Source organism: Sycon ciliatum, chromosome 8 (assembly GCF_964019385.1).
Source record: "Sycon ciliatum chromosome 8, ocSycCili1.1, whole genome shotgun sequence".
Taxonomy (NCBI): domain Eukaryota; kingdom Metazoa; phylum Porifera; class Calcarea; order Leucosolenida; family Sycettidae; genus Sycon; species Sycon ciliatum.
Window position 1 is genome coordinate 10,264,902 of NC_088650.1, and position 135,687 is coordinate 10,400,588.

General features: G+C 45.6%; 5 protein-coding genes and 2 long non-coding RNA genes across 9 annotated transcripts; 1 reads left to right on the plus strand and 6 right to left on the minus strand.

Moving 5' to 3' along the window:
- Window positions 1-390: 390 nt before the first annotated feature.
- On the minus strand, window positions 391-9,300 carry LOC135823334 (uncharacterized). The gene is made up of 5 exons (XM_065336192.1): window positions 9,016-9,300; window positions 7,098-7,997; window positions 4,121-4,566; window positions 2,712-2,866; window positions 391-1,502 (listed from the first exon to the last, which is right to left on the minus strand). The coding sequence occupies exons 2-4, from the start codon at window positions 7,894-7,896 to the stop codon at window positions 2,747-2,749; spliced, it is 1,365 nt and encodes a 454-aa protein (XP_065192264.1). The 5' UTR covers window positions 7,897-7,997; window positions 9,016-9,300; the 3' UTR covers window positions 391-1,502; window positions 2,712-2,746.
- A 1,900-nt stretch (window positions 9,301-11,200) lies between these two features.
- LOC135823335 (uncharacterized) lies at window positions 11,201-22,096 on the minus strand. 2 transcript variants are annotated; one of them, XM_065336194.1, is made up of 4 exons: window positions 21,207-22,096; window positions 19,207-19,652; window positions 17,253-17,407; window positions 11,201-11,766 (listed from the first exon to the last, which is right to left on the minus strand). In XM_065336194.1, exons 1-3 carry the CDS (start codon window positions 21,997-21,999, stop codon window positions 17,288-17,290), a joined length of 1,359 nt encoding a protein of 452 aa, XP_065192266.1. In that variant the 5' UTR covers window positions 22,000-22,096; the 3' UTR covers window positions 11,201-11,766; window positions 17,253-17,287. The 2 variants fall into 2 exon arrangements, with proteins under 2 accessions (XP_065192266.1, XP_065192265.1); XM_065336193.1 differs by having other exon boundaries at window positions 11,201-11,905.
- Window positions 22,097-24,403: 2,307 nt separating this feature from the next.
- Window positions 24,404-31,391, minus strand: LOC135822859 (uncharacterized). 2 transcript variants are annotated; one of them, XM_065335694.1, is made up of 5 exons: window positions 31,141-31,391; window positions 28,894-29,788; window positions 27,463-27,908; window positions 27,037-27,191; window positions 24,404-24,938 (listed from the first exon to the last, which is right to left on the minus strand). In XM_065335694.1, the coding sequence occupies exons 2-4, from the start codon at window positions 29,684-29,686 to the stop codon at window positions 27,072-27,074; spliced, it is 1,359 nt and encodes a 452-aa protein (XP_065191766.1). In that variant the 5' UTR covers window positions 29,687-29,788; window positions 31,141-31,391; the 3' UTR covers window positions 24,404-24,938; window positions 27,037-27,071. The 2 variants fall into 2 exon arrangements, with proteins under 2 accessions (XP_065191766.1, XP_065191767.1); XM_065335695.1 differs by lacking the exon at window positions 31,141-31,391 and having other exon boundaries at window positions 28,894-29,802.
- Window positions 31,392-32,187: 796 nt separating this feature from the next.
- On the minus strand, window positions 32,188-38,214 carry LOC135823339 (uncharacterized). Its single transcript, XR_010554671.1, has 3 exons — window positions 37,131-38,214; window positions 36,709-36,863; window positions 32,188-32,700 (listed from the first exon to the last, which is right to left on the minus strand). It is a non-coding gene; the product is annotated as an uncharacterized LOC135823339 (long non-coding RNA).
- A 10,353-nt stretch (window positions 38,215-48,567) lies between these two features.
- LOC135823546 (uncharacterized) lies at window positions 48,568-50,740 on the minus strand. The gene is made up of 2 exons (XM_065336388.1): window positions 49,654-50,740; window positions 48,568-49,523 (listed from the first exon to the last, which is right to left on the minus strand). The coding sequence occupies exons 1-2, from the start codon at window positions 50,738-50,740 to the stop codon at window positions 48,568-48,570; spliced, it is 2,043 nt and encodes a 680-aa protein (XP_065192460.1).
- Window positions 50,741-57,383: 6,643 nt separating this feature from the next.
- LOC135823341 (uncharacterized) lies at window positions 57,384-58,745 on the plus strand. Its single transcript, XR_010554673.1, has 2 exons — window positions 57,384-57,832; window positions 58,044-58,745. It is a non-coding gene; the product is annotated as an uncharacterized LOC135823341 (long non-coding RNA).
- A 1,238-nt stretch (window positions 58,746-59,983) lies between these two features.
- Window positions 59,984-96,571, minus strand: LOC135823547 (uncharacterized). Its single transcript, XM_065336389.1, has 10 exons — window positions 96,430-96,571; window positions 95,848-95,944; window positions 87,944-88,001; window positions 76,071-76,121; window positions 75,070-75,186; window positions 72,660-72,917; window positions 71,144-71,434; window positions 69,198-69,242; window positions 61,547-61,838; window positions 59,984-60,621 (listed from the first exon to the last, which is right to left on the minus strand). The coding sequence occupies exons 2-9, from the start codon at window positions 95,863-95,865 to the stop codon at window positions 61,555-61,557; spliced, it is 1,122 nt and encodes a 373-aa protein (XP_065192461.1). The 5' UTR covers window positions 95,866-95,944; window positions 96,430-96,571; the 3' UTR covers window positions 59,984-60,621; window positions 61,547-61,554.
- Window positions 96,572-135,687: the final 39,116 nt, after the last annotated feature.

The window sequence follows — 135,687 nt, forward strand, 5'->3', positions numbered from 1 at the left end:
TTATTCAGACCGAGCAGCAGTGATATCCTGGACATCTGTACGCTACGTGATATGTACATCTACATGACTATTGTAGAATTTGTAGTGATTTGTTGATGATTAACAAAAGAGCCAGGTCAGGACCATCGCTAGGATCGGTCTACATCATACATGTATGTTAGTTCTATATCCTCATACGAACAAGCCACGTCATCAGGCTGCAACGCACGTGATCAGTCACAATCCGATCTCACATGGTTTGTGCCGCCTTACAGAAAACACCCACACCGTCACACATCAGCATACACATAAAAACTCGGATACTGAGCCAGTAATAGATGTTATCATGTGTTTCCAGTTCTCTTTTTCACATAAAATAACCCAGAGAGACAAGAGAGCTCAGCACAGAACTCTCGCCACATGTTTGTTTCGTTCACCGGCTACATGGTGTATTTCATCAACATCAAAATTCATCATAAATTTGCTGAGCTAGCTGTGCATGTGCTGGTACTTAGTGACGTTTCACGGGTGAATCGACCCACTCCTGGTGCAGTGCCAGCTCAGAGAGAGTCTTTTAGTCTTTGTCCTCCTGTCACCGACACATGACGTGCCGGCCTGACGGAACACACACACACACACACACACACACACACACACACACACATACAAATACACATACACACACAGATCACGGCAGACGCTACCACCTTTTTTAACGTGTTTTGCATAGCTCAGTCAAGAATCAGGATCCTGGCTACTCCAGGCGCTACATGTACTACATGTTGTATGGACAATGGAAGCTGAAAACACAAATGTGCAGGATTCACAATATCAACATAATATGCACGCACAAAGAAAAACGAACTTCATGGGATATAGATGCACAAGCACACACACTCACGCACAATGGAAGCTAAATACACATGTGGAGGATTCACAATATCAACGGTACATGTACATTGTATACGCACTCAGAACAGAAAAAAGAAAACTGGAAGTAAAGTAATCACACAAGCACACACACTCACACACATACATACACACACATACACACACACAGAAGCACACACACATAGACACACACACACACACACACACACACACACACACACACACACACACACACACACACACACACACACACACACACACACACACACACACACATACACACACACATACACCATGTACCACACACACACAAAATTCGACAATGCCTTGATTTCAAAAACACAATCAACATCCATACTGCACTAGCACTAGCAGCATTACCCTCTCACATCCAATGTACTCAGTTACTCAGTTACTCAGTTACTCGGTTACTGAGTTACTGAGTTATCGGTTACTCAGTTACTCCGTTACTCAGTTACTCCGTTACTCAGCTACTCAGCTCAGCAGAAAAAGAAAGTAATCGGAAAAATAATAACTTTAAAAAATCACAAGATGGACACCATATTCCAGTCTCACATGATATCACCCACTTTCTGCACAATTCGGCATAGCAATCTGCTGTTCAGAGATACCTGAGAGAACAGAGAAGACCCACGCCAACAGCAATTACAATTATTTAATTAAGATCAGGAAGTATTACACAGCGCACTCCACTCTCTATGGTGGTTATCAAGTTTCTTTCTTGACGAGGCTAGCCACATGTACCGCGATGTATCTCTCTGACTGACTGTAACGTCAGCAAGAGTACATGATGCAGTGGAGTGTGCAACTCTGAAGATGGGTTTGGGGCCAGCAGAATTCTTCGTTCACATTTTTTTGATTAGTCATGGAAGCCGTGACCCTCTTTTCTAATCTTGCCCTGTATCAATAAGACCTGCGAGAGCATTTTTTTAACGTACATGTACTTGCAAGTACATTTACTTGTGCATGAAACGTGATGTCAAAAATTCAATTCACGACAAAATTACACTTCAGCCCATTCACTTAGTTGCAAAGACAAGTAAGTAAATGTGGTCCTCGGTGAACAGTCCGGCCCCTGTGAACAGTTACAGGTCTTGCAACCAGTCATACAGTCTAATATGCCCTTTCATCCAGCCACAAAAACCAACAACCAGTCACGGTTTCGAGTGTGGTCCATCACCAAGTACAAGAAATCCATCCGAAGGGAGAATTTAACATGCTGTTCATTACAGACTCCATTACCATATACATGTCCTGTTACTCAATCTGCGGACAGCATGCTGTTTCGTTCTTTTTGAACTCATCATCGCAGCACAGAGAAAATGAGGCCGAACCTGAAAGCAATGGAAATAAAAATTTCCAATCAGGCCCGAACGTACCTTGCCAGAGTGCTCAAACTGACAAGTCAGTGAGCTCTGCATAACGCAAACAGCAAAGGCACTACCCCACGCAAGAGTGCTCAACTGCTACAAGAGCAGGAGCGAAATACTCAATCTGCGGACAGCATGCTGTTTCGTTCTTTTTGAACTCATCAGCGCAGCACAGAGAAAATGAGGCCGAACCTGAACACATGTCCTGTTATGTAGACAAACACCAGAGACGAAGGGCTGTGAAGCGGTACAAGTTTAACACATTTCAGCAAACATCAGACAGCGGCGTTCACGGCCACTTCGAGCACCCCGCCTGCCTTGTTTATGTCATGTACTTATGTTATACTTCTGCAATCAGTTTTATTTCTTTTTTCAAACTAGACATTGCAGCCAATGACGCTGCAAGACCAAAACTAGACAAATACATCATCTAACATTCTGTAAACTTACCATAGTGTTAAGTATGACATCAGTGTGTATATTCATCACTGCTTGGCTGGCAACAGGTCTTTGAACACGCCAATGTGATGGGGATAATTGATCAGCAAATCCGGGATAAAGTGTCTGCTTCTCTGCGAGTACCGAGCGCCATGTTTGAGTACCACCTATCAAGAGAGCAAGAAATAGTGGTGTAATTCAAAAGTGTAGCTCATCCAGGGGATAAATGTTGCTATAGTCAATCCGTCATTGAATATCATCTTCGGAAGGGTGAGACTAAGTCGTACTACGAGACTAGTGCAACAGGAGGCAGTACAAACACTCCAAACTCTCATTGTGTACATGTGATGACCAGGATTAGACTCGTCGTGAAAGCGACCATACATTAAGTTCAACAAACCAAAATCTGAACTCCGTAATATTCTAGAAATATTCTAGAGTTCTGTAAGAATCATGAATCGTCCTGCTAACGATTCGGCACTTTCGTTAGTTGAGCAATCATGCCTTACAGCTCGTGGCAGAGAGCCACCAAGTGTTGTTGTACGTCGACGACACCTTCAGTACAAGTTGTCAGGGTTGTACTCACTACACTGTTGTGCTTTAGGGGACCACGCTTCGTCCTGCAAGGGAGCTGATAACCTTGTTAGTTGGCCAAGAGTAGCGCTTCTTCTCGCATCGCACAATGTAAAGGGTCTGCAGTGCTTCGCGTACTGTGGACTCCGTACCCTTTTGGTGGGAAAGCGGCTCTGCCGTCTGCTGCTATGTTTGGGGGAAGAGCCCGCCTTGGGTGAAGCCACAAGAATGACACAGCTACGATTCCCGCCAGCTGCAATGCATCCCAACTACCGGATCGCGGACCAAGGTAATGCCAGCATATGGAGATGGTTAATATTCACATTTGGGTGAGCGGACTCCCCATATTGATCGTTGTACTACATTCCGGTTTGGCTGATTGCACCACTGTTTGAAGTATAGAAATAATCCTTACACATTCTTGCCGCTGTATAGTTTTGATCACATAATGTAGCATATATAAGGAGCGGTTTTGCTGACATTCATCCTCGACTCTTGGGGAGCTCACTACTCCCTCGATTCACTCTCGATCCTGGGAGAGTCACTCCGACTCTCCCCTGCTCTGTCTGGGTCTTTGACTCTTCACGCTGATCTTCCGATCTAGCATAGCAATAGTTCAATAAACACGGTTCAAGTGGAATTAGAAACCTGTCGTTCTGTGTGAGCTAGATAACTTGGGTGGCGACTACACTGGTCGTTTACCTGGGAGGCTGGATAGCCACTAGACTGATCTAAGCCAGGTCACTAACCCGCAACACGGCCATGACACACAAGCTCTTTTCTTTCCCCTGTCACTAAAGAATCAAGACACACATCATCAAAATCAAATCACTAGCACTGGAACTCACCGGAATAATATAGCATCCTTGAGATTTGAGTGCCGATGCCTCAAGAGTGGTATATCCGTTAGGTGTGCGCACAGGATGATGTAGTAACCGAGTGTCACTCACACCCAGACATGCCACAACACTGAAACCATGACGTCTAGCTGCTGTCATATCTACTGATACACCATTGTATACATCAGCTGGATACGTGTCAGTCTCCACTGGTTTATGGTCTTGGTTGAATATGCAGAATGCTTGAACATGCACACCATCAACCAGTGAAAGGCCAGTGGTGTACTTTGAGCCAATGAAGTATGACAGCATATCATGCATTCGACCTGAATACCGACTTGCCACAGCCTTTCGGAACTGCACCACACATGTTTCCAATATCTGTAGCCGCTGGTCGTTAGTACCAGGGAGGGTGTTGTGCAAAAATAGCAGTTGGACATTGCGAGGATCGTATTCTGCACAGAAGTCAGGACAGACAGAATTGAGAGGAACACACAGTCGGTAGAGCATGTGACTATTAACCTCAGGGTCGTGGGTTCGAGCCCCACGTTGGGCGCCAATTGTCTTCGGGTTTTTTATGCCTCGACGATAGCCCTTCCGAATACTCACGCAATCACCAGTACATCCCACGTACACTACACTCAGAGGGCAGATATTTGTTCTTACTCCGAAGAGAGTCTCAGGAAGAAGGCCACAAACAACAAGAATACGTACAATAATATGCAGGCATGCGCAACCTGCGCAGTCCGCACACCGACCACGCGTACCCAGCACACACGTGCCAAAAGGGGCACATACCCTCCAAAAGGGCAGGGAGAACACAGTGGTATGGACGCAGACCAGCAATATCTCAGAATGTGAAAATGAAAATGTCAAGCGGTAGTTGATATTTGGATGTGATCATTGGTCATATTCACACCAACTCTACTTGTGTTACTCCTCACACTTAAAAGTCAGAACACTACATGAGTCATCGTCGGTGTGTGACTTAATAATACTGTATACATACGTAAGTACATAATGTCTGTCCTGTTTACAAACATACATGGCTTTGCACGAGTACGTTACTCAAGTTGTCATGAGTATATTTTAATCGGTCGCATTCTTCAATCCAGTGCATACGTAGATATCGTATTCACGCGCATGCAGGGACATGCTCTTAGACGCAAAACAAATTTGCCCGGAAACAAATGTTCCGGATACATGGACATGTTCTTCAATGCGAGTACTCGAGACTTAAAATTATACACTCTTGGTTATATTTATAGAAAAGAAAAGGACCAAGGAACTACAAGTTCTGCTATAATGTCCACTAACACCACCAGTTACTTGACAATCAGCTCATGCAATAACATTGCACAAAACTGAACGACCGTACTGATGTTATACAGTAAAACCTGTAATGGCGACAACTCGGATATGGCGACCACTCGACCATGGCGACCACTTTTCCTTTTCACGGACGCATTCACATTCAAAACAGCTCGGATAAGGCGACCACTCGCTCAACGCGACCAACGACCACCCACCCGCGACCGCGTTGCACAGTGCTAGTACATGTAAATGTACGCATTGCATAGTGCACCATGCATGGTAGATCTACACATCAGTGCAGGCAGGAAGTGTAGACGTACATGGTGTATGCACGACACTTGACAGGTCTGAGGACCCCAGGCACATGAGTAGTGCTAGAGTAGCATAGGCGTGTGCACTGTGATACACTGATCAAAATGATGTATCACATGTGGATATGGTCACGTGACCCACTGAACCTGGATAAGAAGACCACCTGGCCCGGCACGGCGACCACTTTTTCTCTTCCCCTGAGGGGTCGCCTTAGACAGGTTTCACTGTATATGATTGAATACAAATTCTACCTATCTAACTTCACACCTACAGTTACATAAACCAGGATTACACCTGATGTCTGGCGCTGATCTTGCAAGTACATGCATAGAATCACCGCTTCACCTTATTTGCCCTTAAATTCTCTGATTCCACTAGCACCTTACCACACTATACAGTCGTCCCTCTCTAATCCGGCACTTTATAATCCAGCACCTTCGATAAACCAGCACAATTTTCAGTAGCCAAATGTCCTCTTCATGCACATTGCAGCAGTAAATCAGATTTGTTAATCCAGCACCCTCCCTAATCCAGCAGATTTTCGTGGCACAAATGGTGCCGGATTATAGAGGGACCACTGTATCAAGAATATTCATTGAGTTTTTGTAATCATTGCTGTCTGATGATCGCCACAGGGGTGAAACTCTGAGTCACAGCCAACCCAAGCTCCGTATCCCATTCTATTCTTTTTGTATGATTCAATATCAAACCTAAGCCTGCCATGACAACTTCATTGGAAATTCAAGTTTGAATCATTCAACATACACTCTAAAACATCCAACACCATTATGTATATGAAAGCATACATTCCTTAGCAGTACACACTGTGACAAAAACCACAGATTGCGCCCACAGACTGCACCCCCACATGGATTCTCTGTGCTGATCATGGTTTTCAGTGAAATTCACGGAAGCGCCCCACACGGATTCGCTGTGCTCTTCATGTTTTCAACAAAGTCCACAGATTGCGCCCCACATGAATTTGTTGTGCTCTTCAGGTTCTCAGCAAAACCCACAGATTTCATGAACCACACACGTGAATTTTGCACCACACGTTCATGTACTTGGGCGTATTCCCAGAAGTATCCCGGAAGGTCAGGGACGAGGATTTACCTGGTCTGGCGCCACAAATATTTCCGTGTCACCCCAGGATGCATGCGCAATCTGCAGATTACGCAGGCAATCTGGAATCTTCAGATTGCGTGAAAAAATACACAGTGATTTATTATCCACATAAAGACAACATACAGGATATTGGTGTGGATGTGCATTGAAAGTCCGTGCTGCAAGGAAATACTCGTACCACCACCAGCAGACCACAAGTCTCTATTCTATAGGTCTTATTCTGAAATAAACTTACCGGTACTCTGTATCAGATGATCAACACTGATCAGCTTCAGCAAGGCACTGCACTCTACACCACACAGTGTACAGTAGAGAAGTAGTCTGAGTACTTGAGTATGACGATACTTGGGATCACCTCTACTCTGGATGGTAAGGTAGCGATTCATCAAGTGTTGGGCCAGGTGACGATCAGGCATATTCAACATTAACAATGCATGTGCACAACTATCAACATCTCTACATTCCTCAATGCACATGACATCAAGCTGCTGTTGTAGCAACTTCGTGAATCCTGGAGTTGAACATCGACACCATGCAGCCCAGTGCAGTGACCATCTCAGTTTCTGTTGGTTCTTGCTTTCTTGCCAGACATCAGTAGGTAGACTGGCTAGTTGATTAAGTAAAGACGCTGTCAGCTTTATCACTTCAGTGTTCTCCTTATTGACAAGAGCACATGCCTGCAGGGTAACCCTAATCATGCCTGGATAGCGTAGTTCAGTAACATGTCGTTGAATGAGAGAACATTGTGATAGTAGATAGCTGGGTTGAAAAGTGCGTGACTTCACAATGCTATCAAAGATTGAATCAATGGCATCATAGGCATCACGTACCGTAGTGACTTGACGACCAGACTGATCTGATCTCCACCTAACTGACTGCTTGGGCCGTGCTGATGTCTGAGTCAACTTGCTAGCAACACATGACCTTGACCCGCAGGTTGACTGGACTACCATGCTCTGTACACTCACACCATAACCACGCTGAACAAACTTACTGACAGTCTTGAGATTACCATGTAACTTTGAAGCAAACATGTTCTCCTGGTGATGTTGTATATTCAGTAGTACACGGGTGTATAGCGTACAGTGTATGGTGTTGATTGCTGAGAATTTGTCAGAAGATAAGTACTGCCGATCTGTAGAGAATAACACACAGTGCGGCAAAATACACACACACACACCTCAGACCTCAGACATGCCCATCGCGGGAGCGATGATAGCGAACAGCTATGTTAGACATAGCAACTTGTGCTGGGATTACACCATTCAACAGCTTGCAAGGCTGATGAATTGACCGCCACTATTTTTAGCCTGGTATCCACCACACAGCTGTTTGAAGTGACTTTTTCTGGCCTGGCTTTTCACACACACACACACACACACACGCACGCACACGCACACAACATACAACAGATCAGATATACATGCAACTGTGCACAATATCTATAGCCGCAGCGCTAGACATGATGAAATCCGGGATCATGAATAATACATTTCCATACAGCGGTGCACAACCCATTGTTGGAAAGTCTACGGCTGCACAGTGTCCAGTACTACCTGACTTACATGGACCAGATTTCAGTCACCAACACTTACTGCCTCAATCAGATCAGTCACGAAGGACATTATTCGTAAAACTACTTTTGGGGGTTTTCAGTGAAATACAAAAGATCACTTCAGTCAGTTTATAACTACATGTACACGTGTTGTTTGACTTGAAAACAAACTTCAGTCAACCACATCGAAATTCCCTGGCAATTATTATTTGATTAGAAGCAGTGAGGCCTCCTGCAGTTTCATACAGAATTACAGATGGAGCGGACTCGCTCCCTTCTATTTACACTGCAATGTTCGAACACATTTTCGTAGTTAAAACAATTATTATTTGGCCTAACTAAGGATGGGTAAACGAGTCACCTACATATACCCGTACTCGTTCTCTACTACACTGTAGTTTTAGGAGTTGCCAAACTACTTCTCGATTTTTTCGTCGGCCGAAAAGTCGGATAGGGTGGTAAGATTATGCATGTCCGATACACAACACATTGCCACACTGAAATCCGGAAAACAATTGCTTGAACGCACTCGGCCCGCCAGTCAACTATTGTTTCTTCAACATTCATCTCATTTTTCGTACACACATAATTCTCTTACCCCAGTCAGTTTTGATAGCGGTATGATACAGTTGCACAGTGAATAGAGATGTTCCGCACTGCGCAGATTACCACAGCAACACTGTTGTGAATGTAACAAACTATTATCCTCGTCAGTAGCCAATAGTGCACCTTCTCAGCGATCGACGCCAGGATAAGAAATATTCTTCAACTGATGAGATAAACCAGCGAGTGCCACCAAGTCCTTTCTGACCTTATAACACGCTAGCGCTAGCTGGTAGATCTACATTATGAATATGAGCTATGAGGGCGAGATCGAGGTGCTCTTGAGTCTTGTTACATGTATGTTGGTTCTTGTTTTTTTTGTCGTTGTTTTTTAGCGGAAATGGCCAAAATTTGCAACAAGGCTTTTTGATAACACACGCAAGCGTCATCACTCAAGTGCATAACAACACGCTAACTGGTAGACCTACTGCATGTACCTGATGTACTGGCAGTGCAGCGCACCTGAAATTCCAGTCGATTGACCGGCGGGGTACGGCGCTCTCAGCGCGTAGAACGCTGCGTGTAGTGCATGCACATGTTGCATTGATCCAGCGTGTTGCAACGCATAAAATTAAATCATGTAAATGCATGTGTGTACCGCTTATCCGCGGCTGCATGGCCAGCGCCCTGGGGCCGCTAGACGTGCGACCGGATTTCCATGTCCACAACAGTAGATCTACATTATGAATGTAGTACTACTATACTATAGTCAGTAGGCGCTCTTGATTATTGGCAAAAAGGCTTTTTGATAACACATGCGTCATCACTCACGTGTCAAACCTCACTAGGCCTGTCCGGATTATGTTTTGCATATTTTTCGCACTTTGGGGTTTTTTCAGCTTTTTTTCGCATTTTGGGTTATTTATGCATATTTCAATATTTTGAGCATATTTTGCATGCTAATCGGCAACGTCGAGCTAGTGCACTTGGCTCTGAAGAGGCCACCCAACCAAACAAAATGATCGATTCCTTTCGGCTAGCTATCGAAAACAACCACATCCTTTTGCACGCGCTTCCTCCATGTGCACTTGGAACGACAAGGGATTCAAGTTTTACGCCATTTTGGTTGCCATGGTAACGGCAGTTTATTTTTCGCATTTTGGGTGAAATTTTGAATTTTTTCAAAGATTTTTTTACCATTTTGGGTAAATTTCCAAAAAAATAAACATTTCCATTTTGACCCTTCAGAAAACACATAATCCGGACAGGGTTAAACCTCACGGACACGGTCTGTACATACATGTACATGTACATTACAATTATTTGTCATAACAGTCGGTGCATGCATGGTGTTCTCTGACTGCTGAGTTGCCGCTACACAAACACAAGCCGCACTCCAGGTATTCATCCGGATAGCCCCCCCCCCCCCCCCCCCCGGGTAGATCTACTTATTTTCAATACGACTCTGAGATCAAAGAAAGAAAAATTATTCAGACCGAGCAGCAGTGATATCCTGGACATCCGTACGCTACGTGACATGTACATGTAGATCTACATGACTATTGTAGAATTTGTGGTGATTTGTTGATGATTAACAAAAGAGCCAGGTCAGGACCATCGCTAGGATCGGTCTACATCATACATGTATGTTAGTTCTATATCCTCAAACGAACAAGCCACGTCACCAGGCTGCAACGCACGTGATCAGTCACAGTCCGATCTCACATGGTTTGTGCCGCCTTACAGAAAACGCCCACACCGTCACACATCAGCATACACATAAAACATAAACTCTCATACTGAGCCAGTAATACATGCTCTCTTGTGTTTCTTCTCTTTTTCACATAAAACAACCCAGAGAAACAAGAGAGCTCAGCACAGAACTCCCGCCACATGTTTCTTTCTTTCACCGGCTACATGGTGTACTTCATCAAAATCAAAATTCATCATAAATTTACTGAGCTAGCTGTGCATGTGCTGGCACGTGTCACGTTTGACGAGTGAATCGACCCACGCCTGGTGCTATGCCAGCTCTTTTAGTCTTTGTCCTCCTGTCACCGACACATGACGTGCCGGCCTGACCGAACACATACACACACACACACACACACACACACACACACACACACACACACACACACACACACACACACACACACACACACACACAAACACACACACATACATACACACACACAGAGATCACGGCAGACGCTACCACCTTTTTAACGTGTTTTGCATAGCTCAGTCAAGAATCAGGATCCTGGCTACTCCAGATGCTACATGTACTACATGTTGTATGGACAATGGAAGGAACAACACAAATGTGGAGGATTCACAATATCAACGTATATGCCCACACAAAGAAAAACGAACTTCATGGGAATTAAATGTACAAGCACACACACTCACGCACAATGGAAGCTAAATACACATGTGCAGGATTCACAATATCAACGGTACATGTACATTGTATACGCACTCAGAACAGAAAAAAAGAAATGGGAAGTAAAGTAATCACACACACACACACACACACACACACACACACACACACACACACACACACACACACACACACACACACACATACATACACACACATACATACACACATACACCATGTACCACACACACACACAAAATTCGACAATGCCTTGCTTTCAAAAACACAATCAACATGCATACTGCACTAGCACTAGCAGCATTACCCTCTCACATCCAATGTACTCAGTTACTCAGTTACTCGGTTACTCAGCCAATAGAGTGGAATGAAACAAGACGCAGCACCAACTTCCTCGGTGTTCTGCTCAGCAGAAAAAGAAAGGAATCGGAGAAAAAATAACTTTAAAAAATCACAAGATGGACACCATATTCCAGTCTTCCATGATATTATCACACACTTCCTGCACAATTCGGCATAGTATTCTGCTGTTCAGAGATACCTGAGAGAACACAAAAGACCCACGCAAACAGCAATAACAATTATTTTAATTTATTTAAGATCAGGAAGTATTACATAGCGCACTCCACTCTCTATGGTGGTTATCAAGTTTCTTTCTTGACGAGGCTGGCTACATGTACGTGTATCGCTGTGTTAATACTGACTGTAATGTCAGCAAGAGTACATGATGCAGTGGAGTGTGCAACTCTGGATGGGCTTGGGACCTTTGGGGACAGCAGAATTCTTCGTTCACATTTATTTTGATTAGTCATGGAAGCCGTGACCCTCTTTTCTAATCTTGCCCTGCATCAATAAGACCTGCGAGAGCAGTTTTTTCAACATACATGTACGGTAAAGTCCGGAGCAAACGCCCACTTCGCAGCAAACGCCCACCCCAGCGGGTCCATACTATTTTCGTCTTTTTCAGGTCAATATAGTTGTAAACAACTGGCATGAAGGTCGAATGCGTACGAGAACGACTGTAATGCCTACAAACTGCCTATGTCCTACCAGGAGGCTGTGCAAAAGCGATTGTCATTATCTTCCCGCAAAGAAATAACTTCTGTCGAGATTTCTTTTCATTCAATAAATGTATCGTCTTTGTGGTAGTTCATTCTCCATATGGTACGAGTAATGCCGCAGAAATTTGTGCAGTGCCACGATGTCGCGCTGTCAGGAACAATAATTGTTCTGATGAAGCGTCAGTCAACGGCTTGACTGGTCCCAATATTGTAGTTGCAAGTCGAACAGGGTATGTCACAGAAGCTACACCTCCAACGTCGCTGCTAACTAACTTGTTGAAAACTCCGAAGTGCCCAAGAAAAACATTTGCCTTTTGGCGCCGTGTGATCTCGAAATGATGGCTTAAAACACCGTCAGAAGTGTATTTGGTTCCTTCAATACTCTGGTCTTCGCTACCTTGTTATTCGGAAGAAAACCCGTTCGGATTTGCGAAATAAAACAACCATCATTATAAAAATCAATTCGAGCTAGCTAGCTCGATCGTGGCTATAGCGCTAGTGCACAAAGAGATTTTGAAACCAGGAAAGTGGACATAGTTTACCGTAGCAAAGTGCTCTTCCCGCTACGGTGTGAGATGCACTTTCGTACAGTAGGGGTGACAGTGCATGGGGTCAGTGTGTACAGGCCAGCAGATCTTGCAAACATGGGGTGGGCGTTTGCTCCGGACTTTACGGTACTTTCAAGTACATTTACTTGTGCATGAAACTTGATGTCAAAAATTCAGTTCATGACAAAATAACTGTTGTAAAATGATGTGAGCCCCAGCCTGCAGAAATCAGCATGTGTGTAATTTTTCCAAAAAATTTTTTTTTGCTCGAAAACAATTTTAGACTACTAATCAATCGAATCACAAAGTTTGGTGACAATCTGAAAAGCGAAAATAGGAAAAATTGAGTCCGAAGTAGTATTGGTCAAAAATGGCAAATTTGGCAAAATACCATAATACGCCTAGTTGACAGTGAATGATGCTCATGGCATGTCCAGGCCTTGTCTACTCCTCTGCAGGCTTCCATGGCACTTGACAATCATCTGGGATAAATTGTGCTATCTCCTTGTCAAGATACTGCAGACGCTTCGCAGAAATCCCAGCTGCTGGCACAACCGGAGGCGGATCCTTCGGGATTGATGCAAGCTCAATATTTGGCTTCAGGAGCTGGAACTCTTTCTCTTCTCCATAGCATTCAACACGGGCAAACAATGTGCCGGGAGATTCCGAGCACATTCGGAAGTGCTGGAAGCTCCGGATGCCCTTGACCGGCTGGAAATACTGTGCTAAAAAGGCATCCCATTCCCTCCATTCCCATTCATAGTTCGAAGACGAGTTGGCCTTGCATGACTTATCAATGGCCTCACAAGCTTGCTGCACTGTGTTGATGTCGCTGCTACGTATTTTTTGCTTCAGTAATCCAAAGTAGGCATCCACAGAGCAACGTGTGTGGCCCACACGCATAAAGTTGAGTTCAATTGTATCCGACATGCCACACAGCACACGCCACATCAGATAGCCAAGCACAGACTTATTTTTATTCTGGCCCACGCAGTTATCTGCATGCAGTGATAGATTCCGCTGTTCAGAGCATTCTGTTTTTAGGTGATGATCAAACATTGAAATGACAGCATTGGGGCCGTGGGCCTTAGAGCCGTCCGGGCCAATGGACTGAGCCTCATCAAACACGAAATTTGTTTGGTGTTTCTTTGCCTCTTCACAGATGCCGAAAAGTTGCACTCTAAACCGCACTTTAAAATACAGTGGCCCTACCTGCCTGCTTTGCGCTGGCAACTCAAGCTGCTGCGCGAAATCAAATGTCAGGTGGCATAGGGTATTGTCTTCACGCGCAGTGGAAATCATGTCGTTGTAGTACGCGCGTTCGTCTCGAGCAGTTTCCAAGTGCATTGCAAGTCGCTGGTTGGCCTCGGCAAACTCCTCTTCTGTCCGTGCTCTCTTAATAGATTCCCGGTGCCTTTCACAAATAGCGCATACATCCGTTCGAGGCTTCATCACCACCACATCACTTGCATGCACTTGCCATAACCTGCAGAATGACCGGTACGAAATCGGCTGTTCTGCCGTATCCAGTGACTCAACGTACGAGTCGTACACGTTCCGCTTGCGATGGGAAGCAGGTAAATAAATTGGTGCGAGTTTGGCTCTCCCTCGTGGTGCTGCAGGTTGTGGTAAACCAACAATGTTTGCGATATTTCGCACATATGCAACTGCATTCTCCACAACACTAGGATGCATTACATTGCTAGGCTGATTGCCTTTGGACTTGTGGCTTGGGAGGTCTGCACTGGCGGCTTCAGCAATGTCCTGCAGCTTGCCATAGACGTGTTGACCGATGCCATTCAGATCCATAAATACTCGCTTACACACAGTTACTCCTAGTACTGTGTGCGTGAACGAATACTCACGCTTCTTCGCGCGTGACGATGTTTCACGCAGAGCGGCTGTCAGCTGTCCCAAGACGAACAGTCGCTTTGACTTTTTAGGGATCCGTTTGAAGCTCTTCACCATGGGCAGCAGCTTTTCAGCGTCCAATTTTGCGAAGCAGTTACTGTGCTTGCATCCACAGCCGTCTTCCTGCCAGTCCCTGATCTCCGCCGCGAGCAGCCCTTCTTCTGCGTCGCCAATATCAATGTCGTCAAAATTTACGTAGGACTCGTTCAGCGGGTCGACATGCAGCTCCTCGTCGCTGTCACTGCTGCTAGAGCTCTGACTTACCTCGCCAAGATCAAGTCGTTTTGGTGAAGACTCTTCATCGCTCTCAGTCTCACTGTCGCTGGACAAACTCATCGCGAGATCGTCACCAAAGAAAGTACTATCGTGAACTTTGAGTGCCGCTTCGCACTCCTCATCAATTCCCCGTGGGACAATACTTTCACGCCGGCGTCCCTGGGACGTTGTCGCGACAGGTGTCGCCATCGCTGAGTCTAGACTCGCTCTCCGTGTGACAAGGTCTTAGCCGCGCTGTAACTCTTTGACACAACTCACTTGAAGACACTTGAAGCTTGTTGGACAAGACAAACAATCACTCGATCGAAAAGAATCGCGAAGAGCAACCTCGCTGAGCTTCCCACGCTTCTACGTCACTTTTTGATGATTGATATCAAGTACACAAGTGCTGGTTTTCGCTGGCCGGGGCTCATGTGTTGTTTTCCTGTGTGATGGCATTCCCCAAACTGTCTCGTCTAGTCGCGTGCATGTGTGATATGAGCATGCGCGATTTTGTAGTCGAGAGTCCTTTTGTCAGTCTCCTTGTTCGTCCTTTTGAGTGTTGTCTCCATTTCCGTCTTGTCAATATAAATAATGTAATACAAACCAGTCTTGTCCTTTGTGTCCTGCGTCCCAGGGAACGGAATGGCTGAGATTCCGTAACAACGTGGTGCCGAAACCCGGGACGCAGAGGATGAGTAAGTTTGTCATGAGTCTGTTCGTCGTCGTCAACAACTAATACAAGTAATAGTACAACTAGAGAGTAAGCGTGGGGATGGAGGAGAGACAAGGAGCTGGTGGAAGCGGAAGAAGACGCGGAGAGGAGGCAGAGAAGGTGGTGGACCGGCAGAAGCTGGGGACTGGAGCCTGGGACGGCAGGTACCGCATGGAGCGTGTGGCCGTGGCTCGCCAGAGGCCAGTGGATGAGTCTGGCATCACCGACTGTGTGTCGTCCTTTGTTGTTCGTCTTGTTGTTGTTTTGCTCGCTGTGTTGTCTGATCGTGTTTCTCTCGCTGTTCAGTTGGTTGCTGTGTTGTTGAGTTTGGTTGTCGGTATGTTGCTCTTCTCGTCGTTCTGTTGTTCTGCATTAATTTGCGTTGTAGATTTATTTTGCGCTGCTGCGCGCATGTTGTTATTTGTTGGAGCTTTGGCTCTCGTGTTTCGGTTGGCCTTGTGTGCCTGAGTTTAGAGCGTCGGCTCTTGTGTCTTGGTTTGGCCCTGTGTCGTGGCCCAGTTTTGTTGTGCTACAATGTAAGCTTTTGGTTGGTTTTGGTTTTGCTGTTTTGCTGTGGTTCCTTTTGCTGTTGTGCATGTGGAACGTGGTGTCGGTTTATTATTTTGTGGAATGTCATCAAGGGGGCAGGTGTTGTAAAATGATGTGTTGTTTTCCTGTGTGATGGCATTCCCCAAACTGTCTCGTCTAGTCGCGTGCATGTGTGATATGAGCATGCGCGATTTTGTAGTCGAGAGTCCTTTTGTCAGTCTCCTTGTTCGTCCTTTTGAGTGTTGTCTCCATTTCCGTCTTGTCAATATAAATAATGTAATACAAACCAGTCTTGTCCTTTGTGTCCTGCGTCCCGGGGAACGGAATGGCTGTGATTCCGTAACATAACACTTCAGCCCATTCACTTAGTTGCAAAGTCAAGTAAGTAAATGTGGTCGTCGGAGAACAGTCCGGCCCCTGTGAACAGTTACAGGTCTTGCAACCAGTCATACAGTCTAATATGCCATTTCAAGTTTCATCCAGCCACAAAAACCAACAACCAGTCACGGTTTCGAGTGTGGTCCATTACCAAGTACAAGAAATGCATCCGAAGGGAGAATCTAACATGATGTTCATTACAGACTCCATTACCATATACATGTCCTGTTATGTAGACAAACACTAGAGGCGAAGGGCTGTGAAGCTGTACAAGTTTAACACATTTCAGCAAACATCAGACAACGGCGTTCACAGCTACTTCGAGCTGCCCCGCCTGCCTTGTTTGTGTCATGTACTTATGTTATACTTCTGCAATCAGTTTTATTTCTCTTTTCAAACTAGACAATGCAGCCAACGATGCTGCAAGAACGAAACTAGACAAATACATCATCCAACATTCTGTAAACTTACCATAGTGTTAAGTATGACATCAGTGTGTATATTCATCACTGCTTAGCTGGCAACAGGTCTTTGAACACGCCAATGTGATGCGGATAATTGATCAGCAAATCCGGGATGAAGTGTCTGCTTCTCTGCGAGTACCGAGCGCCATGTTTGAGTACCACCTATCAAGAGAGCAAGAAATAGTGGTGTAATTCAAAAGTGTAGCTCATCCAGGGGATAAATGTCTCTATAGTCAATCCGTCATTGAATACCTTCTTCAGAAGGTTGAGGCTAAGTCGTACTACGAGACTTGCACAACAGGAGGCAGTAAAAACACTCCAAACTCTCATGATGTACATGCCATGACCAGGGTCAGACTCGTCGTGAAAGCGACCATAGATTGAGTTCAGAAAGCCAAATGCTGGCCTCCGAAATATTCTAGAGTTCTGTAAGAACCATGATTCGCCCTGCGAAGGATTTGGCACTTTTGATAGTTGAGCAATCATGGCTTACAACTCATGGCAGAGAGCCACCAAGTGTTGCCGTACGTCGACGACACCTTCAGTACAAGTCGTCAGCGTTGTACTCGCTACACTGTTGAGCTTTAGGGACCACGCTAGTGTAGGAGTTGCATTTTGATAGCAAGTATATTTTCATAGTTAAGAGTATATATTTGTAGAGCTTGTGTGGATACAGATTCCTAGGTTCAAACCCCAAGATGGGCAGTTAGTTACATTTTTCTCTCCTTGCGTATTTTGTATCTGCATGTTATTACCCTTGCCGTGAGTCGCTTGCGAGCAATGTATGAGGCGTGTATGGCTAAACCCGTATTTCTCCACTTTACCCGTATGACTGTCTGTTGCGAACTGTGATTGGCTGCTAGTATTAATGTTCCAGAGCTGTGACCTGTGATTGGCTGATTATACTAATGTTCCAGAAGTTTCCAGAATTTCGTCGGCAACCGGTTTTCGTAGATGGCTTATTGGTAATAATAACCTAAAACATGGCTGCCGGTTGCGGGACTTTTGTTCCCTTGCTTTCTTCTTTCTTGTTGCCTTTCTACCCTCTTTGCATTCTAAGTGTGTATACTATTTCTTTCCTGATAATGTTGGTAAACTACGAAGTGAGTGTTTGAGTTAGTGAGTGCGATTGCCTCCGGGGCCAGTTATTACACTTGTTCCTGCAAGGGAGCTGATACCCTTGTTAGTTGAGCAAGAGTGGCGCCTCTTCTCGCGCCGTACGACATAAAGGGTCTGCAGTGCTTCGTGTCCTGTGGACTCCGTACCCTTTTGGTGGGAAAGCGGCTCTGCCGTCTGCTGCTATGTATGGGGGAAGAGCCCGCCTTGGGTGAAGCCACAAGAATGACACAGCTACGCTTCTCGCCAGCTGCAATGCATCCCAACCACCGGATCGCGGACCAAGGTAATGCCAGCATATGGAGATGATTAATATTCACATTCGGGTGAGCGGGCTCCCCGTATTGATCATTGTACTACATTCTAGTTTGGCTGATTGCACCACTGTTTGAAGTACAGAAATAATCCTTACGCATTCTTGCCGCTGTATAGTTTTGATCACATAATGTAGCATATATAAGGAGCTGTTTTACTGACATTCATCCTCGACTCTTGGGGAGCTCACTACTCCCTCGATTCACTCTCAATCCTGGGAGAGTCACTCCGACTCTCCCCTGCTCTGTCTGGGTCTTTGACTCTTCACGCTGATCGTTCGATCTAGCATTGCAATAGTTCAATAAACACGGTTCAAGTGGAATTAGAAACCTGCCGTTCTGTGTGAGCTAGCTAACTTGGATGGCGACTATATTGGTCGTTTACCTGGGAGGCTGGGTAGCCACTAGACTGATCTAAGCCAGGTCACTAACCCGCAGCACGGCCGTGACACACAAGCTCTTTTCTTCCCACCGTCACTGAAGAATCAAGACGGACATCATCAAAATCAAATCACTAGCACTGAGACTCACCGGAATAATATAGCATCCTTCAGATTTGAGTGCCGATGCCTCAAGAGTGTTACACCCATTAGGTGTATGTACAGGATGACGTAGTAACAGAGTGTCACTCATACCCAGACATGCCACAACACTGAAACCATGACGTCTAGCTGCTGTCATATCTACTGATACACCATTGTACACATCAGCTGGATACGCGTCAGTCTCCACTGGTTCATAGTCTCGGGTGAATACGCAGAATGCTTGAACTTTCACACCATCAACCAGAGAAATGCCAGTGGTGTACTTTGAGCCAATGAAGTATAACAGCATATCATGCATTCGACCTGAATACCGACTTGCCACAGCCTTTCGGAACCGCAACAAACATGTTTCCAATATCTGTAGCCGCTGGTCGTTAGTACCAGGAAGGGTGTTGTGCAAAAATAGCAGTTGCACAAGGCGCGGATCGCATTCTGCACAGAAGTCAGGACAGACAGAATTGTGAGGAACACACAGTGGTATGGACACAGACCAGCAATATCTCAGAATGTGAAAATGAAAATTTCAAGCGGTAATTGACATTTGGATGTGATCATTGGTCATATTCACACCAACTCTACTTGTGTTACTCCTCACACTTAAAAGTCAGAACACTACATGAGTCATCGTCGGTGTGTGACTTAATAATACTGTATACATACGTAAGTACATCATGTCAGTCCTGTTTACAAACATACATGGCTTTGCACGAGTATGTTACTCAAGTTGTCGTGAGTATATTTTAATCGGTCGCATTCTTCAATCCAGTGCATAAGTAGATATCGAATTCACGCGCATGCAGGGACATTCTCTTAAGACATAAAAATATTTGCCAGGAAACAAATGTTCCGGATACATGGACATGTCCTTCAATGCGAGTACTCGAGACTTAAAATTATACACTCTTGGGTATATATTTATAGTAAAGAAAAGGACCAAGGAACTACAAGTTCTGCTATAATGTCCACTAACACCACCAGTTACTTGACAATCAGCTCATGTGATAACATTGCACAAAACTGAACGACCGTACTGATGACATACAGTAAAACCTGTAATGGCCACCACTCGACCATGGCGACCACTTTTCCTTTTCACGGACGTATTCACATTCAAAACAGCTCGGATATGGCCACCACTCGACCATGGCGACCACTTTTCCTTTTCACGGACGTATTCACATTCAAAACAGCTCGGATAAGGCGACCACTCACATGTGGATATGGTCACGTGACCCACTGAACCTGGATAAGAAGACCACCTGGCCCAGCATGGCGACCACTTTTTCTCTTCCCCTGAGGGGTCGCCTTAGACAGGTTTCACTGTACATGATTCAATATCAAACCTAAGCCTGCCATGGCAACTTCATTGGAAATTCAAGTTTGAATCATTCAACATACACTCTAAAACATCCAACACCATTTTGTATGTGAAAGCATACCTTCCTTAGCAGTACACACTGTGACAAAAACCACAGATTGCGCCCACAGACTGCACCCCACATGGATTCTCTGTGCTGTTCATGTTATTCAGCGAAATTCACAGATAGCGCCCTCCACGGATTTCCTGTTCTCTTCATGTTTTCAACAAAGTCCACAGATTGCGCCCCACATGAATTTGTTGTGCTCTTTAGGTTCGCAGCAAAACCCACAGATTACATGAACCACACATGTGAATTTTGCACCACACATACTTGGGCGTATTCCCGGAAGTATCCCGGAAGGTTAGGGACGAGGATTTACCTGGTCTGGCGCCACAAATATTTCCGTGTCACCCCAGGATGCGTGCGCAATCTGCAGATTACGCAGGCAATCTGGAATCTTCAGATTGCGTGAAAAATACACAGTGATTCATTATCCACATAAAGACAACATACAGGATATTGGTGTGGATGTGTATTGAAAGTCCGTGCTGCAAAGAAATACTCGTACCACCACCAGCAGACCACAAGTCTCTATTCTATAGGTCTTATTTCGGAATAGACTTACCCTGTATCAGATGATCAACACTGATCAGCTTCAGCAAGGCACTGCACTCTACACCACACAGTGTACAGTAGAGAAGTAGTCTGAGTACTACAGTATGACGATACTTGGGATCACCTCTACTCTGGATGGTAAGGTAGCGATTCATCAAGTGCTGGGCCAGGTGACGATCAGGCATATTTAACATAAACAATGCATATGCACACCGATCAACAGCTCTACATTCCTCAATGCACATGACATCAAGCTGTTGTTTTAGTAACTTCGTGAATTCTGCAGTTGAACATCGACACGTTGCGGCCCAGTACACTGCCCATATCAGGTTGTGTTGGTTCTTGCTTTCTTGCCAGACATACGTAGGTAGACTGGCTAGTTGCTTCGGTGCAGATACTGCCAGTGTGGTCACGTCAGTGTTCTCCTCATTGACAAGAGCACATGCCTGCAGGATAAACCTAACCTTGTTTGGATAGTGTAGTTCAGTAACATGTCGTTGAATGAGAGAATATTGTGATAGTGGATAGCTGGGTTGAAAAGTGTGTGACTTCACGATGCTATCAAAGATTGAATCAATGGCATCAACAGCATCATGTACCGTAGTGACTTGACGACCAGACTGATCTGATCTCCACCTAACTGACTGCCTGGACTGTGCTGATGTCTGAGTCACCTTACTAGTAACACATAACCTTGACCCGCTGGTTGACTGGACTAACCGGCTCTGTACACTCACAGCATAACCACGCTGAACAAACTTACTGACAGTCTTGAGATTGCCATGTAACTTTGAAGCAAACATGTTCTCCTGGTGATGTTGTATATTCAGTAGTACACGGGTGTATAGCGTACAGTGTATGGTGTGGATTACTGAGAATTTCTCAGAAGATTACGTACTGCCGGTCTGTAGAGAATAACACACAGTGCGGCAAAATACACACACACACACACACACACACACACACACACACATACACACAACATACAACAGATCAGATACTAGTATACATGCAACTGTACACAATATCTACAGCCATGCTAGATGAAATCCGGGATCATGAATAATACATTTCCGGCCATACAGCGGTGCACAACCCAATGTTGGAAGGTCTACGGCTGCACAGTGTCCAGTACTAGCTGACTTACATGGACCAGATTTCAGTGACCAACACTTACTGCCTCAACCAGATCAGTCACGAAGGACATGATTCGTAAAACTGATTTTGGGTTTTCAGTAACTTGAATGCAAAAGATCACTTCAGTAAGTTTATAACTACACGTACACGTGTTGTTTGACTTGAAAACAAACTTCAGTCAACCACATCGAAATTCCCTGGCAATTATTATTTGGCCTCACTAAGGATGGGTAAACGAGTCACCAACATGTACCCCGGCGTACTCGTTCTCTACTACATGTATTTTTAGGAGTTGTTAAACCTCTCGATTTTTTCGTCGGCCGAAAGGTCGGATAGGGTGGTAAGATTATGGATATCCGATACACAACACAGTATGACATTGCCACATTGGGCGCGTTCGATTACACACTGTAAAAGCCATATATATAACGAAGTCCTAGCTCTAACGAGTTAACGAGGAGAAATCTGTCGTTAAAATCGAAATCGTTATACAGTAATCGATACATATACTGTCCTATTGAGCGTTGAGAATAGGTGAGAATCGTTACCTTTGGTACACGTAAACAAGTCGATTTTGGGAAATCGTTATATATGCGCCTCGTTAGAATAATGGCTTTTACAGTAGTTGCTACTGTCTTATGTCTTCCCGAAAACCTATTTGCCGCAGTTGAGTTTCCGCTGGGGGCTGATTGTTAGAGCAGATCATTTTGGGTGGTCCTTTCGCAAACAAGTTCTGCTTTATCGAAGCCCAATATTGTTGCCGACATGGAGCCTTCACGATCACCGGGATGGACCGGTAGTACGGTACGCGAAGCTGGGTCCACGTGCGCGCGAGGGTGTGCGTGATCTCTTTTTACGATCAATTTTGTTTGTGATATCATATGCCATGAATAAAATGCGTTGTGAATTCCAGTCGTTCCTTTACATGGCCGGAATTCGCACATTCTGGTCATTCGAGAAGTACAAAACCCAGTTCCAGAATTGTGTAAACGTGTAATGGAAAGCGCCCATTGAAATCCGGAAAACTCGAATGCACTCAGCGGTCTCAGCCCGGCAGTCAACTATTGTTTCTTCAACATTCATCTTCCTTTTTGTACATACATAATTCTCTTACCCCAGTAAGTTTTGATAGCGGTATGATACAGTTGCACAGTGAATAGAGATGTTCAGCACTGCACGGATTACCACAGCAACACTGTTGTGGATGTAACAAACTATTATGCACGTCAGTAGCCAATAGTGCACCTTCTCAGCGATCGACGCCAGGATAAGGAATATTCTTCAACTGATGATATAAACCAGCGAGTGCCACTAAGTCCTTTCTGACCTTAGCATAACAACACGCTAACGCTAGCTGGTAGATCTAACATTATGAAGGCGAGATCGAGGTGCTCTTGTTGTTTCTTGTTTTGTTATTTTGTCCTTGTTTTTTTTAGCGCAAATGGCCAAAATTTTCAAAAAGGCTTTTGATAACACACGCGTCATCACTCACGTGTCAAACCTCACGGTGACCTAGTACTAATAGTACCTGGACACGGTCCGTAGATCTGTAGCCGTAGTGTAGCGCACGTACATTATTATATCAGTCGATGCATGCATGATTATTTTTATCTGACTGCTGAGTTGGCTCTACCACTACTACTGACTAGTACCCCAAACAAATAACACAAGCCGCACTCCGGACATAACGCTAAACATGTATTCATCGGGATAGACCACCCCCCGTAGATCCACTTATTATTCTATACGAGATCAAAGAAAGAAAAATTATTCAGAACCGAGCAGCAGTGATATCCTGGACATCCGTACACTACATCACATGCACATGTAGATTATAGTGAATTTTGTTGATGCGAAACAAGAGAGCCTGGTCAGGACCATTGCTAGGACTGGTCTATGTTAGTTCTATATCCTCATACTTGTACGAACAAGCCACATTTCCAGGCTACAACACACATGGTTGGTCATAATCCGATCTCACATGGTCATGCCGTGCCGCCTTACAGAACCCCCCCCCCCCCCCCCCAAACACACACACAAACACAGATCACGGCAGACGCTACTACCTTTTTAAGTTTTAAATATGTAGCTCAGTCAAAGATATGGATCCTGGCTACTCCAGATGCTACTTGTACTATGCATAGTATGGACAATGGAAGCTGAAAACACACAATGTCATGTGGAGGATTCACAATATCAAAGTACACTGTACTGTATATGCACGCACAAAGAAAAAAGAATTGGGAACTGAATGCACAGACACGCAAACATTCACGCACAAACTCAACAATGCCTGGATTTCAAAAACACAATCAACACGCATACTACACTAGCACTAGCAGCACTACCCTCTCACATACGATGTACTCAGTTACTCAGCCAATGGAGTGGAATTCAACAAGAGGCAGCACCAATTTCCTCAGTGATCAGCTCAGCAGAAAAAGTGGCAAGAAATCGAAGAAATGAAAACTTCAATCACAAGACCAAAAGAGATGTCCACAACTTTCTTAGTAATCACAAAACGGACCTCATATTCCAGTCTCACATGATATCACACACTTCATAACGGCACAACTCGACATAGTATCCTGCTGTCCAGAAATATCTGAGAGAACACAGAAGAATCACACAAACAGCAAATACAATTGTTTGTGATCGGGAAAGTATTACACAGCTCACTCCACTCTCCATGGTGGTTGTCCAGTTTCTTTCCCGACCTGGCTAGCTACTTGTACATGCATCTCTGTTCCAGACTGCTATGATGGCAAGAGTACATAAAGCAGAATGTGCGACTCTGTAGATGGGTTCTGGACAGTAGAATTCTCCGTTTATATACGTTTTGATTGGTCATGGATGATCCACTTCTATACTCTTGCTCTGTATCAATCAGACCTGTGATATCAGACGGCAAAGATTACGTTAACGATATGGTGCACTTCTGCATATCTAAGGGCATGTTCGATTGGTAAGGATCGGGATCGGGATCCCGATCTCAGATCCGTCGGATCCTTCAGAGTCAACTGAACACTTTATTTTGGACCTTGACTGTTGCCATATTGACGAAGTAATAGAATGGCGCTCACAAGTCACCTAAAAGGGTGAAAGTCGTACTCATCGCACACATCCTACAAAAAGTCAGCAAACTCTATCTCAATCCACGTATGCGTACCACCATGTGTACAAAAATGATTTTCACCCGCCATATACGCACAAAGGTCACATTCGGATCCGTTGGATCCGGCCAACCCTGCTCCCCGAGGTGGGTTGACCGGATCTAAATCCGAAGGATCCATATCCGGATTCGACCAATCGAAAGGGTGCGAATCCAGTGGATCCGGTGGGTCGGGATCCCGATCCTACCAATCGAACATGCCCTCAGTCTAGTTTACTGTGTAGGACTCCGGGACCAGTCTAGGCCCTGTGACCAGTCCAGGCCCTGTGACCAGTCCAGGCCATGTGACCAGTCCAGGCCATCTGACCAGTCCAGGCCCTGTGACCAGTCCAGGCCCTGTGACCAGTCCAGGCCCTGTGACCAGTCCAGGCCATGCGACCAGTCCAGGCCCTGTGACCAGTCCAGGCCCCGTGACCAGTCCAGGCCTTGTGAGTAGTACAGGCCTTGTGACCAGTACAGGCCCTGTGACCAGTCCAGGCCCTGTGACCAGTCCAGGCCCTGTGACCAGTCCAGGCCCTGTGACCAGTCCAGGCCCTGTGACCAGTCCAGGCCATGCGACCAGTCCAGGCCCTGTGACCAGTCCAGGCCCTGTGACCAGTCCAGGCCCTGTGAGTAGTACAGGGCCTGGGAACAGTCACTGGTCATATAACCAGTCATATCGTCAACAAAAAAACTAATGCTCTGTGACTAGTCGCCAAACAAACATGGCTGAACCAATCACAGTTTTTACTGTGCCCCCCCCCCCCCCCCCACACACACACCAGTCACAAGGAAACTATCAGAAAGAAATCTGTCAATATTCTCAATAGATAGTCCACTACACAACTCTAGGGGTTCACAATACCTACTGCTAATCAGCACACTCCTTTATGGTGGTACAGCCTCCTGGAATACATCATGGTCAGCCAAGATATCGGGTATTCTTCTACTGATAGACTTGAGGAGATCTTGTATTATCACCGGTGGATAGTTAGATTTGGGGTTACCCTGCGCACGGGGTTCTCCCCTGAAAGCGGACCGCGCGCAGACTGTGCAGGTTGCACCACTGTGCGCATGTATGCATGCACTGTCTAACCATTTCCCGACTACAATAGCGTCGTGGCGCCCGGTTTCGGTATGATTTGTATTGACTGGTTTACAGGTTTGGTTGTGTGATAACGAGGAAGTTCACTACTTCTAGGTTAACATTGATCGTAATCTTAAACCCATGATGCTGTAATTCCTGGATTATAGTTTTCCACAGGTCATCTAACCAGTCTCACTACCCGTTGTATTCATCAACATAGGTAGGCCACCACCACGATATAGCCAGATCGACTCCTTGCTGATGTGCTTTTCTAGTTCGGTCAGATCGAAGCAATCCGCCCAACAAATCGCATACCTCACTCCCATCAAAGAAGCCAAATCTACCACACTATAATTAGTGTTCTGCTATCAGTTATAGCCATTGCAACCAATGAGGTTGAAAGAATAAAACACTAAACTACACCATGGCAGATACATGTACAACATCTAACACTCTGTAACTTACCATCTTGTAGACTATGACATCAGTGTGTATGTCCATCACTGCTTGGCGGGTAACAGGTCTTTGAACACGGTGATGTGATACGGATAATTGATCAGCAAATCCGGGATAGTGTGGCTGCTTTTTTGCGAGTGCCGAGCGCCATATTCGAGTACCATCTATCAAAGTAGACAGAAAGAGTGAAGTAATGCAAAATTTAAGCTCATCCAGGATAAATAAAAAAACTATCTTTTAACACTGAACACAATCTTCAGATGGGTGAACAGTCTGAGACTCTAAAACATTTTTATGTCTCACAACTAGACTTGGGCAGCAGCATGTAGTCAAAACACTCAAAACTATCATTACGCACAAGCTCGTTTTTCCAACCTGCACTGTAGAATCAAGACAGGCATCATCAAAGGCAAACACACTAGCACGAGAACTGACCGGAATAATGTAACATCCTCGAGATTTGAGCGCTGATGCCTCAAGAGTATCATACCCGTGAGGTGTACGAACAGGATGACGTAGTAACTGAGTGTCACTCACACCCTGACATGCTACAACACTGAAACCATGACATCTAGCTGCAGTCATATTTACTGATCCACCATTGTATACATCAGCTGGATACGCATCAGTCTCCATTGGTTCATGGTCTTGGTTGAATATGCAGAATGCCTGAACTTGCACACCATCAACCAGAGATATGCCAGTGGTGTACTTTGGGCCAATGAAGTATGACAGCATATCATACATCCGGCCAGACTTCTGACTTGTCAAATCGTTCTGGAACCACACCAAACATCTTTCCAATATCTGTAGCTGCTGGTCGTTAGTGACAGGGAGGGCGTTGTGCAAATATAGCAGTTGCACAAGGCGAGGACTGCACTCTGTACAGAAGCCAGGGCAGAGAGAATTGAGAGAAATGCAGACGGTAGTTACACAGACCAACAGATACATTTCAGGATGTGGAAAAGAAAAAACAAAAATCGTTGACATCTGAAAGTGATCCATTTGTCATTTCCATGCCAACAGACTACTTCCTATAAAACAGACACAGTCAGGGGAACAACACTGGATGAATTTTTGTTGGTGTGTGAGTTACGAATACGAATTTTGTGCACATACTTCACAAGTACACACAAGTCCATACTGTCTGTCCAATTTACAAACATCATCAGAATGCATATCGCACAGTGCACATTGTACTGCATTCTGGTGATAGCAATTTGTGTAAATGTCGAAACTGATACAGTGGACTGAGGTGTGATTTTGCAGTGCCGAGGAATAGAGCAGGTGTACTCAAAACTTCCCATAGTATTATATGGCTGCAGGTTGCCCCATCCAAATTACTAAAATGTACTAGATTGCGAAAATACTAAACCAAGCTCGAAATGGCTGCAGACTTTCCATCTGCATGACTCATAGTCATCATCATCCAATTGTACTGTATAGTTGCAGGATGCCTCACCCGTATCACTAGAATGTAGTTGATTGCTAAAATACTAACACAAGTTTGGAATGGCTTCAGCCGGACTGTCCAACTGCATGATTCAAAATCATACCTATAATCCTGCCATCATGATTATATTTTAAAACCCCAAGTTGAATTATGATCAGTTTACAACATACATGATCATAATATGTATGTGAAAGCAAATCTGCACTTGCAGAATATTGTGTAGCAAAAACCATAAACTGAGATCGTTTCTCTTTCCGTCTAAAACAACACTTGGTTTCAACTCTGAGACACCAAGGACGATTACTACAGAGGTTTGTTGTATGAATGTCACTTGCAACTCGGCGTGAGCAGAAATTCCGCAACCAACAGACACACGTCTCTATTCAATGGGTCTTATTCCAGAATAGACTTACTCTGTATCAGATGATCAACACTGATCAGCTTCAGCAAGGTACTGCACTCTACACCACACAGTGTACAGTAGAGAAGTAGTCTGAGTACTACAGTATGACGATACTTGGGATCACCTGTACTCTGGATGGTAAGGTAGCGATTCGTCAAGTGTTGGGCCAGGTGACGATCAGGCATATTCAACAAAAACAATGCATATGCACACTGATCAACATCTCTACATTCCTCAATGCACATGACATCAAGCTGCTGTTGTAGTAACTTCGTGATTCCTGGAGCTGAACATCTACACTTTCCAGCCCAGTACACTGCCCATCTCAGGTGCTCTTGATTCCTGTTGTCTTGCCAGACATACGTGGGTAGACTGGCCAGTTGGTTCAGAGCAGATACTGCCAACTTGGTCACGTCAGTGTTCTCCTCACTGATATGAGAACATGCCTGCAGGATATCCCCAACCTTGCTTGGACGCCGTAGTTCAGTAACATGTCGTTGAATGAGAGAACATTGTGATAGTAGATAGCTGGGTTGAAAAGTGCGTGACTTCACGATGCTATCACAGATTGAATCAATGGCATCAACAGCATCATGTACCGTAGTGACTTGACGACCAGACTGATCTGATCTCCACCTAACTGACTGCCTGGACTGTGCTGATGTCTGAGTCACCTTACTAGTAACACATAACCTTGACCCGCTGGTTGACTGGACTAACCGGCTCTGTACACTCACAGCATAACCACGCTGAACAAACTTACTGACAGTCTTGAGATTGCCATGTAACTTTGAAGCAAACATGTTCTCCTGGTGATGTTGTATATTCAGTAGTACACGGGTGTATAGCGTACAGTGTATGGTGTGGATTACTGAGAATTTCTCAGAAGATTACGTACTGCCGGTCTGTAGACAATAACACACAGTGCGACAAAATACACACACACACACACCCACACACATATACACACACACACACCACATACACACAACATACAACAGATCAGATACTAGTATACATGCAACTGTTCACAATATCTACAGCCATGCTAGATGAAATCCGGGATCATGAATAAGACATTTCCGGCCATACAGTGGTGCACAACCCAATGTTGGAAAGTCTACGGCTGCACAGTGTCCAGTACTAGCTGACTTACATGGACCAGATTTCAGTGACCAACACTTACTGCCTCAACCAGATCAGTCACGAAGGACATGATTCGTAAAACTGCTTTTGGGGGTTTTCAGTAAAATGCAAAAGATCACTTCAGTCAGTTTATAACTACACGTACACGTGTTGTGTGACTTGAAAACAAACTCCAGTCAACCACATCGAAATTCCCTGGAAATTATTATTTGGCCTAACTAAGGATGGGTAAACGAGTCACCAACATGTACCCCGGCATACTCGTTGTCTACTACATGTATTTTTAGGAGTTGTTAAACCTCTCGATTTTTTCGTCGGCCGAAAGGTCGGATAGGGTGGTAAGATTATGCATATCCGATACACAACACAGTATGACATTGCCACATTGTGCGCGTTCGATTACACACTGTAAAAGCCATAATTATAACGAAGTGCTAACTCTAACGAGTTAACGAGGAGAAATCTGTCGTTAAAATAGAAATCGTTATACAGTTATCGATACATATACTGTCCTATTGAGCGTTGGGAATAGGTGAGAATCGTTACCTTTGGTACACGTAAACCAGTCGATTTTGGGAAATCGTTATATATGCGCCTCGTTAGAATAATGGCTTTTACAGTAGTTGCTACTGTCTTATGTCTTCCCGAAAAGCTATTTGCCGCAGTTGAGTTTCCGCTGGGGCTGATTGTTAGAACAGATCATTTTGGGTGGTCCTTTCGCACACAGGTTCAGCTTTATCGAAGCCCAATATTGTTGCCGACATGGAGCCTTCACGATCACCGGGATGGACCGGTAGTCAGGTACGCGAAGCTGGGTCCACGTGCGCACGAGGGTGTGCGTGATCTCTTTTTACGATCAATTTTGTTTGTGATATCATATGCCATGAATAAAATGCGTTGTGAATTCTGGTCGTTCGTTTACATAGCCGGAATTCGCACATTCTGGTCATTCGAGAAGTACAAAACCCAGTTCCAGAATTGTGCAAACGTGTAATCGAAAGCGCGAATTGAAATCCGGAAAACTCGAACGCACTCAGCGGTCTCAGCCCGGCAGTCAACTATTGTTTCTTCAACATTCATCTTCCTTTTTGTACATACATAATTCTCTTACCCCAGTAAGTTTTGATAGCGGTATGATACAGTTGCACAGTGAATAGCAGAGATGTTCAGCACTGCGCGGATTACCACAGCAACACTGTTGTGAATGTAACAAACTATTATGCACGTCAGTAGCCAATAGTGCACCTTCTCAGCGATCGACGCCAGGATAAGGAATATTCTTCAACTGATGATATAAACCAGCGAGTGCCACTAAGTCCTTTCTGACCTTAGCATAACAACACGCTAACGCTAGCTGGTAGATCTAACATTATGAAGGCGAGATCGAGGTGCTCTTGTTTCTTGTTTTGTTTTTTTGTCCTTGTTTTTTTAGCGCAAATGGCCAAAAATTTCAAAAAGGTTTTTGATAACACACGCGTCATCGATCATCACTCACGTGTCAAACCTCACGGTGTACTAGTACTAGTACTACTGTACTAGTATTACCTGGACACGGACCGTAGATCTAGTCTGTAGCCGTAGTGTAGCGCACGTACAATCATAATCAGTCGGTGCATAATAATATTCGCGGGATCCGCGTCGGCATCGCTTGAACTGTTGAAGTTAGTATTAGTTGAATGTTCAGAAACACACAAACTAGTCGGTGCATGCATGATTTTATCTGACTGCTGAGTTGGCGCTACCACTAGTAGCCCAAACAGATAACACAAGCCGCACTCCGGACATAACGCTAAAATGTATTCATTGGGATAGACCACCCCCCGTAGATCCACTTATTATTCAATACGAGATCAAAGAAAGAAAAATTATTCAGAACCGAGCAGCAGTGATATCCTGGACATCCGTACACTACATGACATGCACATGTAGAATAGTGAATTTTGTTGATGCGAAACAAGAGAGCCTGGTCAGGACCATTGCTAGGATCGGTCTATGTTAGTTCTATATCCTCATACGAACAAGCTACATCACCGGGCTACAACACACATGGTTGGTCATAATCCGATCTCACATGGTCGTGCCGTGCCGCCTTACAGACCCCCCCCCCCCCCCCCCCCCCGCCCACACACACACACAGATCACGGCAGACGCTACTACCTTTTAAACATGTAGCTCAGTCAAAAATCAGGATCCTGGCTACTCCAGATGCTACATGTACTACGTGTACAATGGAAGCTGAAAACACACATGCGGAGGATTTACAATATCAACGTACTGTATATGCATGCACAAACTGAGAACAAATAATTGAGAATAAAACTCACTGAGACACAAACACTCGCGCACACACTCAACAATGCCTTGATTTCAAAAACACAATTAACATGCATACTGCACTAGCACTAGCAGCACTACCCTCTCACATCCGATGTACTCAGTTATTCAGTTACTCAGCCGGGAGTGGAATTAAAGAAGAGGCAGCTTCCTCATTGTTCAGCTCAGCAGAAAAAGTGGCGAGGATTCGGAGAAATGAAAACTTCAATCACAAGAAAAAAGAGATGTCGAGAAATTTCTTAGTAATCACAAAACGGACCTCATATTCCAGTCTCACATGATATCACACACTTCCTCACGGCACAACTCGGCATAGTATCCTGCTGTTCAGAGATATCTGAGAGAACACAGAAGAATCACACAAACAGCAAATACAATTGTTTGTGATCGGGAAAGTATTACACAGCTCACTCCAATCTCCATGGTGGTTGTCAAGTTTCTTTCCCGACCTGGCTGGCCGGCTACTTGTACATGTATATCTGTTCCATACTGTTACGATGGCAAGAGTACATAAAGCAGAATGTGTGACTCTGTAGATGGGTTCTGGACAGTAGAATTCTCCGTTTATATACGTTTTGATTGGTCATGGATGATCCACTTCTATACTCTTGCTCTATGTCAATCAGACCTGTGGTATCAGACGGCAAAGATTACGGAAGCGATATGGTTCACTTCTGCATATCTAAAGGCATGTTCGATTGGTAAGGATCGGGATCGGGATCCCGATCTCAGATCCGTCGGATCCTTCAGAGTCAACTGAACACTTTATTTTGGACCTTGACTGTTGCCATGTTGACGAAGTAATAGAATGGCACTCACAAGTCAACTAAAAGGGTGAAAGTCGTACTCATCGCACCGGCACGAGTGTTGAAAGCCTGCTCTGCTGAACTGGCGCAACCGCTTTCCATACTGTTTACCCAATGCTTCCAAACTGGGATACAACCCAAGACGTGGAAGATTGCCAACACAGTCCCTATATTCAAACGGAAATCAAAGTCTCTACCCTCCAATTACCGTCCAGTTTCGCTCTTGTGTATTCTGTCCAAGGTGATGGAGACAATCATCAACAGAACACTGAATCACAAATTTCCTCGAGTCGAACAACGTCTTCTCCACCAGACAGTTTGGATTTCGCCATGGTCATAGTGCAGCCGACCTCCTTACCAGCCTCCACCACCAGTGGCTGCATACAGCCGGAGAGAAAGGCGCAGCACGCATACTCGCCATTGACATCGCCGGTGCGTTTGATCGCGTATCACACCCCGGTGTGCTACACAAGTCCGACGTATACGGCCTGCGTGGGCAACTGCACCAGTGGCTCAGCAGCTACCTCAGTGAACGCTACCTTCAAGTGGTCATTTGTGGCCAGACATCCTCAAGGCTCCCAATTCAGGCTGGAGTCCCCCAGGGCAGTATTCTGGGTCCGACTCTCTTCCTCATGTACGTGAACGACTGCGAGGACCACGTACCAGCCGGTGCTGACCTAGCCTCGTTCGCAGACAACACTACGCTGTATGCCAACATCACCCCCACCACCCAAGAAGATACCACCCAAGCCCTCCAGCTAGCAGTCAACAACATCTCCCGCTGGGGTCAAGAATGGAAAATAAAATTTGAACCAGCCAAATCCCAGGCACTGACCGTCAGTTTCCACCGCACTCAATGGGACATGCCACCGATTGACTTCAACGGATCAAATGTGACGGAACAGGAGGAGCTCAAAATCTTGGGCATCAGTTTCGATGGTCAGCTTACCTTCCGGCGCCACCTTCGTACCGTAGCCCTCCGGGCAACACAGCGACTTGGTGCTTTGCGTAAGGCTTTCCACCGCCTAGACGTGCCCGGTCGCATCCAAGCCTACAATGCTTTTGTGCGCCCAGTGATGGAGTACTGCCCTATTGTCTGGATGGGAGCGGCCCCATCCCATCTTGCAAGACTCGACCGTGTGCAAGCCCGGGCCATCCGTGCCATCGCCCCAATGTGTTGGCTGCCGAGTCTTGCTCTTCGTCGGATGGTTGCAGCACTTTGCCTCCTGTACAAGATGCATTGTCCGGATGCGCATCCCCTTCTACAGAGGATGCTGCCACCCCAGCAGCCCCAACACCGAACAGTCCACTCCACCCGTAGTACATTCCAGAGATGTAATGCTCACGCACACCAACTGGCCAATGAACTTCCAGTCTGTTCCCGAAACAACCTGTGTTGAGCCTACCCTCACGCAGTTGTCCCCGTCTGGAACCAGCTGCCCGCCGGAGTCTTCTCTGGTCCTTTCTGCACCAAGAACTTGCAACACTTCAAAGTTGCAGCCAACCGCTATTTGAAGACCAACGACTGGTCGTGGGCACATGACCATCTCTGATCATCAGCATCATATCTGCCTCACCCCATGACTTCCAAATTCCGCTCCACATACTATTCCCAATAACGTCTGTTCTTCTTTTCTCTCCTTCTCCTCCTAGCACTGTCTGTCTTATCATTCCCTCCTTCTAATGTACTGTCTCTCCTCCTAACATTTCGTATCATGTACCTGTCACTCCTTTCATTTTCTTCTTTTTTTGGTGCGTTTTATGTCCCCATGACGTCGAGACCTCAGGTCGGCTGAGGGCAAAAAGCCTCACCATCACTATGCTCCCACTATGCAATTTTTTGTCTTTGCCTGTGAGCTGTGATCATTGTAAAAAAACAAAAAAAACACACATCCTACAAAAAGTCAGCAAACTCTATCTCAATCCACGTATGCGTACCACAATGTGTACAAAAATGATCTTCACCCGCCATATACGCACAAAGGTCACATTCGGATCCGTTAGATCCGGCCAACCCTGCTCCCCGAGGTGGGTTGACCGGATCTAAATCCGAAGGATCCATATCCGGATTCGACCAATCGAAAGGGTGCGAATCCAGTGGATCCGGTGGGTCGGGATCCCGATCCTACCAATCGAACATGCCCTCAGTCTAGTTTACTGTGTAGGACTCCGGGACCAGTCTAGGCCCTGTGACCAGTCCAGGCCCTGTGACCAGTCCAGGCCCTGTGACCAGTCCAGGCCATGTGACCAGTCCAGGCCATGTGACCAGTCCAGACCCTGTGACCAGTCCAGGCCATGTGACCAGTCCAGGCCATGTGACCAGTCCAGGCCCTGTGACTAGTCCAGGCCCTGTGACCAGTCCAGGCCATGTGACCAGTCCAGGCCATGTGACCAGTCCAGGCCCTGTGACCAGTCCAGGCCCTGTGACCAGTCCAGGCCCTGTGACCAGTCCAGGCCATGTGACCGGTCCAGGCCCTGTGACCAGTCCAGGCCCTGTGAACAGTCCAGGCCCTGTGACCAGTCCAGGCCCTGTGACCAGTCCAGGCCCTGTGACCAGTCCAGGCCCTGTGACCAGTCCAGGCCCTGTGACCAGTCCAGGCCCTGTGACCAGTCCAGGCCCTGTGACCAGTCCAGGCCCTGTGAGTAGTACATGCCCTGGGAACAGTCACTGGTCCTGTAACAAGTCATATCGTCAACAAGAAAACTAATGCTCTGTGACTAGTCGCAATACCAAACAAACATGGCTGAACCAATCACAGTTTTTACTGTGCCCCCCCCCCCCCACACCAGTCACTAGGAACCTATCAGAAAGGAATTTGTCAATATTCTCAATAGATAGTCCACTACACAACTCTAGGGGTTCACAATACCTACTGCTAATCAGCACACTCCTTTATGGTGGTACAGCCTCCTGGAACACATCATGGTCAGCAAAGATATCGGATATTCTTCTACTGATAGACTTGAGGAGATCTTGTCTTATCACCGGTGGATAGTTGGATTTGGCGTTACCCTGCGCACGGGGTTCTCCCCTGAAAGCGGACCGCACGCAGACTGTGCAGGTTGCACCACTGTGCGCATGTATGCATGCACTGTCTAACCATTTCCCGACGACAATAGCGTTGTGGCGCCCGGTTTCGGTATGATTTGTATTGACCGGTTTACAGGTTTGCTTGTGTGATAACGAGGAAGTTCACTACTTCTAGGTTAACATTGATCGTAATCTTCAACCAATGACACTGGAATTCCTGGATTATAGTCTTCCACAGGCCATCAGTCTCACTACCCGTTGTATTCATCAGCATAGCTAGGTCACCACCACGATATAGCCAGATCGATTCCTTGCCGATGTCCTTTTCTAGTTCGGTCAGATCGAATAATTGCGCCCACAAACTTGCATACTTCAGCCCTATCAAAGGAGCCGAGCGCACTACACTATATTAGTGTTATATTTCTGCAATCAGTTATACATATTGCAACCAATGATGCTACAAGACTAAATCTAGACTAATACACTATCCACCATTCTGTAAACTTACCATCATGTAAACTATGACATCAGTGTGTATGTCCATCACTGCTTGGCGGGTAACAGGTCTTTGAACACGGTGATGTGATACGGATAATTGATCAGCAAATCCGGGATAGTGTGGCTGCTTTTCTGCGAGTCCCGAGCGCCATATTTGAGTACCATCTATCAAAGTAGACAGAAAGAGTGAAGTAATGCAAAATTTAAGCTCATCCAGGATAAAAAAAACTCTCTTTTAACACTGAACACAATCTTCAGATGGGTGAACAGTGTGAAACTATAAAACATGTTTATGTCTCACAACTAGACTTCGGCAGCAGCATGTAGTCAAAACACTCAAAACTATCATCACGCACAAGCTCGTTTTTCCAACCTGCACTGTAGAATCAAGACAGGCATCATCAAAGGCAAAACACTAGCACGAGAACTCACCGGAATAATATAACATCCTTGAGATTTCAGCGCCGATGCCTCAAGAGTGTTATATCCGTTAGGTGTACGTACAGGATGACGTAGTAACTGAGTGTCACTCACACCCAGACATGCCACAACACTGAAACCATGACGTCTAGCTGCAGTCATATCTACTGATACACCATTGTACACATCAGCTGGATACGCACCAGTCTCCACTGGTTCATGGTCTTGGTTGAATACGCAGAATGCATGGACGTTCACACCATCAACAAGAGATATGCCAGTGGTGTACTTTGGGCCAATGAAGTATGACAGCATGTCATACATTCGACCTGATTGCCGACTTGTCAAATCCTTCTGCAACCACACCAAACATCTTTCCAATATCTGTAGCTGCTGGTCGTTAGTGACAGGGAGGGTGTTGTGAAAATATAGCAGTTGCACAAGGCGAGGACTGCACTCTGTACAGAAGCCAGGGCAGAGAGAATTGAGAGAAATGCAGACGGTAGTTACACAGACCAACAGATACATTTCAGGATGTGGAAATGAAAAAAACAAAAATCGTTGACATTTGTAAGTGATCCATTTGTCATTTCCACGCCAACAGCCTACGTATCATTACCATACGGTCTGAAAACTTGTTCTTCTATTGGTCAGTTTAAAGATCTACTATCACAACTGAACTAGATGCAAATAATTATTATCGAAGAACATTCTCGAATACCTGGGTGATGCACGAATTTTGATTGTGCTCACTTCCGTTAATCGTTTTTCTTTGTAATTTTCCATTCATTTTTTGCTTTAATTCATATTTGCTTTGTTTTCCTAGCTTACTATTGCCGTGGCTGGCTCAACGCCCTTGTCTCAGGGGATTCTGTCCCTGCATTAGCTATGCTTGTCACATGCTATGAGATTGTGTCTAATAATAATAATAATAATATTTGTAACTCGGATGTTGAGCCATAAATAAATGTAAAAGAGAAAAGGACATATGGATACGAGTTAAGAGTAACTCTCCATCACTGTAACATGATACTATATACAGTCAGAAAAAAGGAGATGTGTTGAAGTTAGGTGTCAGGACGTCGAATATCTCAGTACTCTGTCAGTTTTGTGCCTAGTTATTGCACTTTCTGACTGTATATAGTATCATGTTACAGTGATGGAGAGTTACTCTTAACTCGTATCCATAATTATGTCCTTTTCTCTTTTACAATAATATTTGTGCAATTGTTAATTTTGCTCCTGAATTGTCCTCCCTTTTGCTTTGCTACCGTCCTTCTCCTTCCTCCACCCATTTTCTTAATTAACCTCATTATCACATTCGCTTCCATAATTGGGCTTGGAGCCCGTGTGTACTTGCGAATTCAAATAAAAGCATACGTACATACAGATACAGTAATGAATACAGACTCGGTCACTCAGTAGGATCACTGCAGGTTCACTGGATGAGTGCCTCCGCCACCAGTGCCACCACTAGCACAGCAGGGGATTCAGGCACGGCAGGAGCAAACATGCACCTTGAGGCGGGCAGGCACATTGCACCACAACGCAAAAGGGCAAATCCAAGGCGGCAGCGCAGCAAGGAGATAATCTGCGCGTATGGCTCCTTGCTCTTATCCGCCAGGAGAGAAGCAATCCGCGTAAAAGAGCATTGGCATGCTTGCCATAGCCACCAGAGGCAGAAAGCACAACGAAGGAGGCATGCCCGGCTTCGCGTAGATTCTATTCGCTCTTCGTACATCCGGCACTTTTCCTGTTCATGGCGTCTGTAGCTAGCAGTCGCGAAAAGTTGATCTGAGCTCAACCAGGGAGTCGTAAAATGGTATTTTACGACTCCCTGAGCTCAACTATTTCGCGTATCCGGGAGGTGTCCTGACAGTTCACAGACTACCTTTTTGGGAGACAGCCCATTTCACAGGATACCCAACTCACCGAAAGACAGTTCACAGAGCCCTGTTTTCATCGACAGCCCATTTCACCGAATTTGAACAGGCATGCACTCAAAAATGCATTGTTTCGAAAGAAAGCAAAATAATATGAGACTATGCACGTGTGACATGTGACTGATGATTTTTTCTTTCTTTCATATCTGGCTTGCAAGTGTTGAGTTTCGGAGAGAAAAGAGCAGTACGTGGCATGTGGCCTCAAATTTCCTAACACTTTGAAAATACATAGTCATTTTACTATACACCACATTGAACGCAAAATTATGCGCTACTCCCCGGAGGAACTCTCTTGGATGTCGCTGCTCGACGGACTGTAGCAGAGCCCTCAGCCGTTCCGCCTATTCGACAACATTGAACGCCAGATTATGTGCTACTCCACGGAGGAACTCTCTTGGTGGTCGCTGCTCCACGGACTGTAGCAGAGCCCTCAGCTACGAATGCTCGAAGTAGGTGAGGATCGCCTCGGCGTCGTCGGGGAAATTGTCCTCCACCGCTTCGAAGTAAGTGCCCACGTCCCCAGTTGGTACGAAAGCCAACGCTGGCAGCATTCGCAGGGCCACTGCAATCGAATAGTCGTAAATCAAGGGCTTATGTATGACCTGGCGCGTGTGCGTTGTCACCTCTGGCGTGGATATTATTGTTGGTCACGCTGAAACTTACCCGTCCTGCCGAGGATCGAGCCGCATTTTCCCATTTTTGTCCACTCTCGGCGAAATGGGCTGTCTGTGAATAAGTCAGTCTGTGAACTGGGTTTTCGTTGAATTGGGTGTCGGTGAATAGTGCATTCTGTGAGACTGGCACTCTGTGAAGTGTCATTCTGTGAGTTGGGAATCTGTGAAACGTCACACGGTGAAATTGGATTCTGTGAACTGTCGCATAAGCGAAAAGCCCTTTAAGAAATATAAAATCCCATATACACTGTAATGCCAGCATTATCCGCTGACCCCTAACAAGGAGGGCAGTGAATTGCTTCCGCATTGGCCTAGGTCAGACTGTCTTGCCATCACTAAGGACAATAATGAAGAACAAAAGGTCATGGAATACAATCTGTGAGAACGAAAAAACATATACCTGCGATGCTATGGTACCTATCCAATTCCACCGTATGACCCAGCCACTAGTTACAAATTCAAAAACACAGCTTTCGCAGCATACAACGCTGTTGACCAATTAATTTTCATCCACTAGCAATCCTTAAAGTGATATCTACACAAGAAAGAGTTTGGAATTTTGTGCCATATTTTCAACATGTCATTTACCACGGGCATATTCCCTTCCGCATGGAAAACAGCGAAAGTCATACCTGTATTCAAGAAAGGTTCCCGCCACGAACCTGCAAACTACCGCCCTATCTCTCTTCTTCCCTGCGTGTCCAAAGTAAGTGAACGCATCTTTTATGACCACTTAAGAAGCGTACTACAGTACAAAATTTCAGCTTGCGACTTGTGATGTAAAACAAACCTGGCGAATCATCAACCAGTTGACGGGGAAACAAAGAAAATCGGCACCGCTTCAGTGCTCAGCTGAGGCAATTCGAAGTGCTTTCGCCAAGATCGTGGAAGATCCCAGCCGCCCAGTTCATCTTCACCTACCCCAAGGGCCACGAACGGCAACTAGTTTTGTGGAATTTGTTCCTGTATCTATTGCAAAAGTCCGGAAGCTTCTAGAGCAACAGAATCCGACGAAGGCAACTGGCAGTGACGGCATCCCTGCAGCCCTTCTTCGAGCTCATGCAGGTGTTCTTGCGCCGTCATTGGCCTTACTGTTCAACAAATCCATGAGGGAGGGACATTTCCCAGCTCCTATGAAGGTGGCCAGCATTTCACCTCTGTTTAAAGGTGGTGATCCCAGCATAGCAAAGAATCACAGACCCGTGTCTCTAATGTCGATAGTTTCAAAGCTTTTGGAACGAGTCATCCATGATCAGCTCACTCAGTACTTGTGCCGACATGATCTATTTCCACCAACTCAGTTCGGCTATCGTTCACATCATTCCACATGTGATGCCCTTGTATTAGCCGTTGAGGGCATATGCCAAGCCCAGACAAAAAAGTACTTCACGGGGATTGCTTTCGTAGATATGTCAAAAGCATTTGATAAGGTGAAGCACCAAACCCTTATTCAGGACCTATTCGAGGTCGGAATTGGTGGAACGGTGCTGCAATGGCTTGCAGACTACCTCTCAGATCGGACACAGTATGTCAAAGTCGGTCAGGTACAGAGCTCACCATACACCAGCTTCTCCGGAGTACCACAGGGGTCAGTTCTCGGGCCCCTGTTGTTTGTTCTCTACGTCCGTGACATTGCGAAAGAGCTGTCCCCTTACAACGTTGCGACCCTGCAATTTGCGGACGATATCTCAATTAGATCCAGCAGCATGAGCACGGATGAGGTGTCCCAAAATCTCTCAAGTGCTGTCCAGCACCTCGCCGATTGGCTTAGGAACCGCGGTCTCATCTTGAATGAAAGGAAGACACAGATCATGTTGGGTATTGCATTATGAATTGGTTGAGTAGATAGTTCCGGAATTAATTCCGTGTTCGATATTGTTTATTTTTTACATATTTTTATTTTATTTTATTCGTGTTCGATATTTAATTTTAATTTTAATTTTTTTTTTACAAATATTGTTTTATTCCATTTCACATTTTTCATTCGTGTTGAGTTTAACTACTCACTGTACTGATACATGGTGATGATTGTGCTTTGCTTTGCCCGTAAAAGAGGCCTTCCAGAAAAAAAAGACACAGATCATGTCGATATCGCCAGTACGATCTCAAACATTTGACTTGCAAGTGCAATGTAATGGACTGCCTCTGCCAACTGTTCGCTCTGCGAAATATTTAAGTCTCCACTTTGATGCAGACATGAGCTGGAACACCATGGTCGACCACGTCGCACGGGGCGTCGCGTCGAAAGTTGGCGTGCTCAGGCGATACGCTACGTTCCTGCCCTTTCAATGTCGCATAGCCTATTTTCGTTCTTTCATTTTATCACACTTTATGTATGCCGCTTCTGCTTACTTACCATTTCTCACGGCGTATCAAAGTCGACGGCTTAATGGGCTCTTCAAGCGTGCTGTACGCACAGTCTGTCGGGTACCTCCCGGGACACCCACAAGCAATATTCTTACACGCATGAACATCCAAACATTGACCACATACACCAACATGCACCTTCTGGTTTTTTATCTGGCGTTGTCTCCATGACTCCTCTAACATCAGCATGTTGTTCGCTAACTTTTTCAGCCGCAGTAATTCCACTCAAACTCGTGGTGGGCACAGCAATTTACTGATTGTCCCAGCCAGCCCAACTACATATCTTGCCAAACGTGTTACCTATGCTGGGACCATCTTATGGAACCAGCTCCCCGCTGCGGTCAGGCAAGAAAGAAAACGCAATCGCTTTAAGTCAATGGCTCTTGCCTTTTTGCTTACCAGATTAATAAGCCTTTTTACAAATACTGTATGCACTGCTCTTTACGTTATTTTCTCCCTATGCAAGTCGCAACTCCTGTTTTGAGTTGTTTTTCTTCTCTCTTTTTCTTTCCCTACTAGTTGCTGTTACACTCACTGATCCGCTAGGCTTATGCACAGATATACAGCATTCCCTCACTAGTGGGACCATTGTTTTTAGGCTAGGGTCTGTTTTGGACTTCCCACTCTAAATAAAGAATACAAACAAACAAACTTATACAGACATGTTTCGCCGTTTCTGAGTCCCGCACAATCTGGGTTTCGTAAAGGCGACTCCACCTCCCTTCAACTGACCCGCATCGTGCAGCAGGTGTGCCAGCATAGGGATAACAGAGCGCTTGCTGGCATTTGCTTCTTTGACTTGGCCAAGGCTTTTGATACCGGCTGGCATCGAGGACGTTTGGCAAAGCTCGAGCATGCATTCAGGGTACGCAAACAACCACTCTCCTGGCTGAAATCTTATCTCTCTGGGCGTTATCAGTACGTAACTGTGCTTGGCACATCCTCGGCTGCAGAGCCAGTATTGTCAGGCGTTCCTCAAGGATCAATTCTTGGTCCCCTACTATTTATAATTTACGTAAACGACTTACCTGCAGTCTTCCCTGGAACGTCTCTGTTTGCTGACGACACGACCCTTCTCACCTCATCAGCTTCCCTCACTGGCCTGAAAAACAACTTGCGTGCTGGCATTCAGGAAGTTCTTTCCTGGATGTCGTCCTGGAGGTTGTCCCCAAATCTATCAAAAACAAAGATCATGCTCTTCCCGCCCCAGCCGGAGTTCACAACCCTCATCCATGCCAACTTTCCAAATCCAATTGACATAGTGTCTTCTCACAAACACCTTGGCATTGTGATTGACTCTGCACTCTCTTGGGTACCTCACATCGAATATACAGTCAACTTCGCTAATAACGACTGCGGATATAACGACAATTCGCGAATAACGACCGAATTTCCATGCCCAGAGCAAAGTCCCATCTAACTGTATACATTTAACTTCGGATATAACGACTATCTGAATAACGACAATTCGCGTATAGCGACATGCTTTTAGTGCCCCGTGGTCATATTCACTGCTTGAATAACGACTTTCTGGGCTTTTGACAGCTATTTCAAGTACCTGTCAGTCAAGTACATGTACCTGTCATGCAGAAGTACCAGAACCTATGGTGCACTGCACTGGTGATGGATATTATTGCACACATGCCAGAAAATGCAGCCAAGGGGGGGGGGGCTTTTCTTCCTTTTTTTATGTTGGCTTCAAAATTGTTGGATTTACCAGCACACCTATATGTATACAATGTACATGTAGTTGTACATGATTGTACAGTAATCATCATACATGTACATATCTCTAGCCCTGTAGATGGCTCAAAAAGGCATATTTTTCAATTGATTTCCCTTGCATATTGAATTTTTAGTTCCTTTCAACTGCAATATGAAAATAAAGTACACATTGACATAGAGCAAGAAAAGAGCTTGATTTTGATATGCATATCATACTATACAAAATATGGGTTCCCATACATTCAAATGGGACTTCGGTTATAAGGACACTTCGCGAATAAGGACACTTTTCTGATGCCCCGCCGAATGTCGTTATTGGCGAAGTTGACTGTATCTGTAAAAAATCAAGTAAATCCTTAGGAGTTCTCTCCCCCCACTGCTCCTACCTCCCACTTTCTTGCAAGCTTCTTTTTTATTTAGCCTACCTTCGCCCAATATTTGATTATGCAGATACGTCATGGGTTGGGTTATCCTCTTCCGCTGCTGCAAAGCTTGAAATACATCGCAAGAAAATCCTTAAAATTCTCCTCCGTCAACCTCGCATGCTCTCATCATCCGCCCTTTATAAAATCACTCACACAACCCCGTTATCACATGGACGCAGTGCACACCTGGCTTCTCTTGTCCATTCTATTAAGCTTGAGTTGTGCCCACCTCATCTCATGTGTTTCAATTGGTTCTCTTCTCTAAGAACTAGAAACTCGCTCTTACTCCCTAAGTGTAACTCATCCACTCTTTTGCGCTCCCCTCTCTTTATTGCTTATTCTGTTTGGCTCACTCTACCCAGAGAAGTTAAGGACCTGACCTCACTCCGCCTGTTTACGATCCGTGCCGCCCCTTATTTACTACGACATACATAGCTCATTATCCACATGTCCTTTGCGTCTCTGTGTTTTTCACTGTTTTTATTTGACATTATCTTTCTTTACGGAGTTGTTGTTGCTGTTCGTTTTGCTACTCTTTCTTTTTCCCTCCCCTTACCTTTATTTATCGCCGTGGTTGGCAATCACCCACTCTCGTAACATTGGCCGGTGTTTCCGCCGAGTCTTGAGATGTTGTAATAAATAATAATAATAATAAGCTTTGTTACAACTCTGAGTTTCACGTGTTTCTACGATCATCAGGCAACTGATGGATCCCAAACGGGCAGCCAGAACATAAGGGGGAGCAAGGTGGGAAATTCTGAGGGGTGTCATAGGCGATGCGTATCATAGAGCAAGAGTCAGGTGCAGGCGTGAAGTTGCCAAGTCTTCAGACTTGGGGCTATGCAGCAGTAGTTCCGGCATGGATGATATAGAATAGAGCTGGGGACAAATGCCAAATCCACACATGCCCACACCACTACACAAACATACACCCACACACTCTCCCTTTTCTCACATACACATACACTCACACGCGCGTCCGCACACACATTCTCTAAATCTCTCTCTCTCTCACACACACACGCACACACACATTCATTCTCTATATCTCACACATGCACAAACACGCACACACACATTCATTCTCTATATCTCACACACACATACACACACACACACACACACACACACACACACACATTCTCCAAATCTCACACAAACATTCTCTCTCTCTCTCTCTCTCACACACACACACACACACACACACACACACACACACACACACACACACACAGCCACAATACTCATCCTTTCATTCTCACACCTACCGCACACTCTACCGGTCTGGGAGCTCCAGTGAGTCAGATATCAGTCTTATTGAGTATCTTGAGGAGACCTTGCTCGCTGTCCGGCACCTCGGTGACTATGTTCTGATCACGGGTGACTTCAATGTTCACATCACCGCTTGGCTGGGCAGCACCAAGACCACTGTTGCTGGGGAAGCCTTAGAGGACTTGTGCGCCTCGCACTACCTCACCCAACATGTCTCCGAACCTACCCGCAAGAACAACACACTGGACTTAATTATATCCGACCTCCCAGGTGCACTATCTGTCACCACTGGTCCGCCGCTTGGACGCTCAGACCATGTCACTATCTTAACGGAGTTCAAGACCGTACGTCCCCGCAAGGAGCAACCGGCCCTAAGAATCGTCTGGCAGTATGCTAGAGCAGACTGGGGAAGGATGCGCGCACATCTTAGCCGCATTAACTGGCCAACTGTCCTATCAAATGACCCTGACGCTGCTTGTGAAGCCCTCACAGGAATTGTGCGTGATGCCATGTCTCAGTTTATTCCCTCCAAGACCATTAAAGTAATGGCCACTGACCCGGTCTGGTGGACACCTGCCTGCCAACAAGCGGTGCACCTAAAGCAACAAGCCTGGAGAGTCTGGAGGCAAGACCCCGATAGCTTGCAACAGAAAGAAACCTTCCTGGCATCCGTTACACATTGTGTGCATGTTCTGCAACATGCCCAACAGCAATGCAAAGAGCGAGCTTCTAGAAAGCTGCCATCTGGCTCCTTGCAAGACAAGCAATGGTGGACAGCTAATAAGCGAGCTGCTGGTGTTAGCCGCCAAAGCGATATACCTGTCCTGGTCGACAGATCTGGACACAAGCACACCACTGCTAGGGAGAAAGCCGAGTGCTTTGCCCAATACTTTGCCATGAAGTGCAGCCTCGGCTCCAACGATTTATCTGCCTCTGATCAGCTCCCTGCTATGCAACTTGATGCCGCGGCACCTCAGATCACAGCCATCCACTTTCGTCCAGCCAATGTCCGTCGTCAACTAGCGGCGCTAAATCCGCACAAGGCCACTGGCCCCGATGGCATATCAGCTAGAGTCCTCAAGCAATGCCACAGGGAGCTGGCAGAGCCTGCTGCTCACTTGTTCTCTGGCTGCTTCAGAGCAGGGGTCCAGCCAGCTTCCTGGAAACTAGCCCATGTGTCCCCCATACACAAGAAGTCCTCCAAGTCAATTGTCTCGAATTATCGACCTGTGTCTCTCCTCAGCATCCTATCGAAAGTAATGGAGAGTATAGCCAACTCCCAGCTTGTCAACTTCTTGGAACACCACCGTCTGCTGAATACTCGTCAATACGGTTTTCGTCGTGGCACCGGAGCTGCAGACCTCCTGACTGTCCTACAGTATGTGTGGGCCAATGCCATGGCAGAAGGTGGAGCTATGCAAGCAGTTGCCGAGGACATAGCGGGGGCTTTTGACAAAGTGTCTCATGCTGGCGTACTTTACAAGGCCCGCCAGCTGGGGATAGGGGGTTCACTGCTCGCATGGCTTACCCACTACCTGCAATGTCGCACCATTAAAGCTGTTGTTCATGGCCAGAGCTCATCGGTGCACCCTGTCCAGTCTGGCGTCCCACAAGGTAGTATCCTTGGACCTACATTGTTCCTCGTGTACGTAAACGACATTTCAAGCTGCTTGTCGCATGGCACAAACCTGAACACTTTTGCTGATGATACAACTTTGTACTCCCTCCTTGACCAAGCCTCGAATGCCTCACTACAACGCAGCCTAGATGAGCTTCATGCCTGGGGCAAGAGATGGAAGATTGCGTTTGAGCCATCAAAATCGCAAACTATCACTCTGTCGCACCAGCGGAAGGATACAGTGCCTCCCCAGCTGTCATTTGGCGGAACTCCTCTCCCACCAGATGAATCTGTGAAGGTGCTCGGAGTGACGTTTGATTCTAAACTGAGCTACAGACTCCACCTTCGGCAAGTGGCATCACGTGCTAAGCAGCGGCTGGGCCTCCTGCGGAAGGCAGCACCCCTCCTCAGCCACGCGGGCAGGGTGACTGTTTACAAAGGATTCGTGCGGCCAATGCTGGAATATGCCCCCCTTGCGTGGATGGGATCAGCTCCTTCACACCTGGCCATGCTGGATGCTGTCCAGCTCCGCGCCCTAAATGCCATTGGCCCTCGTACCATTCTTCCCAGCCTCCTTGTTCGGCGGAAGGTCTCTGCTCTCTGCCTACTGTACAAACTGATGTGTGGCCATGGTCTGCCTCAAGTTGCAGCCATGTGTCCCCCGCTGGCTATACCGCCACATCATCGCCGCACACGAGCAGCCCAAGCACAGCACCATCCCCACCAGCTTGAGCTGAATCTCTCGCCACGAGCTCCTGATTACCTTCTGCGCTCTTTCCCATACTGCATCGTGCAAGTGTGGAATTGACTGCCACAGGCAATTCTGGACAAGCAGCCAGCCCGGAAACACCTGCAGAGATACAAGATTGCTGCATACCGTCACCTGCAACAGAGTGACTGGTGCTCTGCTCATGACTGGTGCTAGCTATGCACATCTATCACACTGGCCTGCCATCAGTGGACGCAAATCATTATGTTGACCCTCTTCTCAAACTTGTATTGTGGCAACACTGGCCAACACTCAGATGCACTGCTTCTTCACACAGCTGAACAATTCTTCTTTCTTCTCAACGTTTCGGTCACTCTGACCATCTTCAGGATGAAGCAGACACGGAAGCAAGGCAGACTTTAAAACAACAAGCTGGCTAGGTGCGTGCGGAATACAGCGGGGAGAACAAAACAAAAAAAACAACAACTCCCAAGCGAAAAAATGACACATGCCACATGATCGCAATAGGGGTGCTAGTCCTCCGTGTGAAAGACTAGGGCGGTGATAATTATGTACAACCTGTGCCACATGACTACAGTAGTGTGGACAGTGCCAACATAATGCTAAAGTCTAGGGTGGTGATACGTACAATTTGTGGGTGCTAAGGTTTCACATGAATAGCTATCACTCCAATGAAAAAGCCAGGCAACCAGAGTTCACAGGAGATCCCAACCACTGCTGGTGTTGATATTAGGCTCCATGTCCCGGATCTTGACCGCTTCCCGAATCCTTCTCCTTGCCCTGTCTGGCTCTGTCGCAAGCACACAGACGTTGGCGAATCCGGTCTGCCCCAGCGACAATGGCTCATCGGCATGGAAGATCCGGTAATGCTCACCCAGCGCCTTCCCTCGGACCTCGTTGCGTGCATTATCGTTGTGCTCCCTTGACCTTGTCGCAACGCTTCGGCCAGTTTCACCCACATAGTCATCACCGCAACGGCACTCGAGGTGGTATACCACGTTTCGGCGGGTGCAGTCCACTGCCCCTGCTGTACATGCCACGCAAGCTGATTTCGGTCTTCCCCTTCTCCTTGGCTGCTGTGGATCAACGAATTTGCGGCATAGGGGCTTGTCCAAAGCAGACCTGCAAACCCGCGAGCTGAGCCGAGCATTCTTGTATATGATGTGGGTGTTCAGCTGATATTTGCGAATGAGATACTGCACCTTCTTGTGGATGTGATCGGTTTTGAATGGCAGCTTGAGTGTTGTGCGAAAGTCCTTTTTCTGTTTGGGTCCTGTCGGTCGTCCAGCTCGTTCCCGGGCCTTGTCAATCACTGATTGGGGGAAATTGTTGAATTTCAGCACGTCGATGACCTTCTTTTCACTCCTCCGGCGCGTCTCATTATCCGATGATAGTCGAGAGGCACGGAGGAATTCGGAAGAGGCAATTGAGAACTTTTGTTGATATGGAACGGCGGATTTGTAGTCAGCCACCAAGCCACTGTGACATGGTTTGCGGAAGAGCTCGTATGAAATGGCTCCAGTTGTTGACACATGGATTGTGGTGTCCATGAAGTCAATGGAGCCCGTTTCTTCTGTGGACTGGTGGGTAAATTTGATCAGTGGGTTACCATCGTTGAAGTGTTGAATAAAACGACAGAGGAGCGCCGATCCTAATACCCACAGCATGATGATGTCGTCGATGTATCTCTTGAACAATACAGGAGCGCCGGGCGCAGACTGCAACAGTGACCTTTCGAGGTCGTGCATAAATAATGGCGAAGGGGGGTGCCAGATTATTACCCATGGCTACGCCCTCTCTCTGATGGTAGGTCATGGAGCCGAAACGGAAATAATTGGATCTCAGGACGAATGACAGCAGCTCCTTGATCTGGAGAATACTCAGGCCAAACGTGTCGATATCACTGACATGCTGCTGCAGAACTCTGGTAACTGCCTCAATACCGTCCACGATGGGGATACTAGGATAGAGGGCAACCACATCCATGGTCACTGCAATGGTTCCGGGTGGAGCTTGAAGGTCGGGGTAATGCTGGCGTATGCTGTCCAATGCTTCCACTGTATTCTCGAGGTGAGCTGGGATGAACTTGAGACACTGGTTGAGTATTCGCTCTAGGAGGATGGAGACATTGGTGACTGGACTATCGCAGGCTGATACTACCGGTCTCAATGGCACTCCTGCTTTATGGTCTTTGGGCAGACCATACATTTCCGGAAACTTATTATCGCCTGGGAGGATAGCTTGGTAAAGATCCTTCTCCAGCGTGGTTTTGCAGATCCGCTCAATGATATTGCGGGTCTCCTTCTCCCAGTCGTCAATGGTGAGGTTGACAAGTTCAAATTTGGAATCGTCGGAGAGAAGAGCCTCGGCTTTGTCTAGATACGTAGACATTTTCATTGCCACGAACTTGTTACTCTTATCCGACTTCTTGATGATAACCGACTTATTCTCGTGGATCTTCCTTAGCTGTGTGCGATCCGACTGAGACATATTGGAGGGCGGGGCCCGAGCTGCTCGATAAGCGTTCATGACGTCCCGCTTGAACTTAGCGAGTTGAAACTCTTCTTCTTTGGGTAGTTTAGGTCCCTGCTCGAAGCCATGCGCCTTAATATGCCAGATCTTACTGTCGAACGTGTCTGGGGTATCACTAGGAGAACCATCCGGATAGGTTATTGCGTTATTCCACCAGCGAAGGGAGTATGCCATCCTCTCAATGCCGACCTCCACATCCTCCATGTCCCTTCTGCTGACACTGCCTGTGGACGGTACAAACCCTGGACCATTCTGCAGTAGTCCAGCGACTTCTTGGGATATACAATCGTCCAAGGTGAGAACAGAGCCCGACCGATCATGGGTACTGCGACCCATCATGGACGGTATGTTGCTTCGTCCATGGCTTGTGGTCATAGCCTTTGCTTGATCCCTCAGTCCTCTTCTCAAAGTAGCATTATTTAGAAAAGCGATCCTGTCAGCTTTTCTATTATTGTGTTCACATGGCAGAAAAAACGACACCGCTATGCTACGTAAGTTTCTACGAAAGGTGCTCGGTATTTCACTTAGGCTACGTAAGCTTCTACGTAAGGTGCTCGGTATTAGATCTACCAACGCGTATTAGCCGCGTGCTTTGCACGTGCACGGCGGACATTGTGTTGCATGCAGTGCATGCAGTCCGTTTTCGGATGTGCATGCGCGAGGAACTTCCTTCTTTGGAACTGTTTCTTGCATGAGCTGTTTCGGATATTTCGTGTCCTGGCTTGTTTCTCTTCGGCTCTGCTGAGACCTCCTTTCACGGAATATTACTCAATGACAGGTGAGTTGACCAGTTCCCTTTGATTCATTTGCTTGTGTTGACTCTTTCATTTACGAAAAGTGTGCTGATTTTAGGTGGAATACAATAAAATTTAATATTGGAAAAGCTGACGGGATCTCTTTTCTAAATTTATCTTTTCTGCTGTCGAGGCCTCCTTTTACGGAATACTCAATGAAAGATGATCTCTGAGTTGACCAGTTTCCTTCGATTCATTTGCTTGCTCACCCTTTCATTTACGGAGACGTGTGCTGATTTTATTCGGATTTAGATCCATTCCGGCATTCGTATCTCTTTGCCCTTGCCAACAGTGTGCGAAGAACGCGAGTTCACCTTCTTGACGGTAAGGCTTATGTTGCTGCTGAGGCTTAGATGTGTTGTCGAAATACTCATGTTCATTGTACATTGGTACGTTACAAGTAAGGCACTGGTCATGATTGCTTCCGGCATTCCGTGCTCCGATCATAGGGTAGAATCTGAATTTTGCAGTGGCATAGCATCGTTGGCAGTTCCTAATCTGATAGGAAAGGTTCAAGGACGCATTGGCCGAGTATGCAAAATAAATTCGCAGATCAGGGAAAATCTCCATTATGGAGAGGTTCATGCATTCAGTGACTTGTTTGCTTCATACGAAACAAGCCAATGGGTGCAGTCTCGTCTCGTGAAAATCTCGTACGATTGGATTTGTTTACTCGAGTCTGGGCTGTTTGATTTGTGAGTAGCGCCGAGATTGCACTGCCCCAAATAAAGTTGCGTGCCGGCAGAGCAAGAATTACGATCTGCAATCTGTTTGTAGTACCGGCAAGAATGTGCTGTACATGTATCGTATTTTCTCTGTTGTTGTTTCAGTTGCCCTCATGTTGCTAAAGAAAGGTTTGGTGACTCATTTGTTTCATACAAGACGAGTCAATGGTTTGGTCTGGCTTAGAATCTTTCGCTGTAGGAGAAATCTATTCGTGTCTCTATTGGAGAAATAATTGTATTCACTCGTTATAAAATAGGGTTAAGACAAACTCACAGAACAAATTCCATCGGCCCTTGATGCTCGTCCTAAAGAGGTTTGACTGGATATCATTCATACTCCCCCAAAGTCGTGTAACATTTTATTATTATGGAGTGCCTTGTTTATCTCTCAGCACCTCCAACCATATATTCTTGCCCCTTATATCCTCAGGATCAGTGTAGTTGTTGGAACGAGGTGTCGGACGCAACAATGTATTTGTTTACATTTTAATACAATCTATTGTTCCTACTTTGCTGTGTTGCTTTAGACAATCGTGGACTTGTAACACTTTGAAGTCATTGAACTACATCCAAAAGTTGTATCGACATCAACAGGATTACGATTTCAGTACAATTATGATGCCGGACGACCTTATCACGACAACCCATGACTGCAATTCTAAACACAGAATCAACAAAACCATCTGCACCTGGCTACAATTCTCAAGTAAATGTGATTTAGGGTGTGGACATCTGAATTTTCTGAAAGACAAGACAATTAATTTTTATGACAGAGTCATGAAATTCTGCAAAAGCAACATCCACAGAATGACCTGCATATAAAAAAAAGTATCACCGCCATTACCCATATGATTCCCCTGCAGAAGAACATGAATATGCAAGACTAGTGCCATTTTCTGCAAGAAAAGGCTTGAACATCAATACGTATAATACGGTATTGAATTTGATATGATGCACATGTAGAGGCGATTCATTTAGGCCATCAGTCGGGCATTCCATTATAATCAAGAGTCTCTTGATAATATCCTTAGCCAAAAAAACAAAAGAAATTATAGCAATAAAAACTGCTTTATGGCAGTTTTCTAAAAAAAGTTATTGTGTTCTAGTCCATGGACCCCGTCTAGAAAGTAAGAAATTAACGAAATGTGATAGCCGAAAATTAAAATTTCACACAAAACCTCACAATAATCACAACACTTGAGGATCTTAGTTTTAAAAAAATACTGCTCTCAACACTTGTTTACGGATCACTTGTACTGCGCCAACATGCATGAATAGGAGGGCTGCGCCAACATGCATGAATAGGAAAGAGGACCACGAGGGGAAAAGGTCTTCTCGCTTTTCATCCTGTGTGTGATTATTGTGAGGTTTTGTGTGAAATTTTAATTTTCGGCTATCACATTTCGTTAATTTCTTACTTTTTAGACGGGGTCCATGGACTAGAACACAATAACTTTTTTTAGAAAACTGCCATAAAGCAGTTTTTATTGCTATAATAGTCATAGCGACGATATGCCGCTGAACTCTTTCTCTCTCTATACTTATATCTCTCCACCTCTTTCACTCTCTTTCCCTCACTTACCCATCTCTCTCTTTCTCTCTCTCTCTCTTCTTTCTTGTGCACTCTCTCTCTCCCTCTCTCTATCTCTCTGTCTCTGTCTCTGTCTCTGTCTCTCTCTGTCTCTCTGTCTCTCTGTCTCTCTGTCTCTCTGTCTCTCTGTCTCTCTGTCTCTCTGTCTCTCTCTCTCTCTCTCTCTCTCTCTCTCTCTCTCTCTCTCTCTCTCTCTCTCTCTCTCTCTCTCTCTCTCTCTCTCTCTCTCTCTCTCTCTCTCTCTCTCTCTCTCTCTCTCTCTCTCTCTCTCTCTCTCTCTCTTACTCTCTCTTACTCTCTCTCTCTCTCTCTCTCTCTCTCTCTCTCACTCTCTCTCTCTCTCTCCCTCTCTCTCTCTTTCTCTCTCTCTCTCTCTCTCTCTCTCTCTCTCTCTCCGCCATTCCTCTCGCCCCCCCCCCTCCCATGGTGCTTGCTGTGTACGCTGATCCCGAGACCCTTGGTCGGGGAAGTCCACTGCATCTCACCAGCGCAGCTCATGTAGCGCCTACACACCCATTGTTGTCTTTTTTGTTTCGTCTTCGTTTTGTCTCCCCCTTCTTCCGTAGGTATGTGCAATGTGATAAAAAAAAAAAAAAAAACCCCACATACTTGCACCCGCACTTATCCAATCACCCACACGCACTCTCTTCCTATGACACCCCTCAGAATTTCCCACCTTGCTCCCCCTTATGTTCTGGCTGCCCGTTTTCATCAGTTGCCTGATGATCGTAGAAATGCGTGAACCTCAGAGTTGTAACAAAGCTTCCAAACTCTCTCTTGTGTACAAGGCTCTGCCCTGCATGGGCATTGAGCACTCTTCGGACAGTGAAGCACACCACTTGACTACGTAAAGTGATATCTATCAACTTCAGAACATTGATGACCGAATATCCCTGTTTGTGATGCCATTTTACAACTTTGTTAAAAAATGACACCGATTATTTGAATACTGAGAATACAATGAAAGTAGGACATGATTCAAGTCACTTTTCAAAGTGAGATCATTCCCATTTGGAACAATTTATTTGGACGTAGCTTGCCTAGAAGTGGCTGAAAAAACGTCATTTTACAACTATGCTAAAAAACAGTCAAATCACCTCGTACAGCTATACAGTCGTCCCTCTCTAAGGCCCCGGTCACACCGAAACAAGCCACTTTGGGCTTGTTATCGCTGGCGCTCAGCTGGCTTGCGTGATCCCTGTGACGCGGTCACACCAGACCTTGAGTGCAAAGCTTGAATGGCTTGTTTTTCTTACCCGCCAAATTTTGAATATCTCGAAACACACCAATGTTTGCAAGAAACTGGAGAGCAGAACGTTCGCGATCTAAAACTGTACTTGTTCTAGTGTTCAGTTTTGATGAAGAAGCAAAGGAAGCCCGGATTCTGAATTGCGAAGTCGTGCTCTTTTTATTTGTTCGGTGTGCATGGACGCGATGGTTCGGGTGGTGTTTCCTGATGTCGAGCTTTCTGCCCCGCCGGTTGCCATTATTGAACTCAGTTGCAATCCACTCTCTTCTTCGTACCCGGCTTTCTTCATGAATTCGGTCGTGAGTGTGGTGCCTTGTCTTGGCCTCAAACCACAGCTCCAACAATCTACGCAGCAGTCTAGAGGCACAGCGGCAGAAATCCATGGTCGTCGGACAAAATCCAAATCAAACTGAATACAGTGTAGTTGGGGTAGACAGACTCACGGTCAAAACCAAAGGCACAGGGATAGCACGGTTCCACGGACACAAGAAAGAACATCAATATCAGTTCATCATGTCAACTAGTTACATGGTGTGCTCCGGAGCTCCAAGCGCGCACTCAAATTATTTTTTGAATTTCGGCTTTCAGCCGCTTGTACAAGCTGTGGCTGAAACAAGCCGGAAAAAAACGGCTGAGAGTCAGCCACGGCTGAAAGTCGCTTGTAGGACATTTTTCAGCCATTTCCATGGTAATAGTGACGTAAACAAGCGCTTGTTTCGGCTGAACGGCTGAATCGAGCTCGGTGTGCCCGCGGCCTAATCCGGCACTTGTTTATCCGGAACCCTTGCCAACCGGCGCCCTTTCTGACGAAACCGTACGTAGTTTGATTTCATAATCCGGCAGTCGTAAATCGCGTAGATCTACCCTACAGGTGCACTCCTTGCCGGGCCAAGCTAGGCCAGTCTGGTCAGTGCCGCGCGCGCGGGGCCACTTCAGAGTTCAGTTCAGTTGACAACTGTACTCGACCTCGCGCGGGAGAGTTCAGTTCGGTTGGTTGTTAGGACTTTTCCGAACCCTAACTCAATTTATACAAAGAGAAAGACCAAGGAACTACAAGTTACGCTATACTAGAGAGGTTCCGGGGTACGATTTTCCGTGCCAAAATCCGTGTGGGCGCTACGGATTTTTTCCAGGCGTGCTCCATACGATTTTTCGGCACGGAGAATCCGTGTGGACTGGCTTTCACACGAACCATGTTTCGTATGGAGATTTTGCGTCATCGGGTGCAGAAAGATTTTTCGCGTACAAATTTGGTACGAGAAACATGGATTTTCCGCGGGAAGTTTTGATTTCGGTACAAATTTTCAAAATAAAAAGGCATAGCGCGGGAATGTGACGTGTTTGCGATCGTAACCTAGGCAATGACGGCAAACACATAAGTTCCGTACTCCGGAACATTTTACTGCTCGAAAATGACGTATAAAAAATCCGTAGCGCCTCTACGGATTTTTGCACGAAAAATCGTACTCCGGAACCTCCCTACTAGCTACTGTCCACTAACACCACCAGTTACTACGTTTCAAAAAGATTTGCAATCTTGGCGATCGCCCGCGGAGTTTGGCGTCTTACCGTATGAGCACTCGAGCGCTGCCTGGAAAAACTCACTGTGAACTCGAAGAAATATTCCGCGCAAAAGCAGGAAAAATGACAACTCACGTTGATACAGTCATGTACGTCTGGTTTACAACAAACGAGTTCTTCCTCGTAATGGAGTCAGGAAGGACATGTCGAAACGAAAGTGTTGTAAATGTTGACGAGCGGCATGTGTCCCAATTCGTTTTGTGACCAAAATAGTTTCTTTGAGCTGCGATGCAATTTACTCACCGTGTGACGAAAACGACATCGACACGGACTCATTCCCAAGGCCATGACTTGGCAGAGCTATCCGTGTGACTTCGACGACATTTTTACAGCGCGATGACTTCCATATTCACTCACACCATTGCAGTATTGTGGGTGTGTTCACATGGCGTGAGCCAGTCAAGTGTCAGTCAGTTCGGCAGGAAGCGCGAGCTCCAACAACAAGTCGTTTGGTGCAGCCATCTTCTTTGTCTTGTACCAGCTTGATCACCAAAACAATGAAAAAAAGTTTGACTTGAGGATAGGTTGGGATTTGAACTCACAACTTCATGGCCAGCAGACAGCATTCATAACCACAAGGCCAAAAAGGAAGGGATAAATCGTGGGTTTTGATAAAAAAATCGATACTGGCTTCCTGGGCAAATTGTAAACCATGGGAAAAGGCCGGAAACCTGGCCGAAATTCTAACTCCTTAACGGCTGGTCCAATTGTTCCGAAACCTTCACAGAACAATTTGCCGTGTCCTAACAAGCCATTCTATGTACTTTGTTGTCCAAATTTCCCTTATCTTCATACTTTTTAAGACCCAAACCTGATTGTAAATCTTTTTGAAACAGACTATAAACAATCAGCTCATGCGATAACATTGCACAACACTGACCGACGGTACTGACGTTCTACAACTATTAAAGGGGAACTACACCCAAAAATCAAAACTTCATGGTCCGTAGAGTTTTGGACGCTGAGTCGAATGGTGAAGGTCCCACTTCGATCCGACCAAGCGTTCTTGAGATATACATGTATCCGTTTGCAATTGTCCTTTTCGGGTCCGTGCCGTGACGTCACAAACCCGTGACGTCATTGAGACTTGGTGATCCTTTGGCCAGATCCAGAAACACTGGGATTTCGCATCTTCTTTCTGTTTGTCCATGGAAGCAGAGGGTATTTGTGTCATCATGGCTTCTGGCTGTGTTGTTGGCTACTATAATCTTACTAGTAACCCCCCTGGGATGAACCTGCACCAATTTCTGAAGGATTGTGCTTGGCACAGGCCGAGCAGTGCACCATAGCAGCTATCAAGCGACATAATTATTTGCTTGACTATTTAGGGACTACAATGTAAATCCTTCGCGTGTGTTCCAGCCATTTGGCAGAGGAGGATTTTCAGGAGGAATATTATGCACTCAACCGATGCGGACGCTGGTGGATGAAACTGTGGTGCGTCCTTTTTCACACGCCACACTGTGAAGTGTCAGTCGAAAAGCGGAGGTGAGTGCAATATTTCAAAAACACTAGCTACTGTATGTAGTTCTTTCTTTTCCAAAGCATTTGTAGAATTGTTTTGGACTACATCACTACGAAATGTGAAGCTTTCCGAAACCGGCCTGATGAGGTGGACGGCAGTAGATCTCCTGTTTCCCTAGGCTATACTGCGTGCGATCGATGAACCTGTCTGCGATTGCTGTTCTTGATTTTACAGGAAGAAGATCAAAAGCGGCTGTACCATCGGTCGCAGTGACTCACTGTTGAGCTACGACCACTGCCACCGCCCCAAGGTTATAGGAAGGACTGTTTGCAGCGCCAGCGCCTCTAGCTGGCATGTTTTTTTCCTGTATGAACACACAGTATGTACTGCTGATAAGCTACATCACGTAATGACCCGCAGTTCAAGGAGAGAAGATAGTCCACATACCGGCAACGGTGTACACCTATTCGGGAACTCGTTGGGTTTTCTCAGTATGGATGCAGATGAGAGCCAGACATTATTATTATTGTGTGTATGCGTGCAAGCGCGTGAGTGTGCGCGCACGAGCATGAGTGTGTGCGTGCGCGCGCCCGTGCGTGAGTGTGCGCGCACGTGAGTGTGTTTGCGCGCACGCGCGTGAGAGACAGACATTATTATTATTGTGTGTGTGGGTGCACGCGCGTGAGTGTGTGTGTGCGCGCGCACGCGCGTGACACTGAGTGTGTGCGCGCGCATGCGCGTGAGTGTGTGTGTGTGTGGGCGCACTTGCGTGAGTGTGTGTGTGCGCGCACATGCGTGTGCTTTTGTGTAATGTAATATAACATTCCAAAGAGATTCACGTCATCTATTCTGTGTTCTCCTTTATGTCATTCTCTCCCCCTTGCGGGAGGGACATGGAATGACAAGTAGTAGATGCATTGCCGTTAGTGATCCTGAGGGATGTGTGGGTATGCAACCAAGTGCATGAGTGCGCGCATGTGTGCGTGCACGAGCATGTGCACAGGCACTTGTATGCTTATGCACTCGTGTGCGCACGCGCTTGTGAAATTGCGTGTCTGCGTGCGTGAGCATGTGTGACTACTATACTATGTGCCCACCAAGGTGAGCACATGTGCGTGTGTGTGTGTGGGGCGCAGGCGGATATGTGCACACATTTTAGAATGATAATCAAGGACAGAGCTGTTCCGGTAATGCAGTCATGAGACACCACAGTAGGGCAAAACGCGCTCAATATGCTACTGTGCTGCTGCTGCTAGAGTGCACAGCGTAATTGTTGGTACACAGCTACGTGAAATACAAGAGAACGTCTCAGCATTCTGTAAAGACTAAGTGATAATGCGAAAGGTGAGAATGTATTTCGCCACAATACGAATTGAGGTGCAGTTCATTTATGTGAGATAAAGCACAAGTGAACCGATACACATTGCACGACTTGCACGGAGATAATGCTAGCCATGTTACGCAGCAAACTCCATGTACAGGAGTACGAGTGAGGAGACTATTGATCTGAGTACTGTGCGAATACAAAATTTCACACAATTTACGATATGAAGAGAACGATTCGATTTGTGAGCATTACGTAGGACTATACTGTGAAAACACTTACGGATTGTCAGGGTTGTCTGAGCTGCTTTGGCTGCCGCTTCATTTCGAAATAGCCCAGCCAACCGGTTGCCAGATGTTGCTGATGGAGAGCGACTTCTCCAATTGCAGTAATTTCTGCTTCATCCACATTTACAGCCCGAATGGAAGCCACCGCTTGCGCTGCCATATCCTTTCCTGAAAATTTCGGCTCATGCTCGAAGCCAAACATTTTCAGCTCAGGCTCTGAGCTTTCAAGCTCGTCTGATACGTCGGAATCGCTCATGGTGAGGACGTCTTTGTCAGAACTATTCCTTTCACATACCAAAATACCTGTACTTCTGAGCTTGGCCCAGGCAAGCGAGTCTCAATGACGTAGAAGGGCGTGTTGGGGGTGTGTCGCGGCCGCATGACGTCATGGCGCGTCCCCCGAAAGTACAATTTAAACCGAAGATATCTCAGGAACGCTTGGTCGGATCGAAGTGGGACCTTCACCATTCGACTCAGCGTCCAAAACTCTACGGACCATGAAGTTTTGATTTTTGGGTGTAGTTCCCCTTTAAACTACAACTTTCGACCTGCATGATGTCGACTGCTTGCGTGGCCTTCTCAAGAGGGTCAATGTTGTCCAGGAGACAACGGCTAAGCAGTCAACCATACTTTCTTATTTTAGCAAGGAGTAGTGTCCTGCCAATTTTCAGGTGTGTGTGCGTGTGTGTGCAAGAGTACATGTGAACATGTTATCTGTTTTACTTTATCACTTTATCACTGTGTATATTCCTGGAGAACAGTTGAGAATATAAAGCCGTGCACCAAATACTTGGGTCGACACGGAAAACCCTGCGTTTTGACGTATGATGCATGCATGCAATTGGGTAGGGCCGGGTCAGAGGGCAGGATTTCTTAATCCAGCACCCTCGTTAATCCAGCAGAAAACGCCGTAGCAAAAGGTGCCGGATTAGAGAGGGACGATTGTATATACGGAAACTGGAACTACAAAAAGAAGAAGAAATGCACAAAAGTTAGCGCATAAATCTAAAGATAGTTGTGAAGAACAGTGATATAAAAATACAGCACACATGGAAGAAATATGCAGAGGAACTAAACAGTGGAATTCGTACTCCCGGCAGCTAGGAACCACACTGTACATCAGCCACCATCTTGAACCTTCAGGCGAATAGCTTCCAAAGCCGTGTGGGGTTCTTTGGCTGCCTTGCCGTCCACACAGACCCTGCAGAATTGAAAACGAAAAACACGGAGCAAACACATGTTAGTACATGTACTGCCATACCAATGTGATGTACACTTGATAACTGCCGAAAGAGAAAGAGAAGAACAGTAACAATTCTAGGTGTAAATGTGCCCAAAGAAAATCGATTGCAATCTTAAAGTAAACTCCGGTTAAAGATTGAAATCCAAGGGTGCGTAGAGTCTTGGGCACTGGTCTTAATTATTAGGTCTTGGCCTGCGGATGCTATGCTGCATCAAGTATGCCCAATCCAAATTGAGGATGCATTCTACCTCTTGCAATCATGCAGCCATCATTATGTGCAATCAGGTTTATTTAAAAAAAAAATAGTTCCCACCGTCCAACCCGGCAAATATTTAGATTTTGATAAAAACGATTCAAAGGCTCTCAATTATTTTGTAATACTTGAAGTATAAATATAAGAATATTATACTTTCACACAAAACAAGTTCGGTGCAGCACGAATCACGGCAGGGGAACCCGACCCTCCACCATCGCCAACTCACGAAGCATGTGAACTGGACGGTGACGGGCCGACCGAGCACCCCTGACACACAAGACAGCGGAACGTAGCAGCGCGAAAGACACCCCACAGCGATAGTATCCCATCAAAGACGAATAGCTACCTCCCGAAGATTGAGATGTGAGCAGGCAAAGGCGCCAGAGGAAGGCCTGTGCAACCAGGTACTAGCAATGTAGTCATCTTGAATGCAAGTCAGGTACACATGCTGCCATCTTGAGAGAAGGATGGCTAGTGCGTTCGATGTTGCGAGGCAATGTCAACGTGTTGTCGAACCAAGACCACTTGACTCAATGCCAAGAGCACTAAACAATAGTTCTGTTGATGTTTCAGCACGTGTGAATTAATTAAGGCTCATCATTATGGAAAATCACATGTGTGGCTTACCTTGCATTTTAGTATGAAGTGCAAATCGTCAGGTGGTGCCTCTGTCTGATATCTTGTGGGAAGCCACCAGTAGTATACGACCAATCGGAGTGAACAGTGGAGGCCGCGGCCATCCAGGCTTCTGCGCCTGGTTTGGATTTGTATCCAAGAATTCTCATGCATCGAAACAGTCTTGGACCCGGTAGCTCGAGGGCTCTCTTTCGGCAGGCGAGCTGGGCTTCACGGAACGTGCGGCCTTGCTCCGGGGTATCTACAAGATACAGGTTTGCACCACCGGAGCATGGGAACGGCTCTGCACAAGGATCACAACAGACAGGAGCGCGTGTAGATCTGTATAGTCCACCCTTTTCAGGTTATCTACGGATATTTCCCCTCAAACGAGGGGAACTGATATCCACAGGCAATCATCTGGATCCCCTCGGACCCAGTCCTTCTACCAGCATAGCCAAGAGAGCTAGATTAGTGAAACAAAACTAGGGAAGTGGCAATCTTTCTATCAGCAACAAATAAGAGCATCTTAATTTGCAACATACTACATGAACCGGGTGTGCCGAACACCGGTAACCATAGAGACAGACTACACCCTCATGTAGATACTGGTTATAAATAGACCGAGTAAGGAAAAGAATCCGATAGCCTTTGGAGAGTAAAAGAAATTGTATCAATGACAACAAATGCTATTCCGCCACACAAATTGTCATAGAAAGATTGAACGAAATGACAAAGACACAATAGTAATGAGCATGGCCGTTCAATATAATTATTTCGTTCTTATATTTAGAAGTATTACAAAATAATTGAAAGGCTCTGAATCGTTTTTATCAAATCTAAATATTTGCCGGGTTGGAAGGTGGGAATGGCCGTTCAATAGCTTCTAGTACAGTATTTGGAAATTTCCTTCTTTCACAGACCTGAAAGACTAATGTTTGTAGCAGTTAGCCTACTACTAACTCAATGTCATTGGTTCTAGGTGAACCCATTCACGCTTTACTGCTTTTTTTTTACTATTATTCACAAACCCAACTCGTAAAATATATAATTACCGTAAAGTCGCGGATAAAAGCCGGGCTTATAAGCACATAAGCCGCTTTCTGCATCAGGCTTCAATGCAAACCAGGTTTGTATGCAAAATGGAAGTTTCCGGAGGAGGAAGGAGGAAACTGTAGTTATCACCAACCCTCACCGCGCCCAGCTCACGCCGCTACGGCGTGCGACCTGAGCTGGGCGCCCTGCCCAGTATGGAACTGTCCTCAAGCCAGTCACGTATTTGGCAGCCCAGTGAGCTGTCTACCGGATCGCAGCGTTTAGAAGCGCCAAATGCGGCAGGGCCAGTCTCAGGCTGGTCGCGTAGGCGGCAGGCCGGCGGGCGACCGGCAAGGCTGCATTCGCATTTGGATCACCGAAGTGATACAGGTGCTTCGACGGCACTCCGTGGCGCAGCAAGGAGGCATCTGGGGCCCAGGCAGCCCGCCCGTAAGCGCACCACCGTATCAGGTATGCGCAGGTGGAGCAGCAGAGCAAGATGTGTGCCGGACACTCACCATCATCCGGTCGACTGCATGGTTGTGCGACTTTACACAGCCGTCACTCATTACTTGCTATTGCTTGCAGAAGGCCAGAATTTTTTTGCTCTCGTTTACTCTAAAGCTAGTTGGTTTACATGGTTTATACTCTCCTAGGTATCGGCGCACAGGAGTAACAACGATTCCGAGACCTTTGGTCGGAGGAGTTACTTTTGCCCCGCCCCCACTTCCATCCAATATGCCACCGCCCCCGCTGTGCAGCATCTGATGGTACTGTGGTATTCAGTAAAAAAAAAAAAAAAAAAAAAAAAAAAAAAAATACCCGTACCTGAGCATGGATCCTACTCAGCAGCGGATCGCTGGTATTCCGCGTTTGAGACCGCGGCGACGGCAGCGTCGGCCCTGACCAACAACCCTCGGGCGATGAGCATGCCGGCCGAAAATGCAGGCATGGACACTGTCGTGTATGACCAGTTTAGTTGAGTTCCTTGGAGGCGCTATGATGCCGGCCGGCGCATGTGTTGGCGCACGGGAGACGATTAGGACAATACGGCGTGCGGAATACTTCGAGCTGGCCACAATGCTTCCTTCCCGTCCTGCCCACACGCAGCCAGCAGCTAAACGTGTTAGAATCGATCAATCCGATGGCAATCACTGAATGGAATTGTCATTGGCGGCTCCTCTTCTGGCAAGAGAAAAACTGAATCTCTAATCTAACTGGGTCGAGGCCTGGCAGACTTTCAGAACCATCGCGCCTTGCAACACGAGCTTACGCCCTCTGGGGCCCTAAGTAGTCCGACAAGAAATTCATACTGCACGGCGACAAAAGGCAGTTGGAGCAGTCTGAAATCCGGGACTTGCCGAAATCCAACCGTGACGGAACTAGCCCACTTCAGCCCCCGCATGGTAGCAGAACACAAGGCTTTATCTCGCTGACTACCCATATTACGGTCACGGACAACTCCGCTGCGGACGCTCTTTCACGCGGACGATTAGTCCATTTCCTCGCATCGGCTCCCTAATCCAGCTGCTGGACTCGGCTTAGTCCCGAACTCATGCTATGCGGGAGCAACTAATCATGGCAGCAAACCGGCTGAACTTCTTCTCAACCAATGCGTGCCTCCCTTTTTCATTCGCTGTGTAGTCTATCTCTCTCAGCACACGTGGGTAAGCACGCATGCACACACACACCCACGCACACGCATACATACATACATACATACATACATACATACATACATACATACATACATACACACACACACACCCATACTCTCTCTCTCTCTCTCTTTATCCTCCTCTCCTCCATCCCTCGCCCTGCTTCGCCTCTAAGTGCTGTCGCTCCCCTCCCCTTCCTACTCGTACTAGGCGGCATTACACCAAGTCTCAGCATGTGGGGTCTACTTTGCTGTTTTGGGGCTTTGTTTGGACATGGCAAGCTGTTATCTTTTTCCTTGCGGCTGTCGTCGCTGTTGCCATTGTTGTTTAGGTACCACGGCGAGCCGGCAGTACGTGCCGGTGTTGGCGGGCTGGCGACCTTGTTTTACTTTCAGTAATTAACACTTTACCCGAGGTGCGACGGATTAATCCGTCACGACCGCGCAGGGCATATTGCAGACACGCGTATGTGCGTTACACACACACACTCACACATTATGCGCACCCGGCGGGCAGGGCGATTGGCCCATGCTGCTTATTCAGTTGTACTAGCGGAGGCGGGGGCGATTCCCCTACGTAATCGCCCATGCGGCGGAATACCCGGCGGCCTGATACGGCGGCGTTGCGAGCAAATGCAGGGGTGGTTCCCTTTTGAGCTCTGTTTGTGGCGGCGGCAGAGGCAGGGGCAGCGCCCCTAGCCCATGCGGCGGTTGACCCGGCGGCCCGACATGGCAGCTGGCCCAGCGGTCCGATATGGCAACTGACCCGGCGGTCTGATATGGCGGCTGACCCAGCGGTCTGATATGGCGGCTGACCCAGCGGTCTGATATGGCGGCTGACCCAGCGGTCTGATATGGCGGCTGACCCAGCGGTCTGATATGGCGGCTGACCCGGCGGTCTGATACGGCGGCTATGCGAGCAAATGCAGGGGCAGCGCCCCTTTGCGCGTGTTGTTTGCGGCGGCATTGGTCAAGGCAGCGGCAGCGCGCCTCGCCTGGGTGGCGTTATGCCCGGCGCTGCGGCTATGTTTGCAAAACGCAGGGGCCGCTCCCCTTTGAGCTTTGTATGTTCACAGCTATGTTTGCAAGATTCAGGGGCAGCTCCCCTTGGGGCCTGGTACAGTTGTGTTTGCAAAAAGCAGGGGCAACTCCCCTCCGAGCCTTGTATGTAATCGTTTACAGCGATGCTTGCAGAAAGCAGGGGCAGCTCCCCTTAGTGCGTGGTATGTTTACAGCTATGTTTGCGAGGAAGAAACAAAAAAAAGGGCTTGGAGCTGGGTATGTTTACGGCCACGTTTGCAAAATGCAGGGGTAGCTCTCCTTGGAGCTTTAGCTAGTTGACAGCTACGCGACAAAATGCAGGGACAGCTCCCCTTGGAGCTTTGGATGTTTACAGCTATGTTTGCAAAATGCAGGGGCAGCTCCCCTCGGAGCTTTTAAAACTAGTTTACAGCTGTGCGGACAAAATGCAGGGGCAGCACTCCTTGAAACTTTGGATGTTTACCACTATGTTGGCTAAATGCAGGGGCAGTTCCCCTTGGGGCTTGGATGTTTACAGCCAGGTTTGCAAAATGCAGGGGTAGCTCTCCTCAGAGCGTTGTAGGTTTACAGCTAGGTTTGCCAAATGTAGGGGCAGCTCCCCTTGGGACTTTGGATGTTTACAGCTATATTTGCAAATACAGGGGCAGCTCCCCTTGGAGCCTTCTAGTTCTACGTTTACAACTATGTTTGCATAATGCAGGGGCAGCTCCCCTTTGAGCTTCGTAGGTTTACTGCTAGGTTTGCAAAACGCAGGGGTAGCTCCCCTTTGGAGCTTTGGATGTTTACAGCTATGCTTGCAAACTGCAGGGGCAGTTCCCCTGGTAGCTTTTGAAGTTGGATGTTTACAGGTGTGGTCGCAAAATGCAGGGGCAGCTCCCCTGGGAGCTTTGGATGTTTACAGCTATGTTTGCAAATGCAGGGTCAGCCCCCCCTTGGAGCCTTGGATGCTTACAACTATGTGTGCAAAATGCAGGGACAGCTTCCCTTTGAGCTTTGTTGGTTTACAGCTAGGTTTGCAAAACGCAGGGGTAGCTCCCCTGAGCTTTGGATGTTTATAGCTATGCTTGCAAAATGCAGGGGCAGCTCCCCTTGGAGCCTTGGAAGTTTACAGCTATGTTTGCAAAATGCAGGGGCATTTCCCCTTGGAGCTTTGTATATTTACAGCTAGGCTTGCAAAATGCAGGGGCAGCTCTCCCTCGGAGCGTGGTTTGTTTGCAGCTGAGATGGGGAGTGCAACCGAAGATCTCCTTTCGAGCTTGCTTGTTCGCATTTGCTTGTTAGCACCGTAGCTCGGGCACCCAGCAGGTCCTGACTGGCCCTTAGCGCATACTCCCGGCCACATTTATTGCCTGTTGCAGGATAGGGGCCTCACCCCATATTTTTTTTGGACGATCGGCGGGCGGGAAGCCGCAAAATACAAGAATAACTGAGAAACTAATAATTGTGTACGACGCGCCAACCCTTTGGCTCTGTTGTCGGCTCTGCGGGGGGCACCCAGGCATCCCCCTCGTGCGAACACCACCCGTGGAAGCGGAAAAGTTGTGACGGCGTATTCAGTAGTGCCCAGCACCAGCAGGACCTACCAATCAGGGGAAAGCCTAGCAGTCCTTCATGGCAATTCCCTTGGTAGACCCCCTCAAGCTGACACAGGATCTGGCCACCAGGAAGGGGCCTGGACGGCAGCTCTAGGTCACCGGAAGGTGGTCAGGGTTGACCCGCAAGAGATGCATGTGCGGGGAGCCTTTGACTAAGCGGCTACCCCTTGGGGCCAGAGAAAGCGGTCTTGAGGGGCAGGTGGTCCTTAGTTGGAAAGCTTGCACCGCAAACTATGAATGTGAGACCGTCCGTGCCCGGCGAAGGTGTCCATAGTACCAGGCGGGTAGCTAGTCACACTTGTATCCAACACGACAGCCCTTCGGCTGTTGTCTGCCCGGCTTGGGGCGCCCAGGTATCCCCCCGTGCGAACACTACCCGCGGAAGCTGACAAGTCGTCAGCGTATTCAGTAGTGCCCAGCACCAGCAGGAGCTATCAACCAGGGGAAAGCCTAGCAGTCCTTCATGGCAATGCCCTTGGTAGACGCCCTCAAGCTGACACAGGATCTGGCGGCCAGGAAGGTGCCCGGACGGCAGCTCCAGGCCGCCGGAAGGTGGTCAGGGTTGACCCGCAAGAGATACATGTGCGGTTGAGCCTGTGGCTAACGACCACCCCTTTAAGCCAGAGAAAGCGGTCCTTGGTGGCAGGTAGTCCTGGCTGCAGGCTTGCACCGCACAACCATTATGAATGTGAGACCGTCCGTGCCCGGCAAAGTGGTCGGTAGTACCAGACTGGTCGCTGGTCACGGTGGTCTTTAGCTACTGGTTTCACTGTATACCGAATCAGGTATGCCATAACAGGTCTACAGCGAACAGCACAGAGATCGACGGGACCAAGAATAGGGGATAGCGTGCGGCGAGGCCACCCCCATTATTTTTGGGAGGCACGGCTTCATGTTAGAGCAGTAAATTGCAGTTAGGGACTCAGCTGAGTCAAGCTGGACTCAGCGTGTCAAGTTTGGCATAATACAATAAGCGCGCTATCCCCAAACAGTTGCGTGGGTATTGTGTGAGTGTATATGCAGGAGTCCGCGGTCACGTGAGGGGGGAGTGATAAATGGAAGTTTCCGGAGGAGGAAGGAGGAAACTGTAGTTATCACCAACCCTCACCGCGCCCAGCTCACGCCGCTACGGCGTGCGACCTGAGCTGGGCGCCCTGCCCAGTATGGAACTGTCCTCAAGCCAGTCACGTATTTGGCAGCCCAGTGAGCTGTCTACCGGATCGCAGCGTTTAGAAGCGCCAAATGCGGCAGGGCCAGTCTCAGGCTGGTCGCGTAGGCGGCAGGCCGGCGGGCGACCGGCAAGGCTGCATTCGCATTTGGATCACCGAAGTGATACAGGTGCTTCGACGGCACTCCGTGGCGCAGCAAGGAGGCATCTGGGGCCCAGGCAGCCCGCCCGTAAGCGCACCACCGTATCAGGTATGCGCAGGTGGAGCAGCAGAGCAAGATGTGTGCCGGACACTCACCATCATCCGGTCGACTGCATGGTTGTGCGACTTTACACAGCCGTCACTCATTACTTGCTATTGCTTGCAGAAGGCCAGAATTTTTTTTCTTCTTTTTTCGCTCTTTCCCTTCTTCCAGGCACGGCTTCATGTTAGAGCAGTAAATTGCAGTTAGGGACTCAGCTGAGTCAAGCTGGACTCAGCGTGTCAAGTTTGGCATAATACAATAAGCGCGCTATCCCCAAACAGTTGCGTGGGTATTGTGTGAGTGTATATGCAGGAGTCCGCGGTCACGTGAGGGGGGAGTGATAACCATGCTTATATGCACCACTGATATTTTTGCCAGGCTTGTATGCACATCGGCCGATCCGGGCTTGCATAGAAGCCAGGCTTCTACGCGCAACATGCGTACCACTGACTACCGGTATGGCGGCAGTTTTACTATGCACTGTACATAGCGCATGCACTCTTGACCTACTCGATCCGCGCTTGCATAGAAGCCAGGCTTCTACGCGCGACAGGCTTATATGCATTGACCCGTTTGATTTTCAGGCTTCTATCCGCGATGTGCTTGTATGCAAACCCGGCTTTTATCCGCGACTTTACGGTATTCCCTGCAGGGTGAACATCAATTCTGAACAGCCTGCTGTCTTTCTGACATTGTACTCGCACTTGACAAAAGAAGCAGTTTTCCATAATTATGTGCAGTTATATTGAGCTAGGGTGTTTGTTTGTTTGTGTGAATCCTTCCCAGAAGCAAATGCCGGTTTTTATACATCGCGTAATCACGGTACTCAGCGTTATTTGCAATAAGAATACGCCAACCATTCTCACTAGATACTTATGAATGTCCTACTTTGGATCAAATGTGGGATTCAAAGGGCTCTTACTTATATTGTTTGCAAGCTTGATATCCTCGCGGTGCACAGCTGTTTCTAAAAACCAGTAGAAAAAAAAAGAATACAATCATCGCATGACAGTAGGCCTCGGCGGGTAATGCTAGCATTGTAACTGGCAATACGACCATCGTTTTGAGAACTAGCAATGCTCCAGCATTGTACCCGGATTTGGAGCCAAAACAAGCATTAGCGCCCAAAAGCTACGGTGTCATTTTCTCACTTCATGAGTGTGCATTACTGAATAAAACAGGAGATCTACACACTGTACTTTGTACCAGCGGCTTTTGGCAGTTTTGCTTAAACGTTAGCCTGCGACTTCGCAACATGCGTCTCTTGTTGCGAATCTTAGTGGCAGCTGCTAGGTATAGACGTACCACGTTGATGCCATCATGGGAAACGGAAAGAAACCTTGTCTTTCCTATTCACAGAGTCATGCAGTGCTGGCTTGCTTGCACCATGAGTACATCAAATGGAAATGACTGTGTTGGAAGTCTCTGATTCTTCGGAGGAAGAGAGTGAGGAAGATGAGTACGAGACAGAGGAGGATAATAAGGAAGACGAGAACGAGGCAGAGGTGGAGGATGAGCCCGGTGAGGCATGCGCACGACTGCCCAAAGCCAAAGGAGCAAGCATATCGAGGGATAGATCACTTATATTGTACTTTTTCATACCACACAATATACTAAATTTCCAAAATAGCATTCCGTATGCACCCTCAAAGTACTTTGAAGACTGTCGACGTAGGGTTCTGATTTACTGTTATTCACTGCTAGTTCATGATAGCAACTTCAGTTCCACATCATTTTGAAATAGCATCACCATATAATCTACTTTCAAAGTACTAGGTACTTCCAATAGCAGTATTCCGTGCAGTGTGACTTACATCATGACACAATGCCATATGAGTGGTTCACATTGCCTTTTCAACTAGCATTACAAGTGCAAATTAGCATTCTAACGAGCATTATATGACCGAATAACTAGCAATGCTAAAAGCATTTTGAGCTGAAATAACTAGCATTACCCGCCGAGGCCTACATGACAGAATGGACAGGCAATGAAACCCCCAACACTAACAACAGAATATAAAAGAAACGTGGGCACGAGTTCGAGTCACTGCCCAATACTGTACCTACAATGCAGATGATAAGCAGTCGTTTGGCACAAAACTGAGACAGACTACAACATTTAATGATGTACACGTTCGTTGCGCTTGTAGATTTTCAGAGTTGACATATAACCACCTAACGCCTATATTCATTCCACCACGGCACATCACTAATGCTGCTACGTACGATTGCTTGACATAAGTACAGGCACGAACCGTAAAGTAATTATCTCAAGTTGAAAGGTTATTAGTAAAGATAGGAGGTAAAAGGGAAAGGTGAGCGCCGCGATTTTTGCACAAGCTACGTTCGAAGGCAAGAGAAATTCTTGAATGATATATAGGACACTGTGGCATTGCCTCCAGCTGTTTGTTGTTGTTGTTGATGTTTATTAAACTTCGGAAGGCAAAACGGGCAATGGTGCCCAATCCTATGGAAGCGAACTTCAACGGGAGAGAGAGCTACGGGGGGGGAGAGAGAGAGAGAGAGAGAGAGAGAGAGAGAGAGAGAGAGAGAGAGAGAGAGAGAGAGAGAGAGAGAGAGAGAGAGAGAGAGAGAGAGAGAGAGAGAGAGAGAGAGAGAGAGAAATCCCTACGTAGCATTATGTCTCCATTCTGATGTAGCATTGGCAAAGTGTAATTCCAACCTTCTCCTTTTTTCATTTGTTTTGCTTCCTCCCTCTCTTACCAGTTCTCATCCCACGTATCTCATCAATCAAGCGAAAACAGGAAACCCCCTCGACAGGCGAACAGCCTTTGAGGAATCCCTAAATAAATGAATACAGATACAAACCGAACATTAGCCTTACAGACAGTCATTATTGATACTTACGGAAGTCAATTGGGACACACAAGAAGCTATTCTTATGTCCGGGTTTGACGGAGCGACTGGGCAGAGCCGAGGTCTGTGGATCCGCGCTTAAATCTGCAACCATGCTTTCCGAATTCCACGTAGAATTTGGTGCGTCACCGAAGCACTTGCTGGCTGTGGCACTGAATTGCACATGGGTGAATCCTTCGCTTGGCAGCCGCATTTTGCGCGATTGGCATGCATGATGAGCCTCCAAATATGTGACAGGAAGGTGAGCGTAATAGACTTGAACTCCTGCGCATACCTTGGTGGCTGGAGATAGCAAGGCAGAAAACGGGACATTGCAGCATAAATCATAGTCCAGGTGTCGACGCCGTTTGGGAATTCCCCCTAGTCAAACAGTCATGGTCTATGGCTTTAGTTTAGATTGATGTTTCGCGCCCGCTCCCTCTCACGCTTGGTTCCTCCGCCTCCCCTCCCCTCCCCACATCCTTCGTCCTTTCACTTTGCCACCACCTAGTGTTTGCTGTCCGGCCCACGGAGGTGTCTCTTCGATGGGATAAGTTTGTCACATCAGAAAGTTTTTAAACTAAAAAAAACGTTGGCGTGGAGACAAGAAACCTAATATCCATGAACGTAAAGCACTCATACCACGAGAACAATGGAACAATATTTGAAGATTTCAACATCGTTTTCATTAGAAAGTGGTGAATAAAGGAGAAACACTAAGTGTTCACTGCATGTAGTTATATATGGAAAACATGGATGGAGTGAATGGGATTTTCGGCCTTTGACCGCTTGCTGGTGAGCTTATCTACTCACCTTCCATCGCTTTAGGGGCTGCATCTGCGCCTTGGTCCTTGAAAGGTGGTGGCGTTCCTACTGATGCGGAAAACTCTAGCCGAGTCTTCTGCGAACTGTGCTGTTTTTAAAGTTCTTTTTAACGTCGTTATACCTACTACCATGGTGGTTTCTTGTTTCCCTGCATGGGTGTACAGTAGATGTTGGTTGGTTGGTTGGACTTATTTAAAGTCGTACAACAAACAGGCATTCACGAGTAACCTCGCTGGTTGCACTGTTCAAATTATCCGCTGGGCGTAGATTCCTACAGACTTCCCCTGTTCCATGACATGTTGCTCATCTCACTGAAGTCACACGCAGTCGATGAAAAACTTGTTTTTGCAAAACAAACGAAATAATGGCTAATTTTTCACAAAAAAATGGCACCGCAGGTGAAAACTAATTCCCTCCAGAGCTCTTGCTGTGTTGCTCCAATCCTATAATAATTATTCAAATGATTAATAATTATTGTTCATGCTACCGCACGTGCATAAATGCATTAAAAAAATTTGTTCACCCTCCAAGGGCAAAAGCCAATGCAATGAAGGAGGCGTTAGCCAGCCATAGTATTAGACTTCGAAATTTTGAGTACTAGTACCGGCACATGTATTTAAACTAAAGACGCGCATTCGAGGAACGGTAAACTAAGCTGCGACAATGTATGTATCTGTGTGAGAAAACCGGCTCTAAATCTTACCGATTGGTCGGCATTCTGGAAGGTTGTAGTATGTATAATAATAAGTCGTCGATGTGTACCAGAGTCCAGTTGACTCTTCTACCGTTCGCGCAAGCTTGTACGAAGCCCAATCTCCGTTGTAGCCTCTGATACAGTTACCAGTAGCACAGTGTTCAAAGAAACCTTGCTGGCATCCGAATACGAGATGAGGTGCAATATTACCATGGTATCCAATGCGGGTAATGGTCACACCTCTAACTGAATAGCCGGTCGGAAACTCTGAAACCACAACGACAAGGGCAACAATGCCAAACCCAACACGAACAACACCACCAACATCAACCAATGAAAACAACGGAGGTGCGAGCAGATCAGACAATATACCGTATACCGAATATATGGTATATGGTTTATAATAGAGCGGTTTGTCAACTGAAAACCTCTCTATTTAGTTGCTATTCACTTTTGGCACATGCGCTGGATGAAAGTTCTTTTATTAGTGATGTCGAAAAATATTATTGACGTTTCGGGCCAGTCACCCATCGTCAGAACAATTTACAAGCGGCGATTTTTCTGACGGATTATTTTTACGATTTGTTAGTTTGAGCCACATAAATGCGAATATTAGAAGGATGAGAAAGGAAAAAGACATATGGAAACGAGAGCATGTCTGAGAATACCAAAGTATGTGTGTAAGGCCGCGGTCACACATGAAAAGCTTGCACCGCTTTTGCGGAGGCGGAAAGCGGAACTACCGCAGCCGCTTTGGCGGACCACACGATGCAGCGGTCACACATACATGTATAGTCTGTTTCAAAAAGATTAGCAATCAGGTTTTGGTCTTAAAAAGTATGAAGATAAGGGAAGATTGGACGACGAAGTACATAAAAGGGCTGGTTAGGGCACGGCAAATTGTTCTGTGACGGTTTCGGAACAGTTGGACAAGCCGTTTTAAAAGGAGTTAGAATTTCGGCCAGGTTTCTGGCCTTTTCCCATGGTTTGCAATTTGCCCTGGAAGCCAGTATCGATTTTTCTATCAAAACCCACGATTTATCTTTTCCTTTCTGGCCTTGTGGTTATGGATGCTGTCTGCTGACCATGAAGTTGTGAGTTCAAATCCCAACCTATCTTCAACTCACACTTTTTTCATTGTTTTTTGGTGATCAAGCAGACTTGTTGTTGTTCACGGTTGTTGTTGTTGGAGCTCCCGCTTCCTCCCGAACTGACTGACACTTGACTGGCTCACGCCATGTGAACACACCCACAACACTGAAACGGTGTGAGTGAATACGGAAGTCATTGCGCTGTAGCTACGTGTTGAATACACCGGCACATCGATCGATCGATTTCTTTTTGAGAATTATTTTAGTATTTCAAGATCGCCAATTTATTTGAATTTAGAAGTCAACGCCGTCTTATATCAGCTTCTACATGCAGGCGTCTGCTTTTCTCAGAATGTTGTCGAAGTCATACGGATAGCTTCGCCAAGTCATGGCCTTGGGAATGAGTCTGTGTCGATGTCGTTTTCGTCACATGGTGAGAGTAAATTGCATCGCAGCTCAAAGAAACTATTTGGTCACAAAACATATTGGGACCCATGCCGCTCGTCAGCCTCGGCATTTACTACACTTTCGACATGTCCTCTCGATCTCTGACTCATAATCGATACGAGGAAGAACTCGTTTGTTGTGAACCAGACGTAACATCGACCTGAGTGAGTTGTCATTTTTCATGCTTTCGCGCGGAATATTTCTTCGAGTTCACAGTGAGTTTTTCCAGGCAGCGCTCGAGCGCTCATACGGTAAGACGGCAAACTCCCCGGGCGATCACCAGGATTGCTAATCTTTTTGAAACTGACTGTAGACTACTGTGCTCCTCAACGCTCCGCTTTGGCGGAGAGAATGCAAATGCAGCACGTCCTATGAAATTTTAGATGTTCTTGTCCGAGTTGAAGCGACCTTCGCTTGTACATGTAGAGCTATCGTGGATCGCTGACAGGCTGCGGAATGTCTCCTGTCAAGTACACTCGTGGATTTGGGGCGCATTCACTGCGGCCCAGTACAGATGTATTTGAATATTGCTAGTTTGGTTTACATCAATATCAAATTCAAATAGTTGTATAGCAGGGTGTCGTTGCCTCCTTCTTGTCCGAGTTGAAGCGACCTTCCCTTGTACAAATAGAGCTATCGTGGATCGCTGACAGGCTGTTGTTGTTGTTGTAGAAGTTTATTTAACGTCGCACCACAAACAGGCGATTTCGCCTCCTTTGATACATGTGGACGACAGAAGGAATGAGAGAGAGGGGGGGGGGACAGAAGTATGGAGAGAGGAAGGGTAGAAATAAATAAGCAATCAACCTCAGGGCTACACCAAAGCAAAAACGGATGCGCAAACACACGCACACAGAAGGAGTTCGATTATCATCACTTGCCTAACTTGGTGACATGGGGTAGGTGACAGATGTAGCTGCCCTCCGTGTTTTGGCAAGTTGACGGATAAACGGTGTCACTCGTACAGAGGAGGTCATTTTGGTTACATTCATTAATATCTATGGAAGATACAGGCAAGAGTTATATGAGCATTCACAATAAATATAGTCAGCCTAGAGCCCACAACATCATGCGCGTTCGCGCCCGCACACACAAACACACACATGGACACGCACACGCACACACACATACAAGAACACACACACACACACACACGAATTCACGGACAAGCCCACAGTTAACTAGTTACACTCATCTTTCCTCCGTAAACAAAGTAAGACGAAACAAAACGCTACAGTGGAGTTGGAGAGTGCTAACTAATGGAACGCATACACGACTGGTTTGGAGAATTGGGTTTTCGTTCCTTCAAGCTGGCTTGTGCATTAGTGTTTTTAACTTTACAATTCTACATGTATATGACCATGGTTCATCTATAATCCGGCACCATTTGTGCGGAAATTCTTTGCAAGGGGGGGGGGAGGGTGATGGTTTTGAAAATCTGATTTTCTGCTGCAATGTGGCTTGCATGAAAAGGACACTTTGGTTGCTGAAAAGTATGCTGGCTCATGGAGGGTGCTAGTTTATAAGTCCTGCATTAAAGAGGGGCGATCGTACTGCTCCGGGCTGGAAGCGTACAACTGTGACACTACACAACGTGATGTGAGTTTTCGCCTTCCGCGAACCCCATAGAAAGGGTATCAGGAGTTACACACTCCTGAGGGCTTATAATATAAGTATATACTCTTGGTAACATGATTCATGGCGGAGTTCATGCTAAGGTCGATGTGGTGTATAAATCAAAATTAGAAACAGCGAGTATTGAAAAGGCATTTCACTACTCCCTGCTTAGAGCAGAGACAACATCACCCGTTGCGTCAAAGCCTTTCTCAACTCGAGAGAGAGAGAGAGAGAGACTTGAGATGCTAGATAACACACGACTTACCGCTACACCAACCAGTTTCTTTTATATAATAGTACCCTGGTTGACATTGAGCTGCATGATGATCAAAAGACAATTTAAAAAACGAAAAGGTTAGAGAATCATCTCTTCAACACCTTCACAACCAAAGTCTTCTACTGCAATTGCAATTTAGCACAACAGTGTACGGTTTATGCAGGCATAGCGGTTTAGCACTTTTTCAACATATTTTGAGGGACGCGAAAAGCACTACAGTCCATTTCAAAACTATAGACGCGTAGGGTTTTTGAAATATTTCAAATTTGGCTGGAACTTTTTGAGAATAGTTTTCGGAATATTGCTCAGGACCGCTCCACAATTACTCTCATATAGTTTCTAAACGGTTGGATGATCACAGATTTTATGTGGTATAGATGCTGGCATAACGGTTTTTGCCTAGGTACGCGTCTATAGTTTTGAAATGGACTGTAAGTGCAAATTAAAAGAGCACCTTTGGGAAAGGGCTAGTGGTGGCGTTCCAGCGGATGAGGAAAATTCGGTCTCCAGCCGAGTCTCACGCCAACCGCGAATCCTTCCTTTTCTTTTTCGTTAAAGATTTTCTCCTGTAATCCTTCTTCTTGTCTGTTGCACACGCGAATACATACACCCAATTTCATACGGGTATTGTGTGTTTCGTTTGTGGTGTGCATGGACATGCATACACTCTCGCTTGCTTTCGCTACTAAAGGCCAGGTTCGCCCCTTGTCACGTTGAAACTGTTCTGACGATGGGTGACATCACAAATAAAGAATAATTCGTCCTGCGGATGCGCCGAATGTGAATAGCAACTGAATAGAGCTGTTGTAACTTGACAACCCCCCCCCCTTTATTTATAATTCAGTTGCGTGATGTCCACCACTTTCTTTGTGAATCCTTCTTCTGGTGAAAATAATGACAGCTCTGTGCAAGTACATGTGTGTGTGTGTGTGCGCGTGTGTGCGCGCGCGTGTGTGTGTGTGTGTGTGTATAGATCACTCGCTTCGTTCGGATAGAGATAGCGGGGTTTTCGAATACGCACCGGAGTGCACCGAAAGCCCGAGAAGCCTGCGCAAGTCGCCGGTCAACTTCCGGACCGATCCTGCCCTCTGGAGTCATCAAGCACCCAAGGTAGATGAAGGACGGCACGTACTCCACCGACTCACCATCGATGACAATGGGACGGCGGTCATCATCGGGAATGCCGAAGCCGCAAGACATGAACTTCGTCTTGGCAAAGTTGACTGTGAGACCAAATGCCGATGCCACAGAATGGAAAAACTCAAGTGCCGACTCAGCCACTTCACGGGAGGGCACCATAAGAGCAGCATCATCAGCAAATTCCACATCCAAAGCTGCAGAACGCTGGTGACACGTGCGGCTGTTGTTGAACAAGTTGCCGTTGATGTTGAACCTGAAGTCAATGCCCGCGTCTGGATGTCGACGCTGCACCTCACTGCGCCGCTTCTCGAATACAAGGGCAAAGTAGAGACTGAAGAGGACGGGATAGATTGTAGTCATTGTACATCCCTGTCGCAGACCATTGTTCACTGCTATCTGCTCAGTATGCCTGTCCCATTGTCATCGATGGTCAGTCGGTGGAGTGCGTGCCGTCCTTCATCTACCTTGGCTTGGGTGCTTGATGACTCCAGAGGGCAGGATCGGTCCTGAGTTGACCGGCGACTTGCGCAGGCTTCTGGGGCTTTCGGTGCACTCTGCGTATTATCTCTAATATAAGCACAGTCTCCAATAATAGCACGTCTCCAATAATAGAACACCTTGGGGTGGCATTCAAAAAATAAAGTGCTCAGTCTCCATTATAAGCACACTGTGTAAATTCATTATCTGTACCGGTGAAAAAACCCTGAAATTTGTGTGTATGACATATAAATTTGGCATGGCAACATGCCTCTGAAATGAGGTTGAAATAATAATGGAACAGTCTCCGATAAAGGAACGTCTCCAATAATAGCACGGGGCGAAGGTACATTGAAAAAATAAAGGACCGTGCTTACATGTATATTAGAGATAATAATTATAGTCTAGGAGCCAGGGGGTCATCAGAACTGAGCTGTGTGACACCCTGTCCAGGAAGGATTTTTTGACGGATTTGGAATGGCATAACAACCAGTAACTGATCCCTGAAAACCAGAATGTGCCAAAGTTGTCCGTTCAAGAGTTATGGCCTATTTAATAAAATTGCCATGGTTACCATAGCAACGTACATGTAAATTGCCTCTTTTTAGCTCAAGAGACATGCAATATGGGTCAAATAGATAATGAATTGCTGTCAAAGTCATAAGTGAAGATAGAAGTTCCCAAAACTGCCTTTAACATTATTATAAATGTCATCGAAAGTGAATTATTTAATACTGGTGTGATTTGTACATGTACAATATACATGTACATGTACATTGTACATGTATTTGGTATCATTATTACATTGTATGTAGAGGTAGTATCGCCGTTACTTATCAGTGGGAAATTGCTGTGTGGTCACCAGGAGCAGAGCTTGACACTGGCACATAGAAGTACAAAACAAGGGGAAAAGCGGGCAAGCTCAGTCGTCGGTATTCTTTATGGCCATCTCCCCCACATTTCACCAGAATGCCGAAAGACCTTTTATCATACATACGTTTTGCCTATTTTCTTGTATTGCTGTGTGGTGTGGTGTGGTGTGGCGCTGGTAATGGCCTCTTTGCAAAGCTGGAGATTGTGCATCGACGGATTCTCCGGGCAATACATCGTTTGCCGCGCGAGACCAACATAGCCGTTCTCTATGAAAATTGCTGTACATTTCCTCTGAAACATTACATTGACCGATCCTCCTGCGTATACATTCACAAAATCAAACTTATCACTGCCCCTCAGCATGTGCAGCATTCCTTAAACTGGTTCAATGAATCCTCAACAAGCCGGAACTCGCTTCGTTTCCCGATTGCAAGAAACAATTCTATGAGCAAATCGCCTGTATTCCAAGCATACCAATTATGGGATTCTCTTCCTCAGCAATTAAAGTCCAGCAACACCCTCAATGTGTTTTTAAGCTTGATAAATATACACGTACGTCGATCTTCATTTACTAATCATTGATTTCAATTCTCTTTGTGTATTACTTCAAGCTCCAAAGTAAATCACATATGCTACCTGTACAATTCATTTGGGTTTTGGATTGATTTACTTATATTTCATTTTCATTTTCATTTAACTTGCCATATTTTGCGTGTGCATTTTTGCCTTCTTGTTCTTTTATTCCATGGCTGGTAGCCCTCATTCATAATAGTGGTTGACACCATGTCATCCATGAATTGAGAATAATAATAATAATAATAAGAACTTATAGAAAAGAAAAAGGACCATCGAACTGCAAGCTACGCTATAATATGCGCACACCGTCCGCAAATGGCGCTATGCCGACTCCGCTAGCAAGTGATGGGTCCTCGGTCACCTAGCCAACAGCTAAATCCTCTTGCCCAACCCTTTGTGCCCCACGCAAGTTCATCACACCCTTCCCCTCATTGCGTTACATATTCTTCTATATCTAGTGGTCATATTCCACTTGCACCACCATTCCTTCCTGATTCTGGACGACAAACTACTAAAACTCCTAATCAACCTGCCCAATTACCTTCATCCTTCTCAGTGCTCTCACTTAACTGCCGCTCCATAGTAAATAAGTTAGCTGAGCTTAGTCAAGTCTTTGAGCAGTATTCTCCAGACATAATCTGCCTATGTGAAACTTGGCTGACAGCTGCCATAGACGTCTCAATTCCAGGCTACACGTCATACCGCCTGGACCGGCAACCTACGACCAGCTCTGATAACCTGCCAGCCAGAGGCTATGGCGGTGTTGCTACTCTTGTAGCTGACAGGTCGTTCATGTCCATCATGCGCCGATTCGACCTTGAGCGCTGTGGACTGGAGGCGGTTTGGCTCGGATTGCGGCCAGTGATCCTTCCCTCATTCCCCTCATCATCTGCTCTGTTTACAGACCCCCTGGAGACAGCATCTCCCAAGTCTAGGCATTTGGTGACCTCCTAGAGGACAGTCTGTCCAACATTAGCCTCCCCAATTCTGCGATTGTACTTGCAGGAGACTTGAATGCTCGCCACTCTGACTGGTCTCCTAGAGACACCACGAATCGTGCTGGAAGGGAGTTCCGTAACCTCTTCTCTTGTTTTGGCCTTGAGCAAATGGTGACATTCCCCACACACTTTACCCCCCATGGCTCAACATCGTGTATTGACGTTGTGCTCACGGATCATCCTCACCTACTACTCTCTGTTACATCTCTTGCTCCTCTTGGTGCATCTGACCACGCACAGATCCTCAGTCACTTCCTACTGCCTACTGATGCTGTTTATCGTGAGGAACCTGCTGCAAACGGACATCCCGCTGCTGCACCCCAATACCACTTCAAGAATGTTCCTGCAAAGCCGGAATATGACTTTAAATCTGTGCCATCTTCCGTCTGGGATAGTGTGAATGCAGAGCTCGCTGATATTGACTGGAGCTGGCATCTGCGTGCCAGCAACGTCAATGATGCGCTTTCGCACTTTTCTTCCATTCTCAACAGTGCCCTTGAGAAGCACCTCTGGCCATTCGGAAAGCAGCCGTATTCTCACAGCTGCCCACGGTCCAGTCAGCCACCCTGGGTTGATGCCCATCTCCGCACAGCAATCAAGTGGAAATATGATCTCTATAGCATTTTTAAGAAGTACCCAACACAACAAAACAAACAAGCATACCAACAGCAGCGAAATATAATGAAAACCCTGACGCGGACAAAGTACAGAGCTTATATCCGCTCAGTGCAAACTATTTTGCAGGGTAGACACCGTCCATCGCTTCACCAGTTTGTGAGACAAGCAAGAATTCGAAACGTATCACGGGAAATTCCGTCACTCACCACAGGGACTCAGCAGGCGGCTGACCCTTTGGCCAAAGCTACCGCATTAAACGCCCAGTTTGCATCTGTGACTCGGCCAGATGACCCGTTGCTCTCTATTCCCCCTATTCTCACCCCCTCGGAGCCCTCAGCTTGTTTCACGTCCGCCATCACCACAACTGCCACTGTCCGGCGTCATCTGAAGAAGCTTCCGACGTGCAAGGCATCTGGTCCCGACGGCATCCCCAACCGGGTCCTCAAGGCCCTGGCACCATCCATAGCATTCCCTTTGTGCCATATTTTCAACATGTCATTTACCACGGGCATATTCCCTTCCGCATGGAAAACAGCGAAAGTCATACCTGTATACAAGAAAGGTTCCCGCCACGAACCTGCAAACTACCGCCCTATCTCTCTTCTTCCCTGCGTGTCCAAAGTATGTAACGCATCTTTTATGATCACTTATACATACATGTTTCGCGGTTTCTGAGTCCCGCACAATCTGGGTTTCATAAAGGCGACTCCACCTCCCTTCAACTGACCTGCATCGTGAATCAGGTGTGCCAGCATAAGGATAACAAAGCGCTTCCCGGTATTTGCTTCTTTGTCTTGGCCAAGGCGTTTGATACCGTCTGGCATCGAGGACTTTTGGCCAAGCTCAAGCATGCATTCAGGGTATGTAAACAACCACTCTCCTGGCTGAAATCTTATCTCTCTGGGCGTTATCAGTACGTAACTGTGCTTGGCACATCCTCGGCTGCAGAGCCAGTATTGTCAGGCGTTCCTCAAGGATCAATTCTTGGTCCCCTACTATTTATAATTTACGTAAACGATTTACCTGCAGTCTTCCCTGGAACGTCGCTGTTTGCTGACGACACGACCCTTCTCACCTCATCAGCTTCCCTCACTGGCCTGAAAAACAACTTGCGCGCTGGCATTCAGGAAGTTCTTTCCTGGATATCGTCCTGGAGATTGTCCCCAAATCTATCAAAAACAAAGATCATGCTTTTCCCGCCCCAGCCAGAGTTCACAACCCTCATCCATGCCAACTTTCCAAATCCAATTGACATAGTGTCTTCTCACAAACACCTTGGCATTGTGATTGACTCTGCACTCTCTTGGGTACCCCACATCGAATATATCTGTAAAAAATCAAGTAAATCCTTAGGAATTCTCTCCCCCCACTGCTCCTACCTCCCACTTTCTTGCAAGCTTCATTTTTATTTAGCCTACCTTCGCCCAATATTTGATTATGCTGATACGTCTTGGGTTGGATTATCCTCTTCCGCTGCTGCAAAGCTTGAAATACACCACAAGAAAATCCTTAAAATCCTCCTCCGTCAACCCCACATGCTCTCATCATCCGCCCTTTATAAAATCGCTCACACAACCCCGTTATCACATGGACGCAGTACACACCTGGCTTCTCTTGTCCATTCTATTAAGCTTGAGTTGTGCCCACCTCATCTCATGTGTTTTAATTGGTTCTCTTCTCTAAGAACTAGAAACTCGCTCTTACTCCCTAAGTGTAACTCATCCACTCTTTTGCGCTTCCCTCTCTTTATTGCTTATTCTGTTTGGCTCACTCTACCCAGAGAAGTTAAGGATCTGACCTCACTCCGCCTGTTTAAGATTCGTGCCGCCCCTTATTTACTACGACATAAATAGCTCATTATCCACATGTCCTTTGCGTCTCTGTGTTTTTCACTGCTTTTTTTGACATTATCTTTCTTTACTGAGTTGTTGTTGCTGTTCATTTTGCTACTCTTTCTTTTTCCCTCCCCTTACCTTTATTTATCGCCGTGGTTGGCAATCACCCACTCTCTTAACATTGGCCGGTGTTGCCACCGAGTCTTGAGATGTTGTAATAAATATATAAATATATATCCACTAACACCACTAGGTACTAAGCAATTAGCTCATGCGATAACATTGCACGACACTGACCGACGGTACTGACGTTCTACAACTAACTGGCTAACAGGTCTAGCACATCTTGGATGCGCACTACACCAGCCTTCCAACTTGGATGGTTCTAAGTTCCATGTATATGATAACATATGAGGAGAAGGTGATTGTGTTAGTAACTGGTGGTGTTCGTGGATATTCTAGCATAGCTTGCAGTTCCATGGTCCTTTTTCTTTTCTATAAATTTATCCTTGGCTCACCATCCAAAAACAAGAACTGTTCAGTATGCTTCACCAACAAGGAATGAATCTGCCCCAGGCCTTGGTGCAGAAGGGCGAGTCGTCAGGCAAAGCTGTTGCGGCTCTTCGCTAGTCCTTTTCTCTATCCTCCAGCGACTACATCTGTCAACGAGGCACGATAACAGCTCTTCTTCATGACTCCAGTGGGCTATCCATGAGTCGTCCCCCTTCCAAGACCCCCATAACTACATGTACATGTATATCCGTAGAGCCAAAGCCACCTTCCAGGCAGCTCTTTCAGGAGACATGTGCTGCTGCTCAGCCTGGTATGATGGTATCCCAGATCCCGCTGCCCATTGATGGTGTGCTACAACCTCTCCATCCGATGGCCTTCACAGCTTTAAGGTCCAGTGCTTTTGCTTCAGCTTGACAGATATAGTCGCTGGAGGATAGAGAAAAGGACGAGTGAAGAGCTGCATCAGCTTTGCCTGACGACTCACCCTTCTGCACCTACATGTAGGGCAGATTCATTCCTTGTTTGTGAAGCATACTGAACAGTTCTTATTTCGTACGTCTGTGTGCCAGTGTCAAGCTCTGCTCCTGGTGACCACATAGCAATTCCCCACTGATAAGTAACTGCGATACTACCTCTACATACAATGTAATAATGATACCAAATACATGTACAATGTATATTGTACATGTACAAATCACACCAGTATTAAATAATTCACTTTCGATGACATTTATAATATTTTGAAGGCAGTTTTGGGAACTTCTATCTTCACTTATGACTTTGACAGCCATTTATTATCTATTTGACCCATATTGCATGTCTCTTGAGCTAAAAAGAGGCAATTTACATGTACATGTACGTTGCTATGGTAACCATGGCAATTTTAGTAAATAGGCCATAACTCTTGAAAGGACAACTTTGGCACATTCTGGTTTTCAGGGATCAGTTACTGGTTGTTATGCCATTCCAAATCCGTCAAAAAATCCTTCCTGGACAAGGTGTCACACTAACTCCTTATTCCTTGGACTTTTGCTGACTTGGCTCCTAGACTAATACGGTATCTCTATCCGGACGAAGCGAGTGATCTATAATGCCTGCGTGTTGTCCGTCCTCCTCTATGGCTCTGAATCCTGGCCTGTGCTGCGCCGCGATGAAGATCTTCTTGGACCGTTTCCACCGCCAATGCATCCGTGCTATCCTTGGCGTATCGCGCATGAACCAGGAAACGGACCACATCACCAACAGCGACCTGCGTGTGCGCTGGGGTAATAGTGATTTGCTTTCTCACATCCTGCATCGCCGGCGAATGCAGTGGCTTGGCCATGTTGCCCGCATGCCGGATGACCGCCTTCCGAAGCAGCTTCTGTTTGGTTGGCTGCCGCAGACTAGGCCAGCACATGGACCACGTCTCAGGTGGAGGGACCGCGTTCGCTCGGATCTTACTCTACTCCATGTACCAGAGTTGTACAAGTCCGCACAAGAGCGACAAGAGTGGCGCAGCATCTATCTGCCCAGTGTGGACCGTCCTGTACCGGAGCCGGCTGCTCACTGTAACACCTGCAACAGAACATTCACCAAACAGTCGGGTCTTACACGGCACAAGTGCCTTGCTGAGCGTCGGCTTCCGGTTGAGCTTCAGCGTGGTGCACGGCATTGCAGCACCTGCCGGCGGTGGTTTAAAAGTGCGGGGGGGGGCGGCTGTTCACCGTTGTCAGCCATCACCATCTACAACAGTGGAGCCAACCGCTACTGCTCACGCCTCATCGCCTCCAGCCCAAGCATCTCTGCCAGGGGAGCCAACAGCTACTGCTCACGCCTCATCGCCTCCGGCTCAAGCATCTCTGCCCTCGGCGTCCCACCCCGGTACGCTGTCTCGACTGAGCGCTGCTGCGGTCATCACTGCAGTGTCTGTGGCCGCTGCTGCAAGTCGGCTTCAGGCTTCAGCCGCCACAACTGTCGGAGAGGCGGGTGCAGGCCTGAAATGGAACTGTACCTGTAACTATCACACCTAACTGTGCATGTGTGTCGACCTTCATGCAATATCTTGTTCTCTTGTCATGATGAATGTAACACTGTTGTTCCAGCTAGTTCCGCTAGTGTTGTCCGTGCTAGCGCTTTGTTCTCCTGGCGCCCGCGGCCCGATCATGTATCAAGGCAGCGCAGTACATGCATGCAGTGATTGTGGTGTCGCGCGTGTGGAGCTGGTGCGTGACACGTGCTGGTCATTTTGATACTCCGCCATATTTTCTCCTTTGGACTTGGTCCTTCGTTTGGGACCGGGTCTTCCTTCTTCTTTCTTCTTGGCACTCGACTTTAGTTTTAGTTTTGTTGCTCTCCCAAAATACAATGTGAACCATTACTCTCTGGCTCTCTGGCTTGTCGCGTGTGTCCGTCGGAGGGAGTGATTAGTTTACAACGTAGTTTTAGTTTTGTTGCTCTCCCAAAATACAATGAGAACCATTACTCTCTGGCTCTCTGGCTTGTCGCGTGTGTCCGTCGGAGTGAGTGATTAGTTTACAGGCCTTTTGATCGTGGCCACTTTTCAACATGAGTGCGGGTGTGGGAGACGTTTCCATTGGCTCCGCGGCATCCGGCGACATGTCTGCACGGCGACATGTCTGCACGGCGTCATGACTGCGCGCTCTCCTCTCCTCCCCCGCATCGGGGTGGCATAGCCAGTTACTGGCAGATGTACACAAGGTCAAGGTGTTGTGTGTGTGTGTGTGTGTGGTGTGTGTGTGTGCGTGTGTGCGTGGGTGTTTTTCTTCTATGTGTGTTTGTTTGTGTGTGTGGTTGTGTGTGTGTGTGTGTGTGTGTGTGTGTGTGTGTGTGTGTGTGTGTGTGTGTGTGTGTGTGTGAGTGTGTGGTGTGTGTGTGGTGTGTGTGTGCGTGTGTGTCTTGTGTGTGTGTTTGTTTGTGTGTGTGTGGTTGTGTGTGGTTGTGTGTGGTTGTGTGTGGTTGTGTGTGTGTGTGCGTGTGTAAAAAAGACCAAAAATAGGGATTCACTGGCCAGAAAAAGTCACTTCAAATAGCTGTTTGGTGTAGACCAGGCTGAATAGTGACGGTCAATTCTTCAGCCTTGCAAGCTGTTGAATTGTGCAATCCCAGCACAAGTTGCTATGGCTTCTGCCGTAGCATTGCTATCATCGCCTCCGGCGATGGGTGTCAAAGGTCAAAGGTATGTGTGTGTGTGTGTGTGTGTGTGTGTGTGTGTGTGTGTGTGTGTGTGTGTGTGTGTGTGTGTGTGTGTGTGTGTGTGTGAGTGTGTGAGTGTGTGAGTGTGTGTGTGTATGTGTGTGTGTGTGTGTGTGTGTGTGTGTGTGTGTGTGTGTGTGTGTGTGTGTGTGTGTGTGTGTGTGTGTGTGTGTGTGTGTGTGTGTGTGTGTGTGTGTGAATGTGTGTGTGTGTGAATGTGTGTGTGTGTGAATGTGTGTGTGTGAATGTGTGTGTGTGTGTATGTGTGTGTGTGTGTGTGTGTGTGTGTGTGTGTGTGTGTGTGTGTGTGTGTGTGTGTGTGTGTGTGTGTGTGTGTGTGTGTGTGTGTGTGTGTGTGTGTGTGTGTGGAACGCGAGAGATAGTAGGGACCTTTCGCATTTGCTACGAATCGAATGCGAAACGAAAGTTTGATTCGGCTCGTAATCGTTTCGTTGAAAACAGATTCAGGTTTCGCAAGTCGTCATGCAAATGTGCATGGCAACTACGAATACGGCCGGTAGCTTGGCGTACGGGTGTTTACACGCACATGTTCATGGATCATGGAATCAAGAGAAAAATGCGTACCTGGCGAAACATGTGTACCTGGCCTAATAAATGTGTACCTGACGGATTCGGAGCACTTTTTACCAGGCGTGGGCCATCCCCTGGACTATCAAAATGGGTGCCTTATTATTTTTGTTTTTTCTTTTTCTCTCTGTTTATTCTTTTTGCCAGGCGTGGGCCATCCCTTGGACTATCAAAATGGGTGCCTTATTATTTTTCTGAGTGCAAAAACAGCACTGCACGAGCACGCCACGAGTGAAGAGGCTTCCATTCGTGAAAACCATCTCTGCGTAGGGACTCTGACGAATCCTCGAACCCAGGTTACGAATCAGCATTCGTTTCGTGCCCGTACATGGGGTGCGAAAGGTCCCTAATTTCACGCAGCAACCACTGGATAAACAGCTCACAGCCTCAGACTGAAAGCCCCAAGTCCAAATTGCTACCCACCTGAATGTGAAATGAATCTGACTACATGTACTGGTGGGAATGAGAGGAGACCATACATTTAGAGCTAAACTACGAACTGGCAGTGGCAAGGGGATTTGTTCACGTTCGAGAACAAACCATATGTACCTGATCTCAGCTGTTACAATCTCCAGACGGTCTGGACCTGTCAAGTACATGACTTGAAAACGCAGCATTTTCCGGGTGAAAGCTTAGCTCTGACGATGAGATGAGTATACTGAAATTAGTAGTGCGTGTACAAGTCCTTGATCCGAATGCTTCTCGCATGGTGTTGTGTTGTTGTTGAATATTATTTTAAAGTCGCAACACAAACAGGCGATGGCGCCTCCTTTTATACATGTGAGCGACATGACAAATTTTTAAGAGTAATTGTGATTGGGAGGGGAGGAGAAAAAGTCACTAGTGAACGAAGTCACCGAAGGTAACCGAATATGTTACAGATAGAGCTGCGGGAAAAAGAACCCTGTTGAAACATGTAGGTTTACAGTGGTTCAGCCCTACACCTGCCAAAAGAGGGACAGGGGTACTCAATCACCTTATAATGGTAATAAACAACGTTCTCATGAGCCCAAATGAAACATAAATTACATAATGGTCGATCACTTACTCGCATGTACCTGGTTGACACTGGCAAGCCCGATCATACCAAGTATGGCCACCTGAATCTGAAAGAGTGAAGAAGGGATGTACACAGTCGGAAATACAACAAAAAAACTTTGATTCATTGCAAAGCTAACTCAGAGTATGTGGCGAAAGACTTCTCCAAGTATTATACGCTATTCCAATTAACCATTACCTGCATTATGATCGGTCAGCCATCTGAAGAATAATTTACTCCAGGAGGAGGGGTTGCTGAGTCGGACAAGTTGGGAAATTAGAGTCCAGACTACCCCAGATCAGTGTATTTTGATTTGGTGTATTAAATATGTGGATTCACGGGGGTACGTACAACACGTTGAGTCACACGGGGTTGTAGGCTTGGACTAAAAGTGGTAAGGTCAATACGGTATTGACCGCACCTTGTCCGACGCCCCTGCTAGTAATAGCACCGTTGAAAAATGTACAGCTTGATGGATTCGCGGCCGCATCACCAGACGTGTCGAGGAACACATCAAGCAAAGACGCTCGCATCGGCGGGTCACCACTTCGCCCATAATATGATATCCTAGTGTGGAATGGTTGGTGGTGGTGGTTGTGTTTTTTGGAATTCGCAAACCGAACGGACTGGACATGTCCAATGACAAGGAAGCGAATGAAGTCCAAGTAACCCAGGAATGGGGACACAGATGAAAAGAAAATATGGGAACAGAAGGCTCTCAGCAAAGGAAGAAGAGAAAAGAAGGAAAGAAGAAGAATAAAGGAGAAAAAGAAGAAAAATCGTGGTCACGGCGAGAAGAAAGCTTTTAGCAAAAAGAGAAAGGAAAGGATAAAGGAGAAAATGGGGAGACACATCGTTGTCACGGCCAAAGCCGGAGTAGTGGCAGGACACAGTAGACATAACAACAACAGGAACAAGCACGAATGAAGCATGGGCCATGCCGGCCCAGATGCGGGAGACACCGACAGGAAGAGAGAAGGGAAGAGAAGAGAGAGAAATCGAAGCATTGCACGTCTACACCCACACATCCACACACCCACACATCCACACACCCACACATCCACACACCCACACATCCAAACATCCAAACATCCACACACACTGTACTGTATTGACAGCTACCCTAACGGGTCACGCCGCCCTCCACCCAAGCATGGGTATGATGAGGGGCAGTGGCAAAAAAAACAAAAAAAAACAGCAAGCAGAGAGAGATAGCAGGAGGAAGACAGCGATAGTAGTACATCTGGTGTGCGACGTATAGAAAAGAGAGATGACAAGAGATACGCACAAAAAGGAAACAATAATTACCGGTATTTGAACCTGTATTATCGCACTTCCGAAATAATCAACCAGGTGATGGAGTGTGGGCACCCGAAGTCCCACCTGGACTCCACTGGAAGAACATTCCACGCAGGGATATCAGCGATAGGACAAGCGTTGAAAACAGCCATGAGGACACATCGTCTAGAAGTCCACCACGCTCGAACTGAAATTGCAGGATCAAACAATTTCCCACTCGTCGTCAGGCAGCATAACTCTTCTCCCTGCAGCACCATCCATCTCCAGCAACCCTCTCCACTCACAGCTCATGCCTCTGCCACCACTGTACTCCGAGCTTCGCAGTTTGAAACCATTCGGGGGTCAGCCACACCACCGCGAATGGAGAGACGAGGACGACAACGGTCGTGACAGAAAAGACACTGCCCTGGCGACCGCGTCGCGGAACCCTCGCCCCAGCAAATTCAGAAACACGCCAGGGGCGACTCTGGTGGACCCAGAGCCACCCCGTGGCCTAAGACTAGTAAGAGGAACGACTGAAAACTCAGATAAAACGGAGCTACAAAAAGTGCAACCGTCCCTTTCAAGCACACACACACACACACACACACACACACACACATACATGTACATATCCACACCTACACACCCACGTACACACATACACAGACACATACTCCCCTCCCCCACACACACACATGCGCGCATACACACACACACACACACAAACAAACACACACACACACACACAAACACACACACACATGTACATTGACAGCCACACATACAATAATAATTGCTTTGCAATGTTCTCAGTTCATCGAAGAAACGGGACTGCTGCAGCACGGAACTGACGAGGAAAGGAGATGGAGCGAATACTGCTAGGCAGGTTGTTCCAGCATAGCGCACCGTGGAAGGCGAATGTCCCCTTTCCAGAGTTGCTGTGGGCGGGTGGCAGGCAGAGACCCATGCCGGAGTCCAGGCGCGTGGACCGGCCACAAGCTGGCAGCAAGAGAACCGAATCCAGACGTCGCAAGTGAGCCAGGGAAGAGGGGATGTGTCTCTAAACCACACGGCCCTGTAACAGACCTATAACCCCATCGACTGGCCAGTTAGCTTTAATTTGGCTGTTGTATTTGACTCGCAATTGTCCTGGAGTTCTCACGTAGATTTTGTATGCAACAAAGTTAGCAAATCTGTAGGTTGCCTGATGTCTCACTGCTCCCACTTGTCCCCCGAATGTATTCGTCTCTTTTATAAATGCTACCTTCTTCCTATCTTTCTGTATGGCGCCACTGCTTGGCATTCCCAGCTTAGTAAATCTGCTGTACAGGCACTAGAAATACATCATAAACGTATGTTGAAAATTATTTTTCGTAAACCCTCTCTATTCCCCACTACTGATCTATATAGTTTGGCCTCCACCAGCCCCATCTCTATCCTGTCGCAGAGACGGTCATGCGTTCTGGTCCATCGTATTTTAAACTGAACTTTGTCCCCGAACATCTCAGCAAGTGTAATTGGTTTACTTTCGCACGGGACACTCGCAATGGCATAGTACTTCCCAGAGCTTTGTCAACTATGTTTACCAAATCTCCTATCTTTTCTGCATATTCGTATTGGCTCATGCTGCCTATGGAAATGAAGATAATATACAATATTAGACAGTTCATAGACCATGTTGCAGCAGGCATAGTGGGATGGTCTAAGACCATGATTGAGAAACAGAGGGTACCAGGTTCAAGTCCTGCTTGGAAGCGGAAGGAATTTTTCCAGCCGTGCTGCGACCCACAGTTAATTGGGAACTCGTGGCCTGGCACGAGGGTAACATGGATGCAGCTAATGGGATTTCGGTCTTTGACCACTTGGTGGTGGGCCTGATCTACTCACCTCCCACCGTTTAGGCGCTGCATCTGCGCCTTGATCCTATAGGCTGGTGGCGTTCCCACGGCGGATGCGGAAAACTCGGCTACCAGCCGAGTCTCACGCGAACCGTGAAAAATTAATTAATTTAATTAAGACCATGTTAAATGTCATGCCACGTTTTAGGCTCGCTCGCCTCTTTTGCTAGTTTATCTCGCCGCTCTCCACTATGGTCAACATAGTGATATTCCAACCCGCTGATGCATTCTTTTCTTCCGATTATCATATTCTTTCCTTCTTTCTTTCTTTTTCTTCTCTTGCCATGGCTGCCTTAGGGCCTGGTCAGACTGCGGCAAAATCGAAATAATCCTAGGATTATAATCCGAATCTCCATAGTAACTTGCCGCCAGAGCGGCAAAAGCGAGAGTTGACGCTCCAAAAAAAAGCAAGAACGGAACACGCTTTTCCGCTCCAAACAGGATTTGACGCTGATACGCCATTGACGCTGATAATCACTGATTTTTTCATCTCGATATCGAGGAGCTAATTGGCCACGGACAACAAAACTCATAAGGATGGTTGCAAGGATTGCACTGAAGGTGTTGGCGATCCCCAAGGTGAAGGAATTTGACGTCGTTCGTGGAGATTACCACTTGACGCTCGAAATGAAGTTTGAATTTTCACTCTCCCCACATGTGTAGTGTGATCGCGATTCAATTTCTCGACGCTGTTCTTTTTTCGTCAGGCAACCAAAATTTGCCGCAGTCTGACCAGGCCCTAACGCCCCCTCCTTTGCATTGGCTTCTGCCATTGGACGGTGAAATAAACTAAAATAAATAATATTTTTTTAGAAAGGAAAAGGACATACCTATGGCCATATGGGTACGAGTTAAGAGTAACTCTCCATCACTGTAACTGGATACTATATACAGTCAGAAAATGCAATAACTTCATTGTAGGCACAAAACTGAGAGAGTGCTGAGACACTCGACGTCCTGACACCGAGCTTCAACACATCTCCGTAGCGCTAACCGACAGCCTTCCAGCTTGGAAGGTTCAAGGTTATGGAAAGACCAAAGAGGGGAAGGCTTTACTTATCTTTGATATTTATGACCCACCCAAATTGGGTGGTGTGCTGCTTTGCTGCTTCGAATTGTAGTTAGACCGCTTTGTCAAAATTTGACAAAGCGGTCTAACTACAATTCGAAGCAGAGCCAGCGCACGCGAAAAGGGTGCCGCCACTGCTTAGGGCCTGGTCGAACATAGGCAAAAAAAGCATAGGGATGTTATAAATTTTTCAATTCTCCTTTTTTCTGGGAATAAACTGGGATTCGAACCCGCACTATCGCCCTACATGCATTCCCTCATACACTTCGCATTCATACTCATTCTTCCAAGTTGCTTCACGTTATGATCTTGCGTTTGAAAGCCCTATTTGAATATTGCGGCCAGCTGCATGTGGCCAGCTAGCTGTGTTTGATGGTACGGTACGGGACAGATACGGGATAGCGCCAGGCGTGACACAAACAAACAAACAAACACCAAATTCAAGCTGTGTGGACCCTGGCTAGGCTAGCGCCAGACGTTACTGAAGTAACGTCTTCTGCATAAAAAATAAATAATACCCCATGCAATGTACGCAGTCAAACTGCTTCTCAACAACAGACTGAACGAACAGCTTCACAACAACGTGTTACTATCCAAATGCATAACTTCGCAAAAATGGCATTTTTGGAAGTCCCATAATTCCTGGTAAAGAAAAAAGGACCAGGAAACTACAAGCTACGCTATAATGTCCACTAAGACATGAGCTAATTGTTTAGTATCTGGTTGTGTAAGTGGACATCATAGCGTAACTTGTAGTTTATTGGTCCTTTTTTCTTTACTTTTTTATTATTTTAAACCCGTCATGTGTGAGCCATGAATAAGGGGAGTGGTGGCGTGGTCTGGGATGCTCTGCCGACCTTGGGTCTCGGCTTCATCAGAGAGAGAGAGAGAGAGAGAGAGAGAGAGAGAGAGAGAGAGAGAGAGAGAGAGAGAGAGAGAGAGAGAGAGAGAGAGAGAGAGAGAGAGAGAGAGAGAGAGAGAGAGAGAGAGAGAGAGAGAGAGAGAGAGAGAGAGAGAGAGAGAGAGAGAGAGAGAGAGAGAGAGAGAGAGAGAGAGAGAGAGAGAGAGAGAGAGAGAGAGAGAGAGAGAGAGAGAGAGAGAGAGAGAGAGAGAGAGAGAGAGAGAAAGAAAGAGAGAGAGAGAAAGTTATAAATTTACCCTTGGCTCTCCATTCTCCCATGCTCCTCTACTGTATGTATGTATGTATGTATGTATGTATGTATGTATGTATGTATGTATGTATGTATGTATGGGGTCATTTTTAGTATTTCATTTATACACACCCTACAGAAGACATTGACGTCTTTGTATGAAGAACATTTCGGGCTATTATTTCGATTTATCACTTCCAGCTACCCTAAAGAAAAGGCCATTAAGAGAACATGTCTGAGAAAGCCAGAACATTTGTGCAAGGAGATCTCTCCAATTTCAGTCACATTTTGCAGGTAAGTTTCCTTTGGGATGTAGATCGACTGTGCAAAGCCCGCGCAAAAGGTTCTGAAAGGAACCTTGAAATTGGCATACCCCAAAAATGGTCGAAAAATCACATGATTTATGGGGCTACAAACGACCCCTCTTACGTGTGTGGACGGTGCTTGTGCTCCCTACTATATCAGGGTCTACAGGCATCCGAAGCACTGATTGTATCTGTATTATTTTGTACTCAATGTATGCAACACTATTATCTCCACATCACCATGTTTTTATTTTTGTTCATGTTTTTCACTCCATTGTCGTGAGTTTCCCTTGGGAACGGATACGAGAATAATAATAATAATTAAAAAGCTTACGTGGAGATAAAAATGTAATTAACGCAATACATAGAGTAAGCAAGCTGCGCACTCAGTACAAACACCATTAGCAAAACTTGTTTTCATGTAAAATTTAATATAGAAGCTTGTTCCTAAACGTTTTCGTCGCCATCTCATCAGAGGATTAGGATTACTGGCAAATCAACATTAGTTCTAAACTCAATACGCACAATGCAAGTAATAAGTAAAGTAATATGTAATAATAAGTAATATTTGGAAAGGAGTGGGAGAACTTCAAATTCAAAGGATCAGTCGGGGAAGTGACCTGCCTTTTCAGGCAGTTCACTTCCCCGACTGATCCTTTAATAAGTAATAATAAGTAATACGTAATACTCACAGCACGTGCCACACATACTGATGGCACTTGGGTCTTTTTCCCTCCCCCAGGGAACCAACCACGGTCAGTTTCTGGAAACTACCAGAGGTGAAAGAAAGTGATTAAATTTGGAAAGGATTGGGAGAACTTCAAATTCAAAGGATCAGTCGGGGAAGTGAAAAACTTGTCAGCGCCTTCTAGGTTCAGCCTGGTCCCATAGCTCAGTGGTTAGAGCATTGCTCATGACAAGCAGGGTCCCAGGTTCGAGTCCTGGTGGGTCTGGCGTTTTTTCACTCCAAAGGCAGCTCACAACACGTGCCACACATACTGATGGCACTTGGGTCTTTTTCCCTCCCCCAGGGGACCAACCACGGTCAGTTTCTGGAAACTACCAGATCACTTTCTTTCACCTCTGGTAGTTTCCAGAAATAAACATTTTTTTTCATTTTTCCACTCGACCATGCTGAAATACATGTACCGGTACGTCCAAACTCATCCCTGCGCAGGAAAACTCGCCCCTCCGCGACGTCTAGACAGCAATTTCTACTCCAACACCACTCCCAACGCTGCAGAACAAAGTGCATTGTTGACTTTGACAAGGAAAAACAGCGGTGATTACTTGTTACTGCAAATGACAGGCTTCTTCTTTCGCAAAACCAACATTTTTCCGTGCAAGAGTTGATGCAAAACTGAAGAACCTACTCAGGATGTATTTCTGTTGCGAAAAAACGCAGCAACGAGTTTCGTGTCACCTGTCAGAAATGGGATGAGCAACCCGAAAATAACTTATAACTAGCGTTCCGGGTGTAAGCGGCCGTCGTGGCTTCCTTTCGGGAACGGACACGATGAGAGAAGAGATGAAAAGAGAAGAAGTGTTTCTACCCTTCTAGCTGTAGTCAGCTTGTGGATTTAATGATGTAGAATAGCTGAGTTACGACGAACCCAAACTGACCCTTTTCTCATTTGAAACGCTCCCCACTTTGTGCATCCAGCACTTTGCCGGCAATTTGCCAAAACTCGCTCCTTTGTATAAACTTGCTCCTTTGTATAATTGTACTGAAGTACGTGGATGACACATTAGCTATATACTATGTTTTGTCCTTTTCGGAGGAAGTTTTCCTCGTTTCTTTTTGTTCTTTGTTTTTGTAGGGGGGCGCAGCGCCCCCCTACTCCGTTTCTGCGCCCCCCTGTGAAAAAGTGCCGCCCCCCCCTACTCATTTTCCGATTTTTGTGTTTTTTCACGCCATTCAACGAAAATACAGTCGATAGTCACTACTAGAGGGTTCATAAAGGCACATTTGTGAGGGGTGAAGTCGGCATTCACTCTGTATGTTACATTTTGCATGGCAAGACAATTTTTGGACAATGGAAAAAATGGGTCATGGGGTAACTTTTTCCCATGCCCGCCCCCCCCCCCCTACTATATTGACCTCTCTAGAACCCTGTTCTCCACCTGTTTTCCAGTAGTGCTGTGTCAATAGTAAAAAAAAAACACTAAAAAAAACTGTATATTTTGAAAAGCACGGCTGTACACTTACCAAACTAGACCATGCCATTGCAGCTGCACCAGGTAGTACCAGGACAGATTCAGCTATGGATGTTTGCTGGGGCTCCTGTCAATTGTACTGCTCAAGCCTAGGGACAACACACATGTGGGAGGTGGAGACAGATTCTGGAGAGATATTAATTTTATCTAGTAACGTTCGGGAATGAATCCATACATCCTGTACACACATCCTGATGATGGGCCTTGCCCGAAAATTTGAGCTAATGTATATCAATTGCAGTGTAGCCTAGAGACCGTTAGAGAGAGTGTGTACAAGGTGTGTGTACAGGATGTATGGACGTTCGGGAATGGTTTGGAAAAATAATTTTTCATTGCTATCAGGTTCGGACTCATTTTCTCTGAGCTTCTCATAATTTTCCATTGGAAGCCTCAACAGTGAACACAACCGATCCGATAACAGGGTTGAGGGGTGGGTTGAGAAAAATAATAATGCTAAAGTCAAGATATGTGAGGAATTAGTTGGATAAAGGTGCTGCGCTGATGAGTTCACAAAGGACAAACAGTTCTGCCTGCAGTTTGAGCAGTTATTCATCTAGATATGCGGTGGTCTTACCGCTTTGTTGTGGAGACGAGTATCTTGCCACGCTTCAGGGAGGATTAGAATACGGCGATCTGATCTGGTCGTCCGCGTGGAAACTCGCACCGAGAGTAGCAGCAGCACAGCGTCTTGTTGAGTCACAATCCGATGTGAGGCAGGTCCGGGTATGGGGATTTCAGTTGTCCTCTTCCCCTGATTATTAGTAGGGCTGTGTTTTCTAGTATATAACAAAATAGATCGTCTACCACGACCAACGGGTAGTACCTCTTGTACGGGAAAAATAATTCTACATGTACATTTCTGTAGTACTTAAATTACCACCTCCGTACCGTCGCAATCAGAGCAGTGTGGGGGGGGGGGGGGCAAGCTCAGCAGGTAAGAACAATGCATATGTGAATCAACAGCATCAGTAAAACAAAGAAACAAAGAAAGAGTCTGTTCAGATTCTTTCTTTGTTTTACTGATGCTGATGATTCACATATGCATTGTTCTTATCTGCTGAGCTTGCCCCCCCCCCCCCCCCCCCCACTGCTCTGATTGCGACGGTACGGAGGTGGTAATTTAATGTAGAATTATTTTTCCCGTACAAGAGGTATTACCCGTTGGTCGTGGTAGACGATCTATTTTTACATGTAGTATTATCACCTTTTTTGTTTCGCTCTTTTTCGCCTTCTATCACTTTTATTTGTCCATATAAGATTAGTTCAAGTAGTTCCCATTCCATTGTAACGTAGATTCACTGATGATTGTAACAAGAACACAGTTCTGAACGAATCCTCGCTTTCCCTTCCTTGTGTGCCTTGCGATAATCGTACAACATTTTACACATACCGTAAAATCCCGCCAGAGCGCCCCTACCTCCTCGACGCTTCAGGTGTGGAGGGGCGGATGGGCGAGTCTACTTGCCGCATTCAGTGCTACCAAGAGTACATTATAGCAATAAAAACTGCTTTATGGCAGTTTTCTAAAAAAGGTTATTGTGTTCTAGTCCATGGACCCCGTCTAAAAAGTAAGAAATTACCGAAATGTGATAGCTGAAAATTAAAATTTCACACAAAACCTCACAATAATCACAACACTTGAAATGCTGCTTTCAACTTTAACTTGTACTGCACCAACAATTGGCAACATGCATGCATAGGAGAAAGGATCACGAGGGGAAAAGGTCTTCTACATGTAGCTTTTAATTCTGTGTGTGATTATTGTGAGGTTTTGTGTGAAATTTTAATTTTCAGCTATCACATTTCGGTAATTTCTTACTTTTTAGACGGGGTCCATGGACTAGAACACAATAACCTTTTTTAGAAAACTGCCATAAAGCAGTTTTTATTGCTATAATTTCTTTTGTTTTTTCTGTCACCAATCAATGGAATGCCCTACATCAAGAGTATATGTACTCTTGCCTACATGTATATCAATATGTAAATGATGGCCTTCACATCATATCAAGAGGTTTTTGTACTCTTGATCATATCAATACCGTATTATACACATTGATATGCAAGCCTTTTCTTGCAGAAAATGGCATTAGCATAATGCATGCTCTGTGGGGGAACATGTGAGTAGTGGTGGTTATACTTTTTTAGACGCAGGTCATTCTGTGCATGTTGCTGTTGCAGAATTTCATGACTCTGTCATAAATTTGTCTTGCCTTTCAGATATTTCAGATTTCCCCACCCTCTATCAGATTTATTTGAGAAATGTAGCCATGCGCCAGGTGCGTGTCGCAGATGTTTTGTTGATTCTGTGTTTATAATGGTTTATAATCATGGGTTATCGTGATAAGGTCATCCAGCATCATATTGCACTGAAATCGTTATCCTGTTGATGTCAATACAACTTTTGGAAGTAGTTCAATGACTTCAAACTGTTAGTCCCCGATTTTCTGAAACAACACAGCAAAGGAGGAACAATAAACATGTATTAAAATGTAAACAAATACATTGTTGAGTCCGACACCTCGTTCCAACAACTACACTGATCCTGAGGATAAAAGGGTCAAGGGTTGGAGGTACTGATACTGAGAGATAAACAAGGCACTCCATGATAATAAAAGCTTACACATCTTTTGGTGAGTATGAATGATATCCAGTTGAACCTCTTTAGGACGAACACCAAGGGACCAATGGTATTTATGCTGTGAGTTTGTCTTAACCTATTTTATAACCAGTGAATAAAATTATTTCTCCAATAGACACACGAATAGATTTCTTCTACGGCGAAAGATTCTAAGCCACACCGACTCATTGACTCGTCTCGTATGAAACAAAAGAGTCACTAGAGAGGTTCTGCAAAACGAAAATGCGTACAAACTTTCGCTCTACATCATGAAGTGCGAAACTTCGCACGAACTTTCGCAACTGTGGAAGCGACACTTGCAGGGAACGCGAAATGAACTGTCGTAGGAAATTTCGTGAGATCGGGTCATGGCGTACGTGCACTTGGCCCGCACAAACTATGAAAATGTGCAGAACGCAAAGTTCGTGCAAAAATTCGTACACACTTTCGCAAGGACTGTGGCGAGACTTCGTTCGAATTTTCGTTTTGCAGAACCTCTCTACTGAACCTTTCTTTAGCAACATGACGGCAACTGAAACAGCAACATAGAAAGTACGATACATGTACTGCAAATTCTTGCAAGTACTACAGGTACTACAAACAGATTGCAGATCGTAATTCTTGCTTTGGCGGCACGAAACTTTATTTGGGGCAGTGCAATCTCGGCGGTACTCACAAATCAAACAGCCCAGACTCGAGTAAACAAATCCAATCCTACAAGTGCGAGATTTTCATGAGACGAGACTGCACCCATTGGCTTGTTTCGTATGAAGCAAACAAGTTACTGAACCTCTCCACAATGGAGATTTTCCCTGATATGCGAATTTATTTGGCAAACTCGGTCAATGAGTCCTTGAACCTTTCCCTCCAGATTGGGAAATGCCAACGATAGTATGCCACTGACCAGTGCCTTACTTTTAACGTACTAATGTGCAATGAATATGAGTATTTCGACAACACATCTAACATAAGCCTTACCGTCAAGAAGGTGAACTCGCGTTCTTCGCACACTGTAGGCAAGGGCAAAGAGATGAAAATCGATCTAAATCCGAATAAAATCAGCACACGTTTCCGTAAATGAAAGGGTGAGCATAAGCAAATGAATCGAAGGAAACTGGTCAACTCAGAGATCACCTGTCATTGAGTATTCCGTAAAAGGAGGCCTCGGCAGCGGAAAAGCTAAATTTAGAAAGGAGATCCTGTCAGCTTTTCCATTATTTATTGCATTCCGCCCAAAATCAGCACACTTTTCGTAAATGAAAAAGTCAACACAAGCAAATGAATCAAAGGGAACTGGTCAACTCACCTGTCATTGAGTAATATTCCGCGAAAGGAGGTCTCAGCAGCGCCGAAACGAAATAAGTCAGGCAAGGAGACGAAATATCCGAAACAGCTCATGCAAGAAGCAGTTCCAAAGAAGGAAGTTCCTCGTGCATGCACATCCGAAAAGGCAACAACAAAAAGTCTACAATGCACACGCATGCGGCCAGCCGGCCGCGCGATGGTACGAGGAGCCATGGAGTAGCTCCCTGGTCCAGGACCAGGTACCGAGCATCTTACGTAGAAACTTACGTAGCTACGTAGACAACGTGTCTGAATAGCGGTGTCGTTAGGTAGCGCCATGTGAACACAATACAGTCAGACCTCGCTTATCCGGTCCTCTTTTATCCGGATCCCTCGCCATCCGGAAGAAAATAGCTGGTTACAGATTTACAGCATCCATGGTGCATCCAACATAACCAGTGTTCGGTTATCCGGTTCCCTCGCCTATCCGGATATTTTTGTGGAAAACAGATGTGTGCGGTTATGCGAGGTCTGACTGTAATAGAAAAGCTGACAGGATCGCTTTTCGAAATAACCCCACGTGGGGGTTATGTACTCTTGGTGCTACCAAGAGTACATTATAGCAATAAAAACTGCTTTATGGCAGTTTTCTAAAAAAAGTTATTGTGTCCATGGACCCCGTCTAAAAAGTAAGAAATTAACGAAATGTGATAGCCGAAAATTAAAATTTCACACAAAACCTCACAATAATCACACACAGGATGAAAAGTGAGAAGACCTTTTCCCCTCGTGGTCCTCTTTCCTATTCATGCATGTTGGCGCAGTACTCGTACAAGTCACCCATGAAGTGTCAGACCAAGATGGACTCTTGGTCAGACTAAACAAGTGTTGAAAGCAGTATTTTTTTTTAACTAAGATCCTCAAGTGTTGTGATTATTGTGAGGTTTTGTGTGAAATTTTAATTTTCGGCTATCACATTTCGTTAATTTCTTACTTTTTAGCAGGGAGTAGTACAATACTGTATTGTACTACTCCCTGCTTTTTAGACGGGGTCCATGGACACAATAACTTTTTTTAGAAAACTGCCATAAAGCAGTTTTTAGGGTACCCTGTAAAAAGGCCTTAAGCGGGATTCACAGAAGCTTTTTTGCGATGCGACACGCGATGCGACAGACGCGAAACCGGGAAAACCCCAAATCGCAGCCATGTCGCACCCCACGCAACTGCCGCAACTGGGCCATCGCAGGCCATCGCAGAAGTTGAGCTTGGCTCAACTTTTGCGATGCGATGCGATGCGACAAGCGATTTGGTGTACGATTTTGACCTTTTCTACAGCAAAGTTGTACAAAGGTGCAAGAGTTGCCTATAAATTTTTACAAGTTGTGTCAAACCGCGCGAATATCATGGTGACGTACCCAAATCAGCAAAACTTTGTCGCATCGCTGACTTCTTCTGTGAATGGTATTTCGCGAGTTCGCATCGCACGCATCCATCGCAGATCGCGTCGCATCGCGTGTCGCATCGCAAAAAAGCTTCTGTGAATCCCGCTTTAGGCCTGTGGGGATTGCCCTATTCAAAATTTAAATAATAATAATAATAATAATAATTTGAAACTCGGATGTTGAGCCATAAATAAATGTGGAAGAGAAAAGGACATATGGATACGAGTTAAGAGTAACTCTCCATCATCTTAACTCGTATCCATATGTCCTTTTCTCTTCCACATTTATTTATGGCTCAACATCCGAGTTTCAAATTGCACACCTGATGAGCCGTCACGAACCATACGGCGAAACGTACGTCGTGTGAAACAACTTGTTTTGTAGTCAACTAGTCCATCACATTGTCATGCATGAGGAGTACTGTAGGAGTTTGGCTTTCGGCTTGTACAATTCGTTTTCGCAAAGCTTCCCTTTCTTTACTTATCTTTGATATTTATGACCCACCCAAGTTGGGTGGTGTGCTGCTTTGCTGCTTCGAATTGTAGTTAGACCGCTTTGTCAAATATCGTACTGGTCTCGTCATCGTCCAGTAACAATCGACATTCTTTGTTCCGTTGGGACTGTAGCTTTTGCTCGTTTTCGTTGCGCTTGCCTTCCCCTCTTTGGTCTTTTCCATAACCTTGAACCTTCCAAGTTGGAAGGCTGTCGGTTAGCGCTACGGAGATGTGTTGAAGCTAGGTGTCAGGACGTCGAATGTTTCAGTACTCTGTCAGTTTTGTGCCTAGTTATTGCACTTTCTGACTGTATATAGTATCATGTTACAGTGATGGAGAGTTACTCTTAACTCGTATCCATATGTCCTTTTCTCTTCCACATTTATTTATGGCTCAACATCCGAGTTTCAAATTGCACACCTGATGAGCCGTCACGAACCATACGGCGAAACGTACGTCGTGTGAAACAACTTGTTTTGTAGTCAACTAGTCCATCACATTGTCATGCATGAGGAGTACTGTAGGAGTTTGGCTTTCGGCTTGTACAATTCGTTTTCGCAAAGCTTCCCTTTCTTTACTTATCTTTGATATTTATGACCCACCCAAGTTGGGTGGTGTGCTGCTTTGCTGCTTCGAATTGTAGTTAGACCGCTTTGTCAAATATCGTACTGGTCTCGTCATCGTCCAGTAACAATCGACATTCTTTGTTCCGTTGGGACTGTAGCTTTTGCTCGTTTTCGTTGCGCTTGCCTTCCCCTCTTTGGTCTTTTCCATAACCTTGAACCTTCCAAGTTGGAAGGCTGTCGGTTAGCGCTACGGAGATGTGTTGAAGCTAGGTGTCAGGACGTCGAATGTTTCAGTACTCTGTCAGTTTTGTGCCTAGTTATTGCACTTTCTGACTGTATATAGGATCATGTTACAGTGATGGAGAGTTACTCTTAACTCGTATCCATATGTCCTTTTCTCTTCCACATTTATTTATGGCTCAACATCCGAGTTTCAAATTGCACACCTGATGAGCCGTCACGAACCATACGGCGAAACGTACGTCGTGTGAAACAACTTGTTTTGTAGTCAACTAGTCCATCACATTGTCATGCATGAGGAGTACTGTAGGAGTTTGGCTTTCGGCTTGTACAATTCGTTTTCGCAAAGCTTCCCTTTCTTTACTTATCTTTGATATTTATGACCCACCCAAGTTGGGTGGTGTGCTGCTTTGCTGCTTCGAATTGTAGTTAGACCGCTTTGTCAAATATCGTACTGGTCTCGTCATCGTCCAGTAACAATCGACATTCTTTGTTCCGTTGGGACTGTAGCTTTTGCTCGTTTTCGTTGCGCTTGCCTTCCCCTCTTTGGTCTTTTCCATAACCTTGAACCTTCCAAGTTGGAAGGCTGTCGGTTAGCGCTACGGAGATGTGTTGAAGCTAGGTGTCAGGACGTCGAATGTTTCAGTACTCTGTCAGTTTTGTGCCTAGTTATTGCACTTTCTGACTGTATATAGTATCATGTTACAGTGATGGAGAGTTACTCTTAACTCGTATCCATATGTCCTTTTCTCTTCCACATTTATTTATGGCTCAACATCCGAGTTTCAAATTGCACACCTGATGAGCCGTCACGAACCATACGGCGAAACGTACGTCGTGTGAAACAACTTGTTTTGTAGTCAACTAGTCCATCACATTGTCATGCATGAGGAGTACTGTAGGAGTTTGGCTTTCGGCTTGTACAATTCGTTTTCGCAAAGCTTCCCTTTCTTTACTTATCTTTGATATTTATGACCCACCCAAGTTGGGTGGTGTGCTGCTTTGCTGCTTCGAATTGTAGTTAGACCGCTTTGTCAAATATCGTACTGGTCTCGTCATCGTCCAGTAACAATCGACATTCTTTGTTCCGTTGGGACTGTAGCTTTTGCTCGTTTTCGTTGCGCTTGCCTTCCCCTCTTTGGTCTTTTCCATAACCTTGAACCTTCCAAGTTGGAAGGCTGTCGGTTAGCGCTACGGAGATGTGTTGAAGCTAGGTGTCAGGACGTCGAATGTTTCAGTACTCTGTCAGTTTTGTGCCTAGTTATTGCACTTTCTGACTGTATATAGTATCATGTTACAGTGATGGAGAGTTACTCTTAACTCGTATCCATATGTCCTTTTCTCTTCCACATTTATTTATGGCTCAACATCCGAGTTTCAAATTGCACACCTGATGAGCCGTCACGAACCATACGGCGAAACGTACGTCGTGTGAAACAACTTGTTTTGTAGTCAACTAGTCCATCACATTGTCATGCATGAGGAGTACTGTAGGAGTTTGGCTTTCGGCTTGTACAATTCGTTTTCGCAAAGCTTCCCTTTCTTTACTTATCTTTGATATTTATGACCCACCCAAGTTGGGTGGTGTGCTGCTTTGCTGCTTCGAATTGTAGTTAGACCGCTTTGTCAAATATCGTACTGGTCTCGTCATCGTCCAGTAACAATCGACATTCTTTGTTCCGTTGGGACTGTAGCTTTTGCTCGTTTTCGTTGCGCTTGCCTTCCCCTCTTTGGTCTTTTCCATAACCTTGAACCTTCCAAGTTGGAAGGCTGTCGGTTAGCGCTACGGAGATGTGTTGAAGCTAGGTGTCAGGACGTCGAATGTTTCAGTACTCTGTCAGTTTTGTGCCTAGTTATTGCACTTTCTGACTGTATATAGTATCATGTTACAGTGATGGAGAGTTACTCTTAACTCGTATCCATATGTCCTTTTCTCTTCCACAATAATAATAATTGCTATAATTTCTTTTGTTTTTTTAGCTAAGGATATTATCAAGACTAGACAAGAGTCCATAAACAAGAGTGTGCAACTGTGACCTCTTTTCTATGGGCCAGATGCGCGGCGCGCTGCCTTCATTACATCATTCAGCTGCAGTCCGCGCACTGCGGAAAATCAAACACCGCACTTTCCCTCTGATCTGAAATGAACTTTCGTACGGAACTGGAGTTCACGGCCTTCACGCGCCAGAATTCAGAGATCGCGTAGATACTGGAACCAAGAGTCCATAAACAGTTTATGCACTCTTGATATTATTTAGAAAAGCGATCCTGTCAGCTTTTCTATTATTGTGTTCACATGGCGCTACCTAACGACACCGCTATTCAGACACGTTGTCTACGTAGCTACGTAAGTTTCTACGTAAGATGCTCGGTACCTGGTCCTGGACCAGGGAGCTACTCCATGGCTCCTACGAGTACTATCGCGCGGCCGGCTGGCCGCATGCCTGTGCATTGCAGACTTTTTGTTGTTGCCTTTTCGGATGTGCATGCACGAGGAACTATTACTTCCTTCTTTGGAACTGCTTCTTACATGAGCTGTTTCGGATATTTCGTCTCCTGGCCTGGCTTCTTTCGTTTCGGCGCTGCTGAGACCTCCTTTCGCGGAATATTACTCAATGACAGGTGAGTTGACCAGTTCCCTTTGATTCATTTGCTTGTGTTGACTCTTTCATTTACGGAAACGTGTGCTGATTTTATTCGGATTTAGATCCATTTTTATCTCTTTGCCCTTGCCTACAGTGTGCGAAGAAGGCGAGTTCACCTTCTTGACGGTAAGGCTTATGTTAGATGTGTTGTCGAAAGACTCATATTCATTGTACATTAGTACGTTACAAGTATTAAGGCACTGGTCAGTGGCATACTATCGTTGGCAGTTCGCAATCTAGAGGGAAAGGTTCAAGGACTCATTGACCGAGTTTGCCAAATAAATTCGCATATCGGGGAAAATCTTCATTGTGGAGAGGTTCAGTAACTTGTTTGCTCCATACGAAACAAGCCTATGGGTGCAGTCTCGTCTCGTGAAAATCTCCTACTTGTATGATTGGATTTGTTTACTCGAGTCTGGGCTGTTTGATTTGTGAGTACCGCCGAGATTGCACTGCCCCAAATAAAGTTTCGTGCCGCCAAAGCAAGAATTACGATCTGCAATCTGTTTGTAGTACCTGCAAGAATGTGCAGTACATGTATCGTACTTTCTCTGTTGCTGTTTCATTTGCCGTCATGTTGCTAAAGAAAGGTTCAGTAGAGAGGTTCCGCAAAACGAAAATTCGAACGAAGTTTCGCGACAGTCCTTGCGAAAGTGTGTACGAATTTTTGCACGAACTTTGCGTTCTGCACATTTTCGTAGTTTGCGCGGGCCAAGTGCACGTACGCCATGATGACCCGATCTCACGAAATTTCCTACGACAGTTCATTTGGCGTTCCATGTAAGTTTCGCGTCCAAAGTTGCGAAAGTTCGTGCGAAGTTTTGCACTTCATGATGTAGAGCGAAAGTTTGTACGCATTTTCGTTCTGCAGAACCTCTCTAGTGACTCATTTGTTTCATACGAGACGAGTCAATGAGTCGGTGTGGCTTAGAATCTTTCACTGTAGAAGAAATCTATTCGTATGTCTATTGGAGAAAAAATTGTATTCATTGGTTACCGAAGGATGTACCCAGAGTGCTTGACAGTGCTCAACACCACAAAGGCAGAGCGTATTACACAACAGAACAACAAGGACAATCAAGGCTTGTTTGCCGCTACTTTAAGTTTCATGCTTACGCAATCATCAGGCAACATGTTGCCTGATGATTGCGTAAGCATGAAACTTAAAGTAGCAGCAAACAAGCCTTGATTGTCCTTGTTGTTCTGTTGTGTATTCATTGGTTATAAAATAGGTTAAGACAAACTCACAGAATAAAATACCATCGGTACCTTGGTGTTCGTCCTAAAGAGGTTCGACTGGATATCATTCATACTCACCAAAAGATGTGTAAGATTTTATTATCATGGAGTGCCTTGTTTATCTCTCAGTATCAGTACCTCCAACCATACTTGCCTTTGTACATACATCTACATCTACTGTTCTTTCAATCAAATGAACCCCTCGATAGGCACGTGGCCTTTGGGTCATTTCATAATAATAATAATAGCCTTGACCCTTTTATCCTCAGGATCAGTGTAGTTCTTGGAACGAGGTGTCGGACTCAGCAATGTATTTGTTTACATTTTAACACATGTTTATTGTTCCTCCTTTGCTGTGTTGTTTTAGAAAATCGTGGACTAACAGTTTGAAGTCATTGAACTACTTCCAAAAGTTGTATCGACATCACTAGGATTACGATTTCAGTGCAATATGATGCTGGATGACCTTATCACGATAAACCATTATAAACACAGAATCAACAAAAACATCTGCGACACGCACCTGGCGCATGGCTACATTTCTCAAATAAATCTGATCGAGGGTGGGGAAATCTGAAATATCTGAAAGGCAAGACAAATTTATGACAGAGTCATGAAATTCTGCAACAGCAACATGCACAGAATGACCTCCGTATAAAAAAAGTATCACCACCACTACTCACATGTTTCCCCGCAGAAGAACATGCATCATGCTAGTGCCTTTTCTGCAGGAAAAGGCTTGCACATCAATGCATATAATACGGTATTGATATGATGTGAAGGCCATCATTTACATATTATTGATATAGGGCATTCCATTGATTGGTGACAGAAAAAACAAAAGAAATTATAGCAATAAAAACTGCTTTATGGCAGTTTTCTAAAAAAAGTTATTGTGTTCTAGTCCATGGACCTCGTCTAAAAAGTAAGAAATTAACGAAATGTGATAGCTGAAAATTAAAATTTCACACAAAACCTCACAATAATCACACACAGAATTAAAAGCTACATGTAGACGACCTTTTCCCCTCGTGATCCTCTTTCCTATGCATGCATGTTGCCAATTGTTGGTGCAGTACAAGTTAAAGTTTAAAACAGCATTTCAAGTGTTGTGATTATTGTGAGGTTTTGTGTGAAATTTTAATTTTCAGCTATCACATTTCGTTAATTTCTTACTTTTTAGACGAGGTCCATGGACTAGAACACAATAACTTTTTTTAGAAAACTGCCATAAAGCAGTTTTTATTGCTATAATTTATTTAGAAAAGCGATCCTGTCAGCTTTTCTATTATTGTGTTCACATGGCGCTACCTAACGACACCGCTATTCAGACACGTTGTCTACGTAGCTACGTAAGTTTCTACGTAAGATGCTCGGTACCTAGTACGAGCTCGTACCTGGCCCTGGACCAGGGAGCTACTCCATGGCTCCTACCATCGCGCGGCCGGCTGGCCGCATGCGTGTGTATTGCAGACTTTTTGTTGTTGCCTTTTCGGAACTTCCTTCTTTGGAACTGCTTCTTGCATGAGCTGTTTCGGATATTTCGTCTCCTGGCATGGCTTATTTCGTTTCGGCGCTGGTGCGACCTCCTTTCGCGGAATATTACTCAATGACAGGTGAGTTGACCAGTTCCCTTTGATTCATTGGCTTGTGCTGACTCTTTCACTCACGAAAAGTGTGCTGATTTTGGGCGGAATGCAATAAATAATGGAAAAGCTGACAGGATCTCCTTTCTAAATTTATCTTTTCCGCTGCCGAGGGCTCCTTTTACGGAATACTCGATGACAGGTGATCTCTGACTGAGTTGACCGGTTTCCTTCGATTCATTTGCTTATTATGCTCACCCTTTCATTAAATTTTACGGAAACGTGTGCTGATCTTATTCTGATTTAGATCCATTTTTATCTCTTTGCCCTTGTCTACAGTGTGCGAAGAACGCGAGTTCACCTTCTTGACGGTAAGGCTTATGTTAGATGTGTTGTCGAAATACTCATATTCATTGTACATTAGTACGTTACAAGTAATGCACTGGTCAGTGGCATACTATCATCGTTGGCAGTTCCCAATCTGGAGGGAAAGGTTCAAGGACCCATTGACCGAGTTTGCAAAATAAATTCGCATATCAGGGAAAATCTCCAGAGTCTGGGCTTTTTGATTTGTGAGTACCGCGCGAGATTGCACTGCCCCAAATACAGTTTCGTGCCGCCAAAGCAAGAATTACGATCTGCAATCTGTTTGTAGTACCTGCAAGAATGCGGAGTACATATATCGTACTTTCTCTGTTGCTGTTTCAGTTGCCGTCATGTTGCTAAAGAAAGGTTCAGTAGAGAGGTTCTGCGAAACGAAAATTCGAACGAAGCTTCGCGACAGTCCTTGCGAAAGTGTGTATGAATTTTTGCACGAACTTTGCGTTCTGCACATTTTTGTAGTTTGCGCGGGCCAAGTGCACGTACGCCATGACCTTATCTCAAGAAATTTCCTACGACAGTTCATTTCGCGTTCCCTGCAAGTTTCGCGTCCAAAGTTGCGAAAGTTCGTGCGAAGTTTCGCACTTCATGACGTAGAGCGAAAGTTAGTACGCATTTTCGTTTTGCAGAACCTCTCTAGACTAGTGACTCATTTGTTTCATACGAGACGAGTCAATGAGTCGGTGTGGCTTAGAATCTTTCGCTGTAGAAGAAATCTATTCGTATGTCTATTGGAGAAACAATTGTATTCACTGGTTATAAAATAGGTCAAGACAAACGCACAGAATAAATACCATCGGTCCCTTGGTGTTCGTCCTAAAGAGGTTCGACTGGATATCATTCATACTCACCAGAAGATGTGTAAGATTTTATTATTGTGGAGTGCCTTGTTTATCTCTCAGTACCTCCAACCATATCCTTGCCCCTTTTATCCTCAGGATCAGTGTAGTTGTTGGAACGAGGTGTCGGACTCAGCAATGTACAGTCAACTTTGCGAATAACGACATTCGGCGGGGCATCAGAAAAGTGTCCTTATTCGCGAAGTGTCGTTATATCCGAAGTCCCATTTGAATGTATGTGAACCCATATTTTGTATAGTATGACATGCATATCGAAATGAAGCTCTTTTCATGCTCTACGTCAATTTGTACTTTACTTTCGTATTGCAATTGAAAGGAACAATAAAGTCAATATCCAAGGGAAATATATTGAAAAATTAACCTTTTGGAGCCATCTGCAGGGACATGTACATGTACATGTATGAAGATTAATGTGCAATCATGTACAACATAGGTGTGCTGATCATTCCAACTATTTTGAAGAAAAGAAAAAAGAAAAAGCACCCCCCCCCCCCCCCCCCCCTGGCTGTATCTTCTTGTACATGTATGTGTGCCTTATCCATCGCCACGGGTTCTGGTACTTCTGCATGACACTTGACAGGTACTTGAAATAGCTGTCAAAAAGCCAGAAAGTCGTTATTCAAGCAGTGAATATGACCTCGGGGCACTAAAATCATGTCGCTATTCGCGAATTGTCGTTATTCAGATAGTCGTTATATCCGAAGTTAAATGTATACAGTCAGATGGGACTTTGCTCTGGGCATGGAAATGCTGTCGTTATTCGCGAATTGTCGTTATATCCGAAGTCGTTATTAGCGAAGTTGACTGTATTTGTTTACATTTTAATACATGTTTATTGTGCCTCCTTTGCTGTGTTGTTTTAGAAAATCGTGGACTAACAGTTTGAAGTCATTGAACTACTTCCAAAAGTTGTATCGACATCAACAGGATTACCATTTCAGTGCAATATGATGCAGGATGACCTTATCACGATAACCCATGATTATAAACCATTATAAACACAGAATCAACAAAAACATGCGACACGCACCTGGCTACATTTCTCAAATAAATCTGATCGAGGGTGGGGAAATCTGAAATATCTGAAAGGCAAGACAATTTATGACAGTCATGAAATTCTGCAACAGCAAGCTGCAACATGCACAGAATGACCTCCGTATAAAAAAGTATCACCACCACCAGACCACTACTCACATTATTATTATTATTATTATTAAATTTTTGATAGGGCAATCCCCACAGGCCTAAGGCCTTCTTACAGGGTACCCTAAATGTGCCAATACAAGGTAACGGAAGCGAGAAACAGATGTGCAAAGGCGAATGTCAGCAGGTAGAGAGTTCCAACGATCTGAGCCTAGAAAACTAAGAGAAAAAAGACCATACCGGTTTAAAGCAGCGGGAAGAGTAAGGGCTTTAGAAACTTGAGAGCGTGTGCGGGAGTTTGTGTGTGACGATGCACTGCGCAACGAAAAACAACTAGAGAGTAGGGGGCTTGCTAGATCATTTAGTGAACGAAAAATAAGAACAAAAAGTCTGAGCTGATACCGAGCGGCCAGTGGGAGTACACATGTCATGTTTCCCCGCAGAAGAACATGCAATTGCATTATGCTAGTGCCATTTTCTGCAAGAAAAGGCTTGCACATCAATGCGTATAATACGGTATTGATATGATGTGAAGGCCATCATTTACATATTGATAGGGCATTCCATTGATTGGTGACAGAAAAAACAAAAGAAATTATAGCAATAAAAACTGCTTTATGGCAGTTTTCTAAAAAAAGTTATTGTGTTCTAGTCCATGGACCCCGTCTAAAAAGTAAGAAATTAGCGAAATGTGATAGCCGAAAATTAAAATTTCACACAAAACCTCACAATAATCACACACAGAATGAAAAGCTACATGTAGAAGACCTTTTCCCCTCGTGATCCTCTTTCCTATGCATGCATGTTGCCAATTGTTGGTGCAGTACAAGTTTAGTGTTGAAAACAGCATTTCAAGTGTTGTGATTATTGTGAGGTTTTGTGTGAAATTTTAATTTTCGGCTATCACATTTCGCTAATTTCTTACTTTTTAGACGGGGTCCATGGACTAGAACACAATAACTTTTTTTAGAAAACTGCCATAAAGCAGTTTTTATTGCTATAATAATAATTGTGTCACCAATGGAATGCCTCTACATGTGCATCTTTATCAAATTCAATACCGTATTTTACGCATTGATGTGCAAGCCTTTCCTTGCAGAAAATGGCACTACATTTAGGGTGCGTTCTTAAATCCTCTCGGAAAAGTTGGAGACTCTCCGAAAAGTTCGAGAGCTGTTCTTATATCCTCTCGGAATTTTAGGAGGCTCTCCAAAGCTCTCGAAGCTCTCCAAGCTTCAGAGGTGGTTGAAACTCGGAGATTCCCGCGGTTTCGGATCAGCGCATGCGAACTAGGCTAAAAGCCACGTGTTGATCATGAGTGTACGCATTTCCCTTTTCACATACGCACAGCCCATACTATTTTCGTGGCACTCAAGATCACGGTCCCTTTGGCGCTCCATTTTGCTTGACATAACCGAATTCTTCGAGACCCGTTCTTGAAGAATCCCAGTTTCTTCGACTTCTCTTTTCTTCTTCTTCTTCTAGAAGCTGGAGAATTTAAGAACGCACCCTTATAGTCTTGCATATTCATGTTCTTCTGCAGGGGAATCATATGGGTAGTGGCGGTGATACTTTTTTTATACGCATGTCATTCTGTGGATGTTACTGTTGCAGAATTTCATGACTCTGTCTTAAAATTGTCTTGTCTTTCAGAAAATTCAGATGTCCACACCCTAAATCACATTTACTTGAGAATTGTAGCCGGGTGTGTGCCGCTGATGTTTTTGTTGATTCTGTGTTTATAATTGTAGTCATGGGTTGTCGTGGTAAGGTCATCCGGCATCATATTGTACTGAAAATGTAATCCTGTTGATGTCAATAAAACTTTTGGAAGCAGTTCAATGACTTCAAAGTGTTACAAGTCCACGATTGTCTAAAACAACACAGCAAAGTAGGAACAATAAACATGTATTAAAATGTAAACAAATACATTGTCCGACACCTCGTTCCAATAACTACACTGATCCTGAGGATATAAGGGGCAAGGATATATGGTTGGAGGTACTGAGAGATAAACAAGGCACTCCATAATAATAGAATGTTACACGACTTTGGGGAGTATGAATGATATCCAGTCACACCTCTTAAGGATAGCCATTGGCGGACTATGCTCGGCCAATCGTCAAATTATGCTTTTGATTATGCCACAATTATGCTGAATTATGCTCGGTTCCACTATGTATTCACGCTGTACATAGTGGATTGAGAAACCACGCACACACACACACAGCCATGCCCTAAGCATAATTTTTGTCCAAACCGAAAGATTATACCGACCTCACACGTTGAAATCCATATATGGCCCAGAATCTGCGAAAACCAGGCTTAGGGTGAAATTTCACAAAATGACTTTTTCCCATTTTCAGCTTCTACTGGGCATGGGAGGTCAGGAGACAAAATATTACAGGTGTGGGTCAACTCATAGTGGTATTAAAAGTATCTCAAACACACCAGGGTATTGTGTTACAAAATCGAAAAAAAACACAAAATTGTTTTCACAGGAAAGAAATGAAGAGAGATCCACCAGAGTGAATGAAGAGACATGGATGATTTTTGTTGAGGTGACATGACAAGGTAGGCATGTGGGGGCAGGCTTGTTGTGGCCCCTTGGTGCTGCAGGCTGTACTGGCCATGCACAGTTCTGCAGGAATTTTGTTTGCTCCTTACTCAGCACATTCTGGGGCTGCATACATCTACTGGCATGTTCTGGCGCTACACACCACAATGAAACCCGACTCCAGTTGAGATGGCACCTTTTGAAGGGTGAATCTAGTACAACTATTCAAAAACAAGCAAGAGCACGGCCTTTCAAATGTTCCACTGTTCCTAGTATGCGCATAATGTGCTGGCATGCTGCAGTGTCTGTTTGGTGCTGACCAGCAAGTGAAATCTCGGCGCGTACAATCCCTTGCAGCTAGCTGTCCAGCGCGAGCGAGGAAAGTCTCGAGTGGAGGCCTCTCGATCTGCTCGCTCATTCGCTTGGCATTCAGTAGCACTTCATCGCCAAGGACTTCAATTCAAAACAGTTTTCACACTGCGCTTCTAGCCTTTTTCCTCGTGAACTTGCTGCAAACGTACGAGCTCTGCTGCGCATGTTCCCTTCGCGTGAAGCCCAGAAACAGCTAGTACCTCCGTACTTCGGTCGGCTGGATCGATGTCGTCCAGGTTCTCCTCGCTATCGCCATCACGACTCTAACTGGAGACGATTTCTTCACCATTTTCCACAAGCAGCAGTTAGCGCAAACATTTCGCCATCCCTGAGTGAAGCCTCACTGAAGGAGATGGAATCCGTTCGATCAGCTCAAAAACTCTTCGTTGTGACTAGAGGAGTAGCAGGGAATATTCTACCGGAAGCCCTTTGACTTCCCTGACTGCTGAAACCCTTCCTGCCATGACTGCTACTTCTTCAAACAAGCGAGATTCTCTTTGGTTCCACTTCACTGCACTCGAGCGTCCACGCGACACAACCTTTTTACAAAACATCATTTTTCTCAAAAAAATGATTTTCACCCTAAGCCTGGTTTTCGCAGAAGTTGGGCCATATTATGCCGGAGGACAAAGCTGTATGATGCCCTAAGCATAATTTTTGTCTAAACCGAAAGATTATGCCGACCTTACATGTTGGAATCCGTATATTATGCCGGAGCATAATTTTTGACGAAATCCCAACATTATGCCAAAATTTTAATATTATGCCGGCATAATCCGCCAAGGGCTACTTTAGGACGAACACCAAGGGACCGATGGTATCTGTTTGTCTTAACCCTATTTTATAACGAGTGAATGCAATTATTTCTCCAATAGAGACACGAATAGATTTCTTCTACAGCGAAAGATTCTAAGCCAGACCAAACCATTGACTCGTCTTGTATGAAACAAATGAGTCACTGAACCTTTCTGTAGCAACATGCAGGCAACTGAAACAACAGCAGAGAAAATACGATACATGTACAGCACATTCTTGCAGGTACTACAAACAGATTGCAGGTCGTAATTCTTGCTCTGCCGGCACGCAACTTTATTTGGGGCAGTGCAATCTCGGCGCTACTCACAAATCAAACAGCCCAGACTCGAGTAAACAAATCCAATCGTACGAGATTTTCACGAGACTGCACCCATTGGCTTGTTTCGTATGAAGCAAACAAGTCACTGAAAGCATGAACCTCTTCATAATGGAGATTTTCGCTGATATGCGAATTTATTATGCATACTCGGCCAATGCGTCCTTGAACCTTTCCCTCCAGATTGGGAACTGCCAACGATGCTATGCCACTGCAAAATTCAGATTCTACACTTTGATCGCAGCACGGAATGCCGGAAGCAATCATGACCAGTGCCTTACTTGTAAGGTACCAATGTACAATGAACATGAGTATTTCTACAACACATCTAAGCCTCAGCAGCAACATAAGCCTTACCGTCAAGAAGCTGAACTCCCGTTCTTCGCACACTGTAGGCAAGGGCAAGGAGATACGAGTGGATCTAAATCCGAATAAAATCAGCACACGTTTCCGTAAATGAAAGGGTGGGCATAAGCAAAATGAATCGAAGGAAAGTGGTCAACTCAGAGATCACCTGTCATTGAGTATTCCGTAAAAGGAGGCCTCGACAGCAGAAAAGCTAAATTTAGAAAAGAGATCCTGTCAGCTTTTCCATTATTAATTTTATTGTATTCCACCTAAACTCAGCACACTTTTCGTAAATGAAAGAGTCAAAACAAGCAAATGAATCAAAGGAAACTGGTCAACTCACCTGTCATTGAGTAATATTCCGTGAAAGGCCTCAGCAGAGCCGAAGCGAAATAAGCCAGGACACGAAATATCCGAAACAGCTCATGCAAGAAGCAGTTCCAAAGAAGGAAGTTCCTCGCGCATGCACATCCGAAAACGGACTGCACTGCACTGCAACACAGTAGTGAGGTTCTGCCACACGGTATAACGTGCCAAAGTACGTATGGAAACTTCGCCGCGGTACGGGATTTAGTTTGATACGGATTTTTTCATACCGTTTTCCGTGTGAAGCTCGCTTCACACGGACTGGACTCCGTGTGAAAAGTGAGCATACAGAGTACATTATAGCAACACTTGAAATGCTGTTTAAAGCTTTTAATTCTGTGTGTGATTATTGTGAGGTTTTGTGTGAAATTTTAATTTTCAGCTATCACATTTCGGTAATTTCTTACTTTTTAGACGGGGTCCATGGACTAGAACACAATAACTTTTTTTAGAAAACTGCCATAAAGCAGTTTTTATTGCTATAATTTCTTTTGTTTTTTCTGTCACCAATCAATGGAATGCCCTACATCAAGAGTACATGTACTCTTGCCTACATGTATATCAATATGTAAATGATGGCCTTCACATCATATCAAGAGGTTTATGTACTCTTGATCATATCAATACCGTATTATACGCATTGATATGCAAGCCTTTTCTTGCAGAAAATGGCACGTTCTGTGGGGGAACATGTGAGTAGTGGTGGTTATACTTTTTTAGACGCAGGTCATTCTGTGCATGTTGCTGTTGCAGAATTTCATGACTCTGTCATAAATTTGTCTTGCCTTTCAGATATTTCAGATTTCCCCACCCTCTATCAGATTTATTTGAGAAATGTAGCCATGCGCCAGGTGCGTGTCGCAGATGTTTTTGTTGATTCTGTGTTTATAATGGTTTATAATCATGGGTTATCGTGATAAGGTCATCCAGCATCATATTGCACTGAAATCGTTATACAACTTTTGGAAGTAGTTCAATGACTTCAAACTGTTAGTCCCCGATTTTCTGAAACAACACAGCAAAGGAGGAACAATAAACATGTATTAAAATGTAAACAAATACATTGTTGAGTCCGACACCTTGTTCCAACAACTACACTGATCCTGAGGATAAAAGGGTCAAGGCTATGTATGGTTGGAGGTACTGATACTGAGAGATAAACAAGGCCTTCCATGATAATAAAAGCTTACACATCTTTTGGTGAGTATGAATGATATCCAGTTGAACCTCTTTAGGACGAACACCAAGGGACCAATGGTATTTATGCTGTGAGTTTGTCTTAACCTATTTTATAACCAGTGAATACAATTATTTCTCCAATAGACACACGAATAGATTTCTTCTACAGCGAAAGATTCTAAGCCACACCGACTCGTCTCGTATGAAACAAAAGAGTCACTAGAGAGGTTCTGCAAAACGAAAATGCGTACAAACTTTCGCTCTACATCATGAAGTGCGAAACTTCGCACGAACTTTCGCAACTGTGGAAGCGAAACTTGCAGGGAACGCGAAATGAACTGTCGTAGGAAATTTCGTGAGATCGGGTCATGGCGTACGTGCACTTGGCCCGCACAAACTATGAAAATGTGCAGAACGCAAAGTTCGTGCAAAAATTCGTACACACTTTCGCAAGGACTGTGGCGAAACTTCGTTCGAATTTTCGTTTTGCAGAACCTCTCTACTGAACCTTTCTTTAGCAACATGACGGCAACTGAAACAGCAACAGAGAAAGTACGATACATGTACTGCAAATTCTTGCAAGTACTACAGGTACTACAAACAGATTGCAGATCGTAATTCTTGCTTTGGCGGCACGAAACTTTATTTGGGGCAGTGCAATCTCGGCGGTACTCACAAATCAAACAGCCCAGACTCGAGTAAACAAATCCAATCCTACAAGTGCGAGATTTTCATGAGACGAGACTGCACCCATTGGCTTGTTTCGTATGAAGCAAACAAGTTACTGAACCTCTCCACAATGGAGATTTTCCCTGATATGCGAATTTATTTGGCAAACTCGGTCAATGAGTCCTTGAACCTTTCCCTCCAGATTGGGAACTGCCAACGATAGTATGCCACCCAGTGCCTTACTTGTAACGTACTAATGTGCAATGAATATGAGTATTTCGACAACACATCTAACATAAGCCTTACCGTCAAGAAGGTGAACTCGCGTTCTTCGCACACTGTAGGCAAGGGCAAAGAGATAAAAATCGATCTAAATCCGAATAAAATCAGCACACGTTTCCGTAAAATGAAAGGGTGAGCATAAGCAAATGAATCGAAGGAAACTGGTCAACTCAGAGATCACCTGTCATTGAGTATTCCGTAAAAGGAGGCCTCGGCAGCGGAAAAGATAAATTTAGAAAGGAGATCCTGTCAGCTTTTCCATTATTTATTGCATTCCGCCCAAAATCAGCACACTTTTCGGAAATGAAAGAGTCAACACAAGCAAATGAATCAAAGGGAACTGGTCAACTCACCTGTCATTGAGTAATATTCCGCGAAAGGAGGTCTCAGCAGCGCCGAAACGAAATAAGTCAGGCCAGGAGACGAAATATCCGAAACAGCTCATGCAAGAAGCAGTTCCAAAGAAGGAAGTTCCTCGTGCATGCACATCCGAAAAGGCAACAACAAAAAGTCTACAATGCACACGCATGCGGCCAGTGTAAACGCGAAAACGGTTCCTCCGCGAAAATGGTTCCAGGCATATACCGGTAACCCCCTGGAACCGTTTTCGCTAGCGAAAACGGTTCCACCCTCGCCGCGAAAACAGTTCCTCCGCGAAAACGGTTCTTCCACACATTTCCTGCATCTATGGCCCTCTTGGAACCGTTTTCGCGGATGGGGCCTCGCCGCGAAAACGGTTCCCCCGCGAAAACGGTTCTTCCATACATTTCCTGCATCTATGGAACCATTTTCGCGGATCGACATGCATCTGCGAAATCAGTTCCCAATCATGAGTTGTGCTTTCGGGGTTTATTTTTTCAAAACGTCCTGAAGATGTCTTCTCTTGGTGGTAATTGGGCGTGTTACAACGAAGTCTTGCAAGCGTTGCTTGCAAACGCCTGCCTCGTTTCCTGCGGACGCTTTGCACTCAACTTCGTCTTGGATCGTGGGGTCCTTTTTCGCCAAACAGATGAAGGCCTACCACAATGGATCACTGACGACGGCCAACAAAAGGAGATCTTGCATCCATGCCACTCGCATGATGTGTCTGGTCACCTTGGCCGTGATAAGAGAGGAGGAAGGTCTGTGAGAGGTGAGTAACTGATATTACTTGGATTTATTTATTTTCAGTCTCAAATCAGTGAAAGTCGAGAGGATGGTAGTGTGTGGTGTTAGTAAGGGAGTTAGTGCACCACATTTATTATTATTACTTTCACCAAGAGTACATAACCCCCCAGTGTGTGCAACGCCTGATCCAGGTCTGCATAGGGTCTTGGTCGAGCGTAATCGGATCTTTGCGTCATAATACCGTACACATCTGAGGCGAACCCGGGGAGTCGCGGGTACTCCAGGATCAAAAACAATGGTGCCCTGCCTCGAGACCGGCCTGGTGCTGGTGTACGTGTGGAGTGTACGCATGACATCAGAAGATCCGATTACGCTCGACCAAGACCCTATGATAATTATAATACCGGTATGCAGAGTTGGATCAGGCGTTGCACACTCTGGGGGGTTATGTACTCTTGCTTTCACCCGTCTTCATGAAGGCCCACACACAAAACTGACTACAACTGACAAGGCTTCTTTGTAGGGCTGTGTTTACATGGGGCGTTTAAACCCGGGTCGACTTTCCACCCGCGATGAATACAGACTGACTGGTAAAATGTACTTCTGTTGGCATATCAGTACAGTAATTGACCAGGATTAACTCACTTCATATAAGCACGCACCTAATTTTCCACCATACATGACTGTACAGACTTTGAACCCGGGTTGAAAACTCTCATGAGCCTAAGGCCCGGGTTCCACTGCGGCTCCGCGGCACTTGGCTGCATGCAGCGGAGCAGCGGTTACTCACCTCTCACAGACCTTCCTCCTCTCTTATCACGGCCAAGGTGACCAGACACATCATGCGAGTGGCATGGATGCAAGATCTCCTTTTGTTGGCCGTCGTCAGTGATCCATTGTGGTAGGCCTTCATCTGTTTGGCGAAAAAGGACCCCACGATCCAAGACGAAGTTGAGTGCAAAGCGTCCGCAGGAAACGAGGCAGGCGTTTGCAAGCAACGCTTGCAAGACTTCGTTGTAACACGCCACACGGCACTTGGCTGCATGCAGCGGAGCAGCGCGGTTCCACTGACACTCGCCATTCGCGGTACCGCGGTCGTGCTCCACACTTTTTGATGATGTTTCACTTGCCTGCGCGCGCGTGCCAAATTAAAAAAATCCTCGTATTCTGGCCTGCACAACGAATTAAAATTTGAATTTTAAATTTCTGGCGTACAAAACAATGCAAAGTACGGGAAACAGGTCGAGCCGCGACCACGGTTCGCAGTTTTTGGTCAAGCCGTATTTCGCCGATTATAAGTCGCAACCCATGTTCAGGTCTGAGCCCATAACACCTTTTTTGCAAAGCTATGGGTGAGCTTTCAACCTAGTCTTTGTAGCATGCCTAAAAGTAGTTTGTTGTTTGTGTTTTCCTTTAGCCAACTTGTCCTTCCTCCGATGTGGATGGCGTGGTAGTTTCGGCAGACTCCGTTCAGCAAGGTGCGGAAGAAGCTGATGTAAGTTGACCTTGCCCAGTGCGTATTTTATGCACTTTTCATGAGTGTTTAAGTAATAGGGGGTACTCATTTATGGATGACTTGCACGTCGTGAGCTTTCAACCTAATCTTTGTAGCATGCCCGAAAAGTAGTTTGTTTGTGTTTTCCTTTAGCCTACTTGTCCTTCCTCCGATGTGGATTGCATGGTAGTTTCGGCGGACTCCGTTCAGCAAGGAGCGGAAGAAGCTGATGTAAGGCGGGTAACTGGCGCCAAAAAATTGGGTACAATTGGTGGGTACCTCCTCGTGGTTGTACCTGGTAACCATTGTAGCACGCCATAGATGTCTTGAATGCATCTATCGTGTGTTACATTGGGCTAAATCCCACCACTTTCTTAGGCTTTCACTTTCAGACAGTGATGTGTATTTAGGACCTAGCATTTGCTTTGTTCATATTGTAGTTATATGATTCTTAGGTATGTGTATGATGTACTTCTGTGTCTTCTGACTGTAACATTATTTTAACTCTGAAAGAACAGATTTGATCCTTTAGGACTCCTTCATTTTCGACACATTCTCTGTACTGGATACATTGATGCAATCATTCTATGTAAAATAGAAGAAAAACGCTAGGGAACGAGTTGTGAAGCAATTATCCACGACTGTAACAAGATAATAGGCAGAAAGTGCGATAACAGGGCACACAACTGACAGGCTACTGAGACATTCAGTGTTGTGCCCTGTTAGCGCACTTTCTGACTGCTTGTTATCTTGTTACAGCCATGGATAGTTGCTTCATCACTCGTTCCGTAGTGTTTTTCTTCTATTTAACATTTGTATCCGAGCAATTATTGTACAATTCCTTTATATTTAAACTCGGATACTGGGCCAGTAATAAATGTAAAAAAGAGAAGAAATACATGAGAACGAGTTTGAATGGCGTTGTGACATGCATAGTCATGTATATCTGGTGTGGATGCATGTACATTTTACAGAAGGGTGTATGCATGTACCGTAATGTCGTGTATTGTATATCAGGCTTATACTTCAACCAGGTATTTATTTGTATGTCAACATGGAAACCAGGCTTCTATTGACTATACAAGACAGGCTTTTTAAATACTAGACACTAAAGTATGCACGTTGTATAGGTGTAATGTGTATATAACCCAGTGGGTGTGAACATCCCCGGTTGGGTGTTCATTGGGTGGTATACATGTACGTTCACATTTGACCAATTTGGCCAATAATCAATAGATGCCTTTCCAGATTCATCACATTGTATAGAGCTAATAACAACTACTACATGTAGTAGCTTTTATTTCTTTCGAAAATTATTTGTCGCATGGTATGCCATAGGAGAGATCAATGTTCTTCTCAATGATTCGGCTTACAAATGATTTCAGGAAGATCGTGCACTCTCAGACACACACGCCTCACATCTTTGGAAAGCCACAGCCCAGTGCGTGTGAACATCCCCGGTTGGGTGGTATGCATGTACGTTCACATTTGACCAATTTAGTCCAATAAATTATAATCAATGGAAGACAATCGCCTTTCCAGATTCATCACATTGTATAGAACTAATGACAACTACTAGTAGCAAGCTGCTATTAGGCGAGGCAGTAATTCTCGCTAATGTGCGCAAGCTCCCACTGCAGCCACTGAAAACCTTACACACACCATCTTCAATCCAAGTGGTCTCTTTGCTGCAAATCACAATAATTCTCAATCAAATTTTCGGCCAGGAGCCATCATCAGAATTGAGGAGAAAAACAAGTGAGGTGGACCTATAACAGGCAACACAAAGTGGAACGAAACTACACCATACGTGATAAAATTGCACCATCCTTTCGGCACAGGTACACACATACCCATGCACATGCCAAAACACTGAGACACACACTAATACTCACACTCGCACCAACACTCGCAATCACACCCACACAAAAATACCATTGTGCCTGAAAACAAGAAATGAATAGTGGTGGAACTATGACAAAAAAAGAAAGGAGATGAGATTCCGTCGCCAAACTGCACTTACGCTACATTGTGCTGAACTACCGGTATAATTATAACAATGGCGTGAACAAGCATACATGACAACAGGACAGGACAGTGGCAACAGAAACAATGATCATCATCCAAATTTTCACATTGTCAATTGTCAAGCAACACCCAACCACGATCATGATTCACCTTAGGATGGCGTCTGGAGATGTGGATTGCCTCCCTTATCCGGCGGTTCACGCATAACACTTCCGTTGCGAGTATGGATGGTGATGTGAAGGGAATGAATGGCGCTGTGGATGGATGTTGTAGTGGTTGGTGCAATGCGCAGTGCTCTCCCCTGGGCTTCTGCGGTGCACAGACTCTCGCTTCTCGGTAATGTTCCTGGACTCGCTCCCTGACACACTCCGTCTCTCCCACATACTTCTCTCCACACAGTAATTCTTGTGTCGGGATAAGTCATACGGACAGCGAAAGTCACAGCCGCAGACACACACCCTCACCCACACACAAAGCAGGTAGCGTGATTACAAAGCTATGCATGTGTGGCCGACAAAGTTACGGAGGTATAACTTGTTCTCATGACGACACTTGGACACCAGCTCTGACCTCTTGTAGAGGGAGCGGGTCCCGGGCAATCTCTAGCTTCCTGGCCAGACACAGACAAGATGTTACAGTATGGTGCAGCTCCACTAAGTTCTTCATGTAGGCGTACAACATGCATGACTTGAGGAGTTCTTCACGTAGGTGTACTGCATGGATGGCTTGATAAGTGCTGACGGTGATTTACACCCAGAAATCAAATCCAGATCTCCATAATCTCCATACTTCAGCTAGCCATGTACTGAAGTACTAGCTGTACAGCACAAATTATGCTAAATGGCTCGGCCATCCGTATTGACTCTCTATTGTATAAGCGATACGAACGCTGTCGATGATTTGCATCTACAAATCAAATCGAGATGTCCATCAATGTTCAAGTAGCCATGTACTGAAGTACCAGCTGTACAGGTTCTCACAAATCCTGCTAAATGTCTCCAAGCCAAGTACCAGCAGTACAGCTATTGAAAAATTGTAAGATCTGAGAGGAAAGCCATAAAATAAGAATTCTCACAAACTCTCATAAACATCTCGGCCATCGCGAGTGATTCTCTACAAAGGCAATGGAAAGCAACAGTCACAAACTCTCATAAATACCTCGGCCATCGCGAGTGATTCTCTACAAAGGCAATGGAAAGCAACAGTCACAAAAGTCTTCGAAAAGTTTCTAAATTCTACTCATGCTACTGGAGCAGTACAGACTGGACTGGAACCGTTTTCGCGGATGATCCCATCAATGCATGGCCCAGTTGCTGCAGTCCGCGAAAACGGTTCCACAGCAGACAGTGGTCGCAGTTGCCTGGAACCGTTTTCGCGGATGGTCCTACACCAGAAAATTAATCCCTGAAACCGTTTTCGCGGCTAGCCCGGCTAGCCATACATCAGAAATTAGTGGGCTGTGGATTCCAGGGGGTTACCGGTGTATGCCTGGAACCATTTTCGCGGAGGAACCATTTTCGCGTTTACACCAGCCGGCCGCGCGATGGTACGAGGAGCCATGGAGTAGCTCCCTGGTCCAGGACCAGGTACCGAGCATCTTACGTAGAAACTTACGTAGCTACGTAGACAACGTGTCTGAATAGCGGTGTCGTTAGGTAGCGCCATGTGAACACAATAATAGAAAAGCTGACAGGATCGCTTTTCTAAATGTGGCGGGGTGTTCGTGCATGCTTCGTGCATGCTACGTACAGCAGAACCGGTGCAACGTAGGAAAAATCCGTGTCAAACTGCACTGCAGTTGACACGGAATTATTTGGTACGTAGTTCCGTGTAGCAGAACCTCTCTAATGTCTGCCGTGCCAGTGCACAGCACGCGGCTACCACTCGTTGGTACATGGTAGATCTAATACCGAGCACCTTACGTAGAAACTTACGTAGCCTAAGTGAAATACCGAGCACCTTACGTAGAAACCTACGTAGCATAGCAATGTCGTTTTTTCTGCCATGTGAACACAATAGGGAGGTTCTGCTCTACGTTTTGGGAACGCGACGCAAAGAATCACGCGAACTTTCTTCGCGTACCCGTAACCAGTAACGTAAAGAAATGCTGTTCTGCTCTACGTTTCACCTAGAGAAGTCACGTGGAATGTGTACTGGGAATTTCCCCTTCCATATTTGGCAGTTTTCTGCATGCAGTTGATCGATACCCAGCAAATCCGTACGCATTTTCTCTGCGTGTGCCACAACGTAGAGAAGCCCATCTCCGCGTAGAAATCTGGAGCCAAAACACGCGAAGCCGTAGACTCTAACCCAGACACCTGCTCTCTACGTGATTTCTCTACGTTTCACGTATAGCAGAACCTCCCTAATAATAGAAAAGCTGACAGGATCGCTTTTCTAAATAGAAAAGCTGACAGGATCGCTTTTCTAAATAACCCAAGAGTGTGCAACTCCAGCTATGGCCCAGTATGGGGTCTGCGACGGCAGAACTTCACATCACGTGATGAACCCGTGCACTCTAGTGCATGATAGATACTGGGTTGTACGCAGCCCACCTTTGGCCAGTTTGGGTACAACTCTCTTGTGGTCACTTTGCACTGTTTGCCAGCATAACCTTTTGAACCATGTCACGTGATGTGAAGTTCTGCCGTCGCAGCACAGCATTTAGAAAAGCGATCCTGTCAGCTTTTCTATTATGGGGCTGTTAAGTGTGACGTCACGGCCCCTTCGATACGCATAGCAACGGAGAGCACTGGGGACAAACAAAAGTCGCGTCCTCTGGATGGAACCAGTTGTCAAAGGCAACAGCATCTAAATGACTGGAGAGAGAGCAGTTTTTCTTTGCTTTTTCTTCAAGCGATTGTTGTCACTCTTTACTCCTTGTTCTTTCCTCTACAAATCTCCTGTAGTCGTCGAGGGCCTTCATAATGGCTGTGAAATTGGCTGCCCACTGTAAAACTCTGTGTTTGAGAGTGCTTTGAAGATTCTTCGCGTCCTGATGGATCAAAGTACGAGCGCTCCCTTTGGATTCGATTATATGTAGGTGAGTTGTTCAAGAAATCAGTGTCTTCTTTCTGTCTCTGCCCTCACGCTGGCACAATAATATCAGCCTCTATATCCATGACAGCTCGCACCTCCCGTAAACTGCATGACTTAGATATATTCTCGCCCTCCGTGGTGATTGAAGACCCATGGAAGAAGTTATGTTCAGAATGATGTCCTGAGAATATATTAAGATAAAATAATTCTAGGAAATTGTTACAGGGTATTTTGGAAGGATGGAGAGAGAGGGAGAGAGAGCAGTGAAGTATTTGTCTCACTGTAATTACTCCAGATTATTGAATGGTGTATGATCTACTCGATATTTTCCACAATGGTTTTTCCTGATTTGCGGGATCTCTTCTTTTGCTGTTTGCGCATTTACAGGAAGTGACTGTCTGGTGTATCTGCACCAGATCCTGGGGACATGAAGTCAGAGGCAGGGTCGTCCAGTGATGCAACACTGCCGTTCTATGTGCAACGTCACCGCTAATTCCCCCGGCGAAAACACAAAAAGACGAACACGTCAAGAGACTACAGTATTGACCGTTCTGGTAATGAATCGCGACTGCTCGGACAGTCGATAATCAAAACACAGAGCACCAGCATGATGCTTTGATATTGGGAACCACACACCAGCTCAATTCTCAAGCCCAAAACACAGAGCGACGCAACAGCAACAAGAGATCATCCGGCAACCAAACCAACCTGGGTCTAATGCACTGAATAGTCCTGAAATATGCAGGCCACACAAAGCAGTGCAAGCACATACTGTTACAAAGTACATGCATTGCAGAACAAAGTGTAACCAAAGATACACGGGGTTATAGCTGCACACTCGTGCATGTGCTCGCTCAGCCCAAGAACACGCATGATGATAGAAATAATCCGGGGGAAACACGCTAGCACCGAAGTAAGCATCAAGACGTAAATAGTCATCACCACAAGCCCATAGCCCTAAGGCCGTCGGGGCGTCACAAAGCAAGTATGAACAAGTGAGCGCCATAAAAATCGATCGTGTGCAGCAGCGAGCAGGGACTGCACGTCAAGTGCAGTCCATGAAATAATATTATCAAGCCATGACATTCTGGGCCTGCCTCGGCAACGACCTCCAGCAACACAACCCTGAAGAACAGTCAATGACAAACAGCCGGAACGAACAATATGACCAAAAAATGGCAATTTCCTTTTACGAACAGAAACAATAAGTGGGACTTGTTTGTGAATACTATTTATTTCCTCTCTAACAGACACATTCGTCCGTAAATAGTGCAGTTCTGAAAAATAAAAAAATTACATTGACATGTACATTGGTGTGCCGAGTAGTATCATCCTTGATTACCCATCCAACCAAGACGTTATCAGGTCCCAGACGCCGAGATCGCACGCCGAATGTGAAGTGCATCTGTTGCACAAGGCACACACATATGACAAAAATGACATCCACTCCGATTATTTCCAGAGGCCAATCATAACAGAACACAGAAATGAAACCACGGGCTCAACAAAGTACATGTTAACGCAAAGGAAATTAGTTAAAATAATCCATGAAGTGCTATTTTAATTCCAGCGCTGACTGCAGTGTGGCGTCGTGGCCCGATACCCGCTGAGCATAGACACAAACTCCATTTGACAGGGGCAAGACATACTATTTTGGAATAAAGCCATAAAGTACAGCACTCCAATGACATAACGGACACCTCGTGCAAATGCGTGGTCTGGTCATCCAGCCAACTCGGCCACGCATGACAGTGTGTGCATGTACGCGCGCACGCAAGCGCGCGCGTGCACACACACCATGTGTTTGGTGCGTATGGCGTACCTGTTGCGGAGATATGAAGATGGAATCATCAGTATCATGATGTTACATGTACATGTACAGTGTATGTTGGAGTGTAAAGTAAATTTTATTTTATTACACATTTCTTCGACAGAACTTACTCCACATCTTCGCATTTCTCATAATCCATCCACCTACACTCCGTCTCAGTTGAGGAAAAACTCTCCCAGGTAGAGGTATACAATAGTCACCACAGCCATGTGATGACATTGGGATGGGTCCCAAGCACGATTGCACTCTCCAGTTACAATATAATAATTTATTCCCGTAGCTATGCAGAAGACGTTACTTCAGTAACGTCTGGCGCTAGCCAGGGTCCACACAGCTTTAATTTGGTGTTTGTTTGTTTGTTTGTGTCACGGCTGGAGCTATCCCGCATCTGTCCCGTATCTGTCCCGTATCTGTGACTACAAAGGCTCTACAGGATTGTACATAACAGCTGTCCACAATATTTGCGGGCTCCTGTATCTGTCCCGTACCGTACCAATATTCGTCGTATTATGTATACGACTCCCTGATGTAGAGGGAGATTTGGAAAGAAATAGGGAGACGAAGAGGAAATTAAATTAGAATAGACGCCGATTAGGTGATAGGATGCGTCAGCATAAACATACTTTGGAAGAGAGATCCCGTCGTCTCCAAAATAAGCGTGAACGAGCGATTCAGTGCCGGTCACAGGAAACGTCGGAAGAGAGATCCCGTCGACTCCAGAACGCCCGTGATCGGTAGAGTCCGGCGGTACCAGGCAACGGCAGGACAGACATCCCTTTGAGTCCAGAACGCCCGTGATCGGCAGAGTCTAAGCCGATCCCAGGAAACGTCAGGACAGACATCTCGTCGAGTCCAGAACGCCCGTGATCGGCAGAGTCAGCGCCGGTCCCAGTAAACGTCAGGACAGACATCCCGTCGACGTGCAGAAAAACTAAATCTGCAGCCTCTTTTGCCGTCGAACAGAATACGTATTTATATAGGAGACTGTAAATTTATGTAATGTCCAAATTTCGACGTGAGCAGCAGGTCACTCGCGTTGATTTTTCGACGTGCGAGCCAAATAACGCGAGCTGAACTTTCGCGTCGCAGACATCCCGTCGACGCGCAGAAAAACTAAATCTGCAGCCTCTTTTGCCGTCGGACAGGATACGTATTTTAGGAGACTGTAAAGTTATGTGATGTGCTCCACAGGCAACCATGCATTCGGCGTCGTCCTTGGCTCAACAGGTCAATGTACATGTATTACTACAAAAAGGCCAGAAAATCCGATCACTGTATTAAAATCAACTAATGTTCGCTGGCGATTTAATTTCGCTGATTTCGCCGCTTGGTACCAACCGGCCAAAGTAAATCGCAGGCCAACGTTTGTCATATAGGCAAATGATGCATGATTGAGCAATGGATGCATGTGAGAGCAAAAATACCGATCGATTTCAAATTTGACGTGAAACTGCGCGTCACGTCGGAAATAACGTGCATCTTAACCTCTCTAATAGAGAGGTTTCTATTTCTCATCGGCCAAAATTTGTAGATTTACAATATAAGGAGATAAAAAGAAAAGAAGGAGCAAAACAAAAGTAGATGATTATTAGAGAAATAACAATCCGCAATAAATTCTGCAAATACTTTTGCCTAACTCATAAGCAAACCGATTGAAACGTTTTCGCAATACAGTGATGTGGCCAATCAACGAAAAAGACATTCCCATCAGTCTTATAACATGTACGATGAGCTAGGCAAAAAAGCATAAAAGCATAGCGCAGGGCCCTGAGCTTCCAAGCTCTCTCGTTTGTCCAGATTATCTGTGCAGACAAAATGCAATGCATAGCGGCAATCGATGGATGAAGAGAGAGTTTGTAAATACACATATCTTTCCACTTGTTCAGGAGCTTACCTTTTGGAGTTCCCATCGTTTACACGATCTCTTATGCTGTCTTGCACCTTGGCTTTGTTGACCATGGATACGCCATCCCAGAAAACATTCTACAGGAGCTACTAATGCAGTCTTGCAGAGCGTTTTTCACGCTCGATCTCGGCGATCTACCTCGTCACGCCAATAAAATCCTCCGTGACACTGGCTACAGTCACAAGAGACGTCTCAGTAAGGTAATGAGCACGACAACACCGTCGAGATCAAGGACAAAGAGAAAACAAAACACTCACTGAAAACAGCAAAGAAGAAACGAAGAAATGTACACGATTCCTATATGTTGCCACTGACAACTGGTTCGGTGGAGACGACGCTACTTTTGTTTGTCCCCAGTGGGATCGTTGCTATGCGTATCGAAGGAACTGTGACGTCATCACTTAACAGCCCCATTGTGTTCACATGGCAAGAAAAACGACACCGCTATGCTACGTAAGTTTCTACGCAAGGTGCTCGGTATTTCACTTAGGCTACGTAAGTCTCTACGTAAGGTGCTCGGTATTAGATCTACCAACGGGTGGTAGCCGCGTGCGGTGCACGTGCACGGCAGACATTGTGTTGCATGCATGCAGTGCAGTCCGTGTTCGAACGTTCGGATGTGCATGCGCGAGGAACTTCCTTCTTTGGAACTGCTTCTTGTATGAGCTGTTTCGGATATTTCGTCTCCTGGCCTGGCTTATTTCGTTTCGGCGCTGCTGAGACCTCCTTTCGCGGAATATTACTCAATGACAGGTGAGTTGACCAGTTCCCTTTGATTTATTTGCTTGTGTTGACTCTTTCATTTACGAAAAGTGTGCTGATTTTGGGCGGAATGCAATAAAATTAATAATGGAAAAGCTGACAGGATCTCTTTGTTTCCTTCGATTCATTTGCTTATACTCACCCTATCATTTACGGAAACGTGTGCTGATTTTATTCGGATTTAGATCCATTTTTATCTCTTTGCCCTTGTCTACAGTGTGCGAAGAACGCGAGTTCACCTTCTTGACGGTAAGGCTTATGTTAGATGTGTTGTCGAAATACTCATATTCATTGTACATTGGTACGTTACAAGTAAGGCACTGGTCAGTGACATACTATCGTTGGCAGTTCCCAATCTGGAGGGAAAGGTTCAAGGACCCGTTGACCGAAAAAAATATATTCGCATATCAGGGAAAATCTCCATTGTGGAGAGGATCAGTAACTTGTTTGCTTCATACGAAACAAGCCAATGGGTGCAGTCTCGTCTCGTGAAGATCTTGTACTTGTATGATTGGATTTGTTTACTGGAGTCTGGGCTGTTTGATTTATTATTTGTGAGTACCGCCGAGATTGCACTGCCCCAAATAAAGTTTCGTGCCGCCAAAGCAAGAATTACGATCTGCAAACTGTTTGTAGTACATGTACCTGCAAGAATGTGCTGTACATGTATCGTACTTTCTCTGTTGCTGTTTCAGTTGCCGTCATGTTTCTAAAGAAAGGTTCAGTAGAGAGGTTCTGCAAAACGAAAATTCGAACGAAGTTTCGCGACAGTCCTTGCGAAAGTGTGTACGAATTTTTGCACGAATTTTGCGTTCTGCACATTTTCGTAGTTTGCGCGGGCCAAGTGCACGTACGCCATGACCCGATCTCACGAATTTTCCTACGACACTTCATTTCGCGTTCCCTGCAAGTTTCGCGTCCAAAGTTGCGAAAGTTCAGCCCTCACCAACGCTGTACAAAGCGTCACTGGCCCGTTTGTCAACGGTCGCGCTACTCGACCAATCAGCGTACAGCTAATGTACCGAAATTCTCAAACTTACCGTAATTCCTTGGTTCATACGGTGTAGTTTCCAAAGATTTTTTATGGACCAACGTCTTCTTTCGATAGATACCAACAGATCGTCCGCTTCGAATTTTTCGATTTGATTGCCGTTTGGCCGAAAATTACCTCCAAAATCGACCTCCACTCGTTTCACTTCAAGGCTTTCCAGGTGGACGGCATCGAAATTCGGAAGCGGAGAAAGGATAGCCAGTGAAAAAAGAAAAACAACGACGTATTGGTTGTCAAAATCGACCAAGAAATGAATTCAATAGACCCGTTTCCGTGCTGCGCCCTCGCGGTCCGCGCGAGTGCGAAAGGGATTCTTTCTCGACAAAACAAACAACAACTACGCGTAATGCAGTAGCTTTTTGCAGTGCAGTACACTGACACCACTGCACTGGCTGTACATACAGTGTACCTTAGGAATATCCTGTTCCTTTCCAAGGCATGATTGTCGCTAGTGGGAGAACTCAGCCACCTGAAGCTTTCATAAAGGAAGAAGTAGTAGGTGAATGATTTCGCCAGAAAATGGAACGCCAAGAAAATAGATACTGTTGCTTTCGGGCGCTCATGAGACGACGCCAAGATAGGACTGAAACGATCGACACTCTATCTCGACGCAAAAGAAACTCTTCTAGGAGAAGCTCGACGCTCTGTAGAGTTTGCAGTATTCTGCTGGAAGAAGACAAGAGAACTAAACTCAGACTACAGCGTGGAGCTGAAGCACAAGCAAAGCAAAAGCTGAGCGAGTTCGAAGAAATGGGGAAACACAGGGAAATGAGTGGGCGACATGATCTTTACTACTTTAGCTCGAAGCTCGCGCTAAAACACGCGGGGCGCACGTGCGCCTACGGCAAGCGCGGCGCCAGCCACCATGTTTTCAAAATGGAGGTCGACGCTTTTGAAATCCGTGTAGACGATGGTGAGGGCTGAAGTTCGTGCGAAGTTTCGCACTTCATGACGTAGAACGAAAGTTTGTACGCATTTTCGTTTTGCAGAACCTCTCCAGTGACTCGTTTGTTTCATATGAGACGAGTCAATGAGTTGGTGTGGCTTAGAATCATCTTTCGCTGTAGAAGAAATCTATTCGTATGTCTATTGGAGAAATAATTCTATTCACTGGTTATAAATAGGTTTTAAAGACAAACTCACAGAATAAATACCATCGGTCCCTTGGTGTTCGTCCTAAAGAGGTTCGACTGGATATCATTCATACTCACTAAAAGATGTGTAAGATTTTATTATTATGGAGTGCCTTGTTTATCTCTCAGTACCTCCAACCATAGCCTTGCCCCTTTATCCTCAACATCAGTGTAGTTGTTGGAAGGAGGTGTCGGACTCAGCAATGTATTTGTTTACATTTTAAATACATGTTTATTGTTCCTCTTTTGCTGTGTTGTTTTAGAAAATCGTGGACTAACAGTTTGAAGTCATTGAACTACTTCCAAAAGTTGTATCGACATCAACAGGATTACGATTTCAGTGCAATATGATGCAGGATGACCTTATCACGAAAACCCATCATTACTATGATAAACCATTATAAACACAGAATCAACAAAAACATCTGCGACACGCACCTGGTTACATTTCTCAAATAAATCTGATCGAGGGTGGGGAGATCTGAAATATCTGAAAGGCAAGCCAATTTTATGACAGAGTCATGAAATTCTGCTACAGCAATATGCACAGAATGACCTCCGTTTAAAAAAAGTATCACCACGGTACATCACTACGAGCCTCGTACGTACTACATGTTTCCCCGCACAAAGAACATGCATTTTGCCATTTTCTGCAAGAAAAGGCTTGCACATCAATGCGTATAATACGGTATTGATCTCTTGATATGATATGAAGGCCATCATTTAGTTTAAATTTACATATTAGAGAGGTTGCGCACAACGAAAATTCGTTAGATTTCGACCGTCCGGGTTCGAGTAACGAAAGTTGCTCCGAAGATCCGTCCAAACGTGACCGAAACAGAGCAAATCTACGAAAATATTTTTCGTTACCTGGAGTACTAAAATACTGATATTTTACAACTCCCTGTCTTGACTCTTCGTACCCGCGCGCCTGCCGCGTCGACCCACTACGAAAACGTTCACGCGTTGTGCGCAACCTCACGCTTTACGAATATTCGTTAGCTTTTTTCGTTAAAAATATTCGTTACGGCGCTACGAATTTTCGTTGTGCGCAACCTCTCTATTGAGATAGGGCATTCCATTGATTGGTGACAGAAAAACAAAAGAAATTATAGCAATAAAAACTGCTTTATGGCTGTTTTCTAAAAAAAGTTATTGTGTTCTAGTCCATGGACCCCGTCTAAAAAGTAAGAAATTAACGAAATGTGATAGCCGAAAATTAAAATTTCACACAAAACCTCACAATAATCACACACAGAATGAAAAGCTACATGTACATGTAGAAGACCTTTTCCCCTCGTGATCCTCTTTCCTATGCATGCATGACATGCATGTTGCCAATTGTTGGTGCAGTACAAGTTTAGGGTGGAAAGCAGCATTTCAAGTGCTGTGATTCTGTGGGAAACACCCTAGTAAAATAAAAGTTAATAATAATAATAATATTAACTGGTTTTGAGGGAAAGAGACAAACGGGAAAAGTCTGAAGAAAAAATCGACTGTCACCACCAGGACTCGAACCAGGGACCCTCGCTTGTAGCCAGCGATGCTCTAACCACTGAGCTATGGTGTAGTCGTCATCCAAGCAGAGACCGTTCAACATTTTCTTCAGACTTAGTAACTCACACTTCCTGTGAATCCACACAGGCGGGTGGGACGCAGCCCTCACTGTACCCACACACTTCACGTACAAACTAGCACGCGGGGAGCCCCAAGTCATAAAATATTAACTGGTTTTGAGGGAAAGAGACAAACGGGAAAAGTCTGAAGAAAAAATCGACTGTCACCACCAGGACTCGAACCAGGGACCCTCGCTTGTAGCCAGCGATGCTCTAACCACTGAGCTATGGTGTAGTCGTCATCCAAGCAGAGACCGTTCAACATTTTCTTCAGACTTAGTAACTCACACTTCCTGTGAATCCACACAGGCGGGTGGGACGCAGCCCTCACTGTACCCACACACTTCACGTACAAACTAGCACGCGGGGAGCCCCAAGTCATAAAATATTAACTATAATAATAATAATAATTATTGTGAGGTTTTGTGTGAAATTTTAATTTTCGGCTATCACATTTCGTTAATTTCTTACTTTTTAGACGGGGTCCATGGACGTAATAATAATAATAATTATTATTGTGAGGTTTTGTGTGAAATTTTAATTTTCGGCTATCACATTTCGTTAATTTCTTACTTTTTAGACGGGGTCCATGGACGTACTAGAACACAATAACTTTTTTTTAGAAAACAGCCATAAAGCAGTTTTTATTGCTATAATAGAGGTTGTGCAGGCAGTTGCACACTCTTGGTTATGTACTCTTGGTGCTACCAAGAGTACATAACCCCCCTAGGGGGTACATGTATTTAGAAAAGCGATCCTGTCAGCTTTTCTATTATCAGTCCTGGGTACTAGTATCCCTTGTTTAGGGAACACTTGACATTGTCTTTTTTTTTCTTTTTTTTTTTTAGAAACAGCCTCTTTTACGGGCAAAAGCAACACAATGATGAGAAACCAGGGTATGATAGGAAGATAATATTTAGAAAAGCGATCCTGTCAGCTTTTCTATTACTGTATTGTGTTCACATGGCAGAAAAAACGACATCGCTATGCTACGTAAGTTTCTACGTAAGGTGCTCGGTATTTCACTTAGGCTACGTAAGTCTCTACGTAAGATGCTCGGTATTAGATCTACCAACGCGTGGTAGCCGTGTGCTGTGCACGTGCACGGCAGACATTGTGTTCTGAGTGCAGTCCGCGGATCCGTGTTCGGATGTGCATGCGCGAGGAACTTCTCTCTTTGGAACTGCTTCTTGCATGAGCTGTTTCGGATATTTCGTCTCATGGCCTGGCTTATTTCGTTTCGGCGCTGCTGAGACCTCCTTTCGCGGAATATTACTCAATAACAGGTGAGTTGACCAGTTGCCTTTGATTCATTTGCTTGTGTTGACTCTTTCATTCAGGAAAAGTGTGCTGATTTTGGGGCGGAATGCAATAAATAATGGAAAAGTTGACAGGATCTCTTTTCCAAATTTTGCTTTTCTGCTGCCGAGCTGCGAGGCCTCCTTTTACGGAATACTCGATGACAGGTGATCTCTAAGTTGACCGGTTTCCTTCGATTCATTTGCTTATGTTCACCTTTCATTTACGTATGCTGCACCATTGCAACACGATGTAAGCTTCAGCCAGGCCAAGGCAGCAGCAGTCCTGCTAATCATCAGCTTTAGAAGGACAACTTGTTCCCAGTCATATACGACGCGTGCAGCGCTTCGGGGCAATTGGTGTCGCACGTCATATGTAATTCATTCATACGATTTGCACAATCAACAGACAGTTCATTTATCGGATGATTGTGCAAGCGTAATTTGGATGTAAAATCCTCAGAGTGTCAATTCTGTGCAGATTTTCAGCTGCATATTGAACGCAGTATTGGCAGGAAATCTGTTCTTGACCAATTTGTCTGCACAATGGCTTTCTCCACTCTCCAGATACAGCGACCAGAGGTTTATCTGATGTGGTAGCTCAGCGAAACTACAAATAAACAGCACTACAGCCAAGTCCATCAACTCCATGTACATGTACTCCATACATTTGGTATCCTGGCGCACATCGATCGCTCATAGAACAAGAAGACAGCATCGTACAGCCTCCAAATTTCACACACTGCGTAGTTTTTCGACGCTGAAGACGATGGAATGGTCGCCGGCGTTGCGACCGGCCCAGAACAGGCCGAAATCGATACCCTGAAGTTGCGCAGGGCGTAACATTGCTAAAATTCGTCGTGTGGAAACGGGACTTACGGTCTCAACAGCAGAGACATCTCCTCTTTCCAACAAAGAAACAAACTCGTCCTGAGCAGCTAAAATTTTACCTTGCCAAGGCAAGAAGCACAGTGATGTACGATTGTGCCACGGACCCCGTACAAAACTGTTTCCACTCAAAATGCGCCTGGGTTCGAGGCACCGAACACCCTACCTCTGTGCACTGAGTGCAGGTCTCTTGCCGCTCCCTGGTTCCCGGGACCCCGGTTCACGTGATTGTGACGTTTATCGAATAAATTCTATATGCAGGCATGCATTAATCAA

Excerpts from the sequence above, each read along its gene's own strand:
- LOC135822859 (XM_065335694.1), bottom strand. The coding sequence starts at position 29,686 with ATGTTTGCTTCAAAGTTACATGGCAATCTCAAGACTGTCAGTAAGTTT. Across the intron at positions 27,909-28,893 it reads TGTTGATCATCTGATACAGA|AGTGCAGTCCTCGCCTTGTG; the intron begins GTAAGTCTATTC and ends GCTTCTGTACAG. Across the intron at positions 27,192-27,462 it reads GAGGATGTTACATTATTCCG|ATGGTACTCGAATATGGCGC; the intron begins GTCAGTTCTCGT and ends CTACTTTGATAG.
- LOC135823334 (XM_065336192.1), bottom strand. The coding sequence starts at position 7,896 with ATGTTTGCTTCAAAGTTACATGGTAATCTCAAGACTGTCAGTAAGTTT. Across the intron at positions 4,567-7,097 it reads TCATCTGATACAGAGTACCG|AATACGATCCTCGCAATGTC; the intron begins GTAAGTTTATTT and ends ACTTCTGTGCAG. Across the intron at positions 2,867-4,120 it reads AAGGATGCTATATTATTCCG|GTGGTACTCAAACATGGCGC; the intron begins GTGAGTTCCAGT and ends CTCTCTTGATAG.
- LOC135823547 (XM_065336389.1), bottom strand. Across the intron at positions 75,187-76,070 it reads AGAAACTGGTTGGTGTAGCG|ATATTAATGAATGTAACCAA; the intron begins GTAAGTCGTGTG and ends TATCTTCCATAG. Across the intron at positions 72,918-75,069 it reads ACCCCATGTCACCAAGTTAG|AGTTTCCGACCGGCTATTCA; the intron begins GCAAGTGATGAT and ends TTGTGGTTTCAG.
- LOC135823546 (XM_065336388.1), bottom strand. The coding sequence starts at position 50,740 with ATGGGTCGCAGTACCCATGATCGGTCGGGCTCTGTTCTCACCTTGGAC. Across the intron at positions 49,524-49,653 it reads GAGAGAGGGCGTAGCCATGG|GATCGGCGCTCCTCTGTCGT; the intron begins GTAATAATCTGG and ends TGTGGGTATTAG.
- LOC135823335 (XM_065336194.1), bottom strand. The coding sequence starts at position 21,999 with ATGTTTGCTTCAAAGTTACATGGCAATCTCAAGACTGTCAGTAAGTTT. Across the intron at positions 19,653-21,206 it reads TGTTGATCATCTGATACAGG|AATGCGATCCGCGCCTTGTG; the intron begins GTAAGTCTATTC and ends ACTTCTGTGCAG. Across the intron at positions 17,408-19,206 it reads AAGGATGCTATATTATTCCG|GTGGTACTCAAACATGGCGC; the intron begins GTGAGTCTCAGT and ends CTCTCTTGATAG.